The following is a 144,179-nucleotide window of genomic DNA, read 5'->3' as shown; positions in this document are numbered from 1 at the left end:
GTGAAGCGACTCACCTGCGGGTGGGGAGCCGGGGGCTTGAACCGGGATCCTTACTCCAGTCCTTGCGCTTTGCACCATGTGTGCTTAACCCGCTGCGCTACAGCCTGGCTCCCAACAATTTTCCTAACATTTTCATTATAAGCATTCTCTGACCATCAATTTCACTGCTAGCAATTTAACTTCCAGAAACAATAGTAAAGTATAAAGCAGGTATTTATTTCATGGATAATCTTTTAAAAAGATTTTATTTATTTATTTATTTATTAATGAAAAAGATAGGAAGAAAGAGAAAGAACCAGACATTACTCTGGCACGTGCTGCCGGGGATCGAACTCAGGACCTCATGCTTGAGTCCAAAGCTTTATCACTGTGCCACCTCCCAGACCACTCATGAATCATTTTTATAGAACTGAACATAAGTGGTTCACCAGTCATGAACTAAATCTTATAAAACATCTATGTAACACCAATATAAAAGATTTCAAGGAAAATGTCAAATTGTTTAAAGGGAAATCTATAGGCTGAAGAAAAGAAAAAAAAATAGCCAACTTTCCTAGAGGTTAGTGAACCACAAATGCAGGCTGGCGGTAGGTGGAGAATAAAGGAAGAGTGCATACCAGAAAGGCAGACTGACAGCTGCTCATCATCCACTGGAGAAGCATTCTGACGGTTCTTCCCACCTCCCACTGGATTTTCCTGCTTGAGTTCACTGCTCATCAGAGGAGCCTCTAGTGGACTTTTACAGTAAGGGTGGTCCAGCAACTTAGAACTAAGAATGTTCTGCTTGAGAGATCCATCCTCATCCATCCGGCATGAGCTCTCATTCTCAACAGTCTCTTCAGTCACAGGCCCATTTACACTACTCACAGGCTGATCTGCCCCAGACATAGATGGTTCTACTCTGTCCTCATTAACAGTACTTCTCTGATTTTCCTGACCTGGAGTCAAAACTTCTCTTTCAGTTTCCATGATAGAATGATGTTCTGGTAAGGGATTGTCATGTGTCAGCTCTGTACACTTCCACTTAGGAGAGGAACAGGGTGACTGGTGCCAGGTATGTGTGACACTGCCATTCTGTTGGTCAGGAAACGCTTCATCTAAGCTATGGTCCTTGTCCAAGAAAGGGCTTCCTTTAGTGAGGCCATCAAGCATCTGAGAGTTCTTTCCCTTCATCAGAGCATTGCTGTCCATATCTGGGAAATGTGGCTGATGTTGACAAGAAGGGTCTTTAGGGTCTGGAGAATGGACTGGGTTGGAACCACTAACTTCACCGTTCTCCCCAGGGGTCTCTTGATGGTTCCCAGTAATCTGCACCCCGCTCCGCTGGGCTTTTTTTAGCTTGCAAACTTTGCTTTTTGTTCTGAAGTGCTGGGATCTGAGAATTCTGTACCGAAATCTAATCATGGATAATTTTTCATACATCATAAAAGGGGATAACTTTATTCTTTTATGTTGGTTAAGTTGGAGCCTTTTTGGAATCAGGGATCCCCCATTCTTGTGGTGCTCTAGTCCTTGGTAGCAGCCATAACAAAAGCGCTTTTTCTTATGGTTGCTCAGAGTGACCACAATCGTGCCACTCTCACCTAGGCTTTGGTTCTCCCCATTGAACTTCATGGGGAGGTTAGAAGTCTGTGGCTCTGACCTAGGTCTGTGACCATTGGTCTGACCTAAAGTACTATTAGCTGGTACGTCAGCAACTGCCTTTAAGAGACTTTTCTCTCCACAGTATTCATGGTCACAGTTCTTTGCTAATGCCAGAAACCTCTTTGTCTGGAGTTTCAGGAGGGTTTTTGAGCAGGGAAAAATGTGTTTAGTGTTTTTTCTTTTCACTTTTAAGGACAAAGTACTACCATTTTGAGCAGCCACACTGAACTCAGTCTTAGCAAAAAGAGGTTCATCCTGGGCCCACGTTTTCTGGATGTGAAGGGCCTTCTTTCTGTACTGGAAATGCCCCAATGGCCTGCTCCAAGTAACTGGCCTTCCCGACTTGGCTTTCACAATGCACAAATGTTGGTGAAAATAAAACTTCTCAAAGCCTCCAAACCCAGTATTCCATTTTTCAGAAAAGGCTAACTGAATTCCTTTTCTCCATAGAATTTTCCTCTGTTTTTTCATTTTTCTGATGCATAGTGAGATCTGCACATAGCTGTAAAGAAAGAAAAGTTACATTTTTACCCTAAAATTAAGGCCACAAACACATACAAGTACCCCTGCTTTTTTGTATATATGTTAAACATAAAATGTATTACAACAGAATACATGCATGCATTATTAAAAACACTGGTTAAATTTATAAAGTGACTATATACTTTTTTCTACTATATGGGAGATGTGGGGAATAACAATTTTAAGAATTCTGTATGTAGGCAGGGGTAAAAAGCATAATAGTTATGCAAAGAGATTCTCATGCCTGAGGCTCCAAAACCCCTGGTTCAATCCCTGGTGCCACCATAAACCAGAGCTGAGCAGTCTACTAAGAGTAGAGTGCCAATTATGGTACACTGTAAACATTACTTTTACATGCACAAAAATTCATGTGATTTGCTTTATTGCAATATTACATTCATTGTGATGGCCTGGACCTGACTGATATATCTCCAAAGTGTGCTTGTATAAAAGGAGAGACAAAAACACACACCCCAGGGTTCCAAGACATAGGTTACCAGACAGAATGCACACTTTACCAGATCCTACTAAAGCCAGGATAGCATTACATTCCCGGTTCCAATGTATGAAACATGCAGAGAATGCTGCCAGCCAGGGAAACTCATCCAAACCTTAATGTCCAGAGGTTTTACTGGGGCTCAGAGGCATACCTCACTGCCCAAATGAGAACGACCTCAAGTCCTTCCGAAGATCCAGTGGACAGCAAAGTTATTACCTGGAATCACATCACTGGCCTTTCTCACATGGCCAACCCTCATATTAAATTATATTGTTAAACTATTTGGCACCAAAGACTCCAAAAAATAAAGGCATTCCAATCAAGCATGATATTCCAAGGGCTTAGTGATGAGGTATATCCTAGAATAAAAGGACAAAGGCATTCTTGGAGGCAAAAAAATCCCATGTTATCTAGTCACCTTTCAGGGAAGACAAAGTAAGAAAGCATGTTTGTTCAGTTGTGTACCAATCCCTCAAAAAAAAAAAAAGCAAGAGCAAGGGAGATAGCATAATGGTTATGCAAACAGGCTCTCATGCCTGAGGCTCCTAAACCCCAGGTTCAATACCCCTGCACCACCATAAACCACAGCTGAGCAGTACTCTGCTGTCTATCTCTCTCTGAGTCTCTCTCAAAAATGAAACAAAATATTTTGTTAAAAAAAACAAAACAATAGGGAACAGGCGGTAGCCCGGTGGGTTAAGCGCACATGGCGCAAAGTGCAAGGACTGGTATAAGGATCCCAGTTCGAGCTCCCAGCTCTCCACCTACAGGGGGTGTCACTTCACAAGCGGTCAAGGAGGTTTACAGATGCCAGTCTTTCTCTCCCTCTCTCTGCTTCCCTTTCTCTCTCAATTTCTATCTGTCTTGTCCAACAACAATGACAGCAATAACAACAACAACAATAAAACAACAAGGGCAACAAAAAGGGAAAAAATAGCCTCCAGGAGCAGTGGGTTTGTAGTGCAGGCACTGAGCCCCAGTGATAACCCTGCAGTAAAAAAAAAAAAAAAAAAAAAGACAAAACAAAATAAAAATCAAAAACATAGGAAGAGGGAGCAGTTGGTGCACATAGTTATGTGCATATAGTACAAAGCTCAAGGATCTGGGTTCAAGCCCCAGGTCCCCAGCTGCAGAGGGGACACCTCACAAGCAGCAAAGTAGGTCTGCAGGTGTCTTAACTTTCTCTTTTTCTCTGCTTTCAATTTCTCTCTGTCCTACCTAATAAAATGGAAAAAATGGCAGCCAGGAGAAGTGGATTCATAGTGCCAGCAATGAACAACACCAGCGATAACCCTGGAGGCACAAAACAAACAAACAAACAAACAAAACCACAGGAAGACTAAACCAGAGATCAATGAGGATTTTACAGGGCATGATAGGTAAGGATGGGATAAAAACAATGGAAACACTTCTCTGAATATCCTTTTATTTTTAGAGTTCCAACTTATAGAGACTTGCCATAAGTCTAATAAAATTAAAAAAAACATGGTCTGGGAGATGGTGCATTGAAACCCTCAAGCATAAGCCCCTGAATTTAATCCCTGGCATTGCATATGTCAGAGTGAAACACACACACACACACACACACACACACACACACACACACACAGCCTCTGGGAGGTGGCACAGTGGATAAAGCATCGGACTCTCAAGCATGAGGTCTTGAGTTCAATCCCTGGCAGCACATGTGCCAGAGTGATGTCTGGCTTTTTCCCTCTCCTCCTATGTTTCTCATTAGTAAACAAATAATTGTTCAACAGTTTGTTTGGCTTTGTATGTTAACTCTCTTTTCAGCCACCAGGTTCCAGATACTAGCATGATGCCAACCAGACTTCCCTGGACAGACAACCCCACCAATGTGTCCTGGAGCTCTGCTTCCCCAGAGCCCCACCCCCCTAGGGAAAGAGAGAGAGGCAGACTGGGAGTATGGATCGACCTGTCAATGCCCATGTTCAGCGGGGGACTGCCCCTGCGGCTACAGACAGACTATGACCCACATAGTCAACGACTGCCACCTCTCCAGATTCAAAGGAGGTCTCGAAACTTTACATCAGGCTCAACCTGACGCTGTTGACTGGCTACAGAAGAAGGGCAAATGCTAGAAGAAGAAGAAGTGGGGGAAGCAATTACAGAAGCCAGACCTTCCACCTTCTGCATCCCACTATGACCTTGGGTCCACACTTCCAGAGGGTTAAAGAATAGGAAAGCTATCGGGGGAGGGGATGAGATACAGAGTTCTGGTGGTGGGAATTGTGTGGAGCTGTACCCCTCTTATCCTATGGTTTTGTCAATGTTTCCTTTTTATAAATAATAAATAAGTAAATAAAATCTTTTTAAAACAGCATAAATGGAGGGCAAGGCAGTGGCACACCTAGCTGAGCACACAAGTTATTATTCACAAGGACCCAGGTTCAAACCTCCAACCCTTCACAAGCCGTGAAGCAGTGCTACAGTCTCTTTTTTTCTCCCTGAATATCCCCATTTTCCTTCTCAATTTCTCTCTCCTCTCTCCTCTCTCTCTCTTTCTCTCTCTCTCTCTTTTTCTCTTTTACCGGAGCACTGCTCAGCTTGGTTGATGGTGGTATGGAAGATTGAACCTGGGACTTCGGAGCTCCAGGCACAAGAGTCTCTCTGCATAACCATTATCAAAAAAAAAAAAGTGTTTTTTTTTTTTTAAAGATTTTATTTATTTATTCATGAGAAAGATAGGAGGAAAGAGAAAGGACCACACAAAGCGCAAGGACCGGCTTAAGGATCCGGGTTCGAGCCCCCAGCTCCCCACCTGCAGGGGAGTCACTTCACAGGCGGTGAAGCAGGTCTGCAGGTGTCTTTCTCTCCCCCTCTCCGTCTTCCCCTCCTCTCTCCATTTCTCTCTGTCCTATCCAACAACAATGACATCAATAACAACAATAATAACTACAACAATAAAACAACAAGGGCAACAAAAGGGAATAAATAAATAAATATTTAAAAAAGAAAGAGCCAGACATCACTCTGGTACATATGCCGCCAGGGATTGAACTCAAGACCTCATGCTTGAGGGTCCAATGTTTTGTCTGCTATGCCATCTCCTGGACCACTCAAAAAATGTTTTTTTAATTATTCATTTTAAGCACACGTGGCACAAAGTGCAAGGACCAGCATTAGGGATCCCGGTTCGAGCCCCCAGCTCCCCACCTGCACGGGAGTCGCTTCACAAGTGGTAAAGCAGGTCTGCAGGAGTCTATCTTTCTCTCCCCGTCTTCCCCTCCTCTTTCCATTTCTCTCTGTCCTAGCCAACAACAATGACATCAATAACTACAATAATAAAAAACAAGGGCAACAAAAGGGAATAAATAAGTAAATAAAAATTTACAAAAAAAAAAAATTCATTAAAGGGGCCAGGCGGTGGTGTATCTGGTTGAGCACAGGTTACAATGCACAAGGACTGGGGTTCTAGACCCTGGTCCCCACTTGCAGGGGGAAAACTTCATGAGTGGTGAAGCAGGACTGCAGGTGTCTCTCTCTCCATCTTTTTTTTTTATTTATTTTTTTTTTTTTTTATTTTTTAGCCAGAGCACTGTTCTGGCTTATGGTGGTGCAGGGGATTAAACCTGGGACTTTGTAGCCTCAGGCACGAGAGTCTGTTTGCATAACCATTATGCTGTCTACCCTCTGCCCATTTCTCTCTCCATCTTTACCTCCTTCTCCCTTCTCAATTTTTCTGTCTTTATCCAATAATAAGATAAAATATAAATAAAAATATTTTAGGTGGCACTCCTGGTTAAGTGCTCACATTATAGTAGACAAGGACCCAGGTTCAAACCCCTGGTCCCTACCTGCAGGGGGAATCTTCATATATGGTGAAGTAGAGCTGTAGGTATCTCTCGGACTTTCTCCTTCTCCTCCTCCCCTCTCAATTCCTCTGTCTCTATTCAATAATAAATAAATAAATATTTTTAAAAATTATAAAATTTTTTTAAATCAACCAGAATGCCCAAAGAATCCAAAATAAAATACAACCAGCAACACATGAACTTAACTAGATCACAAATAAATATTACAAGCATATTGAAAGGAGACAGAGAATTAGCCAAAGTAACTTCGGAAAACATTATCTGGGGAGTCGGGTGGTAGCACAGCGGGTTAAATGCATATGGCGCGAAGTCCAAGGACCGGTGTAATGATCTCGGTTCAAGCCCCCAGCTCCCCACCTGCAGGGGAGTCGCTTTACAGGTGGTGAAGCAGGTCTGCAGGTGTCTTTCTTTCTCTCCCCTTCTGTCGTCCCCTCCTCTCTCCATTTCTCTCTGTCCTATCTAACAACGATGACATCAATAATAACAACAGTAGTGAAAATCGAGGGCAACAAAAGGGAAAATAATACAAAAAAAATTAAAAATAAAATAAAATTAAAAAAAAAAGAAAACATTATCTGACTGCACAGCTAAAAACAGGCTAGGGAGGTAGTTCGGTGGTAAAGTTTGTGACTTACACATAAAAGCCACTGGGTTTGATTCCTCGTCCCACATGAAAGGCCAACAAAGACAAAACTACTGGAAAGCCATGGATAGTGAAGCAATACTTTTGGGCCAGGAGATAGCTCACCTGGTAGAGTGCGTACTTTGCCATGCAAAGAGGATGTGAGTGTGAGCTCCCTGCTACCACACAGGAGCATCATGTATGGTACCAGGGAAGTTTCATGAACCATGAAACAGTGCTGTGGTGTCTTTCCTGCCCTTTCCGCTATAACCGAAACTGAAAGGAAAAACAAAACACAAACCAAAAGCAAACAAAGAAAGAAAAACTCCAGGGACGGTAAAACTGTGCAGGCACAAGGCCCTAGCAGCAAAAATAAAAGATTAGAAACAAAAGGACTGTACATAAACACTGCGTATGAGTTGACAATTTTACTTTTACTATCTAGTTAATTCTAAAACTACTGGGTGAATCTGTGAAGATTGAGCAAGTAAGTAAATATGTTGTTGCTAGTTAAAGCAAGGGTTCTCACTGCTGGTGAAAGAAATCATACAAATATTGTAAAAGGGGAGTCGGCAGTAGCGCAACAGGGTAAGTGCACGTGGCACAAAGCCCAAGGACCGGTATAAGGATCCTGGTTCTAGCCCCTGACTCCCCACCTGCAGGGGAGTCGCTTCACAGGCGGTGAAGCAGGTCTGCAGGTGTCTATCTTTCTCTCCCCCTCTCTGTCTTCCCCTCCTCTCTCTATTTCTTTCTGTCCTAGACAACATTAGTAACAACAATAGTAACTACAACAATAAAACAAGGGCAACAAAAGGGAATAAATAAAAATAAACAAATGTTGAAAAAAAATGATAGCTTTGAGCCAGTAGACAGGCTGGAGTTGGAGCTGTCAGTATAAATTGTGTATATATAATACACCAACACAAATATAGAATTATGCACACATATATAGTTATTTTCTAGTTTTGCCCACGTAAGGGCCTCAAAGCAGTAATATCCAGGTAGCAATAAACACCCCTAGCACCTAGATCTTTTCTAAATATCTCCCCAGCATTCAAGCCTTGGTTTCTAAATACTATTCTCCACTTCAAAAATGGTGGATTTGGGGCCCAGTAGTAGCGCACCTGGTTAAGTGCACATTACCATACACAAGGACCTAGGTTCAAGCCCCCTGTCCTCATCTGCAGAGGGAAAGCTTCACGAATCATGAAGCAGTGCTGCAGGTGTCTCTCTTGTTTCTTTTTTTCTCTATCTCCCTTGCCCTCAATTTCTCTTTGTTCTATCAGATAAAATAAAGTTTAAAAAAATATTAAAATCCAAAGTCCTAGATTCAATCCTCCGCACCACCATAAATCAGATCTGAGTAGTACTCTGGTAAAGAAAGAAAAAAGAGGGAGCTGGGCGGTAGCGCAGCGGGTTAAGCGCAGGTGGCATAAAGCGCAAGAACCAGCATAAGGATCCAGGTTTGAGCCCCCGCTCCCCACCTACAGGAGAGTCGCTTCACAGGCGGTGAAGCAAGTCTGCAGGTGTCTGTCTTTCTTTCCCCGTCTTCCCCTCTTCTCTCCATTTCTCTCTGTCCTATCCAGCAATGACAAAACAACAATAATGACTACAACAATAAAACAAGGGCAACAAAAGAGAATAAATAAATGTTAAAAAATATTTGTTTTTTAATGAGAAATAAATATATAGAGAAAAATACAAAGAGAGTGAGTGGGTGCAGGGTAGATAGCATAATAGTTATGCAACCAGACTCTCATGCCTGAGGCTCCAAAGTCCCAGGTTCAATCCCCTGCACCACCATAAACCAGAACTGAACAGTGCTCTGGTAAAAGAGAGAGAGAGAAAGACAGAGAGAGTTGGGGGGGGGGGGGCGAGCTCAGGGGAGACCAGAGCACTGACCAGCTCTGGCTTATGGAGGTGCTGGTGATTGAACCTGGGATCTCAGAACCTCAGGCATAGAAGTATTTTGCATAACCATTACACCGTCTTCCCCAGGTTCCATACACAGACATTTATATTAATAAATGTAAAAGGAATGACGGAAATTTTAAAATGTCAGTTTGCAACCCTCTCAGAAATAACTGACTCAGGCAAGAACCATGGATGCTAAAATTAAAGGGTAGAACGTACAGTGAGAAAGTCTCTACATAGTCTCAAAGAATCTCCACAAGACTTAAAATTACAAAGTGAAACAAAAAATGTCAGTGGGGCCAGGCAGTGGCCAACCTGGTTAAGCACTCATATCAGTGTGCAAGGATCCAGGTTCAAATCCCTGGCCCCCACCTGTAGAGGGGAAAGCTTAAAACAAATTTAGTTAGACCAGATGTGTAGAAGGAAATCAGAGCAGAGGGTTAAGCGCAGGTGGCGCAAAGCACAAGAACGTGGGTAAGGATCCCAGTTCGAGCCCCCGGCTCCCCACCTGCAGGGGAATCGCTTCACAGGCTGTGAAGCAGGTCTGCAGGTGTCTATATTTCTCTCCCCTCTCTGTCTTCCCCTCCTCTCTCCATTTCTCTGTCCTATCCAATGACGCATCAATGACAACAACAGTAATAACTACAACAATAAAACAAGGGTAGCAAAAGGGAATTAAAAAAAAGGCAATCAGAGATGTACAGAACCTAATTCTCAAAAGAAGGTCCCTAGGAAGATGACTAGAAATACAAAGTAGTATTTCTACTAGCAGTCATGCATTCCAGGATGGTGTGGGGAGGGGAAGACAGGTCAGGCTGAGCCTGTTTATAGCACACTGGGTTTATGAGAAGGCAGAACAAAAGCAAATTACTCTAAATTAAAATTGTTCCATAGTTTATGAAGGGTTGTAGTCCAGGAAGTGGTGCAGTGGATAAAGCATTGGACTCTCTCAAGCATGAGGTCCCGAGTTCAATCCCCAGCAGCACAAGTACCAGAGTGATGTCTGGTTCTTTCTCTCTCTCTCTCTCTCTCTCTTCCTATCCCTCTCATTGATAAATAAAATATTTTTTAAAAGTTTATGAAAGGTTGCCATAAAAGTCTGCTTAAGAACTGATTTATAAAATGATAAAAATCACAACTGTCAACAAAGAAACTCAAGTAACATTAAGAACTTTTTTATAGGGGGTTGGGTGGTGGCGCAGTGGGTTAAGCACTTGTAGCGCAGAGCGCAGGGACGGCATAAGGATCCTGGTTCGAGCCCCCGACTCCCCACCTGCAGGGGAGTTGCTTCACAGGCAGTGAAGCAGGTCTGCAGGTGTCTATATTTCTCTCCCCCTCTCTGTCTTCCCCTCCTCTCTCCATTTCTCTCTGTCCTATCCAACAATGAACAACATCAGCAATGGCAATAATAATAACCACAATGAGGCTACAACAACAAGGGCAACAAAAAGGGGGGAGAAATGGCCTCCAGGAGCAGTGCATTCATGGTGCAGGCACCGAGCCCAGCAATAACCCTGGAGGAAAAAAAAAAATAATTTTTTTATATATATTTATTTTCCCTTTTGTTGCCCTTGTTTTTTATTATTGTTGTAGTTATTGTTGTTGTTGCTACTGATGTCGTCGTTGTTGGCTAGGACAGAGAAATGGAGAGGGGAGGGGAAGACAGAGAGGAGAGAAAGACACCTGCAGGCCTCCTCCACCACCTGTGAAGCAGCTCCCGTGCAGGTGGGGAGCAGGGGGCTCGAGCCAGGATCCTTATGCCGGTCTTTGCACTTAGCACCACGTGCGCTTAACCCGCTGCGCTACTGTCCGACTCCCAAGAAAGAACTCAAGTAAAGACTGATTTAATGAAGAGCATTAAGGGGCCTAGCTACATGGAAAACTGTAAAAATAGAATCATACAGAACTACTGTCTTAAAAGGTGACCTTTCTTCTGGGCTCAAGGGACTTTAAAAACTGAGACAACAGTACTACTGATTCAAGCAAGGTTATTTGTGAAGGAAAGAAAAAAGAAGTTAAGACAACAGTGGAGGTGGGCACGGCACTTCACCACTCTGCACCTGCTTATAAACCATGTCACCTGCTCTATGTCTGTGTTTTCAAACCAGGAGTATCACCTGAAGAATCTCTCTCGCTTTTTTTTTTTTTTTGGTGCCTCCAGGGTTATCACTCGGGCTCAGTGCCAGCATTACAAATCCACTGTTCCTGGAGGCTATTTTTCCCATTTTGTTGCCCTTGTTGTCGCCCTTGTTGTGGTTGTTATTGTTGTTATAGCCATTGTTGCTGTTGGATAGGACAAAGAAATCAAGAGAGGAGGGGAAGACAGAGAGGAGAGAAAGACAGACACCTGCAGACCTACTTCACTGCTTGCGAAGCAACCCCCCTGCAGGTGGGGAGCTGGGAGCTCGAACCAGGATCCTTATGCTTTATGCCATGTGTGCTTAACCCGCTGAACTACCAACCAGCGAGCCCCCCCCCCCAACCACTCTTTTTTTTAATCAACACCAGCTTTTTTGTGCTAGGAAGGTTGGGTCTTACAAGCCCACCACTACCAGGTTGATTTTTCCCAAACTTCAGATAAGAAGGCAGAGACAGAGACAGCACAGCATTGCTTCACTATCTGTGGCACTTCCTCTGGTGTCATGGTGTCCCTATGTAGTACTAGGGCTTGACCCCTAGGTTTTCTACATAGTGGGACATGGGCTCTACCAAGGAAGCCATCTCCTAGTCCGAGAAGCTTAAAAAAAGGGGTTGGAGGGGTGCTGCACCAAAGTAAGTCTCTGGGGATGGGGTTCAGGTCCTAGAACATAATGGCAGAGAGGACCTGGGAGGGTAGTGAAATTGTTATGTGGAAAACAGAAATGTTACACATGTACAAACTACTGTATTTTACTGTCAACTCTAAACTATTAACTCCTCCAGTAAAGAAAAAGAAAAATGGGGGTGGGGAGGGATGGCTAGGGACGTGACTCAACAGGCTGACCCAGAACTTTCAGGCCTGAGGTTCCTGATTTGATCCCAGGCACTGCACGGGCTGACGTGGCTGCTCTGGCTTATCTGTCTCCCCTCTCTGCCTCATGTGAATCCCTCTTGCATATATAATAAATGAAATACATTATAAAAATAAAGATATCTTTATTTTATGAAAGAGCGAAAAAGAGACCAAAGCATTGCTCTGGGAAATATAGTGTTGGGAATCAAAGCCATAGTTTCATGGATGCAAGTCCTGCACTCCTACTGCGTCATCTCCCCAGCCAAACAAATGGATACATACATACATATACATATACATATATATATATTCCAAAAAGGAAGAGAGGGCAGAGCATCACTCCAGCATACACAGTGCTAGAACTCAAACTCAGGACCTCATGCTTGCAAGCTAGGTGACCTCCCAAGCTCCGTGAGCAACATTTTTGTGGGGGCTAGGGGGTACCAACGTATGATCTCACTACTCTGGTCTGCTTTTTCATTCAGAGAGAGGGAGACACCACAGCACTTGCCACATGGTACTGTGGCTCAAAGCTGGGCTCTGCACATGGCAAAAAGCATATGACTACATAGTGAGCTCCCTCTCCATCCCATCAGCAATGGTTTGTTTATCTTTTTTTCCTTTTTGGTCATTGCTGGGACTTCATGACTCCAGGCTGACTTCTTCACAGTGAGAGACAGAAGAGTGAAAGAAACCACAGCACCAAAGCTCCCTCCAATGCAGTGGGGGCTGGGCTTGAACCTAGGTCACAAGCATGACAAAGCAGCTCATTACACACGTAAGCAACTTTGCCATGCAGAGCAATTTAATAAAAACGCAAATATGCAGCCAGGTTCCATTTCAGATCTACTGAGGCAGAGTTCACACAAGTGGGGTTTTATTTTAATCCTTCCAACTGATTCTAGTGCCTAAGGCATGCAAGGCTGGTGTGCTCCCACTATACCATCTCCTAGGCCCACCTCTAAATGTGGCTAATACCCAGTCAAGTTTAGGTTTCTTCCACACACAACTTTAAATTCAAAATTTACAATTCTGAGTCAAGGGAAAGATTATACTTGGTTACATATAAGGTGCACAGCAGTCATTATTCTGCTTTACCAAGGAAAGAAAAAGCTCTTTAATCTGACCCAAAGACCATAAAAACAGGTTCTATTGACTCAAGACTTAGAAGTGGTGAATGTTCTCCTCTCCAGTATCAAAACATTTCCTCAAATTAATTTAGAACTGTAATATCCAGCCACTCAAAGGATTCAAGTTCCTGTTTTTTTCCCCCCACATTTTCAATGAACATGAAATGTTTTAGAGGGTTTAGTGAAGTGTTTGTGGAAATGTATACAGAAAATTCCTTCTAGTATGGGCCAAAGTGTAAGTGAAGCATCTCCCAGCTTTTTTTTCTATAGAGGTCCCACTGAGCAGTTATCGGGGTGATGAGCAATGGATTTTTTAAAAATATATTTATTTATTCCCTTTTGTTGCCCTTGTTATTTATCATTGTTGTTATTACTGTTGTTGTTGGATAGCACAGAGAGAAATCGAGAGAGGAGAGGAAGACAGAGAGGGAGAGAGAAAGACACCAGCAGACCGGTTTCATCGCTTGTGAAGCGACTTCCCTGCAGGTGGGAAGCCGGGGGCTCGACCCGGGATCCTTATGCCGGTCTTTGCGCTTTGCGCCACCTGCGCTTAACCGCTGCGCTACCACCCGATTCCCTGGATTTTTTTTTTCTTTTAATCATCCTTCATATGATATTGCTTTATCAGTAAGGTGATACATGGAGGATGACTAAGAAATCCGACTTTCCCCCCTAACACTACCCAACTAAAAGCAAACACTAGAGTTAGACTCTAGCCACACAAGATCCTGTCTTCCAGTATTTTTTTCCATATCAAGTAAAAGATATAATTAGGAACCTACCATTACGTGATCTGGATACCCTTAAACGAAGTTTAGGATACCCAAAACATTTCATGAATAACGTTGTGCTTTCTTCATATCACTCAATTCTAACTAATTTATATATTCAATAAGGGAAAAAAAAAAAACTCTCCATGTGGTTAAAAATGTCCAGGAGCCTACGTAGCGCGTGACTAAATCCGCGAACAAATGGCAGGCTAGCGTTTCAACTCAGCTCTCCTCCATCCAGTGGAAGGAGGGCTGACAGTGCCTAACACAGAAATAGAAAAGCAGGCTTTTCCTCCACCGCCCGGATACTGCATTCCAAGAGTGAGAGGAGGGAACCAAAGGCTGAAAAGGAAAAACAGGACGGTCAGAACAAATTAAAAAAAAAGAAGGGAAAAGAAAACCCTTGATTTCCAAGACGGCAGGAGCTGGAAGTCCTGTAAAGGCCGCTCTTCCTCCCAAAGCTTCCTCGGTTTCGGAGAGGCCGGGGGCGCTCGTTTTCTCTGCTTCTGCGTGTAGGGCTCGGACTGGAGCGAAAGGCGGGGATCCCCGCACAGCGATCCCCCAGGAGAGCTGCTGCCCCGCTGCTCCAAAGGCACAGCCGCGCGGGGGGAGAAGCCAGCGGGCGCGGGCGCGGGCGCGGGGGCGGACAGCGGCGCAGGCCTCCGGCCCCGGGTGCTGAGCTGGCGCGCACTGGCGCGAGGACAGCCAGCCAGCCAGCCACTCCGGGCTTCAGTCATTCAGCCGATGTGACACCCGGGCGGCTGCTTACCTCCCGATCTCGCTGCCGGCATCTGCCGGGCCGCCGGTGCAGATACCGCGGCCGCTTGGATAGCCGAGCCGCCTTCGCCAGCTTTAGGGGCAGTCCCGACAGCCAGGAGATGCCCGGCCTGCACACCGCCGCCACCGCCGCCACCGCCGCCACCGCCGCCACCGCCGCCGAGCTTCGCTGGGAGCCGCTACGGCGACGCCGGCGCCCACTTACTCCGTCATCTCCTCCGGGGTGCTTCCGCCTTGGCCCCGCCTGCTTTTTAGGGCGCAGCGCTGGGGGCGTGGCTTCGCCTTCCTCCACGCCGCCCGGTTACGGGCTGGTCACCGCCCCCCTGGCTCTTCCCCCCACTCCTCTCGCTTCCCTCGACAGGTGCCCGGCTCCTGGCTTTCGTGAGGAGGTGTGCAAACTACGATCTAGACATTGCAGGGGCCCTACAAAGCGGGTTTGAGATGCTTCAGCCATCTTTCAAGTTTTCTTCCCCAAAGAGCTAAGGCATACCACAAATATACAGTTCCTCCTTCCTCGGGTCTATTATTTCCCTTTGTCAAAAGCAAAAAGACCCGTTCTTCGGTTCTAGATTGTAGGCTTTCCTTCCGTTGCCCCCCGCCCCCAAGGTGATCTCATCCCTTGATATGGAATTTACTTGATTGGTGTACTGCCTCTTCTCACCTGTGAGCACATGCAGAGGGAGTCAGAACCCGGCCTCTAACTCCCCATTGTAAAAAAGGACTTAATGGACCTGGTGTGTTCAACAATGCATTCATTCAGCAAACACTTAGAATCTGAACATAAAGTCTTTCTTTTGCAAGACTTCATTTTAACTGTGAAGGTAAATATTAATAAGTACAGTATACCGACTGGTAGAAAATAAAGTAATACTAGGTGGAAAATTAACTTTTGACACACTTAATTTTGGTATAAAGGGAAAATAGATACAAAGGTGGGGTCCTGGATGAATGTATTTGAGTGCGAAATAAGGGTGTGCTTTAATTCTAGAGAACATAATAACAAAACTGTTTTGAATTACAACATGTCTGCAAATTCTAAACAAAGTCAGTAATAAAGTACTAGTATCCCAACCAGTGTCCTTAGTTTTAGATAATTGCTCTCATCATTGCTGAGTTTTAGTAATATAGGTATAAATTTCATATTCGCACATATCAGTTGAGAAGTAAACCTTTTGAGATTACCACCTGCAGCTAAAATGGAGTTACAGAGATCAGATTTACATCCAGGCCACAATTAACAAACTCAACCTGTAGGGTCTGGGGTAGCGTGCAAAGCAGGAAGCTAAGGACCAGCATAAGGATCCCTGCAGCATAAGGATCCCTGCAGGGGGGTCGCTTTACAAGCCGTGAAGCAGGTCTGCAGGTGTTTATTTTTTTCTTCCCCCTCTATCTTCCCTCCTCTCTCGATTTCTCTCTGTCCTATCCAATAACAACAACAAAAGCTATGACAACAATAACAACTACAAGGGCAACAAAATGGGAAAAAATAGCCTCTAGGAACAGTGGATTCTTAGTGCAGCTGAGCCTCAGCAATAACCCTGGAGGAAAAAACAAAAAACAATTCAAACTGTAGAACAACAGTTGACAATATACACTTAAGAAAAAAACTAGTGATGATCCCTGAGAGTCAGAAAATTAACAGAATGAGACCCCCAAGTGCTAACGTTTCCTTCTTGTTGGGCATCTCCAGGATATAACACAGTCGGGAGAAATGAAACAGCCTGCTTGTCTCCCTGAAATGAGGGAAACAGCTGGAAACTGAGAAGGCGAAAGAGCAACTATGAACAGGGTTGCACAAAGAGAAAGCTCTAGCTGTTTTGTGTGTGTGCGTGTGTGTTCATTTTGCTTTATTTTCAGCATTTTTCTCTTTCTGTTGCTTTTAGTCATTTGACTGTAGTACTCCTCTCCCCTCATTCACCTTCTCACTTTCCTGGTATGCCTCTCCATGGTCAGTTGGTCCAAAAATATTACATGGAAGGTAATTTGATAAGGAGAGGATAACAACATTAATGTGACTTTTAGTCTTTTAGTGCAGTATATTGTGATTTTTCTAGTTATTGCTATTAATCTCTTTCTGTGCCTAGTTTATAAATTAAACTATCATTGGGGTATAAGGATAGTAAATCCTCATTTAATAGTCTGTAGTTTTGGGGGTCAGGCGGTAGTGCAGATGGTTAAGAGCACATGGCACAAAGCGCAAGGACTGGCTTAAGGATCCAGGTTCAGCCCCCGATTCCCCACCTGCAGGGGGGGGTCGCCGCACAAGCGGTGAAGCAGGTCTGCAGGTGTCTTTCTCCCCCCTCCCCCCCATCTTCCCCATCTCTCTAGATTTCTCTCTGTTCTATCTAACAATGACATCAATAACAACAATAATAATAACCACAACGATAAAACAAGGACAACAAAAGGGAAAATAAATATATTAAAAAAGAAAAAATATACAGTCTGTAGTTTTGAATTCAAATTCTATCAATTTTGGGGTGGAGGCTGGGTGGTGGCACAACTGGTTGAGCAAGTATGTCAGAATGCACAAGGACCTGGGTTCAAGCCCCCACCTGCAGAGGGAAAGCTTTGTAAGTAGTGAAGCAGTGCTGCGGATATCTGTCTCTCTTCTCCACTATCTCCCCCTATCGCCTCGAATTCTGGCTGTTTCTATTCAGTAAATAGATAATTTTTTCTTAATTCTATTAATTTTATTTTTTTAATTTGTTATTGGATAGAGACAGGGAGAAATTGAGAGAGGAGGAGATAGAGAGGAAAAGAGACAGAGAGACACCTGCAAGCCTGTTCCACCGCCTGTGAAGCGACTCCCCTGCAGGTGGGGAGCTGAGGCTCGAACTGGGTTCCTTGTGTTGGTCCTTGCACTTTGTGCCACTTGCACTTAACCTGCTGCGCTACTGCCCAACTTCCAATTCTATTAATTTTTAAGGTCTTATTTTCTCTCTCCTATCTTTCTCATTAATAAATAAAATCTTTTTTTTAAAAAAAATCCCGGTGAAGCAGGTCGGCAGGTGTCTCTCTCTCCTCCTATCTTCCCCTCCTCTCTCCATTTCTTTCTGTCCTGTCCAACAACGAACAACATCAACAATGGCAGCAATAATAACCACAACGAGGCTACAACAAGGGCAACAAAAGGGGGAAAAACGGCCTCCAGGAGTGGTGGATTCATGGTGCAGGCACCGAGCCCAGCAATAACCCTGGAGGGGAAAAAAAAAATCCCCCTTACTCTTCCAGGATATATTCCAAGACACTTCATGGATATCTAAAATCCAAAATATACCTTCTTATTATTAGAACTAGAACATCAATCAGGCATAGTTATTTCCAGAGATCAAACTCAGAACCTCATGCTTGAGTGTCTAACACTATCCACTGTACCACCTCCCAGGCCATAAACACTTTTTATTTTATTGGGTTGTTGGAAAAAGTCATGTATTTTTTTCTATACAAAAAATGTGTCATGACTTTTTCAAAACTCAATGTTATTTTATATTATTGGATACAGAAAGAAATCAAGAGGAAGTGGGAGATAGAGAAGGAGAGAGACAGCGAGACACCTATAGCACTGTTTCACTTCTCTGAAGCTTTTCCTATGCAGGTGAGGACCTAAATTTGTGAATGGTAATGTCTGCATTTAGCCTAGTGTGTCACCACCTGATCCTCACCTGTTTTTGTTATATATCATTTCACTCAAAGTAGGTATTTTCAATTGTTAAAAAAATATGAGATCTCGGGAGTCGGGCGGTAGCGCAGCAGGTTAAGCGCAAGTGGTGCAAAGCGCAGGGACTGGTGGAAGAATCCCGGTTTGAGCCCCTGGCTCCCCACCTTCTGGGGAGTCGCTCCACAATCGGTGAGGCAGGTCTGCAGGTGTCTTTCTCTCCCCCTCTGTCTTCCCCTCCTCTCTTCATTTCTGTCCTATCCAACAACGACAATATCAATAACAACAATAATAACTACAACAACAATAAAAAAGACAAGGGCAACAAAAGGGAAAATAAATAAAATTTAATATATATATATATATATAAGATCTCTGGACCATACTGTGGTGCATCTGGTAGAACACGTGTTAGCATTAGAGAAGACCAATGTACATGTCCTTGGTCTCCACCTCAGTGGGGGAAGCTTCACAAGTGGAGGAGCAGTGCTGCAGGTTATCTCTCTCCTCAATTAACCAGAGCGCTCTCAGCTCTGGTTTATGGAGGTGCAGGGACTGAACCTGGGACTTTGAAGCCTCAGACATAAGAATCTCTTTGCATAACCATTATGCTATCTATACCTACCTTTTTTTTTTTCCTCCATGGTTATTGCTGGGGTTATCCCTGCAGTACAATCTAATGCTCCTGGAGATCATTCCCTCCCTTTTGTTGCCCCTGTTATTATTATTGTAGTTGCCAGATAGGACAAGAGAGAAATTGAGAAAGATGGGGAAGATGGCGGGGGGGGGGGCTGCAGACCTGCTTCACCACCTGTGAAGTGACCCCCTTGCAGGTGGGGAGCTGGAGGCTTCAACTGGGATCCTTACCCCGTCCTTGAGCTTTGCACCATGTACACTTAGCCCGCTGCACTAATGCCTGGCCTCCTTTTTCTTTATTTGACAGAACAAAGAGAAATTTAAAAAGGAGATAGAAGTAGAGAGGGAGAGAATCAGAGAGATAGATACCTGCCGCACTTAATGATCATGAGCTTTCTCCCTGCAGGTGGGAAACAGGAGCCTGAACCTGGGTCCTCATGCATAATGTGTGCACTTGACCAGGTGTGCTACCACTTTTTTTTTTTTTTTTTTTTTTTAAGATCTACTAATGAGAGAAAGAACCAGACATCACTCTGGTACATATGCTGAGACCTCATGCTTAGAAGTCCAATACTTTATCCACTACACCACCTCCTGGAACACACTCCCTTTTTTTTTTTACCAGAGCACTGCTCAGCTCTGGCTTATGGTGGTACAGGGGATTGAACCTGGGACTTTGGATCCTCAGGCATGAGAGTCTCTTTGCATAACCATTATGCTATCTAGCCCTGCCCCCACCCCCCCACTTTTTTTTAACTAGAGAACTGCTCAACTCTGGTTTATGATAAGAACAAACACCTCATCACAGACCCCTGCAAGCGTCAACCCGGCTTTGACCTAGCACGTTATGATTGGGCCCTCCTCAATCGCTATGGAACAGGCCATGGCCGGTGCGCCGCTATGTTCCATCGCTGGGGAGCCAGAGACGACCCGAACTGTCCCTGCGGCTCCAGACAGACTATGACCCACATAGTCAACGACTGCCACCTCTCCAGATTCAAAGGAGGTCTCAAAACTTTACATCAGGCTCAACCTGACGCTGTTGACTGGCTACGGAAGAAGGGCAAACGCTAGAAGAAGAAGAATGGTACAAGAGATTGAACATGGGACCTCAGTTTCTAAATTCATGCCTCAGGCATGAAAATGTTTGCATAACCATTATGCTAGCTCCCCTGCCTCCATCTAGTTTTCTTTTATATTTTTTAGAGAAAGAGTGGAGAGACATGATGGCAACATAGAGCTCTCTGGTGTCACCCATGGTGTTTCCATATTGTGCCAGGGCTGGAATTTAGGTCCTTCTGCACAGCAGGGTGTGTGCTCTAATGAGTGAGCTATCTCCCAAGTCTGAGAGGCGATATACTGAAGGGTCTCATTGTCAAGTTTTGTTCTGTGACATTTCAAAAGTTATTTTCTTTTGTTGCCCTTGTTTTATTGTTGGAGTTATTGATGTCGTCATTGTTGGATGGGACAGAGAGAAATGGAGAGGGGAAAACAGAAGGGGAGAGAAAGATGACACCTGCAGACCTGCTTCACCGCCTGTGAAGTGACTCCCCTACTGGTGGGGAGCCAGGGGCTCGAACCGGTATCCTTATGCCGGTCTTTGTGCTTTGTGCTGTATGTGCTTAACCCGCTGCACTACCGCATGGCTCCCAACAGTAATTTTTTTTTAATTTTATTTATTTATGAGAAAGATAGGAGAGAGAGAGAGAAAGAACCAGACATCACTCCAGTACATGTGCTGCCGGGGATCAAACTCGGGACCTCATGCTTGAGAGTCCAGTGCCTTGGCCACTGTGCCACCTCCCAAAGCACAATTTTTTTTTTAAGATCCTTTTTTGAGAAAAAATGGGGGGGATTTAAAAAAATATTTCCTTTTTTTTGCCCTTGTTTATTGTTGTTGTAGCTATTGTTGTTATTGATGTCACTGTCATTAGGACAAAGAGAAATGGAGAGAGGTGGGGAAGACAAGAGAGGGGAGAGAAAGACACCTGTAGACCTGCTTCACTGCCTGTGAAGTGATTCCCCTGCAGGTGGGGAACTGGGGGCTCGAAACGGGATCCTTATGCCTATCCTTGGGCTTTGACCCACCTGCGTTTAACCCGATGCACTACCACCTGACTCCCAAAACATTTTCTGATAGGACAGAGAAAAACTGAGAAGGGAGAGGGATAGAGAGGGAGAGACATCTGCAGCCGACTTTACTGTGAACCTTCCCCCTGCAGGTGGGACTGAATGCTTGAATATGGGCCCTTGAGCATGGTAACGTGCACTAAATAAAACATTTGTGCTATACAACCCCAGTCCTCCCCCCTTTTTAAAATAGAGCCAGGCCTTGTGCCTGAATGATTCTACTTTTCCCGAAAATTCTCTTTTCAAGATAAAGGGTAAGAAACAGAGAGAGAGAGAGAGAGCAGAATGCTACCACCACCACAACTATGCATGGTGCTCCAATGTCATAGCCAGGGACTTGAGCTTAGGTCCTCATGCATGTAAAATGTGTGCCTTACCAGGTAAGCTAATACCTCACCCCTCTGGACTTCTTCTATTTTGGATTTAGCCAGAGAGGCCAAGAGTGAGAGACCACAGCACCAAAGCTTCCATTGACGTGGGGGGCAGGGCTTAATCCTGGATTGTGCACATGGTGAAGCAAGGCGTACTACCCAAGACTGCTGCCTCCGGACAGCTTTTACATTCAGCGTAAAAGAGAGACACCAGAGTTTCTACCAGTGGCATAGACTCAGTCCCAGGTCCTGCACATAGCAAGGCATGTACCCTACCCAGCGAGGTCTCTCTCCAGCCCTGTTTTAGTGGACCATCTGAACAGAGAGTGATATTGGGAGAATAAACTCAGTTTAAGAGGGAGGAAGTCCATAAACCCCATAAAATAAGAGGGAAGCAATGACTGGGCAAATAGCTCAGCTCAACAGAATACTTACGTGCCTGAGGGCCCCTGAACCACATCTCCCTGAAGGGGCTTTGCCTTCTTTTTCTCATTTGACACTCTTATCTCATATGAAACAGAGTAAGTCTTATAAAACAGATCAATTAAAATAATTTTGATTACAAACTAGAGAACTGTTTGTTCTACATGACTGTCAGTTTCTAAATGTGATGCTTAAAGAATAGTCTGGGGAGTCGGCGGTAGCGCAACGGGTTAAGCGCAGGTGGCGCGAAGCGCAGGGACCAGCGTAAAGATCCCGGTTCGAGCCCCTGGCTCCCCGCCTGCAGGGGAGTCGCTTCACAGGCGGTGAAGCAGGTCTGCAGGTGTCTGTCTTTCTCTCCCCCCTCTGTCTTCCCATCCTCTCTCCATTTCTCTCTGTCCTGTCCAACAAGGGCGACATCAGTAACAACAATAGTAACTACAACAACAATAATAAAAAAAAAAGGGCAACAAAAGGGAAAATAAATAAAAAGACAAAATACTTAAAAGAATGGTCTGAAATTAGAGAAAATAGTAAGTTTTCCTTTGGGGGAGGGAGTCATTCTTTTGTCTGACTTGCTATAATTAAAATGTGAATGTGTTCCTGTATTACCCTGGGAACCTGTCTACTTTTGAAGAATAGGAATGACTGCAGTGAGTTGAGCTTTCTGGAGCAATGGAAAGTTGGTGAGAAACCCAAACCTATTTTCTTGCCATGATGTGGTTTTGTGATACAGAGTTTGACCCAAGAAGAAGAGTCCTGTGTTGCTGCTGCTAAACAGTCAGATTTTAATAATTTTTCAGAATAAATGATTCAGGTGGTGGTGCAGTGGATAAAGTGCTGGACTCTCAATCATCAAGTCCCAAGTTTGACCCCTGGCAATCCATATGCCAGAGTGATGCTCTGGTTCTTTCTCAATAATAAAGAAATATCAATAAAAATTATGTTTTCAAAATGACAAAGTATAGCAAGACAGTAGCAATATTTTGTTTCTCTTTGGCAGAACCTGTGGTTGAGGAGACTGTCAATGGTAGCACTGGTGCCTTCAGGGAATCTGGGGGGAATTTTATTTAAAACAAATGAAATTTAAAAAGATAGGGATGGATATTATTTAATGCTCTGAAGATCAGTCAATCAAGAGGACTTAACAATTATTAACATCTATGCACCCAGTGAGAGGCCATCTAAATATATCAAACATCTACTGAAAAAGCTACAGCAATATATTAACAACAACAACAAAGTAATAGTACAGGACTTTAACACCTCACTCTCTCAACTTGACAGATCATCCAGGCAGAAAATCAATAATGAAATGAGGGAGCTAAATGAAGAGCTAAATAAACTAAAACTATTGGACATTTTCAGTCATCCACCCCAAGAAACTGGAATATACATTCTATTCAAGTCCACATGGGTCATTCTCAAGGACAAATCATATGTTAGGCCACAAAGATAGCACCAGCAATTCAAGAGCATTGAAATCACCCAAGCATCTTCTCAGACCACAGTGTACTACTGGGTCAAAGAGGAAATCAAGGAAGAAATCAAAATGTTCCCAGAGTTCAATGAAAATGAAGACACAAGCTATCAAAGTATTTGGGACACAGTTAAGCCATACAAGCAAACACTAGGAAACAAGAAAAAGCTCAAACAACCTGATTGCACACCTGCAAGACTTAGAAGGAGAACAAAGGAACTCTAAAGCAACCAGAAGGACTGAAATAACTAAAGTTAGGGCAGAAATAAATAGCATTGCAAATAAGAAAACCATACAAAAGATCAATGAAAGTAAATGTTGGTTCTTCAAACGAGTAAACAAAATAGACAAACCTTTAGCCAGACTCAGAAAACAAAAAAAAGGAGAAGACCCAAATAAACTGGATCATAAATGAAAGAGGAGATATCACAACACACACCACAGAAATTCAAAGTATCAAGTGAGGCTTCTATGAACAACTATATGCCACCAAGCTAGAGAACCTGGAAGAAATGAATGATTTCCTAGATACCTACCAACTTCCAAAATTAAATAAAGAGGAACTAGAAAATATGAACAGGCCAATCACAGCCAATGAAACTGAATCAGTTATCAAAAAACTTCCCAAGAATAAAAGTCCTGGACCAGATGGTTTTACAAATGAATTCTACAAAACTTTCAAAGAAGAGTTAATACCTCTACTTTTAAAAGTCTTCCAAAAGATTGAAGACACACCTGTGTTAGCTTCTAGGAAGCTAACATCACTCTGATACCAAAAGTAGACAGGGATACAACAACAACAAAAAACTATCTGATGAATACAGATGCTAAAATACTGGACAAAAGTCTAGTCTAACTGGATATAGCAGTATATTAAAAAGATTGTTCATCATCACCAAAAGGGGTTTATCCCAGGGATGCAAGGTTGGTTTAATATATATGTTAATCAGCGTGATCCACATCAATAAATGCAAGCTTTCTTAAACTAAGCTTTCTAATAGTTTGGCACTGGTAGTACTTCAGTTTCCCAAGGATCCCGGTTTGAGCCCTCGGCTCCCCCCCCAACTCCTCCACCTCTCTTGATTTCTCTCTGTCCTATCCAACGACAGCTATAACAACAAGGGCAACAATAGGGAAAAAATAGCCTCCAGAAGCAGTGGCTTTGTATAGCAGGCACTGAGCCCCAGCAATAACCCGAGGCAAAAAAACCAAAACAAACAAACCCCCCATAACTTATTCATGAGGAAGAGGGAGAACAAGAGCATCACCATGGCAAATGTGGTGTCAGGGCTTGAATTCAGGACCTAACGCTTGCAAATCCAAATGCTATACCCACTAAGCTACTTCCCAGGCTGCCAGATCAAGGTTTTTAAAATGGCACCCTTTGGGGGGACATTTGGATGTAGTAATAGGTGTGTGACATAGAAGATGGGACCTTTGGGGGTCGGGCAGTAGCACAGCAGGTTAAGTGCACATGTCACAAAGTGCAAGGATCCCAGTTCGAGCCCCGGCTCCCCACCTGCAGGGGAGTCGCTTCACAGGCGGTAAAGCAGGTCTGCAGGTGTCTTCCCCTCCTCTCTCCATTTCTCTCTGTCCTATCCAACAACGAATGACATCAACAACAACAATAATAACCACAACAAGGTTACAACAAGGGCAACAAAAGGGGAATAGCCTCCAGGAGCAGTGGATTCATGGTGCAGGCACTGAGCCCCAGCAATAACCCTGGAGGCAAAAAAAAAAAAAAAAAAAGGGACCTTTAAAAAGGGGAAAATACCTTCCACCTTCTGTATCCCATAATGATCCTGGGTCCATACTCCCAGAGGGATAAAGAATAGGAAAGGTATCAGGGGAGGGGATGGGACACAGAGTTCTGGTGGTGGGAACTGTGTGGAGTTGTACCCCTTGTATCCTATGGTTTATGTCAGTGTTTTCTTTTTATAAATAAAAATTTTTAAAAGGGGGCAGATATATACAGATAACTGTAAAAATAATAGCTAACCCATATCTGAAACCTTGGAAGAACTGCTGTAGTTTATAACAGAGGGATTGGGGTATTCAGAATTCTGGTGGTGGGAATGGTGCAGAGTTGTACCCATTATTTTGTAAATCAATATTAAATCACAAATAAATTAAAATGGCATCTAGATATTTAAGAACTGGGGTCATAGCGCAGCAGTCTAGCACACAGAGCTTGTATTTAAGTATCCTAGGTTTGACTCCTGGCATCACCAGTGGCCAGAACTGGGTAGCCCTCTAGTCAGAAAAGTCTAGTCAGGAGCGGGGTGGTGGCACACAGTATGAAGCAGAAGGGTCTGTGCAAGGATCCTTGTTTGAGCCCCCCCACACACCTACGTGTGGGGGGGTCACTTCAAAAGCGGTGAAGCAGGTCTGCAGGTTTCTCTTTTTCTCTTCCTGTCTCCCCCTCCTTTCTTGATTTCTATCCTATCCAAAAATGACAGCTATAACAACAACGATAAACAAGGGCAACAAAAGGGGAAAAAATAGCCTCCAGGAGTAATGGGTTCATAGTGCAGGCACAGAGCCCCAGTGATAACCCTGAAGGCAAAAGAAAAAAAAAAAGCTTCTGTACAGCAAAAGAAACCACCCAAAGAGACCTCCCACAGAATGAGAGAAGATATTTACATGCCATATATCAGACAAGAGGCTAATAATCAAAATATATAAAGAGCTTGTCAAACTCAACAAGAAAACAAAAGACCCCACCTAAAAATGGGGAGGACATGGACAGAATATTCTCCATAGAAGTGATCCACAAAAGGCCAATAAACATGAAAAAATGCTCCAAAGCACTGGTTGTCACAGAAATGCAAATAAAGACGAGATACCACTTCATTCCTACGAGAATGTCATACATCAGAAAAGGTAGCAGTAACAAATGCTTAAGAGGCTGTGGGGACAAAGAAACCCTCCTGCACTGCTGGTGGGAATGTCAATGGGTCCAACCCCTATGGAGGGCAGTCTGGAGAACTCTCAGAAGGCTAGAAGTACGACCTGCAGTTCAACTCCTGGTGATATATCCTAAGGAACCAAATATACCCATCCAAAAAGATCTGTGTCTACATATGTTCTTGGAAGCACAATTTGTAATAGCCAAAACCTGGAAGCAACCCAAGTGTCCAACAACAGATGAGTGGCTGAGCAAGTTGTGGTCTATATACACAGTGGAATACTACTCAGCTATTAAAAATGGTGAATTCACCTTCTTGACCCCATCTTGGATGGAGCTTGAAGAAATCATGTTCAGTGAGGTAAGTCATAAACAAAAGGATGAGTATGGGATGATCTAACTCATAGAAGTTGAAAAATAAAATCAGAAGGGAAAAAAACTAAGCAGAACTTGGACTGGAATTGGTGTACTGCACCAAAGTAAATTCTGGTGGTGGGGAGAGTTCATGTCCTGGAACATGATGGCAGAGGACCTACTGGGGGTTGTTATGTGGAAATGTTATACATGCACAAATTGCTGTATTTTACTGCAGACTATAAACCATTAATCCCTTAATAAAGATAACCCTAGATTTAATAACTTGCTCTATTATCTTCAGACTTCTCCTCCACTTTATTAATCAAGAGATGCTTTGAATATTATTTAATGGTAATAACAGAATGCTACTAGAAAGCTTATCAAATCATGTAATAGTCTAGACCTTACCTCAAAATCCACGTCTTAGTATTTAAAATATAGGAATGAGCCAGGAGATGGTTCACCTGGTAGAGTGCATACTTTCTTATGCACAAGGACCCAGGTTCCAGACTCTCTATGGGAAACTGACATAGGAACTTTCAGACTCAAACCAGTTTATCATTTTCTCACTTATTTTTCTTAACTTTATTTATTTATTCCCTTTTTTCTGCCCTTGTTTTATTGTTGGTAGTTGTTGATGTCGTTGTTGCTGGATAGTACAGAGAGAAATGGAGAGAGGAGGGGAAGACAAGAGAGGGGGAAAGATAAGACACCTGCAGACCTGCTTCACTGCCTGTGAAGCCCCTGCAGATGGGAAGCCAGGGGCTCAAAGTGTCAGTCCTTGCACTTTATGCCACGTGCACTTAACCCGCTGCGCTACCGCCCGACTCTTAATTTATAATTTTTCTATGGTAACCCAAGAAAACACCTTGTAGTTAACTACTCCAGGAAAAAAAAAACATTAAATTTATGAAATAAGGACAAAAGGCTATTAAAAAAATCAGAAAGAGCGTTTGGAAATAATAAAAAAATGAAAATGACATTAGGGGCCGGGTGGTGGCACACTTAGTTGAGCACATCACAATGTGCAGCAACTTGGGTTTGAGCCCCCAGCCCCCACCTACAGGAGGAACACTTTACAAGTGGTGAAGCAGTGCTGCAGGTGTTTCTCCTTATCACTCACCCCCTTCCCACTCAATTTGTCTCTATCCAATAAATAAAGATAATACCACAAAAAATATTTGACTTACATCCAAAAAAAAAAGTCAAAGGTAAAACAAAAGAAAAATCTGGAGTAAAAAATAAGACAAACAGATCAATACTAAAATTCCAGAAAGACATAAAAAAAAGGACATAAAAGTACCATGGAGATAGTGGTTGTGCAGCAGACTTGCATGTGAGAGGCTTCAGGTTTGATCCCAAATACCAACAGCCAGAGATAAGCAGTGCTTTGCTCAAACAAAATGAAGAACCAGACAAATAAGTCACAGTTACTTAAAAACAAAACAGGGAGTCGGGCAGTAGCGCAGCAGGTTAAGCACAGGTGGTGTAAAGCGGACCGGCGTAAGGATACCGGTTTGAGCCCCTGGCTCCCCACCTGCAGGGAGAGTAGCTTCACAAGCGGTGAAGCAGGTCTGCAGGTGTCTATCTTTCTCTCCCCCCCTCCATTTCTCTGTCTTATCGAACAACGACGACATCAATAACTACAACATTAAAACAAGGCCAACAAAAAAGGAATAATTTTTAAATAAAAACAAAACAATAGAGATGTATTCATTCATATATATATGACCAGGTGGTAGCACACTTGGTAGAGAGCAAGTTACCATGCTCAAGGACCCGGGTTCAAGCCACTCGTCCCCATCTGCAGGGAAAGCTTCATCAGTAGTGAGGCAGGACTGCAGGTGTCTCCCTCTCTGCCTCTTTCTTCTCATTTTCTCTCTCACTATCCAAAATAAACAAGCAAATAATGTTCCGTAATTGAAGAAACTGAGTCTGCTATGAAAAGTGTCTTCCAAAAGCTGTTGGAAACATATGTAGTACCTCAGCTAAGTACTTCATGATAAAATTTTAGAAAACTTCTAGATAAGCAATAAGAGGCTACATGTAAAGATGTTATCAGAGATGGCAGGTTTAGAGTACAAAAGATCTCCAAGATGAGAATTTCTATTATAAAATGCTGTTATCAATTAAATATTAAGATATTGTCTGACACTCAAGTTCTTAAAAAAATCTTAACTCTACGGGCTACGTGGTGGTTACTCTACGTTAGTGCACATGCTACAGTACCCAGTTGCAGGGGAGATGCTTCATGAGTGGTGAAGCAGGGGTGTAGATGTCTCTTTCCCTATTACCTCAGCCCTTCTCAATTCTTCAGTGTCCTATCAAATTAAAGGGGGGGGGGGAGAAAAAACTGACACGGGCTGGGTGATGGTACACCTGGTTGAATACGTTACAGTGCGCAAGGACCCAGGTTTGAGCCCCCAGTCCCCACCTGCAGAGGGGAAAACTTCACAAGTGGTGAAGCAGTGCTGCAGGCATCTCTCTCACCTCTCTATTCCTTCCTTCCCTCTAGATTTCTGTCTCTATCCAATAAATAAATAAATAAATAAATAAATAAATATAATAAAATAAATTGATACTGGGAGTGGATTCACTGTGCAGGAACCAGGTCCTAGTCATAAACCTGTTGGCAAAACAACAATGACAATAAAACTTAGGTCTACATACCTTTTCTCAGGAAGCAAGTAAGAGCAAATCAAAGGAGGTTGGTGTTCAGGTAATAAAGAATTAACTCAGTTAAGTGTAGGTGACGCAAAGCACAAGGACCGGCTTAAGGAGCCCTGGCTCTCCACCTGCAGAGGAGTCGCTTCACAGGCAGTAAAGCAAGTCTGCAGGTGTCTATCTTTCTCTCCTCCTCTCTCCATTTCTGTCCTATCTAACGACGACAACAATAACTACAATGATAAAACAAGAGCAACAAAATAAATAAATATTTTTTAAAAACCTCTAAAAAAAAGAATTAACTCAGAAGAGTGATGCTGAGTTTCAGTTGCAACATAGACTAGAAGGTTTGGATAGCAACAATGCAAACTGGAGCCCCAATACAACTCCAGGAATGAAAAAGGAGCTGTCATTACCTGACATATTTAACTACACAGAAAATAGTCTTCAGAGGACATTTTGTAATTTTGTGTTTAATTTTTGTGTGTGGCACATTTGGGGGGAAAAATAGAAACTTCCAAAGGGAACAAAATAGATACAAAGTTCTGTCCCTGGCAACACCACCACCCAGAGCTGAACAGTGCTGTGGTTTTCTGTTTGTCTCTCAATTAAGTTGATTTTAAGAAAATCTCTTGGCTGACCTGCCTGGTGGTGTAGTACATAAAGCAGTGGATTTTCAAGAATGAGGTCCTGAGTTCAATCCCTGCATCACATGTGCCAGAGTGATACTCTAGTTTTCATTAACCCTCCCTCTCATTAAAAAATAAATTTAATGTGAGTCGAGCAGTAGCACAGTGAGTTAAGCGCATGTGGCACAAAGCGCGAGGACCGGCATAAGGATCCCGGTTCAAGCCCCCAGCTCCCCACCTGCAGGGGAGTCGCTTCACAAGCGGTGAAGCAGATCTGCAGGTGTCTATCTTCCCCCCCCTCTCCATTTTTCTCTGCCCTATCCAACAATGAGGACATCAATAACAACAACAATAATTACAACAACAACAAAAAAAGTGCAACAAAAGGGAAAAAATAAATTAAAAATATCTTGGTGTATATAAAATAAAATTCTAGTAAGATTCTTATTATTGCAGCTTAGCTAAGCATTTGAATTTCATTTCGCTTTATTGAGGGTATTCCAATAGATTAAAAATGTTTCCTTCGGTGATACAGCTAAAACATTTGTATAAAATTTACTCTGAACCTGATTTGGAGAGAGGTAATGTTTATTGCCTATAAAATTTCTGGAAAGCTTTCTAATTTGAAGTTTTGTAATATTTTCAAAATGGTACCATGACATGTTTGAAATACATTTTTATAAGTACTAGAACACTTAAAAAAAAAACTGGTAGGTTTATTAAGTTACTCTGCTCTAAAGACAGAACTGAGGTTTAGGAAAGGGAAAAAAAATAAACATAACATATTTATTTCTAGCCCTGAAAGAATGAAAATATTGAACAGTCATCAAATACAGCAGTTAAAGTCAAATAAACAAATATCTGAATGGGATTAAATTAAAAAGACAATATAAAACTTGAAGACAAAATGGAAAAGATAAGCTACTTTCACTTAATGTTATCTCTTAACTACCAAAATAAGTAAAAAGCAAACAACACATTTCTACAAAGATGTTTAGTTCCAAAATAAGCTCTTGCTGCTTTTCATAGAGGATTAAAATTTTATTTTGACATTCTTTTCCTCTCTCTCTCATGTGGCAACATTCTAGGATGATGAATGAGAAAGACTCTATAGTTCTCTCAAGGTTTGACTGGTGCTTGGTTTTACTTTGAGACTCCCACATCTACTACACTGTCTTTGCCGAGAGAGGTCAATGAATGTGTTGACTGAGAAAAAAAAAAAAGTACTGTGTTTGTGTGTGTGTGTGTGAACATGCACGTGTGCATGCATACACACATTTCTGTATTTCCTTTCTTTTATACACATACACTGTGGAAAAAAACTGGTTCAATTGTTGAAACATCTTTGTAGGAGCAATGGAGATAAGAAAGACAATCTGCTTATCACATTAATATGAAATTCTATTATTAAAAAATCCCCCAACCATATGTTTAAGTGAACCCTATAAAGACATATTCATAGGTAGCTTTAAATTGCTTACTAAAGGCACAGGTTCATTTAGAACTGGTGGTAATTAGGTACATTATAAGCAGCATTATATGCTGAAGGGAAGAGAATTTATATTATGAGACACGGTCAACACACAAAGACAGTAAAGTTAGCCTGATTTCTTACATTGTTACAATCAGTCTACTTATTTACTATACTAGGAAGGATATAATATTGAACATTTTCATCATTTCTCAGTTTTAACTGTTCCTTAAAGCAGCAAAAGGAAGTAGAGAAGGAAATTTTAAGACCTCAAGAGTCTGAAATACAATAAATATTATAGTAATATTATCCTAATAACACACCAGAGAACTAAAGAGGATAAGCAAGGCACACTGTTCGATTTAAGTGGGAATTTTCATTCTAAAGGGATGATTAAAAGGGTGACTATAAAAGACAATTACGAAAAGAACATCAATCTCAATTCAGATATAGTTTTTCTTTCAACAAGATTTGAACATTTTAATTTAAGAATAACTAATAAATCACAACTCCATATTGCTTTTAAAGTTATTTTAAGAATGACATATTTCAGAATTAACTAAAGTATATTTCTATAACAAGTTAGTTTATCTGAGTAAGTAAAAACTAAAACCACAGTGTAGCTCCCTTAACCTAGGAGTAAGGTTTTTAATGACAAAGTCCGTTGCCAGCAATGGACATGCAGGTAACCATCAAAGAATTGTAAATACAAATCCCAAACTGGTTTTTTAAAATGAAAAAGACCTTTGTTGAGTCAAAGGCATTAAAGACGGGGCATTGGCACTAGCTTCAATGAAACTGGCATTTCTGACTGCTGTGTAGAAGTGTCTTCTAGAGTGGTCACGGTCATCATCTAGCTGCTTTTACATTTCATTGGTAGAATCTTCGTTATAAATCCATCCACACAACTACTTACAAAGAATGTTCGAATCTGGAACCCAAAAAGCACTGTAGCTTTCCACCAGAAATAAATCAGCTTGTTTCTATGAAGTGATTTAGTAACAGTTGCTGCAGGTCAGTATGATTCAGAGAGAAAAGTGAAATGAAGAATTAAACTGAAAACAGATCATTAAGTGCTCTAGCTAGAGTCATCTTACTCATTTTTGTGAAAATCGACCTGTGTTGTCGATAAGAAAAAGTCATTTTCATTTTTTTTAAATCTATACCTTAATACAGATATGATGGGGGAAGTGTAATAAAAAACAAAACTCTATCAGTTCCCCTAATGTACTCCAAAACATCAAAGTTATTTTTATTCATGATTTATACTATTGCAGGATGGCATGTCAGGAGGGGATTGTGGGAAGCAAAAATCAAGTCGAAAACAAACCATAGATTTTTTTTTTATGCAGCTCTTGGCAGGTTTGAAGGGTAAATATTATCCCCTGGAACCTCTCCCACCCTCAGAGGACAAAACAATAAAAAGAGAAGCAGAAACAGAGAGAGAGAGAGAGAGACAGAGAGAGTGCACGCGAGAGCGAGAGAGAGACAAGGATAGGCCGGGAAGAGAAAGGGTACGCAAAGAATTAATGATATAGGTCACAGACCTTTACACGTCTTTAAAATAAAAAGTGATGTTATCAAGAAGTACATAGCAATTTTTCTAGTTTTAACATATTATTTGAAAAAAGTAACTCAACATCTCAAATGATCCTTAAATTTATCAAGAAGAACTTTGTCACTTAAGTTTTCATAAAAAGTAAAATATTGGGAATAGGTGTATCTCATTGTTTTAGAGCTCACCAAGGTTCAAGTCACTTACTTTAGTTCCTGCTAGCTTCAAATATTTTTGTTTTTAATAGAAAAAAAAAGGGTCAACTTTTAAATTCTAAAAAATTCAATGGTTATTATATTATTTGGCATGTTGGGGGGGGAAGGTCAGGGGAGAATAAAGGTTTAATTAAAAAAACCAACTAAAATCACAACATATACAAAACCTTATTTCTGAAATAAAAGTGAGTGGGGACTGGAAAGTAGTGGTACCAACAAAAGCCACGAAGCCCAAGTTGGAACCAGAATAAAGCATTTTGGTTCCTGAAGCCAAATCAGAAAAGGAGACATTTGGAAATAAAGTAGAATTGTAAAGATGTATAGTCAGTGGAATTATTTTTGTGTCAATGATTTAGCTATAAATATAGATTATTAGTCTCTCTATACATGTAACAAATGCCAAACAACTCACTACCATGAAAAATCTAAAATTGACTCTTTCACATTTGTTTTTTTTTTAAAAAAAGGTAAAAATCACATACTTTTCTTCCCTTCCTTCAGCTCAAATACTGAACTGAAATATTACATGTAACAACAGCTGGTCCTAACTTCTACACAAAGTTAATCTACATCAAACTCCTTTGCCAATATAAGGAGTTATGTAATTTCTATTACACTTGCCTTGAATTTAGAAATAAGAAACATTTCTCAGAGCAACTCAAAAGGAGCAAGTCAGGAGGAAAAACTATGAAGAATAAAGAAGATTAGCAGATGAATCAAATAGGTTTAAAAACTCAAATCTGCCATTCAAGTACTGAAAATACCCCAAAGAGGATAACAAATGGGATCTATGACAATAAAATCAGCAAAATAAAATGCAAATCTCAAGCATGATAAATGGCCACAATGGGCTGTCTGCTGAAAAAACAGTAAGGCTAGTGATTCAGTCAGCGATTCCTTTTGGACCCTCAAGAAGGGATTGAACAGAAAGTTGTCGTTCCATTTTGTAATTTTCTTTTTGTTGTCTTCAGACAGCAATACTTTGCTTTTTTTCCTTCCATGTTATACAGATCATTTCTTTATAAACTCTGAAAAGAGTAATAACTTTCATATATTAAGAGACTTCTTTTAGAAAACAGAGAAGAAAGAATATGAGGCCTCAGCAACGGTGTTAGCGGTTACTCTTCATTGCTTCTTTAGCTGCCATGATCAGTGGTGTCAAACTAGATAAAGGTTTCGCTAGTTTCAGGAAGGGATGCTGTGGGGGGGGGGAGAACAGATTAATGCCTGCAGTTTAGAAATAAAACATTTCCTTTAAAGACTACCTTCTGGATAATTCACTGAATAAATTTTATTTCAATATCTATATAGAATCAATATAACCAATATGCTACTTTAAAATTAAAAGTGTAGTTTTTTTTGTTTTCTAATGTAAAAATCTGTTATCCAGGGGGCCAGGTAGTAGCACAGTTAGTTAAGTGTACACTTTACAATGTGTAAGGACCCAGGTTCAAACACCTGGTCCCCACTTGTAGGGGGAAAGTTTCCTAAGTGGTGAGGCAGTGCTGTAGGTGTCTTCCTGTCTCTTTCCCTCTCCATCTTCCCCTCCCCTCTCAGTTTCTCTCTGTCTCTGTCCAATAGTAAATTAAAAAAATCTGTTATACAGATTAGCAATGAACTGATCTGAAAACTGATAAACCATGTCCAAATTAATATATTTATTATGCTACTCTGGGTATTTCATGCCTAGTAGACGAAATCCTAAACATGCTGCTGGTGATGACTGAATAGTAAAATGTAGCTACCAGCCCTATGTAAACTTTCTGCTGGATACTCAAAAGCAACACTTCCAAAATCACCTGTAACAATTCTTTGGCTGAGCCCCTCTTCTCCACATCCATCTCCAAACATCGATTTAAGAAATCCCGAAATATTGGCGAAAGTTTCTCTGGATTCTGAAGTTCTGGAGTTCCATTAGTTGCTATCAGGTACAAGGCCTAAAAGAAGAAGAACACCTTTGACATACTTATGGTTGGTAGTTTGACAAAGCGGGAAAGCACTCTAAAGAATTTATGTGGGAGTCGGGTGGTAGCGCAGCGGGGTAAGTGCATGAAACACAAGGACCGGCTTAAGGATCCCGGTTCAAGCCCCCGGCTCCCCACCTGCAGGGGACTCACTTCACAAGCGGTGAAGCAGGTCTGCAGGTGTCTATCTTTCTCTCCCCCTCTGTCTTCCCCTTCTCTCTCCATTTCTCTCTGTCCTATTCAACAACAACGATATCAATAATAACTACAATATAACAAGGCCAACAAAAGGGAATAATATAAAAAAAAACAACAAAGGCAACAAAAGAGAAAACAAACAAACAAACAAACAAAGAAGAATTTATGTACTGGGGCCGGGGGGGTGGCACACCTGGTTAGGTGCATGTTACAATGCACAGGGACCCAGGTTTGGGCCCCCTGGTTCCCACCTACAGGGGGGGAAAGCTTTGCAAATAGTAATGCAGTGCTGCTGCAGGTGTGTCTCTGTCTCTCTCCCTCTCTAGCTCCTTCTTCCCTCTCGATTTCTGGCTGTCTCTATCCAATAAGTAAAGATAATTACAAAAAGAAAAAGGAATTTATGTAACTTTTATTTTTTTTTCAAAACATTATTTTATTTTAGCATAGCAATTTAGTTATTTTGCTTGTTTCCTATAGGACTTGGGCCTCTTTCAGTTTACCACTTCTGGGCTGCTTTTCCATCCACAGAGAAATGGGGGACTATAGGGTGTGGGGGGACACCCTACAGTACCACAGTTTGTTATAGTACCAAGTTTCAAACCTGGGACACACATGGCAAGGCAGGAGCCATGTATAGTGAGCTATCTCTTGAGTCCCCAATTGTTGGTCTTATTTCTTTACATAACCATTATGCTATCTACCCTAGCCCTTGGTCTTAATTTATTATAAATTATCTTTTTTTTTTTTTTTTTTTGTCTTCAGAGTTATTGCTGGGGCTACGAATCCACTACTCTTGGCAAACATTTTTTTCCATTTTGTTGGATAGGACAGAGAGAAACAAAGAAGGAGGGGAGACAACAAGGGAGACTTGCTTCACCACTTGTGAAATGCACAAGGACGGGCGTAAGGATCCCGTTTCGAGGCCCCAGCTCCCTACCTGCAGGGGAGTCACTTCACAGGCAGTGAAGCAGGTCTGCAGGTGTCTGTCTGTCTTTTTCTCCCCCTCTCTGTCTTCCCTTCCTCTCTCCATTTCTCTCTGTCCTAGCCAACAACGATGACATCAATAACAACAATTACTACAACAACAATAAAAAACAGCAAGGCCAACAAAAAGGGAAAATAAATAAATTTTTAAAAAATAAGTAAAAAAAAATATTTTAAAAGATTTCTATATCAGTGAGAATGAGAGGCACAACATCACTCTGGCAAATTCTGTGTTAGGGATCAAACTCAGGATCTTCTAGATGCAAGTCCTGCACTATACCCAGTTGCTATTTTTTTCCCTTTTCTTCTTATGTGTCAGACTATCAATCATCCAGTTGTTCATAGGTCAGAACAAGTGGTGTAGACAAGTCTCCCAAGTGTACTGCCTCTAGTCACACTATACAGCTATAGACTAATAGATGCAGCACAGAGGATAGTCAGAGCAGTAAAAATACTCTGTAAGATACTATAACGATGGATCCACATTATTCATTACACATTTACCCAACCCTATGAAATGTATTAAAAAATCACCGAGAGAAAACTCTATTGCAAATGATGGGCTCTGGGTAGTAATGATGTCTCAGCTGTAGCTACTGTGACTGTAACTAATCCTGTGGTGAAGGATACTGATAATGGGGGGTGGGGGTGGGGGTGTAGTATATGGGAGGGAGAAGCTCTGTATCTTCCTTTACATTTTGCTGTGAACCTGAGTGCGTTAAGAAGTCTTTCAAGAAAACAATAACAAGAACAACAACAACAACACACACACACACACACACACACACACACACACAGAGAATAGGTTATATCCTGGCCTGACGGTACTAACAACAAATTACATCTACAAAGTTATTTTCATGGCTGAATATTATTTTATGCAGGCCCAGAGATAACTAACTTGGTAGAGTGCATGGCTCTCTCTTTTATAAAAACTGGTTTATTTGGGCTGAGGAGATAGCATATTGGTCATGCAAATAGCTCTTATGCCAAAGGCTCTGAGCTCTTAGGTTCAATCCCCAGCACCAACATAAACCAGTGCTGATCAATGCTCTGGTCTCACTCTAGTCTCTCTCTGCATATTTTTCTCTTTTTATCTCATTCATCAAAAATAAAATATTTAAAAGGTGAGACAGATCAGAGCACTGCTGGCCTCATATGCTGTCTTACAAACATGACCTTGTTTAACCCTCTTTGTATCTAGGAGATACATTTATTTTTATTTATTGAATAGAACCAGAGAAACTAGGACCAGGTAGTGTTGCACTTGGTTAAGTATACACATTATAGTGCACAAGGACCTGGGTTCAAATCCCCAGTCCCTACCTGCAGAGGGGAAATTTCACAAGTGGCGAAACAGGGCTGAAGGTGTCTCTGTTTTGCTCCCTCTCTATCCTCCCTCTAAATTTCTCTCTGTCCTATCAAAAAAAAGGAAGGAAGGAAGGAAGGAAGAAAAGAAACAGAAGTTGGGAGTGAAGTGAGCGGGAGACAGACAGACTTGTACAACACTGTTTCAACACTCACAAAGCTTGACCCCTGTAAAGGCAAATTGGGGGCTTGAACCCAGGTCCTTGTGCAGTGTAATGTGGACTCAACCAGATGAGATGTGCCACCACTCAGCACTATAATAGAAGTGCAGAGGTCAAGGTTCAAAATTGGTAACTTGAAGGTGTTTACTTAAGGATGTCTTACTTTTGTGAAACAGTGAGAAAAGTATTACTTATGTACAAAATTGGAAGCAATAAATCTCATTAAGTTGCAAAATTCTAACTAGCACATCAACTAAACCCTGAAATCAATTATTTTTATTATAAACAGAACAAAGACACAAGTATTTTTCTTAATCAACTATGTATCCTGAATTCTCAGCCTGTACCTGGTATAAACAGGTTCTAAATAAAATGTTTTAAGGAAAAACACTTTTTCCTGATTTAAAAAAAAAAGCTTCCTGCTGGGGAGACAGCATGGTTATGCAAAAAAAAAAAAAAAAAAAAAAAACTCTTGTGCCTGAGTCTCTGAAGTCCCATGTTCAATCCTTAGCACCATCATAAGCCAGAGCTAAGCAGTGCTCTACTCTTTCTCTCTGTATATCTCTCATTAAAATAAATAAAAATTGTCCATGTTTAATTTCCAGCACCAGCATAAGCCAGAGCTGAGCAGTGCTCTGGGGCCTCCCTCTCTCTCTGTTTACCTGTTTTTCTCTATTTATATTTGTTTCTCTTATTAAAATAAAATGGGAAAATGAAAAAAAAAAATTAAAAGAAAAAAACAAAGCTTCCATCATAGATATAGGGTTTTCTTTTCACCTAGTACACTTAACCCGCTGCGCTATCACCGTCCAGGATTTTTATTTTTTTAATTAAATTTTTAAATATTTATTTACTTATTCCCTTTTGTTGTCCTTGTTGTTTTATTGTTGTAGTTATTATTGATGTCATTGTTGTTGGATAGGACAGAGAGAAATGGAGAGAGATGGGGAAGACAGGGAGGGGTGAGAAAGACACCTGCAGACCTGCTTCACCACTTGTGAAGCGAGTCCCCTGCAGGTGGGGAGCCGGGGGCTCAAACCGGGATCCTTACATTGGTCTTTGTGCTTTGCGCCACCTGCGCTTAACCCGCTGCGCTACCACCTAACTCCCCCCCCCCCTTTTTTAAAGACTTTATTTATTAACCAGAAAGATAGGGAGAGAGAGAGGAAGAACCAGACATCCCTCTGGTGTATATGTGCTGCCGGGGATTGAACTCGGGATCTCATGCTTGAGGATTTGATGCTTTATCCACTGCACCATCTCCTGGACCAAGATATAGGGTTTTCTATATGCATCCAACAGGCCTTACCCTCAAGGGATTTTCATTGAGGTATGGAGGCTCTCCTTCTACCATCTCAATAGCCATGATACCAAGAGACCATATGTCTACTTTAGGGCCATAAGCTTTCCGTGTAACCACCTCTGGTGCCATCCAGTATGGCGTCCCAACCATGGTACTTCGCTTGCTCTGCTCAGGGGTGATCTGGGCACAGAAACCAAAGTCAGCTATAAAACAAAACAAAACAAAACATCTGGAGTTAAAAGTGTCCATGGATGGTTTCTAATCAAGAATTCCCTTTAGATGACTTACCCTGCGTATTCAGGCTTTTGTTTGTTTGTTTTGTTATATTAGGGCTTCACAGCTCTGGGCTGACATTTTTAGATAGAGTCAGATGGAATGGAAAAGAGGGGGAAAGAAATCACAGTGCTGAAAGTTCCTTCACTGTGTTGGCCTCTCATTTTTAATAACAAATTTAGAATGTGTTACAAATATTTTGCTATGTTACAAGCTCTTACTTGTTTACATTTAATTTTCATGAGCAGAGTGGCAAATTATTAAGTTTTTTAAGAATTAAATGTGTTGATAGCAGACTTGAAATACAAGGGTTCCTGTAGAGAGGGAATATGAACTTAACAGTTACCAATAAAGTATAGTACTAAACATGCATTTTATGATTTTATTTTTTCTACCTTGCCTTCCAGTAAGAATATGACACTAATATTAAATAGTCCTAAGTACTATTTCTTAGTACTTTACAATATAATCCCCAGATACATTGAGATAGATATTATTTTCCTCATCAACAAATGAACTAATGGACACAAAGACAAGTGGTTTGTCTCCAATAATTCAGAAAGTAGTAACAAATCTGCTCCTTAGTTGAGTGTGTGTGTGTGTGTGTGTGTGTATATATATATATATATATATATATATATATATACACACACACACACACACACACACACACACACACACACACACTTTTTTTTTTATCCAGAGCACTGCTTAGCTCTGGTTTATGGTGGTGTGGGAGATTGAACCTGGGACCTAGGAGCCTCAGGCATGAGTCTGTCTGCATAACTTTTATGCTATTTCCCCTGCCAAATGTATATTAATATTACAACTATTATCTTTGCCCTTCCATGTCATCACATTAATAGGCAGGTTTTATTTGTCAACAAGTCAGAAAGTCATAATAAGTAACATACACATGTTATTTGTTCATTTGTTACTCACTAAGTTTAACCGATCCTTCCATTCCTAAAAGCACATTGTCACTTTTGATATCTCTGTGGATCACTTGATTAGCGTGCAAAAACTCCAATGCCTGTAAACACTGAACAGAAAGAAAACATCTGTCAATGAGGTGCCTGTGTAGAGTATTATACTCTCAGTGATGCTGATACATACAGAGGAAGACCAGGCTGGGTGGTGGTGCACTTGATTGAGTGAAAATGTTATAATGCACAAGGACCTGGGTTCAAGGCCCTAGTCCCCACCTGCAGGGGAAAAGCTTCCCAAGTGGTGAAGAAGGGCTACAAGTGTCTCTCTGTCTATCTCCCCCTACCACCTTGATTTCTGGCTGTCTCTATCCAATAAATAAAAATTTTAAAAAGTTACATACAGTAGAAGACCTCTGATATTTACAAAGGAAAAAATCCCTTTCATATTAAAAGTTATGGAAATTAGATATATAAGTTAGATAACTCTATTTACTACTCTTACCCAGAGCAATTATTGTCTTAGTTAGTCCTACCTTTGCTAGTGAGTATTTGAAACCCTAAAACTATCACTTAGTTAAATGTTCTCATTTATAAAATAAGGTCTACATAATTTCTTGTCTAAAGTTGTGCAACATTTGGTAAACATGTATAATCCTTGTTGGAAATCATTTCAACAGTAAACAACACACTTATGATCATTACCATTTGAATCTAAGATACTCAGAAATCTAGTCAATGTAAGTCACTAAAAAATGGTAAGACCTTTGCAGAGGTCTTGTTCTGTGTAGTTGTCCATCAATATGGTTTAAGATGATTTATTTATTTATTTATTTATTTATTTATTTATTTATTTATTTTTGTAATGGTGAATTTTACATAAAGCTCTATCCACAGGCTGGGGAGACAGCATAATGCTTATGCAAGACTTTCTTGCCTGATGCTCAGCTCCCAGGTCCAATCCCCAACATCACCATCAAAGCTGAATAGTACTCTATCCCCCCCCCATGCATCTTTCATTAAAAGAATAAATGATAAAATATCTTTTAAAAATGCTCTATCCAGTGGTCCTGGAGGTGGCACAGTGGATAAAGCACTGGACTCTTAAGACTGAGGTCCTGAGTTCAGTCCCCTGTAGCACATGTACCAGAGTGACAGCTGGTTCTTTCTTTGCCTTTCCTCCTATCTTCTTCATGAGTAAATAAATGATTAAAGGGCTGGGGAGAAAGCACAATGGTTATGCGAAAGCCTGTGAAGCCTGAGGCTCTGAGGTCCCAGCTTCAATCCCCAGCCCTGCCATATGCCAGAACTGAGCACTGTTCTGGTCTCTTTCTCTCTCTCTCAGTATCTTTCCCTCTGTACCTACTCTTTCTCATTAAAATAAACTAAATAAAACATTTGAAAATAAGTAGATAAAATCATTTTAAAAATCAGATAAAAGGGAGTCGGGTGGTAGCACAGTGGCTTAAGCGCAGGTGGCGCAAAGCGCAGGATCCGGAATTAAGCCCCGGCTTCCCCCCTGCAGGGGAGTCACTTCACAGGCGGTGAAGCAGGTCTGCAGGTGTCTGTCTTTCTCTCCCCCTCTCTGTCTTCCCCTCCTCTCTCCATTTCTCTCTGTCCTATCCAACAACAACGACATCAGTAATAACTACAACAATAAAACAATAAGGAAAACAAAAGGGAATAAATATAAAAATTTAAAAAACATCAGATAAAATGCTTTATCCACAAGCTAACCATCAACAATTAAAGAGTAACTTTCCTTATACCATGTTCTAGAAAGAATGGAGTGCAAAGTAAGAGAAAACTCCTATTTCTTTAAGTAGCAGAACAAGATTAGATTTTTTAAACTTGCTTGCCCCTATGTTTATACTCAAAGTATAAACTGTAAACTTCAAAAAAAATTTTTTGTTTCTTGCTCCATCAGACTATATACATCATCATCATTAACAAGTTAAAATCTCATCCAAAATAGCCTATTTATCCAAGGAAAAAAGAAACTATGCATTACCTCATTATTTACCAAGCACTTAAGAGTTACTTAAAAATCTTACACAAATACAAATTTATTACAATTACAAGAACTCCTAAAATAAATTCTAGATAGGTATGAAAACAACTGTTAGAATAAGAAACTAAATTCTAGTAAATTCTTGTTTTTTTAAATATTTATTTCCCTTTTGTTGCCCCTGTTGTTTATTGTTATAGTTATTATTGTTGCTGTCGTTGGATAGGACAGAGAGAAATGTAGACAGGAGGGGAAGACAGAGACGGGGAGAGAAGATACAGACACCTGCAGACCTGCCTCACTGCCTGTGAAGCGACTCCCCTGCAGGCGGGGAGCCGGGGGCTTGATCCTTACGCCAGTGCTTGCACTTTGCGCCACATGCGCTTAACCCACTGTGCTATCACCCAGCTCCCTAAATTCTTGTTTTTAATCAGCACTATGTTATCATTTTGTTCACTTATCATATTTTTAAAAATATTTATTTATTCCCTTTTGTTGCCCTTGTTGTTTTATTATAGTTATTGTTGTTTATGTCGTCATTGTTGGATAGGACAGAGAGAAATGGAGAGAGGAGGGAAAGACAGAGAGGGGGAGAGAAAGACACCTGCAGACCTGCTTCACTGCCTGTGAAGCGACACCCCTGCAGGTGGGGAGCTGGGGACTTGAACCGGGATCCTTATGCTGGTCCTTGTGCTTTGCGCCATGTGCACTTAACCTGCTGCGCTACCGCCCAACTACCCAGTTATCATATTTTTAGCTATTAAGAGGTCTTGCTTGCTTTCTTCCTTCTTAAAACAACTGAAGAAAATGTGTCTCTCTGATGATATACAATTGTTAACCAAAAATTAATTTAAAAATTTAGTTTATTGTCACTAGGGTAACTGTTGGGACTTAGTACCTGCACTACCACTACCTGGAAGCCACTTTTATCTTTTTTTTTTCCCCCCTTAATAGGACAGATAAAAAATGAAGTGGAAGGGGAGTGAGAGAGGAAGAGAAAAAGAGGGAAAGAGAAGAGAGAAGAAGATTTAGAGAAAGAGAAACACTTGTGGCCCTGCTTCACCACTTGTGAAGCTTCCCTCTTACAGGGGCCTTAGCCCAGATCCTTCCTTATATACGGTAATGTGTGCGCTCAACTGGGAGTGCCACACCTCCCTTCCCCAAAATGGAAAGTGTCAAAGAAAATTTACAAATGCTGAAAAAGGAAAACATCATATGTACCTTTCTTACACGAACAGAATTTAGGATGTACTTACCTATCACTTGGACTATGTTTAGTGTACTGCACCAAAGCAAAGGACTCAGGGGAAAGAGAGGAATGGAGTGAGATGGGGTGGGGTAAAATTTGGGGTCCTGGTGCATGATGGTGGAGAAAGACCTAAGTTGGGGATGACAGTGTTTTGCAGACACCTATCACAGGGAGATGAGAGTGCACTCGTGGTCAACAACTGGCCTATAACCTATTAAACCCCCGATAAAGAAAGAAAAATCAAATTACAGGAAGCACAAATCTTAAGAACTTTGTATAAATTTGTCCTTTGTGACAATGACTCTAAGAATTTAGAAGTAGTTTCAGTGACAATGGATCATCCATTAATTTAAGTTTAATCTGCAGAAAAAGATGAAAAAAGGAAGGCTTTTTTTTTTCTTTTTTCCTCCAGGGTTATTGCTGGGCTCGGTGACTGCACTGCCGGGATAGCCTGAGGGTACTTCTTCCCGAGCTAGTGCTCTCTGGGTTGGAGAGAACTCAACTGGAGCTGATCTAGGCTGCTGTGTGGGAGAGGGATCAGGAACGCGTGCTGCACCAACTTCCGCAGGAGATACACTCTGGAACTCTCGGAGCCGGAAAGCAATTTCCAAGTGTCTTTAATCAGAAGAGCAGCTGTTTTTATACTCTCCAAGTAGGGTGGAAACAGGATGTGATATAGAGAGGGTGGAGAGAAAAGTGACTGGTGAAAATCAGAGTGTGACAAGGAGGGGGCGGAACAGGCGAGAATCCTATAACTGAACCACCAATGCCCTGGAGTGCTTTATGTAAAAGTGATTTATGTAAATAGACCAAACCTTTGGATCAGTAAATCCCTATATAGGCATATGGATAAGAAGAAGCCAGGGGGAGATGGCAACTACCCAACACTGCACCATGAATCCACCACTCCTGGAGGCCATTTTTCCCCCTTTTTGTTGCCCTAGTTGTTGCAGTCTCGTTGCGGTTATTATTGCTTTGTTGTTGGATAGGACAGAGAGAGATGGAGAGAGGACGGGAAGACAGAGAGAGAGGGGAGAGAAAGATAGACACCTGCAGACCTGCTTCACCGTTTGTGAAGCAACTCCCCTGCAGGTGGGGAGCCGGGGGCTCGAACCAGGATCCTTATGCTGGTCCTTGCGCTTTGGGCCACATGCGCTTAACCCACTGCGCCACCGCCCGACTCCCAGGAAGGCTTTCTTTTAGCACAGACTTAGGTAATTTAGCAGAATTCTACTGGCTGAAGCAAAGAATGGTTCTAAGGATTCACTAATAAATATCAAGAAACAACCTGTTTACTCACCTAAGATCCACTGAAACCACAACCTGATTAAAACTTAATGAGAGCATGCATCCTTCCATCTGAGGTTTGTGGTGTAATTTCTCCTCCCTCCATCCCTCGCCTTCTTTATTGCCACAGGGTCGGACCTCGGGGCCAGTATTAAGAATCCACCACTCCTGGTGGTCATTTATTTCCCTTTCTATTTTATCTGATAGAGCAGAAGCTGAGAAGAGAGAGAATGGCAGAGGGGAGAATGGGGAGACAGAGAGACCTGAAAACCTGCTTTACCACTCATGAAACATTCCCCGTGCAGGTGGGGAGTGGAAGCTTGAACTCAGGTCCGTGCGGATGGTAATGTGCACACTCAACCCGGTATGCCACCACCTAAGCACCCTTGTGGTGTAATTTCAGTGGCATAAAAATTCAAAGTATTCTGTTTGGATGATGATAATCACCCACTGAAATCTGCCTGTGAGTCAGTCCTTAAAGAATCTAAGAATCTATGCTTTACTTCAGAATTATCCTATGCATGAAAAACAAAGAGGTTTGAAAACTCTTATATAGGAAGATGGACTGAAGATAACTTACAGAGAATGTTTATGGAGAAAGTATCTCAGACAATAAAATTTACCTGTATAGAAAGACTTTCCCTTTTGTTAGCCTACTACTAACCTCACACCATTATGCCTCATCAAAAAGGAAGCAAACTCACCTCTCTGCATACAGCAGCAATCTGTGCTTCATCCATGCAGGTTTCTGTTACAACATCAGTAAGTGATCCTCCAGCAAGATACTCCATTACCACAAACAATTCATCTCCCACCAAGTAACTGAAAAACAAAACATAGGCTCATATTTTTCCTTTCCTTTTCTTTTTTAATAGTTTTTGGGGCTGAGTGGTGTGCACCTGGTTGAGTGCACATACTATAGTACACAAGGACCAGGGTTTGAGCCCCTAGTCTCTACCTGTAGAGGAAAAACTTCGCTAGTGTTGAAGCAGTGTTGCAGGTATTTCTCTTTTTCTCCTCCCTCTCTACCCTCTCAATTTCTGGCTGTCTGCATCTGATAAATAAAGATAATAAAAATGAGAGGCAGAGAGACCTACAGCACTGCTCTTCACCACTTGTGAAGTGTCCCCTGCCTGAAGATGAGGATCCGAGGTTTAAACCCGGGCCCTTGCGCACTGTAACGTGTGTGCTTAGTTAACCAGGCCTGCCACCACCTGGCTCCTTATACTTTTCCTTTTCAATGCACACCTCATGTTTAAAAAAAATTTTTTTCCAGTGGTCCAGGACAAGGCGCAGTGGATAAAGCACTGGACTCTCAAGCATGAGGTCTAGAGTTCAATCCCCAGCAGCACATGGATCAGAGTGGTATCTGGTTCTCTCTCTTCCTATCTTTCCTCATTAATAAATAAATAGTATTTAAGTATTAAATTTTAATAAAGAAGTATTAAATTTTTTTTCCCCAAAGACTAGGCCCTCTAACAAAACCAGAAAGGTGCTATGCAAAAACACAGAAAAAGGATGGGGGGAAATAGCATAATGGTTATGCAAAGAGACTCTCATGTCTGAGGCTCTGAAATCCCAGGTTCAATCCCCTGTACCACCATAAGCCAGAGCTGAGCAGTGCTCTGGTAAAAAAAAAAAAAAAAAAATCAAAGAAAAATAACTATAAGGGTCTTTTGACTTTCTTGAGTTACTTTAAAGCTTGCTCACAACTGTTACTTGAGTGTATATATAGGTCAGCTAAAGTAATATAGTAGGAATTATTTGTTTTGTATACACATAAAAAAAACACCAAAAAAACAAAACAAAACAAAACAAAACAAAAAAACAGAGGTCTGGAAGGGCTAAGTAACTTATCCAAGGTCTCACAGCTAGTAAATAATAAAAGCAGGATCTGAAGTCAAGAATAACTGATTTCTGGGGCCGGGTGGTGGCGCACCAGGTTGAGCATGTGTATTACAATGCGTAAGGACCCAGGTTCGAGACCCCGGTCCCCACCTGTAGGGGGGTTGCTTCACAGGCAGTGAAGCAGGTCTGCAGGTGTCTCTCTTCCTACCCCTCTTGATTTCTGGCTGTCTCTTCTATCCGATAAATAAAGATTAAAAAAAAAAAAAGAACTGAATTCAAAGCTTACGTTATATCACTGCACTATGAACATGAGGGGTAAAATCTAAAAATGTAGCAATCTTTCCAATTTTAAACAAATTAGTATGAAAATAAGAAAACCACATATTTTCTAGTGTTTAAAAAAAACAGTTGTAATTACCTGTCCAAGAAGTTAACTATATTGGGATTCTTTAATTCTTTCATTACCAGGATCTCATTAATGATCAATTCCTTCTTCGGCTGCTTCTGTAAATTAATCTGTTTGATAGCAACCTGCGATAAAGATTGTGAAAAACAATTTTTAAAAAACCAGAATATTTTCTAATTCACTTAGAAAATTAGTTTTCAGTTTTTCTGACACTAATCTATTAATGATTTGTTAAACATATATAAGATTATAACTTACAGGCAGTATTTTTATAACCATACTGCATATATGCTGTGTTCTATATATCAGTCTAAATATTTCTGATATTTCTCTTGAAGCTGATTAACTGACCTAAGGTCAGGCCAGTGCTAGGAATACAATCCTCTTTTCATTTCAAGCTGCGTACAGAGTTTTTCTTCTATGCTGAAAGCATCACCCAGAAGTACGAGAAAGCAGTTACCTCTTGTCCCAATGCCACATCAGTAGCAGTGAAGACTGTACCAGAAGCCCTGGGGGGGGGGGGGAACATAACCATATTTTATACTTAGAATGAGTGAAAAAGAATTAAAGAACACTGAAGATAATACATTAAAAGGAGCAGAAGTTAAAACAAATGATGAAAGTAAAATTGCCACAGGGGCCAGGTGGTGGCGCACCAGGTTGAGCGCATGTTACAATGCTCAAGGGCCCAGGTTCGAGCCCCCGGTCCCCACCTGCGGGGGAAAGCTTTGCAAGTGGTGAAGCTGTGCTGCAGGTGTCTCTCTATCATCCCCTCCCTCTCGATTTCTGGCTGTCTCTATCCAATAAATAAAGTTAATGAAAAAATTTTTTTAAAGTCACGACGCATTTAAAAAAAAGAAAACTGCCATTAATTTCAGACACACACACAAATGTAGAAAACATGATAAAGAATACAGCATAGGGGTCAGGCAGTGGCGCACCTGGTTTAGTGCATAGTGTGCAAGGAACAAGGTTCAAGCCCCTGGTTTCCACCTGTAGGGGAAAAGCTTCATGAGTAGTGAAGCAGGGCTGAAGGTGTGTGTCTCTCTCTCCCTCCCCTCTCAATTTCTATCTCTGTCTAATAATAAAATATTAAAATAAATAAATAATAAATTGCTATAAAAACCTCTATTCGGCCTTATGGCTAAGATCAAGTATAATAAATTCTTACCAAAGAAAAAAGAATACAGCATATAGTTCTGCATTTATTAGTCTGCTTACAGAACTTGTCATACATGTATAAATTATTTTTTATTATTTTAATATTTTTAAATACTTTTAAATTTATTTATCCCCTTTTGTTGCCTCCTTTTTTTAAATGTTGTAGTTATTGTTGTTACTGATGTCATCATTGTTGGATAGGACAGAGAGAAATGGAGAGAGTAGGGGAAGACAGAGAGGGGGAGAGAAAGATAGACACCTGCAGACCTGCTTCACAACTTGTGAAGTGACTCCCCTGCAGGTGGGGAGCCGGGGCTCGAACCAGGATCCTTCCGCCAGTCCTTGCGTTTAATTCACTGAGCTACTGCCCGACTCTCGCATGTATAACTTAATTATAATCTTTATTATTTATATTTACAATCATTGTGACTCAGTGCCTGTATAACTCTACTGCTCCAAGTTTTTTGTTTTTTTTTTTTAAATAGAGGGTAAGAGAGATGGAGAGGGAAAGATAGAGATATGAAAGATAGACAGAGATAGAACAAGAGATACCAGGGAGTCTGGCAGTAGCACAATGGGTTAAGCGCATGTGGCACAAATTTTAAGGAGCCCAGTTCGAGTCCCCAGCTCTCCACCTGCAGGGAAGTCGCTTCACAAGCAGTGAAGCAGGTCTGCAGGTGTCTTTCTTTCCCTCTCTGTCTTCCTTTCCTCTCGATTTCTCTCTGTCCTATCCAGCAACGATGACATCAATAACAACAATAATAACTATAGCAATAAAACAACAAGGACAACAAAAGGGAATAGATTAAAAAAAAAAAAAAAACGAACAAGAGATACCACATCTGCTCCATTACTCCTGCAGCATCCTCCCCATAGGTGTTCCATGTGGTGACTGGGGGGCTTGAACCTAAGCTCTTATATGACACCCTGTGTTCTCTTCCAAGTAGGCCACCTTCTAGTCCCCATTATCTATACTCTTTCAGTGAGTGCTTTTATTGCCTTCTAAATATATTTGATGGGCAATAACAAGAGAAAACAAAGTGTAATCCTTGCTAGGTTGTACAGTTTTTTGTTTTTTGTTTAACTCTATCTAGAAATAAATGCATTATACATTTACAAAATTCATTCATAGAGTATTCAGTGTCAGTTTGCCATTCTGCAAACCGGGGAAGCACTCATTATTGAAGTAATGAAATCACAAACACTTACCCTTGCCCGATTTTTTCATATCTTGTATATTTCTTCTTAGGGTCACCTATGCTTACAATAGTTCCTATTTTAAACAAAAGCACAAAGTTCAGTCAAGTATAATAAAACTGTATATTAATTTTGATATTATGATTTCTTCTTATAAATTGCAGAGATTTTAACAGGTCTCTAAAGTAGGACATTAGACATAAAACTATAATGTATTTTCTTTTAATCAGTAAGTCAAGACAAAGGAAACAGACATTACATTTTTATTTCTTTGAGGTAAAAGCTGACAAGGGCATATCAAGGAAAGTCATAGAAACAACACAACTTAGGGGGGCTGGGCTCTGGCACACCTAGTTGAGTGCACACATTACCATGTGCAAAGACCTGGATTCAAGCCCCTGGCTCCCACCTGTAGGGGACAGCTTCACAGCTGGTGAAGCAGAGCCGCAGGGCTCTATCTCCCCTTCCCATCTCAATTTCTTTCTGTCCTATCAAATCAAATCAATAGAAAAAAAATTACATAGGTGCCCAACTTCCCGGGCTGCAGTCACTACAGATACAGTACTTTCCCTTGTTCTCTTTTGAGATCATACTTGTTAGAAGTATTTAGGTAATTACTTGTGCTAAACATTGCTGCTATCTTCTCCCTTTACTTGGTGAATTATAGTCAATACTTTACAGAGATTAATTAGAGTTGGTAGAAGGGAGAAGAGAAAAAAAGTATGCCAAACACATGAAAGAGTGTTCACCAGGCAAGGCATAAGCCTTACTATGTGCACAACCCTAGCATAAGCCCCAATACCACATGGGAGGTGCTGTAACACTAGAGGAAGCTCTGATGCTATGTTATCTCTTTTTCTCTCACTCTGAATGAGTAAGTGGCCACAGCAGTGAAATCATGCATGTGGCAGAGCCTGACCCCTTCCGCAAAAAACAATTCTCCTTTTGAGAAATTAAGGGTATGCACATAAATATCTACAAATTCCCTTTGATCAAGTTTCTGTGAGTCTTACATTTGGCTTTTCAAGGAAAATTACTGCTCCTAAGTGAACACATAATAACAAACGAGCTTCACAAGACTTTAACTGGGCCCAGGTAGCACTAGACTTGCAAGCATGAGGCCGAGTTCAGTCTCTGGCATCACAAATCAGAGTGATACACTGATTCTTTTTCTCATGTCAATGATGTTTAAAAACAAAATATTTTAATTGAAATTATTCCTCCTACAAATAAACAACTTATTTCTTATGTCTTAAGCCCAGAAGTTATGATTATTTTAAATCCAACTGTAGCAAATCCTTTAATTTTGGGGTCTGGGTCAAGGCTTCACACCTCTGTGATTTCACTACTCCTGAGCCAATTTTCTTTTTCATTTAGAGAGAGAGAGATGGACACAGAGTGGGACACCACCACTGCACGGGAGCTTTTGCTGGTGCCACTGGGGCATAAGCCCGGGTCACAGAAATGCCCTTTCTGGTTAACTATCTCTCAGGACATACACTAAATGCTTTAAATGTCATTAGCAATTTAAGAATAATGTAAAATGTAGGCAACATACTCAATTTTTCCATAATCTCTTCATCTGTCATTTTAGTCTTCTTCTTCTGTTTGTCTGAAGACTTGGCTCCACTATCAACATTAGAATCACCAACTGGTGCAGGAATTGGGTCAATTACAGACCGTGTATAGATCTATAGAGAGAAAGTCATTACTGAGAGCTTATGAAAAATATTTTTAGGTATTTGCACTGTCACACTATTTAGCTGACTCTTAAGCAAAATCAAGTTGTTTCACCTAGTCTAAAGAATGAGAATAATGTTTTCAGAGTTATCTTAGAAAATATATTTACTTTTGAAGAACAAGTGTAAAGGACCTTTCTATGCACAGCACGCATAGGTTTCTAAACTCTGCCAAGCAAAACAGTCAATCTATGAGTAAAAACTTAAGTGTAACCAGATCTAAATGATATGCTAACAGCGAAGCAAAAGGGAGTTAGAAAATAATTTATTTCTTGTATTTTTCTTTACTACAAAAACAGAGCAAAGAAGCTTTGATGTTGAAATCACTATTGTTAGTTATCACAAAAAATCTTTATACACAATGGGTAGGGGTAGAGAGCATAATGGCTAAGCAAAGAGACTCTCATGCTGGAGTCTCCAAAGTCCCAGGTTAAATTCCCCCTCCCCCATAAACCAGAGCTGAGCAGTGAGTGCTCTGGTCAAAATAAAAATAAAGGGGAAAAAAATCTTTATACCAATATAACCATAACGCTTTCTTTTAAACAGTCAATTGTAGCAGATAAAGAAATATAGCCCTCTATCACTGAACAAGGATCCAACAGCAGACGACTGTGCCACTACCTTATCTCATCCTACTACACAGCACCTTCCCAAAGTTTCCTTGTATCCACACACAGAAGAACAGGACTTTTTCTGCTTTTTAAATTTTTTTTAAAAATTTAATTAATTGATTCCTTTTTGTTGCCCCCCTTTTATTGTTGTAGTTGTTATTATTGTTGTTTTCTGCTTTTATCTAAAGTCTTTATTGGTATACTTCCCCCCATCTTGTTCGGAATTTCACTTTCAGTAGCCTGTAGGAAGATATCTGGGTTTTAAGAGAAATGTGAAAATAGGAGATAGAATATATAATTTAGGTAAAAGCTAAGATGTAAAATTTTAGATAAGGTAGTCAGTTGTATTCATTGAGGTTGAAAAGAGAAAGCTGAGTTCTTTTAACAAGAGGGTGTAATATTAAAAGGAAAAAAAGGTACTTTAACTGTTAGAGGGGCATTTTATTTTACTTGGGATCTCATGCTTTATCCAGTGTGCTACCTTTCAGGTTGCTGATTTTAATTTTCAGAAAGTTGGTTTTATGATGGATGGTCTTTAGGTAAGGATCACCTGGCTATAATGAGCCATACTAAAGTATTTTAAATCTGAAAATTTATTTTTTTAAATAAATTTTTTATTTAAAAAAAAGCAGTCACTGGAAGTCAAATATACTGCTTTTTAAAAACACACACACACAGCCCAATTCACTAGTGAAACTCACTGATTTTGTATGGTCCGGTCTTGGGGCAATAACAGGAGGAACTGCCGCTTCATCATCATCATCTTCCTCTGTTACAACGGCTGATGTTTCAGACCCCTTGGTGCTTAGCTGAAATTATCACATGAGCCAAGTAAGGAAAATAAGACAAATATGAGAAAGTGTTAAAATTAAGACAATCAAGGGAGTCGGGCGGTAGCACAGCGGGTTAAGCGCACGTGGCGCAAAGCGCAAGGACCAGCATAAGGATCCCGGTTCGAGCCCCTGGCTCCCCACTTGCATGGGAGTCACTTCACAGGCGGTGAAGCAGGTCTGCAGGTGTCTTTCTCTCCCCTTCTCTGTCTTTCCTTCCTCTCTGTCCTATCCAACAACGATGACATCAATAACAATAATAACTACAACAATAAAACAAGGGCAACAAAAGGAAATAAATAAATGTAAAAAATAAAATTAAGACAATCACTCTAATATTTTTGAAAAAAATGTATTTAATAGCTAATTTCAAAATAATAAAGCCTTACTGGCTCTAATTTAATCACTTAAAAAAATAAATGTGATTCTAAAAGTTAAAGAAAAGTTTGCATAATAAGTATATACAGTAAATACCAAGTACTGTTTTAAAAGACTTATTCATTAATGAGGAGAGAGAAAATGAATCACTCTGGCACATATAATTCAGGGATCACTGGAGTGGGTGGGGGGAGAATATAGGTCCTTCAGAGGACCTAGTGGGGGTTATATTGTTATATGGAAAATGTCTGCATGTACAAACTACTGTATGTACTATTGAATGTAAAACATTAATTCCCCAATAAAGAAATTTAAAAAATTAACATAATTCAGGGATCGAACTTGGGACCTCAGGATTTTTTTTTAAAATACTTTATTAATGAGAATGATAGGAGGAGAGAAAGAACCAGGCGTCACACCAGTACATGTGCTGTCGGGGGTTGAACTCGGGACCTCATGCTTGAGAGTTCAGTGCTTTATCCATTGTGCAACTTCCCGGATCACAGGACCTCAGGATTCTAAGTCCAGTGCTCTAGTCACTGTGCCATTTCTAAGGTTACCAATATCATTTTTTTTTAAACTCAATGAGTTTTTTGTTTTATTATTTATAGTAGAGACAGAGAAAAATCTAGAGGGAACAGGGAGATAGAGGAGAGACAGAGAGACACTGCAGAATTGCTTCACCACTTGTGAAGCTTTCCCTTTGAAGATGAAGAGCCCGAGTTTGAACCTGGGACCTTGAACATAGTAACATACACACTCAGCCAGGTGAGCCACCACTAATGCCAAATATTTTAAAGAGTATTGAAACAATCCCTAAAAGTAAATAATCATTTTGTTTAGACCAAATACAAATATCTTTTGTGTAAGTCAGCTATTGGAGGTCATTTAAAATAGTCAAATTCACCAGAAAAAGTAATGACTAGGAGTAAAAGCATTATGCTTCACACAATTTCTTACATGTCAAATGCATGACAGGTAGGTACTTAACATGTTTTTTTTGGTCTCCAGGGTTATAACTGGGGCTTGGTGCTGGCACTATGGATCCACTGCTCCTGGTGGCCATTTTTTTCATTTTATTGGATAGGATAGAGAGAAATTGAGAGGGAGAGGTAGAGAGAGAGAGAGAGCGAGAGAGAGAGAGAGAGAGAGAGAGAAAGATAGACACCTAGCAGACCTGCTTCAACACTTGTGAAACATCCTCCCTGCAGGTGGAGTGGGGGCTTGAACCTGGATCCTTGCATGGGTCTTTGTGCTTAGTACTATGCTCGCTTAAATGGGTGCTCCATCACCCAGCCCCCAGCTAACTGATATCTGACTTGTTATTGTACCTAATTTTTACATACTTTTTAATGTGTCTATCAAGGAAATTCTATTCATTTAATAGAGTTTCCTCAACTAGACATGTGACTAATTATAAACATATTAGATATTTGTTTCTAATATGATTTATCTTAAAATGCAAAATAAAAACAGATTTATTACGTGGTGTGAAGCACAAGAACCGGCATAAGGATCCCGGTTTGAGTCCCTGGCTCCCCACCTGCAGGGGAGTCACTTCACAGGCGTGAAGCAGGTCTGCAGGTGTCTATCTTTCTCTCCCCCTGTCTGTCTTCCCCTCCTCTCTCCATTTCTCTGTCCAACAGCGACATCAATAACAACAACAATAAAACAACAAGGACAACAAAAGGGAAAATAAGAAGAAAAAAAATAAGATTTGTTCTGGGCAAACTAGAACAAAAACTACAAGAAATATCAAACTTACTGCTGGTGTTCCGGAAGGAAAGCCATCTTTTTCTAAATATGAAACACAAAGTTAACAATTCAAAACATTAGTTAACAATTCAAAACATTAGTTAACAATTCAAAACATACAACAACATCTATAAAGTCAAAGAGAAAAATAAGGCAGAGCAAGTAAAACATTTAGACTCATATCATCTTCAGTTGAATTAAGTCATGAGTTTTAGGACACTATCAGTATTCAAACAGGAATTACATATGCTAGCTAATGAATTTAAATTTTAATGAACTCATATTTATTAAAATCAATGAATTATGTATCTAAAACAGATATACCAATTGTATCTTAATGAAACTATAAAAGTATACTTGAAACAAAAATTAAGGGAGGAATTACCTAATGGTGGGAGTACATGCTTCCTATGTAAGACCTTGGGCTCACTCCCCGGCACACACATCCCACCTGTAATCCTCTATCAGAAACCACAACAATCAAATTTCTATTGACTCAATGTCAAAATACCAATCTGGAGTTAAAAAAAATGCCCAGAGGCAGATATATGTCACATGATGAAAAGAATATATATATTTTTGTCAGTTAGTCCGGGAGGTGGTGCAATAGATAAAGCACTGGATTCTCAAGCATGAGGTCCTGAGTTCAATCCCCAGCAGCACAAGTACCAGAGTGATATCTGGTTCTTTCTCTCTCTCCTCCTACCTCTCATTAATAGTAATAATAATAAAAAAACGTCAATTTGTACAGACTTATTAGCTGGTACAAAGGTTGAGAGAAAAGCTTGACTTTTATAGCTATCAAGGGTTGTGCTAAAAAGTTTAGTATCCCTGGGAGTCAGATGGTAGCGCAAGGACCGGCGAAAGGATCCCAGTTCAAACCCCAGCTCCCTACCTGCAGGAGAGTTGCTTCACAGGCAGTGAAACAGGTCTGCAGGTGTCTTTCTCCCCCCGCCCTCTGTCTTCCCTTCCTCTCTCCATTTCTCTCTGTCTTATCCAACAACAATGACATCAACAACAACAACAATAATAACTACAACAGTAAAACAACAAAGGCAACAAAAGGGAATAAATATTTTTTAAAAAGCAAAAGAGGATATTCACAAGCTTTAAAAAAAATTCAACAAGTTCATCATTCTTATGAAGAGCCAGGCATTAAAAAAAAAAAAAAAAATCACTCCTTAAAAAAAAAAGCAAGTTTAGTGGTCTGGGAAGTGGTACAGTGATAAAGCTTTGGACACTCAAACATGAGGTCCTGAGTTCAATCCCCAGCAGCACATGTGCCAGAGTGATGTCTGGTTCTTTCTCTCTCCTCCTATCTTTCTCATTAATAAATAAATAAAATCTTTAAAAAAAAAAAAAGTTTAAGTGTCCCTGCAACTAGACTTGGATTTTATTGCTCCAGAAAAACATCTCCATGGTTAGAATAATTATAAATTATCAAAACAGTCTTTGAACATGACACATGTATAACTATGCTGCTTTTTTAAAAAAATATTTTATTTTATTTATTTATTCCCTTTTGTTGCCCTTGTTGTTTTATTGTTGTAGTTATTATTGTTGTTGTCGTCGTTGTTGGATAGGACAGAGAGAAATGGAGAGAGGAGGGGAAGGCAGAGAGGAGGAGAGAAAGATAGACACCTGGTTAAGCGCAGGTGGCGCAAAGCACAAGGACCGGCATAAGGATCCCGGTTCGAACCCCGGCTCCCCACCTGCAGGGGAGTCGCTGCACAGGCAGTGAAGCAGGTCTGCAGGTGTCTGTCTTTCTCTCCTCCTCTCTGTCTTCCCCTCCTCTCTCCATTTCTCTCTGTCCTATCCAACAACGACAACAACAACAATAAAACAACAAGGGCAACAAAAGGGAATAAATAAATAAAAAAATAAACATAGAAAAAAATTAAAAAAAAAAAAAAAGAAAGATAGACACCTGCAGACCTGCTTCACCGCCTGTGAAGCGACTCCCCTGCAGGTGGGGAGCCAACTATGCTGCTTTTAAAAAATATTTATTTTTTCTTTTTTGTTGCCCTTGTTTTTTTAAATATTTGTTTTACTATTATTATAATATTTATTTATTTTCCCTTTTGTTGCCCTTGTTGTTTTTCATTGCTGTAGTAATTATTACTGATGTCATCGTTGTTAGACAGGACAGAGAGAAACCGAGAGAGGAGGGGAAGACAAAAGGGAGAGAAAGACAGACACTTGCAGACCTGCTTCATTGCCTGTGAAATGACTCCCCTGCCGGTGGGGAGCTGGCGGCTCAAACCCAGATCCTTACGCTTGTCCTTGCGCTTAACCCACTGCCTGACTCCCTTGCCCTTGTTTTTTATTGTTGTAGTTATTATTATTGTTGTTGATGTCGTTTGTTGTTGGATAGGACAGAGAGAAATCGAGAGAAGGGAAGACAGAGAGGGGGGGAGAAAGATAGACACCTGCAGGCTTCCTTAAGCCAGTCCTTGCGCTTGGCGCCACATGTGCTTAACCCGCCGCACTACCGCCTAACTTCCTAATGTTAAGACTTTTAATAGATACACCAAACAACTGGGAAGCATGAATGCTATTCTCTGAGTAAATCAATTTGGACTAAAAACTTCATTCTTCTCTAATTCTTACTTTGCTACTCCAGCTCCGAGCCATAAATTCTTTTAGTTCAAATGCTTATTATATACTTAAATATTTGATAAGTTGCAAAATGGGAGGAGCTGGATGATAGCTCACCTGGTTTAGTGCATGTTACAATGTGCAAGGACCTGGGTTCAAGACCCTGGTCCCCACCTGTGTGGGGAAAGCTTCACAAGTGGTGAAGCAGTGCTGCAGGTATCTCTCTGTCTCTGTTCCTATCACCCCCTTCCCTCTCGATTTCTGGCTATCTCTGTCTAATAAATTAAAAATAAAGAGAATAAAAATAAAAAAGATTTGAGCAGACTGAAACATTTTTTTACTCCAGAGTCTAATGCATTTACACAGTAAAGCAAGCCTCCTATCCCATCAGGAATACATACAGTACTAGTAAGGATATGTCTACAAGTCAGCATGTTTTCCTTCCATAGTGGAAGGTTGCTCAAAAACAGTGACAACAGTAACAACCCAAAAGGTCAAAATATCCATTAATTGCATTTTTGATAAAACTAAAAGACTAATATATTCTCCCCAGACTCCAAATTATGAGAAGAGCTGCCCCAGTTTAAAAAGTGCTGATTTACTTTTTAAATAAGAGGGGGGGGTGTCAGGCGGTAGCGCAGTAGGTTTAGCGCACGTGGCGCAAAGTGCAAGGACCAGCATTAAGGATCCCGGTTCGAGCCCCTGGCTCCCCACCTGCAGAGGAGTCACTCCACAGGAGGTGAAGCAGGTCTGCAGGTGTTTTTCTCCCCCCTCTGTCTTCCCCTCCTCTCTCCATTTCTCTCTGTCCTATCCAACAATGACAACATCAATAACAACAACAATAATAACTATAACAATACAAGGGCAACAAAAGGGAAAATAAATAAGTATTTAAAAAAATTAAAAAGGGGGAGGGAGGAGAAGCAGACAAGAATCACAGCTTGACTGGATGGTTTTAATCACATCTAGAATGCAAGTAACTAAAATCAAACTTTTCAAAAGGAAGTTAAAGTTGTGGTGGTTATCAGATGGAAGGTGGTGAGGAGGTTTGGGAAAAGGCTGTAACAGAGTGCAAGAACTCTGGTAGTGAGGGTGCTGAGTTGTACACTCTATTCCTAAATGTTATCATATTGTAAGCAATATTAAATCAAATAAAAATAATACAATTGGGGTTGGACAGTAGCTGACCAGTTGAGTGCACATGTTACAGTGCCCAAGGATCTGGGTTCGAACCCTTGACCCTCATCTGCCTAAAGGAAGCTTAACATCTGGTGAAGCTGTGCTGCAGGTATCTCTCCTTAATTCCCCCCTTCCCCCTCTCAATTTCTCTCTCTAGCCAACAGAGAATGCATAGAATATTTTAAAAATACAAACACCAGGAAAAAAGAGCCATAGTTTAGTTCCTTTCTTTTTCTGAATAATTATTGCGTGTAAAAGTGTTTCACATCGCTATAATCCCATTTGAATCAATCTTTTATATAACTGTCTGATATCTTACCAGGAGGAGTAAAGCTCAAGTATTTCTGCTTCACTGTGTTGGAGTCATAGAACTTCAAGACATCCAGCACAGCCTGGGGATTCTTCTTCTGCTCTAGTTTAGTGATATTGGAGGTCTGTAATAACCGAGCCCACTGTTCTGGCATGCCCTAAGAAAGAAATATTCAGAAATTAGTTGTTTTAATAAAATCAATATTCAGAAGTAAAAAAAAAAAAAAAGAGAGAGAGATAAAATAGGTCAACCTACATAATAACTGGTTAGACTAAATTTGAAAAGTCTAGTTTTCTAAATGCTTATTTTTTAAATCTATCTTGCTATATATTTAATAGGCTCAGCTTTGTAGGGAAAAGACATGGACAACACAAACTCTGAGGAAAGCACCAACATTTCAGTGAGCATGAAGATAAAACAGTTAATTTCAAACTAATGCTGAAGAGCTGAATACTAATACATGAATTCCTAACTAGCAGGTAAACTTACAGTGAATTCTCCAGTAACAGCATCAAAGCCAACATGGATTGTATGTTCAAAATCAGATGGAGGAGAAATTTCTGGCCGTTCTTTTTCTTTCTTCTTACTTCCTAGAGGGCATTAAAGAAAAAAAATTTTTTTAATTTTTTAATTAATAATTTTTTTTTTGCTTCCAGGGTTATTGCTAGGGCTCCGACTGCTCCTAGAGGCCATTTTTTTTTTCCCTTTTGTTGCCCCTGTTGATTTTGTTGTTATTGCTGTCATTGTTGGATAGGACAGAGAGAAATGGAGAGAGGATGGGAAGACAGAGAGGAGGAGAGAAAGATAAGATACCTGCAGACCTGCTTCACCGCTTGTGAAGCGACCCCCTGCAGGTGGGGAGCCAGAGGCTCAAACTGGGATTCCCTACACTGGTCCCTGCGCTTCGCGTCTTGTGTGCTTAATCCGCTGTGCTACCGCCTGGCCCCAAGAAAAAAAATTTAAACATGACTAGTAAAGGTACCCATAACATATACTTATATTTTCCTATAACACATTAGAAACAAAATTACTATGGCTGAAATAGGCCCATGAAAAAATGTTCATCAGCACATCACAGAAATGTGAATCAAGGCAACAATGAAGTGCCATATCACACCTGTGAGAGTAGACTGCATCAATAAGGACAGAGACAGAGGCTGGTGGGCGGGGTGGGGGGTGTAGATAGCACAATGGGTATTAAAAGAGACTCTCTGCCTGAGGCTCCAAAGTTCCAGATTCAATCCCCATACCACCATAAGCCAGAGCTGAACAGTGCTCTGGTATAAATAAAAAAAATTTTAAAAATTCAAATAAACAAAAAAGATGTAGGTTGGTCAGGATGTTGAGAGAAAAGAACCCTTCACACCATCTAGCCATACTGGCTAATACAACAAATATACTGTTGAATAAATGTGGCGAATGGATATGGTAAACAAGAATGTCTTTTTAAAAATTTAGTGATTTACTGGATAGAGACAGAAATTGAGAATGGGGAGCTGGGCAGTGGCATACCAGGTTAAGAGCAAGAGGAGGGTCACTTCACAAGTGAAGAATCAGGTCTGCAGGTGTCTCTCCCCCTCTCTATCTTCCGCTCCCCTCTCAATTTCCCTCTGTCCTATACAAAAAAACAAAGAACAAAAAAAAAAAAAAAAAAGAAAGAAAGAAAAGCAAAGCAATTGAGAAGGAGGGGAATAGAGGGACAGAAAGATAGAGGGGAAAGGAGGGAGGGAGGAGATATGGGGGAGGGGGGGAGAGAAGATGGGGAGACAGGGAGAAGGGAGAGGCCTGTAGCATTGTTTCTTTCTTCTTTTCTTCCCAGAGCACTGCCCAGCTCTGGTTTATAGTGGTTCAGGGGACTGAACCTGGAACTTTGGAGTCTCAGGCATGAGAGTCTCTTTGCATAACCATTATACTTTATACCCCTGCCTGAAGATTTATTTTTCTAAGTACAAAAAAACTTATCTTCTAAGTGCTCTTTTTCTAAAAATAAATACATAAATAAAAATAGAGGAAGGAAAAAAGAAACTTAATAAAAGCAATCTGACAAACCCTGTCATATTAAGCGTGAATATAGTAATAAGTATATACCTGAGATCAATCTTTAAATATCTGTCCTGGGTGTCAAATGCTAACTCACAGGGTAGGGTATGTGTCTCGCACTGTATGAGGAGCTGGCATCACAAGGGAGAATGCCATGGCGCCCAGGGGGAGCTTAGTTGCTGTGGTAGATCATCTCTCTGTCTCTATTTGAATGGAAAAGTAGGCTGGGAGGAGTGAACCCAAATTATAAAACTCCCAGTAGTATATACTGGGAAGAAGTAAGGGGTAGGGTGGTTCATGGGAGATAAGGACTTTGGAGGTATTAATAAAACTCTAGGCTGGCAGTCTGGATTTTCATGCCTGAGGTTCTGAGGTCCCACGTTCAAGCCCTAGCACCAGCATAAACCAGAGCTAAACAACGCTCTGGTTAAAACTGTTTTAAAAAAAGTGGGGGGGGGGGGAGAGAAAGAATAAGAGAAATAAAGAAAAACCTAAGGCAATATTCTGTTTATACAAAGGCTTAAAACAACTAAAGGTGAAAAACCAGACTATAGCTGTCTGTGTCTGGAGGCAGGTCACAGGAGTATACTGGCTGGGGCAGTGTGTGAAAAGGTTTTCTAGGAAGACGGAAATGGTATAACATATGTGGTGATGATGATGGGTTATAAGAGTATATTCGTTTACCATAACTACTGTTGAAGTACCAGGCTCAATCCCCAGCACCACCATAAGCCAGAGCTGAGCAATGCGCTACTTATAAACACACACACACCAACAAACAAACAAACAGTATTGGTTTATTTTTGTGCATTTCAAAGCATGTAAACTTTTAAATTTTTCCTTCCTTCCTTCCTTCCTCCCTTCCTTCCTTCCAGAACACTATTCAGCTCTGGTTTATGGTGGTGCGGGGGATTGAACCTGGGAGTTCAAAGCCTCACGCATGAGTCTGTTTGCATAGCCATTATGCTATCTACCCTCTGCCCTAGCATGTAAAAGTTTTAAAGATTTTACTTTTTCTTTTTTCTATTTTTATTTATTATTGGATGGGGACACAGAGAAATTGAGAGGGGAGAGGGAGATAGGGAGGGAAAGAGACAGAGAAACACCTAAAGCCCTGCTTTACCACTTGTGAAGCTTCCCCCTGCCAATGGGGACCAGAGGCTTGACCCTGGGACCTTGTGCACTTTAATGTGAATGAATGCTTAACTAGGTACGGCACCACCTAGCCCCCAAAGCATGTAAATTTTACCTAAAAAAATAGAGTTGGGGGACCAGGCGGTGGCGCACCTGGTTAAGCACATACACTACAGTGCCCAAGGACCTGGGTTCAAGCCCCTGGTCCCCACCTGCAGGGGGAAAGCTTCACAAGTGGTGAAGCAGGGCTGCAGGTGTCTCTCTGTCTATCTCTATCTTCCTTTCCCCTCAATTTCTCTCTGTCTCTATCCAATAAAAAATAAAGAAAAAAAAAAAATAAAAGCATCTAAAAAAAAATAGAGTTGGGAGTCGGGTGGTAGCGCAGCAGGTGGTGCAAAGTACAAGGACCTGCCTAAGGATCCTGGTTCGTAAGCAATGAAGCAGGTCTGCAGGTGTCTATCTTTCTCTCCCCCTGTCTTCCCCATCTTTCTCCATTTAACTACAACAATAAAACAACAAGGGCAACAAAAGGGAATAAATAAATATTAAAAAATAAAAATAAAAAGCCAAGGGCTGGGGAAAAGCTCAGCACTAGAGTACACAACTTGCAAACTTGAGGCCCCAGGCTCTAAACTGTATTCCCACTCACAGTAAGGTGTGTGCTCTACCAGGTGAGCTATTTCCGAGGCCTTGGCTCCCATTTTATTCAGTAGGACAGAGATAAATTAAGGGGGGGGGGGAGAGAAAGACACCTGCAGATGTGCTTCACCACTTGTGAAGCATCTCCTCTGCAGGTGGGGACTGAACCCAGTTCCTTGTGTGAGTCCTTGTGCATAGTACTGAGTGCACTTAACTAGGTGCACCACCGCCTAGCCCCAGCTTTTTAATCTATTAACATGAAAAAAAAAATCAGCATAGCCTGGCACATGCAATGCTGGGGGCCAAATTAAGGACTTCCCACTTGAGAGTCCGATGCTTTATCCACTGTGCCACCTCTCAGGGGCTAATGTATACTTCTGTTTAGGTTGAGCTCCCCAAATAAAACTGGGTTATATATGCTTACATTTATTAGTAACTATCAGAACCATACTGGCAGGCTTAATGAGGAAATAATCTTTAGCTTTTTTTTTTTTTTTCATTCCTTTTCTCCCTCCCTTTCTCTCCCCCGCCCCCCTTTCTTTTTTTCCTAAGACCAGAGCACTGTTCAGCCATGGTTTATGGTGGTGTGGGGGACTGAACCTAGGACTCTGGAGCTTAAAACATGAGAATCTTTTTGATTAAGCATTCTGCAATCTGCCCTGCTCTGGCCCTTATTCTAAAATTCACGAGTCTACACACTGTACTTAGTTCTAAAATTCAAAAAGTCCTTAGTACCAAAGGTTCTTTCACTAGATTTGGTTCTAAAACAAATTAGGGACTTTACTTATTACACTATTTATAGTCTTTGTGTGACAGTGATTCATAACTTTTAGGTAATTTGGCAAAACAGGGAACATCTGGCAATATCTAGAAATATTTGTGGTTGTCACAACTGAGAGGTGTTACTTTCCTCTGGAAAGTGGCAACCAGGAATGGCACTAAACACTTTATAATGCACAGGATAGTCCCCTAAAAACAAAAAGCATTGTCTGTCCCCAAATGGAAAAGTACTGAGGTAGAGAAATCCTGGACTAGACTGATGTTTGTAGAGGGCACATTAACATGTTGATTTCTGGTGTCTTTTTTTTTTTTTTTTTTTTAAGATTTATTTATTTATGAGAAAGATAGGAGGAGAGAGAAAGAACCAGACATCACTCTGGCACATGTGCTGCCGGGGATCGAACTCGGGACCTCATGCTTGAGAGTCCAAAGTTTTATCACTGCGCCACCTCCCGGACCACTGATTACTGATTTCTGTATCTGATGCTTCTGAAAGAACAGAACATACAGTAAAGAAATGACAATCATGTGGTCTGGGAGGTGGCGCAGTGGATTAAGCACTGGACTCTCAAGCATGAGTTCCTGAGTTCAATCCCCAACAGCACATGTACCAGAGTGATGTCTGGCTCTTTCTCTTTCTCTCCTCCTGTCTTTCTCATAAATAAATCAATAAAATCTTAAAAAAAAAAAAAAAAAGTAAGTGACTATCACTATCAAAAATCAGAAAAACAAAAATGGGAATTGGTTCCAGGGAAAGAGGATTATAGACTCTATATTAGCATTCTTATAGTAATGTCTTTCTCATATTTCTTTTCTTTTTTCTTTTTTATTGGATAGGACAGAGAAAAACTGAGAGGGGAGGGGGAGGCAGAAAGAAAGACACCTGTAGACTTCACTGTTCATCGTGAAGCTCTGTGTTCTTGCACATGGTCAAGTGTACGCTTAAGCTGGTGCACCACCAACCTAGCCTCTCTGAAGTTTCTTTAATGTTGAAAAGCCATAAACTATGGCCTAAGTCTTAGAAAACGAAGGAGGTAAGTATAGAAATTCAATGACTGGGAGTCGGGCTGTAGCGCAGCGGGTTAAGCGCAGGTGGCGCAAAGCACAAGTACCGGCATAAGGATCCCGGTTCGAACCCCGGCTCCCCACCTGCAGGGGAGTCACTTCACGGGCGGTGAAGCAGGTCTGCAGGTGTCTATCTTTCTCTCCTCCTCTCTGTCTTCCCCTCCTCTCTCCATTTCTCTCTGTTCTATCCAACAACGATGACAACAACAATAATAACTACAACAATAAAACAACAAGGGCAACAAAAGGGAATAAATAAATAAAATAAAAAATATTTAAAAAAAAAAAAAGAAATTCAATGACTATTACAAACAGTATCAGCAATAACTTCAGTCTTATTCTTTTTCATCACACTAAAATCAACTAGTCTTAACCATCAATTATTTGCTTGGATTTGTTTGTTTTCATCATAAAACATCAATTAATTATACTATAATTAAGGAGATATCAATTGGGTAACAAAGTATTGTAACCATGTAAGATATTTACCTTTCTCTGTGCTTGAGAAGATAGAGATGATTTTATTCCTGGGCTTTTTTTCTTCTGGAACAGAGGGTAAAGGTTTCAAACTGTGGTTGGCTGACAAAGGGTCTTTTCCTCCAGTGCTAAAAATGGTGCTGCTCATCCGCACAGGAGGCGCTGGAGGCTTGTCTTCCAGTTCTCCGTTATCAGACATGATTCAGAGTTACGATATGGCCTAACATACAAAGACAAAAAAGTACAGCTAATAAGACAGTAGAAAAGTAGTAAGCAAATACAAAACAGTAATATTCCACCCGCTCCCCAGACCGGGAATCAGAAGATACTGTCTTCATTTAGCATGGAATTTTCAAAATTTAGAAAATCCAATGAGATGAAAAGGGTTATCACAGGCAATTGCTCTTAATGAAGTTAGTAAATGGCCAAGGAAGCATTTGAAAAGCAATTATGATAGTTTCTGCAAAGCATGGTTATACTAACATATGAAAAGACAGTCAACGAAGTGTTTCTAAGGGTAAACGATGCAATCAAAAGACAAAAAAATACAGTCTTAAAAAATGAGAATTCAAAGAAAGAAGAGCATGTCTTGATCAGTCAATAAAAGGATCTATGTCTCTGACATAGGTCTGTTTCTAGACCTCATGAAAGTCCAGTTTTTTCACCACTGCATCACCCCCCAGGCCTTGATACCTTGCTATTACGTTTATCAGCCCCCCACCCCCCCATCTCATTCCATACTTATCAGCTTTGTGATCACCTGACCTTCATCTAAACTTTCCTAAAAGGGGAGAATGTGCCACTGGTGTAATATTTGGCTTCTCTGATGAACTGATATTCTAGCTACACAAGTTAATGCCTTGCAAGTTTTGCAGACAGTTCCACAGAACTTGATTTATCTGGGAACACAGAAAAAATAAGTCCAGGGTATGGCTGAAAATCACAGTATAGTTACGTCCCCAGATTCTGTCACTCTGTGGTACCCTGGCCCCCTCCCATCACCAAAGCTAATTTAGAGGAAACTTCAACACTGTTCATATATGTGTGTGTTGTGGAGATTAAAATAAATGGATCACATGCATTTAAAATCCGCAATAAAGAGGAAGGAACATCTCATTAACAACCAGGTTCTGACATAAAAGTACAATATACATTGCACTTCCCCACTAAACAAGGTTTTGATTGGAAAGTAGATCTTGATTGTAAAATTAGTTCATGTAAGTGAATAAAACTCCATATATAGGGGCCAGCTGATGGTGCACTGGTTGAGAGCACATGTTACAGTGCACAAAGATCCAGGTTCAAGCCCTCAGTCCCCATCCGCAGGGGGAAAGCTTTGCAAGTGGTGAAGCAGGGCTGCAGGTGTTTCTGTGTCTCTTCCCCTCTCTATCTCCCCCTTTCCTCTCAATTTCTGGCTGTCTCTATCCAATAAAGAAACAGGTATAATTAAAAAAAAAAACTTCATATATAAATACATACTATGAAAACACCAACTGAATTAAAAATAAATTTTAAGAAGGTGCTATTGGTAGAGAATAGAGGATCAAAGACATTATTACTAATTTCATTCCAAATCTTACAGACTTTGTCTTTCTTAATGGTAATACATCACTCGCACTCTGAATATATATTTGCTATAATGACACTTTCCCCCCAACTTACACAGAGGAAGAATGAGAGATAAAGGGGGAAAATGAACATTTTGGGGAGTAAGCTAGAGAAGAGAATAAAAACAAGAGTTTAAGAAAGATGGTCTGAAGTAATATTAAATTACTGGTGGTCAAAGGAAGAAATAGAGGTGGGCTCTGAGAAGGCGGTGCAGGCAACAGATAGTTGGATGGTGTGGGGTCTGTTTTGCTTTGGCTGAGGCACACAGGCACAACTGACTGTTCCTAACTGTGGAGTATCAAGGCTGTATTACTAAAGTGCATTTAGTCCCTTGACTAAATTTCTTATTGTTTGTAATGTTAATTAGGAGAAGATTGAGGAGTCCGGTGGTAGCACAGCAGGTTAAGCGCACGTGGCACAAAGCGCAAAGAAAGGCGTAAGGATCCTAGTTCAAGTCCCTGGCTCCCCACCTGCAGAAGAGTCACTTTACAAGCGGTGAAGCAGGTCTTTTCTCTCCCCCTTTCTGTCCCACCCCCCCCCCCGTCTCCATTTCTCTCTGTCCTATCCAACAACAACAATAATAACTACAACAATAAAACAAGGGCAACAAAAAGGGAATAAATAAATATTTTTAAAAATTAGGAAACTGAAATTTATTATCTTTGGCTTTCTCTGTAAATTTAGAATTCAAAAATTAACTCCATGAATAAATGAATTAATACATTATTTACATGTCTAAATAATTACCTGTGACCTAGCAGTTCCATTGCCACAATATACCATTAATCCACACAGAAGTCTGACTAAGTCTGTTCACAGAAACATTTATTCATAATAGTCAAAAGATGAAAACCAGCTCATCGATCACAAATGAACAAAAACACAAAATGCGGCATAGGCATACATGGAATATTATTTGACCACAGGAACAAGTAAAGTACTAAAACATACGACAACATGGATGAATCCGGAAAAAATATATGAAAAAAGCCAGAGTCTATTTATACAAAATGTCCATAATGAGCAAATTCATAGAAACAGAAAGCAGATTTGGAGGTTACTAGGGAGTGAAAGGAATGGAATGTGACAGCTTATGGGTATGGATGTTCTTTGAGATGGATGGATATGTTCTAGAATTAGATTCTGGTAACGGTTGCATAACCTTAAGCATATTAAAATCACTGAATAGTACACTTTAAAATGGTTAAAATTTAGGTTACTTCTCTCTCCTTATTTATTTTATCTAGTGTCAGGGTCTCATGCATGTATGATACTGTGATTCCAGGGTTGACTTATTTTTTAAAACTTTTTTTTTATTGCCACCAGGGTTACTGCTGCAGCTGAGTGACTGCATGATGAATCCAACACTTCCAGAAGCCCCTTCCCTTCCCTTTCTGTTTTATTTGATAGGATAGAGAGAAACTGAGAGGGGCAGGGGTAGAGAGGGAGAAAGATACATACCTGGAGACCTGCTTCACAAGCAGTGAAGCATCCCCCCACAGGTGGGGAGAGGGGGCTTGAGTCCTGGTCCTTGTGAGTGGAAATGTGTAAGGTCAAACAGGTGCACCACCACCCAGCCCTAGGGCTGACTTTTCAAAAATGATTTTATTAGGGAAATAATGATTTACAAGACAGTTGTCACACAGGTACAATCTTTTATCTTTCCATGGTAGGTGTCTGCATAGGGCGCCCTTTTTTTATTTTATTTTATTTTTTTTAAATAATCCTTTAGATTCTAGACTATTACTACCGATTCACCATTCAGGGAGTTTCCCTGGCACTGTGGTGCTCCATAAGGCATTTGAACTCATGGCTTGGTGTGTGGCAATGTACAGCCCTGCTAGATAAGCTCTCTCTGGGTTTCTTGTAGCTTAGTTTAAAAAAAAAAAGAAACAGTTAATATTTACTTTGCAGAATAGTATGATTAAATGAGCTAAGAAAGACTAAGCATGGCTGTCAATATCACGATCATTACTATTTCTAAGATTCTGTGCTAGAACTTGGGGAAAGCCAAAAAGGACCACTATTTACTATTTCTCCAAGAGTTCATAATGTAGTGGGAAAAACCAGCACAGTGATTTAAATTAGGTTATGAATGTTCTTCGTCACATCTATTCTCAACACATGCATATTAAAAGTCATGTGGGAGGGTCAGGTGGTAGTGCAGTGGGTTAGGTGCACATGGTGTGAAGTGCAAGGGCTGGCATAAGAATCCCGGTTTAAGCCCCCGGTTCCCCACCTGGGGGGCACTTCACAAGTGGTGAAGAAGGTCTGCAGGTGTTTGTCTTTCTCTCCCCCTTTGTCTTCTCCTCCTCTCTAGATTTCTCTCTGTCCTACCCATCAACAACAATGACAACACACACGGTCAGGCTGGAGTAGTGGCTCTGCCTGTGGACTCTGAGACAGACAGACAGAGTTTTCAGGTTCAAAAGGGGGAAAAAAAAAACAAAACAAAAAAACGAGGGCAACAAAAGTAGCCTCTTGGAGCAGTGGATTCGCAAGCCCCAGCGATAACCATGAAGGCAAAAAAAAAAAATAAATAAAAGGGTCACGTAGGGCGTGTCAGAGCGTCAATTTGCATGCTTGAGGCTCCAGATTTAATCCCAAGAAGCACCACTTTACGCCAGAGCTGAATAACCCTCTAGTCTTTTTCTCCCTTCTTTGTCATTGTCTCAGAAGAAATAAATAAACCTTTGGGAAAAATAAAGTTAAATAGCTTCTTCTTCAAAGTAGGGCCTTATTCTGCCCCCAGGTGAAATACTGTTCTTCCTAAATTGAGTTCCTATCACACAACATTTCACTACACAACATATAAATTCTATATTACATCAACAAAAATAACTTTGAAGGACTTTTTACTTTCCAAAGCATAACTTACGACCTTTGGACCTCTTTTTTCATAAGGCAGGATGTTTTTTTTTTCCTTTTGTAATTCATTCTAGGAATGGTGTCCAGTGCATAAAAAAAGCTCAATGAAGATGTGATACAGTTCCTAACATTTTAATTCTAGCCAGAAAAAAATAAGTATGTAAACAGTTCAGGAGAACATATTGATACATGTTTTGCTGCACCACTATTTTAAAATGACTTACTGACAAAGAGCAAATGATAAGAAGTGTCTCTCTCTAAATCTGCTCACACACTTTTTGTTACTTTTCAGTGAAAAACAAGTAGGCAAAACAAAAAGCATGCCCCAAACACACTGTACTCTTTTAAGGGGCCCATTGTTTAATCGTGACAGGACTCAAATACAAACAATTCCTCAACTGTCTACTGAAGGAGATCAGGGGAAGCCAAATATACAACAGAAAGGGAAAAAGGAGTGAGTGTGTAACCAGTCAATCTAACTAGAAGAAATTAAGAAATTTATTACAACGTCACTGGATCAATGATGATACAAGCATAAGTCATATACCATTGAAGAGCACTATGACTTAAAAATACATTTATTTGGGAATGGGGCGGTGGCACAGCAGGTTAAGCACACGTGGCGCAAAGCGCAAGGACAATGGAAGGATCCCGGTTCAAGCCCCCGGCTCCCCACCAGTAGGGGAGTCGCTTCACAGGCGGTGAAGCAGATCTACAGTTGTCTATCGTTCTCTCTCCCTCTCTGTCTTCCCCTCCTCTCTCCATTTCTCTCTGTCCTATCCAACAACGACATCAGTAACAACAATAAGAACTACAACAATAAAACAAGGGCAACAAAAGGGAATAAATAAATATTTAAAAAATACATTTATTTGGGGGTCGGGTGGTGGCGCAGTGGGTTAAGCGCATGTGGCGCAAAGCGCAGGGACCGGCGTAAGGATCCTGGTTTGAGCCCCCAGCTCCCCACCTGCAGGGAAGTCGCTTCACAGGCGGTGAAGTGGGTCTGCAGGTGTCTATCTTTCTCTCCCCTTCTCTGTCTTCCCCTCCTCTCTCCATTTCTCTCTGTCCTATCCAACAATGAACATCAACAATGGCAATAATAATCACAACGAGGCTACAACAAAAGGAGGAAAATTGGCCTTCAGGAGAGGTGGATTCATGGTGCAGGCACCGAGCCCAGCAATAGCCCTGGAGGGAAAAAAAAATACATTTATTTGATACAACAGAGAAATTGAGAGGGGAAGGAGTAGTAGAGAGAGAGAAAGGCACCTGCAGCGCTGCTTCAACATTCGTGAAGTTCCCCCCCTACTGGCAGAGACTGGATGCTTAAACTGGGTCCATGTTCAATGTAATGGAAAACATGATGATTTTTAAAAAATTTTTATCTTTATTTATTGGATAGAGACAACAAGAAATCGAGAAGGAAGGGGAAGATAGAGATGGAGCGAGACAGAGAGACACCTGCAGCCCTGCTTCACCACTTGCAAAGCTTTCTTCTCCCCCAGCAAGTGGGGACCGGGGGCCTGAATCTGGCCCCTAAATATTATGATTTTAAATGAACATTATTTCTTTATATTTATGATTACACTTTTACATAACAAATACACCTTAAATTTCCAGTGCCATAAGGATATAGCAATACAACAGTCTCAAAGTATTACTGGCCTTTTTTCCCTCCAAAAATATCCTCATATGCCACTGAGGACAAAAACATCAGTGAAAAGAACCTTGAATCATCTTAAGCTAACAACATATACACTGTGGATGAAAAGTTTACAAACCAGAAAGAAAGGAGTATTTTCATTTGGTGACGTTGGTAGCTACAAAGTCAGAATGGGAAAAGACATTAACTGGGGTAAAGAATAAAGAAAAAAGAGTGGGTGAAATAGCTCACTGCGATAATGTGTTGTTTCTCTGCCACGTGCTCAACACAGGTTCAAGCCTGGCCCCCACCATACTGAACTAAAAAATAAAAACAAAAAAGGCCAGGTATGGTAACCGCTGTCTCTGTCTAAGCTGTTTCTCTAACACCCAGTTTTGGTCTGTGGCTACCTTTCCGTGCCGGCACAACACAGGAACACTGCACTGTATGCCTAAACTGCACAATGCCATGGGACAGTGTGGTACCAGTAGCAACCTGATAGTGACTAACTGGCGGGTAAATCAATGGTAGTGAGAACAGCTAGATCCCATTTTATCATCAGACTGATCTTCCTCCACTTCTTGTGTTAAGTGACCCCATCACTGACTTCATATAACTTCCTAGGGAATAACAAGTGGAAATAAGCAATCAGTCACACTTCCATATTGGCTGCAGTCCATCTGTCTTTCACTCCCCTCACACTTTTTTTTTAACCTGAGAATATACTGTCTAACAGTGCAAAGAAGCATAAATAAGCCTTCTGTCTCAAACTCAAGACTTCAGTGGAATCCGGTGTCCATACACACCTCACAAGACACCCAAAACTGTTTTCAGGTAAGTTAAAGGGTTACTGTGAAAAACACAACTCTAGCTTTTAGCAGAACATACGAATACATATCACCTTTGGAGCTTTATCATTCTGGGCTGACTTTTTCAGATGGGGGGGGAGATGCTGTGGGGCTGACTTCAAAGCTATGTTGCACAGAGCAAAGAAACAGACTATACAAAGTGAGTTATTTTCCCAGCCCACATAGAATACTTTTACAAGAGAGTATGCTTATGATACAATGCTTAAAGAGAAAGAAATGACTATACCACATAGTAAAAAGACAAGATATATCAGGTGACCTATAGGAGGCACTGACACAAGCTATATCTATAATCTAGAAAGGACTTTTACATGGTCTGGGAGGTGGCGCAGTGGATAAAGCACTGGTTTCTCAACCATGAGGTCCTGAGTTCAATCCCCGGCAGCACATGTACCATAGTGATGTCTGGTTCTTTCTCTCCTCCTATCTCTCTCATGAATAAATAAATAAATAAATCTTTTTTTTTTAAAAAAGGGACTTTTACATCATGAAGAACTAAGTAGAAGACACTTCATAATAAGAAAATGACATAAACAGGGAGGTCATAGGAAATAACAGTGATAAATACGTGACAATATGTCCAAACTCACAAACCATAGAACAGTAAAATCAATGAACAGATACTACACTTCTTTAAAAAAAAAAAAAAAAAGATTTTTTTAAAAGATTTTATTAATGAGAAAGATAGGAGGAAAGAAAAAAATCAGACATCACTCTGGCACATGTGCTGCCAGGGATCAAATTTGGGACCTTATGCTTGAAAGTCCAATGCTTTACCCACTGCACTACCTACTGCACCACACTACCTTATATCTTATGCCTTCTAAACTGGCGACAATTAAGAAGACTGACCAAAACTAAGTGTTACCAAGGATGCTGAACAAAGAATTATACTATATGCCACAGTTTGGTATTAGTTTGTAAAGCCTATCATCTACTTGTATATATATAAATCCAAGGGCATTCTTGAACATATGAATATTATAAGATAACCATAGTACTAGTCTTTTTTTTTTTTTTAAGAGAGATTTTATTTATTAATGAGAAAGGAGGAGAGGGAGAAAGAACCAGATAGCACTGTGCTGCTGGGGATTGAACTCAAGACCTCATGCTTGACAGTCCAATCCTTTATCCACTGCGCCACCTCCCAGACCACAATAGTATTAGCCTTAACAACAAAAAACTGGAAACAATTCTGTATCTGGTTAGACTACATACTGGTAACAACCATATCGTAGGATCTCAATGGTTGGAAATAGTTTATTTCTAGTGGACTCTAAGCTTGAGGAATTTACCTCTCAAAGGTGATAGAAGAATCTAGGCTGCAGTCATCTCAAAGTTCTACTCTCTTAACAAGCTGCCATGAAAATGGGAGTAAGGGAGCCAGGAGGTAGCACAGTGGGTTAAGTGCACATGGCGGGAAGCACAAGGACCAGAGTAAGGATCCTGGTAGGAGCGCCCCCTGGCTCCCCACCTGCGGGGGGGGGGGGGGGGTCACTTCACAAACAGTGAAGTCTGCAGGTGTCCATCTTTCTCTCCCCCGTTTTTCCCTCCTCTCTCGATTTCTCTCTGTCCTATTCAACAACGACGACAGCAATAGCAACAATAATAACAACAACGATAAACAACAAGGGCAACAAAAGGGAAAAAATGGCCTCCAGAAATAGCAGTGAATTCGTAATGCAGGCTCCGAGAGTCTCTCAGCCATAACCCTGGAGGCAAAAGGGGGGGGTATAAGTATAAGAGAGTAGTATGAGTCTTTAGTTATTTAATTAGAATTTTGAGAGACAGAAATTGAGAGGGGAGGAGGAGACAGAATGGAAAAGAAGGAGGCACTTGTAGCATTGCTTCACAACTAGAGAAGAAGCTTCCTCCTCCCCAAACTCCTCACAGATGGGGACGGAGGGCACTCGAGCCTGGGCCCTTGTGCATGGATGGTACTGTGGACACTCAGTTTGGCTACACCACCACCCTGACCCTTATATGAGGTGTCTTTTCTTTACTTTTTTTTTGAATTGGTGATTCAATAATAGTTTATAAGATTATTGGGGTAACAGTCCCACACACTGCACCTGCCACCGAAGTTCTGTGTCCCACAAAGTGGAAACAGTTTGGCTATGTTTCATCTTTTCTTCTTCTTTTTTTTTTTTTTTGTAAGTTCACATTGTTTCAATTCTCTATATTCCACATACAAGTGACACCACTGGTTGCTGTCTTCCACCTCTTTGCTTCACTAAGTATAAACACCTCCAGTTTGGGGAGTATGAATTCTTATTGCCCCAGCCTATCAGTTACTTGCCTTATTTCCTCCCTCAGGTCTGTGGGAAGCAATCAATAAATATCTGTTGAGGGAATGCATCAGTACAGAGGCATGAGCGATCACATGACAATGATTTGTGAGAGCATGACTGTAGATGGGTAAATGACATAAAGGACGGAGAGTTTCCTTAGACAAAAATTGGGAAAAGGATATCCCATGTCATCATATTCAAGGGCAAGCAGACTTCACCTATTCTGAGGTCTAGAGAGGCTGGCTGCCACATCATTCCTCATGCAGCAATAAGAATTCCTGAGGAGTGGGGCTGGATGGTGGCACACCTGGTTGAGCATACATAGCACAATGAACAAGGACCTGGGTTGGAGCTCCTGGTCCCCATCTGCAGGAGGAACACTTTGTGAGTGGTGAAGCAGTGGTGGGGCGTCTCTCTGTCTCTCTCCCTCTCTCTGTCTCTCCCCTCTTGATTTCTGACTGTCTCTATCCAATAAATAAATATTTCTTGAGGAAGTAAAGGGTGGTTAAAACAGTGGCCTCTCTAGCATGAAGTCCCAAGTTCAAGCGCCAGCATACCACATATGCCAGAATGATGTTCTGGTTTGCTCTCTCTTTTTCATTAATAAACTGAACAACTGACTTTAAGAAAATATATTTTAAAATGTGAGGAAAGTTCCTATATCCCTAGGAAATATCAAATTGCATTTAAAAATTGAAAACTTTAAACTTTCCTTGTCCTCTACTTCCTTATTGACACAGCATCCTACAAGCTGTGCTAACCCATAGGGGTGGTTATTTACTAACAATATATACAGTGGCAGGCACTATCACTGAAAGCTTTCTCTCCCTATCCTGTCCACTAGCTAGCCACAACCACCACTTAAAAAAATTATTTTCCATTTTGTTGCCCTTGTTGTTTAACACTGTTGTGGTTATTGATGTCACTGTTTTTGGATAGGACAGAGAGAAATGGAGAGGAGGGGAAGACAGAGAGGTGGAGACAAAGAGACACACCCGTAGACCTGCTTCACCGCTTGTAAAGCGACTCCCCTGCAGGTGGGGATCTGGGGGCTCGAACTGGGATCCTTACGCCGGTCCTTGTTCTTTGAGCCAGGTGCACTTAACCTGCTGCGACACCGCCCGATTCCCCACTTTTTTTGCCTCCAGGGTTATTACTGGGGCTCAGTGCCTGCACCATGAATCTACTGCTCCTGGAGGCCACTTTTCCCCCCTTTTGTTGCCCTTGTTGTTGTAGCCTTGTTGTGGTTATTGTTGTTGTTGATGTTGTTCGTTGTTGGATAGGACAGAGAGAAATCTAGAGGGGAAGACAGAGATGGGGAGAGAAAAACAGACACCTCAGACCTGCTTCACCGCCTGTGAAGCGACTCGCCTGCAGGTGAGGAGCCGGGGGCTCGAATCGGGGTCCTTATGCCGGTCCTTGAGCTTTGCATAACGTGCGCTTAACCCGCTGCGCTACTGCCTGACCACCTGCTACTTCTCTTAATGGGTAGCAGAGAGGAATTTCCTTTTCTCCTATTCTTTTTTGAGATTTTTTTTTTAAAGATTTTATTTATTAATGAGAAAGATCGGAGGAGAAAGAGAAAGAACCAGACATCACTCTGGTACATGTGGTGCTGGGGACTGAACTTGGGACCTCATGCTTGAGAGCCCACTACACAATCTCCCAGACCACATTTATTATTTCTTTTTTCTTTTTCGTTTTATCTACTTATTGTTAGATAGAGATAGAGAGAAATTGAGGGGGGGGAATGATAGGGGAAGATTCTTGAGAGACACCTGCAACCCTACTTCACCACTCATGAAGCTTTCCCCCTGCAGGTGGGGACCAGGGGCCTAAACCTGGTTCCTTGTGCACTGTTATGTGTGTGCTTAACCAGGTGTGCCAAGGCCTGGCTCCTTCTATTCTTATTCTACTACTTTTATTTATTTTTTTTAACCAGAGCACTGCTCAGCTCTGGCTTATGGTGGTGCAGGGGATTGAACCTGGAACTTTCGAGCCTCAGGCATGAGAGTCTCTTTGCATAACCATTATGCTATCCACCCCTGCCCCTATTCTTATTTCTTTAGTCTATAGACAAAACAAAATTATTTACCACTGTGTCTCACAGTTCCAGTCAGGTCATTCTGAAACTCCAACTCTTTAAGTTTTTAATATTCTAATTTTTTTTTTTTTTTTGCCTCCAGGGTTATCACTGGGGCTCGGTGCCTGCACCACAAATCTACTGCTCCTGGAGGCTATTTTTCCCCCTTTTGTTGCCTTTGTTGTTTTATTATTGTTGTGGTTATTGTTGTTGTTATTGATGTCATAGTTGTTGGGTAGAAATGGAGAGATGAGGGGAAGGCAGAGAGGGGGAGAGAAAGATAAGACACCTGCTTCATTGCTTGTGAAGCGACTCCCCTGCAGGTGGGGAGCCGGGGGTTCGAACTGGGATCCTTGTGCTGGTCTTTGTGCTTTGCACCATGAGCGCTTAACCTGCTGCGCTACCGCCTGACTCCCATAATATTCTAATTTTATATGATGGACATGTGATACTTTTAATAATAAGGAAAGCCAGAAAGTCATATTTAATTAAGTGAAAAACACCCACTTTTTACGTCATTTTTTTCTCCCTCAGAGCACTGACAAGTTTCAGGAAACAAGCAAGGAAGTGTCTATATGTCTGTGATTATGCTCGGCTCTTCTCTGTGGTGATTTAGGGATTGAATCTGCGATTTGGGTGCCTCTTTCCCCTTGCCCTAATACCTACTCATAATATGAGTTCTTTTAAATAAAAGCAGACAGGCAGAGGCAGAGAGTGAGAAACCACAGCACCAAAGATTCCTTCAATGTGGTGAGGGCCAGGTGTGAATCTGGAATAAGCATATAGTGAAGGGTTGTATTATCCAGGTGAGGTACTTTGCAGGCCCCTACTACTATTTCCTTAACTGTCATAACTTGATTTGTGATTCCTACTCTTCTGTTTTCCTCTAAGAATAACTTTTCCCAGCTGGTTACTGCTTCTGAACCTGTCAATTTTACCTATTCTGAAAATGGACAGATAGGGCATGTTTGACTTTCTCAGTAGAGGGCACTGGAGAGGCAAGGCAGGACAAGTTTCTCTTCCTGGTTTAGGTGTGTCTGCCAAGCAGGATTCTCCAGCAGCAAGCCTCCATGGGGTAAAGTGGCCAGCACAGTACCAGGCAGCTTTACCTTCCTCAAATTCTCTTTATGGAATGTTTTGCAGCAGAGTTCAGATCACAGGAAAAGCTTTCCTGGGCTTCCTAGAGGACAAATATCCATCAAGTTCCAACACCATAGCACCATAACAACCAGCTCTCTGCCATTCAGTGATGAACAGCGCAGCAAGGTCTGATCTCAGCTCCCAGGGAAGGAGGGTACTTTTCTGGGTACTCAAGCTCAGCAGCAGGAGTAACATCGGCCCCTTACTCCTACTAATCCTATATTCATTTGACCTTTGTTTGCTTCTGACATACTACCTTACCATTCCATTCTTCTGTTACATTTAACAGCTCTTTCCATGTTCAAAATATTGTGGTTTCTCTGCTGATTACAGACTCTGAAAGTTACAGTCTCATTTATTAATATGGCAAACTTCTCTAACTTTTTACCTCTCCCCACAATACTGTAATTTTCTGCTGGCAAGAAGAAATTTTCATTATTCCTCTGTATTTATCTGACACCGTGGAACAAAATGCTCTTAACACAGAGGAACACAAATGTTTAAGTTCATACTTCAAATGGCTCACAAGTACAGTGAGCCCTCAGTTGTGTCAACAGATTTGTGGAAACTGCGGCTTTAATACGGAAATAAAATTCATTTTCTTCATATTTAAAAAATCAGCATTTGGGAGGGGGGAGAGAAAGCCATTTTAAAAGGAGTTTCCCTCAGGTTTCCACCTAACACAACAGCCCAATTCCCAAAACTATCCATGATTCCCAAAACAATTTCCTCAAAATCTTTAAGTCACTATCCTGTAGCTTAATAACTACTACCTCAAATCCCTCCAAGCCTATTCTCTACACTGCTGGGAACAGCTTATAAATAAGTAAATATAAAGTAACACAGTTTTAACTGAGAAAAGACTCATACCCAGTCATACCTACTTCATAAAAGAATATATGAAGACACCTGCAGTCTGGAGTATTCACCTTATATTTAGAGACCCAAAGCCTATCTCAAGGAACAAACTAGTCAGACATCCCTACTTAGCCATTTCTTACTATGCAGAAGCAGTTTCTCTAACAGCCAGAGTTTCTAATCTTTTCTGAAATTTCCACATATATTTAGGAGTCTACTATACACATTTCAGGAAACAAGCAAGGAAGTGTCTGTTTCTGTGATTATGCTAGATTCAAGGAGCTGAATAAGGGCGGACAAATCTGGGTTGATACCTGGTTTCCTAAGAGGTGTGGTCAGACATGTAAAATGTACTGTGCATTCAAACTATAATCAACAAAGGCCTAAAAGCAGTACATGCTAGAAACCAGAGAAGACTAAGAGTTCCTGTAACAGTGTAGAAGTATCATATTAAGATGAGTATCTACTAATTAGTAGAATTCAGACTTAAAACAAGTTTCCTTCAGGAACACATTTAAGAAGTTTCAACTAGAATTCCAGTCAACTATACAGAAGAGGTCCATCCACAAACATTTATGACAAATGAACACCAGTTACCATTCAAGTATGAATAAGAAATCTAAAAAAAAATTCCAATACCAGAGCCTGGAGATAGCTCACTCATTTTATGCACACCTTTCGGTGCATAAAATCCTAGGTTCAAGCTCAGTTATGGGAGCACCATTGGGTTGTGTGTATGAGTGTGTGGATGGGGGGAGGGTGGAGGGTGGGGGTGTAGAGGGAGCTCTATGGATGGTGAATCAGTTATGTGATATCTTTCCTCTCTTGCCTTCTTTCCCCCTTCCTTTGGAAGAATAAAAGAACGGGAGGTTGGGTCAGGGATATCACTCAATGATAATTTGCACATGACATTCTGGGTTTGTTTCCTAGTGTTAAATAGAGAAAAATAAATATCCATCAAACAATAATGCATCAGAAGGAAGAGAGCAAATTATTCCTCACACAGAAGTACAGCCTGACTTAAGAGTTACTTGGGATGCATTGGATCGACCTTCTCGTGGTACATCCCGTGAGTACCCATTCATTGGGGAAACTGACGATCCTTCCTAGCTGACTGAATCCACATGGACCCCAGTCACTTTCAAAGCCAGCAACAAGCAGCTCCTGACAGCTTTCAACCTGACCTGTTGACTGGCTACGGAAGAAGGGCAAACGCTAGAAGAAGAAGAAGAGTTACTTCAGGACACAGAACTTCCAAACAATGGCAGACTCTATGAAACAGACATATGTGAATAGTAAAGGCAAGATGAAATAAAAATAACTTAAGAAGAAAAGGGATCTCACATAGTAGAGTGCTCATGTAATCATGTCAAGGACCAGGGTTCAAGTCCCAGGCCCCCACGTGCAAGGGAAAGCTTCACAAGTGGTGGAACAGCGGTGCAGGTGTCTCTCTTTCTCTTGTCTCTCTACCTCTAACAAAAGTAGATAATTAAATAAATAAATAAACGAAAAAGAGGGGCTAGGCAGTGGCACATCTGGTTAAGTGCACACATTACAGAAGGTAAGGACCTGGGTTCTAGCCCTTGGATCCCCACCTGCAGGAGGAAGCTTCATAACTGGTGAAGCAGTATCGCAGATGTCTCTCTCCTTATCTCTCCCTTCCCTTTTGATTTATCTGCCTCTAGTCAATAAATAATAAAAAAGATCTTGAAAAAGTTCAAGGAATGCAATGAGTTTCAATTCTCTATATTCCACCACATATCAGTGAAATCATCCTATGGTTGGCCTTCACTAAGCATAACCACCACCAGTTCCATCCATTTTGTCCCCAAGGACAAGATAGTCTTTTTAAACTGCTGAGTAGTATTCCATTGAGTATATGTCCCATAATTTTTTTCTTTTGTATTTATAAGACTCTAATGAGTGATTTTATCCCATTACTAAAAGCTCCCCATTCACCCCCATGTAAGTATTCTTTATAGGGTCAAAAAAAAAATTCTTGGAGCCAGTTGATGGTGCACCTGGTTGAGCACATGTTACAATGCACAAGGACATGGGTTCCACCCTCCCAGCTCTCACCTGCAGGGGAAAGCTTCATGAGTGGTGAAGCAGTGCTGCAGGTATCTCTCTGTCTCTCTTCCTTTCTTTTTTTTTTTTTCCTCCCTCCTCCAGGGTTATTGCTGGGCTCGGTGCCTGCACCATGAATCCACCGCTCCTGGAGGCCATTTTTCCCCCCTTTTGTTGCCCTTGTTGTAGCCTCGTTGTGGTGATCATTATTGCCCTTGTTGACGCAATTCGTTGTTGGATAGGACAGAGAGAAATGGAGAGAGGAGGGGAAGACAGAGAGGGGGAGAGAAAGATAGACACCTGCAGACCTGCTTCACCGCCTGTGAAGCGACTCCCCTGCAGGTGGGGAGCCGGGGGCTCGAACCGGGGGCTCGAACCGGGATCCTTACGCCAGTTCCTGCGATTTGCGCCACATGCGCTTTTAACCCACTGCGCCACCGCCCGACCCCCGTCTCTCTTCCTTTCCATCCCCCCCTTCCCTCTCGATTTCTGGCTGTCTCTATCCAATAAATAAATAAAAATAATTTTTAAAAAAGTTTATGAAAAAGATAGCATAATGGTTATGTAAACAGACTTTCATGCCTGAGGCTCCAAAGTCCCAGGTTCAATCCTCCACACCACCATATCTACCCTCCGCCCTCTTTCTCCCTATCTCCCCCCTCCTACCAATTTCTAGCTGTTTCTATCCAATAACCAAATAAAAATTTTAAAATTTTAAAAACAGAACAAACATTCTTGACCACGTACTTTACCATGCATGAAGACCCAGTTTCAAGCCTCCCACACTGCGTGGAAGCAGCGTGCAATGGCACAACGGATGTTTCACCAACAATGGAACGATGCCATGGTATCTCTCCTCTCACTCTCTCTCTCTGCCTCTACTTGAAATTAAAAAAAAAAAAAAGCCTGCTACAAGGTTCTACAAGTGGTAGAAACATGCAGGCAAAAAACTCTGAGGGGGTGGGAGAAAGAGGTTGATTGATTTACATTTGAATTCAAATTCAAAATTGAAAAATTAATTAAGGGGGCTGGGTGGTGGTACACCTGGTAGTGTGCACATATTACTATGTGCAAGGGCCCACATTCAGGGCCCTGATCCCCACCTACAGGGGAAGGCTTTACAAGTAGTGAGTTAGTGCTACAGGTGTCTCTGTCTCTCTCCCCTCCCTTCTTTCTCCACCTCTCTATAATAAAAAAAAACTGTAAAAATTAATGGACTGGGGAGATTTTAGAGGTAAGGAACAGTAACACACATGTCAGAACTAAGCTATGCTCTGATTTCTCTCACAAAGAACAATATGTTTTGTGGTCACGCAAAAACACTTTTGTGCCTGAGGCTCCAATGAAGCAGGTGAATCCTCTACACCACCATATGCCAGAGCTGAGCAGTACTTGGGGGGTGGGGGAAGGAAGGACATTTTTTTTTTTGCCTCCAGGGTTATTGCTGGGGCTCAGTGCCTGCCCCATGAATCCACTGCTCCTGGAGGCCATTTTTCCCCCTTTTGTTGCCCTTGTTGTTGTAGCCTTGTGGTTATTATTGCTGTTGCTGATGTCATTCGTTGTTGGATAGGACAGAGAGAAATCGAGAGGAGGGGAAGACAGAGAGGGGGAGAGAAAGACACCTGCAGACCTGCTTCACCGCCTGTGAAGTGACCTCCCTGCAGGTGGGGAGCTGGGGGGCTTGAACCAGGATCCTCATGCCGGTCCTTGCACTTTGCGCCACCTGCGCTTAACCAGCTGCAGCACTACCGCCTGACTTCCTGGAAGGACATTTTTAAAAGGGGGTTTGAATACCAAATATCTAAGATATAGCTTACAAATAAAAGAGAAATAAAATGTACTGTAAATTTAGTTTACTATATTCTAACTATATTTTCAAAGCAAACCCCAGACAAACAGCAACAGATAACTCAATGAATGTGGTAAAACCAGAGGCTATGATTCAGTCAGAAGAGGGAACAAAGTACTAATGATGCTATAACATGGATGAACTTCGAAACGTCAGGTGAAATAAGCCAGACACAACTATTGTACGGCTCCATTTACATGAACAGACTATGTTACAAGACACTGAGAAGTAGGTTAGAGATGGGTTACCGGGGGAGGGGAGAGGAGGGGGGAGAGGGAAGGGGAATATAGAGAAATGGGGAAGTAGTGATTCATTAGTATACTGGCTTGACTGGGAAAGGTGAACAAGTTCTAGAGCCTTAGACTTGCAGGTCCTGTGATCTAACACTGGACACTTCCTTGGTTCTTAAACTTACATAATCTTTTTTTTTTTTAATTTATTATTCCCTTTTGTTGCCCTTGTTTTATTGTTGTAGTTATTACTGTTGTCGTCGTTGTTGGATAAGACGGAAAGACATGGAGAGAGGAGGAGGAGAGAAAGACACCTGCAGACCTGCTTCACCCCTTGCGAAGCGACTCCCCTGCAGGTGAGGAGCCGGGGCTCCAACTGGGATCTTTATGACGGTCCTTGCACTTAGCGCCACTTGTGCTTAACCCACTGTGCTACAGCCCAACTCCCTAAACTAGTCTTTTTTTCTGAGATGACAGACCTTGTGTATGTTCATTTCTACCATTCTCAGCTGACTTTTTTATTCTTCAGTACAAACTATTGTCATATTTAATTTTTAAAAGATATTTTTTATTTGAAAAGACAATGAAAACTGGAAGGGGTGTAGGTAGAGATCAGGCTCCAGGTCTGACAGCTGAGCAGTAATCTGGTATTTCTCTTATTAACAAAACAGACAAGGGAGTCAGGCAGTAGTGCTTTGGGTTAAGTGCACGTGGCACAAAGCCCAAGGACTGGCGTGAGGATCCTGGTTCGAGCCCCCGGATCCCCACCTACAGGGGAGTCACTTCACAGGTGGTGAAGCAGGTCTGCAGGTGTCTGTCTTTCTCTCCCTGTCTCTGTCTTTTCCTCCTCTTTCCATTTCTCTCTGTCCTATCCAACAGCGACAACATCAATAACAACAACAATAATAACTACAACAATAAAACAAGGGCAACAAAAGGGAATAAATAAATATTAAAAAAATAGACAAGAGATCTAATAAGACACCTCACCAAAGACAAATTTAGATTTCCTTTCAATTTCTCTCTGTCCTATCAAAGGAAGGGAAAAATAGCTGTTAAGAGAGGGAGAATCAGGCAACCTCATGCAGGTACCAAGCCCCAGTGACAGTCCTTGTGGCAATAAAAATTAATAAGATAAAATAAAATAAGACTCTTTATTAAAAAAAAGAAACTGAAGAACACAGAGTTGTTTAAGATTAGGAAACTACCACTTCGTATAGTATTATAACAGTGGACACATGTCACTATCACCACAGATCCTGTACCATATAAAGTAAACCCTAAAGTAAATGTTGGACTTTGGTTGATAAATTATAACAAAGTGTCACACATCCCAGGATGTTGATGGTGGGGCAGACTGAGAAGGAGTGGCAGCTAAGGCATGTGGGAATTTCTTCTGTACTTTTCGTTCAATTTTGCTGTGAATCTCAACTTGTTATATAAAATAAAGTATTCAAAAAATTAAAAGAATCACAAGACATTGACGAAAACCTCTCACTAAACCAACACACACTTGTTCTAATTTGTGAACGGAATAGCAAAGAGAAAACTAGTAAGTGAAAAAAGAATAATAAACACTCGAATGTGTTACAAAGAAAACTCACTGGACTGGGGAGATGGATCCATCTGTTAAAGTAGCAATTTTCAGGGATAGTACGGTAGTGCAGAGGGTTAAGCTTATGTGGCGCAAAAGTGCAAGGACCAGCATAAGGATCCGGGTTTGAGCCCTCCCACACCTGGTGGGGAGTCGCTTCACAGGCAGTGAAGCAGGTCTGCAGGTGTCTATCTTTCTCTTTCCCTCTGTCTTCCCCTCCTCTCTCCATCCTATCCAACAACGACAACATCAGTAACAACAATAATAACTACAACAACAAGGACAACAAAAAGGAAAATCAATCAATCAACATATATATTTTTTAAAAGTATCAATTTTGCATGACTGAGGTCTCAGAAGCTGCAAGTTTAATCCCTGATACCATGTTATACCAAAGCAGAGAAATGCTCTGTCCCTCACATGCATCCTGCTTTCATTACACGCGTGTGTACACACTTAGATTTTTTTAAGTTATTTTTATTTTTTTTCCATTTTTTTTTTTTTTTTTTTTTTTACCAGAGCACTGCTCAGTTTTGGCTTATGGTAGTGCAGGGGATTGAACCTGGGACTTTAGAGCCTCAGGCATGAGAGTCTCTTTGCATAACCATTATGCTATCTACCCCTACCCAGATATTTTTTTTTTTTTTTACAGAAGACCACATAATAGGGTAAGAAAGGCAAGAAGACGTAGGTAAATACTATTAGCACTGAAGCTTCCACCAATGTGGTGGAGGCCAGGCTTGAACCTGGGTCACGTACATAACAGAGCTGGTAAGCTATTCTGCCACCCCAGACAGAATGCAAATTAGTAAAACTGACTCATGAATAAAGATTCCTCAACAGGTCACAGTGTAACTACAGAAGTTCTCTGATGACCTGTCTACTGTTATTGAGTTCCTTTTCTATCCTTTCAATAAGTTTTTGCATATTTGGATCACCACCAGTGGGGTTTGTACTCCTTATACTATATACTTTAGAGTACTCTTGCTTATTCACAAACTTATTATCAATATTTTATCATAAAATAAGAAAAACTTTCCCATGTAAATAAGTGTTATAAAATATTTGTTGTAATTTAGAAGCCATTTTTATTTTTTGTAAAGGAGGACAGAATAAAGTAATAAAGGCTATCTCCAACAGCAACAGCAGCCAACACCCTTAATTGTAAAAACACCAGCAACATTCCAATACAATTATCACCTCTATTATTTTAACCAAGACCTTGAGATTTTGGCCAATGCAATAAAGACCTAAAATAGAAACAAGCACTGCAATTATTGAAAAGGACAGAAACATAAGTAGTGCTTTCAGGTAAGACAACAAACCTTGAAAACCAAAGTTTGTAAAATTTTACTGAAGTTCACTACGATAATTAAAAATAGTGAACAAGGAGTGTTGGGCGGTAGCTCAGCGGGTTAAGCACACGTGGCGCAAAGCACAAGGATCAGCGTAAGTATCCCAGTTTGAGCCGCTGGCTCCTTCAACTTCACAGATGGTGAAGCAGGTCTGCAGGTGTCTATCTTTCTCTCCCCCTCTCTGTCTTCCCCTCCTCTCTCCATTTCTCTCTGTCCTATCCAACAATGAACAACATCAATAACAACAATAATAACCACAACAAGGCTACAACAACAAGGAAGGGCAACATAAGGGGGAAAAAAATGGCCTCCTGGAGGAGTGGATTCATGGTGCAGGCACTGAGCTCCAGCAATAACCTTGGAGGCAAAAAAAAAAAAAAAATGAACATGATAGTCTAGTTCCCTATACTCATCAGAAATAATAGAAATAATAAACTTACCAAGAATAGTTGTAACTTAAATAAGAAACGCAAATTAAGTATTTTTGTCTAGCAACAGCACATTTATTAACTGAAGAATGATGGTTATGGGGCAGCCAGGAAATAGCTCACTTGGTAGAGTATATGACTTACTATGCTTTAGACCCTAAGTTCAAGCCCCAAATCAAATAAGAGTAGTATGCATGGCAACAGGGGTGCTCCATGGATGGTGGAGTGGTGCTGTGACTTTCCCCCCATCTCCCCTAATAAACGATGAACAAAACAAACAAAAGACAAAACCAACCAGGCCTGGAGGGGGCTGGGGCAGTGGTGGACTCAGTTGAGTGGACACATTACCATTTGTAAGAACCCCTGCTCTCCATGAGCAGTGAAGCAGGTCTGCAGTTATCTCTTTTCTCTTACTCCTTCTCTTTCCGTCTCCTCTCTCAATTTATCTGTCCTCATAGAAAGAAAAAAGGGGGGGGGGAATCCAGCAGTAGCACACCCAGTTAAGTTACTATACACAAGAGCCTAGGTTCGAGCTCCCACTCCTCACCTGCAGGGGGGATGCTTTACAAGGGTTGAAGAGGTCTGCAGGTGTTTCTGTCTCAGCAATGGGCCCCTTGGAATACTGACCTACTAGCTTTTTCCAAAATAGAGGACCCCCCCAACCTTCATCTGCAATATTCGTTGTTGTTTTTTTTCTTCATGATTAGTGAACAATTTGTTCTCCTTTATCTCCACAGACAATAACTTGGGTCCACCTGCATAGCAGAGGTCAGGCTCAGGAAAAAAACTAGCATAGTCATGGGCCCTTTGGAATACAGCTAAAACAGGCCTAACTAGCTATTTTCAAAATGGAAACCCCAAATCTTCATCTGCAATATTCCAGCCTTTAGGTTCATGATTAGTCAACAATTTCTTTGGCTTTATACATTAACTCTTTTTATCAGCTACCAGGTTCCAGACGCTAACATGATGTCAACCAGATCTCCCTGGGCAGATAACCCCATCAATGTGTCCTGGAGCCCTGCTTCCCCAGAGCCCTGGCCCATTAGGGAAAGAGAAAGACAGGATAGGAGTATGCGGGGAAGCAATTACAGAAGCCAGACCTTCCACCTTCTGCACCCCTTAATGACCCTAGCTCCATACTTCCAGAGGGATAAAGAACAGGGAAGCTATTAAGGGAGGGGAGGGGATGGGATAGGGAGTTCTGGTGGTGGAAATTGTGTGAAGTTGTACCTCTCTTATCCTATGGTCTTGTCAATATCTCCATCTTATAAATAAATTTAAAATAAATAAAAAGAAAGAACTCCGAAGAAAAAGGAACAGTGAACTATACAGAATATGATTCTGATTATATAATAGTAAACTATACACACTATATATGAAGAGTAAGTTATGGGGGTGGAGTTTTTTATTTCACATTTTATTTAAATGACAAAAAGAGGTAAAACAGAAAGGAGCAGAGGATCACTCTCACACATGTGGTGTCAGAGATCAAACACAGGAGCTAATATATACAAGTCCGATAACCCAACATTTGGACAAATTTCTGATATTCTAAAAGTCAAACTGTTCAATTTCCCCTACTCTTCTGAAGTCTCTTTCTAGTGGAAAAAGTTAAAAAAAAAAGTGGGGGTCGGACGGTTAGTGCAGCAGGTTAAGTGCACGTGGCCTGAAGCTCAAGGACTGGCTAAAGGATTCCCAGTTCGAGCTCCCAGCTCCCCACCTGCAGGGGAGTGGCTTCATAGGTAGTGAAGCAAGTCTGCAGGTATCTTTCTCTCCCCTCCTCTCTCCATTTCTCTCTGTCCTATCCAACAATGACAACAACAATAACAACAATAGTTACAACAACAATAAAACAAGAAGGGTAACAAAAGGGGAAAAGAATTAAAGAAATAAGTGTTTTGGGAGTCGGGGCGGTAGCTCAGCAGGTAAAGCGCATGTGGCACAAAGCGCAAGGACAGGCGTAAGGATCCGGGTTTGAGGCCCTGACTCCCCAGCTGCAGGGGAGTGGCTTCATAGATGGTGAAACAGGTCTGCAGGTATCTTTCTCTCCCCCTCCTCTCTCCATTTCTCTCTGTCCTATCCAACAATGGCAACAACAATAACAACAGTAGCTACAACAACAATAAAACAAGAAGGGTAACAAAAGGGGAAAAAAATTAAAAAAAAAAAAGTTTTGGGAGTCGGGGCGGTAGCTCAGTGGGTTAAGCGCATGTGTCACAAAGCGCAAGAACCAGCGTAAGGATCCCGGTTCCAGCCCCTGACTCCCCACCTGTAGGGGAGTTGCTTCACAGGTGGTGAAGCAGGTCTGCAGGCGTCTATCTTTCTCTCCCCCTCTGTCTTCCCCTCCTCTCCATTTCTCTCTGTCCTATCTAACAACGACGACATCAATAACAAAAACAATAAAACAACAAGGGCAACAAAAGGGAAAATAAATAAACATAAAAAAGTGTTTTGTCTAGAGTCAAGAAGCAGGGTCAGGTGATCCAGGAGAAATATGGGCGTTAGACCCTCAAACATGAGGTCTCAAGTTGGATCCCCAGCATCACATGTTCTATAGTGATGCTCTGTCTCTCAGGCAGGCAGGCAAGCAGACCAGGATTCAAATCCAAGTCTCCAATTTCTAACCACTTGAGATATGTGGAACGAGAAGTGCTAATGTACCTCAGATTTAGTAGGTTAGGACACAGATTGTCTGAAAGAATGCTCAAACGTATTACTTAAAAAAAAAAAAAAGTGAGGGCCAGGCAGAGGCACAACTAGTCGAGCACATACATTTCAGTGTGCAGAGACCCTGGGTCAAGCCCCTGATCACTAGCTGCAAAGGGAAAGCTTTATAAGTGGTGAAGCAGAATTACAAGTGACTCTGTCTCTTTCTCTCTCTACCCTCCTAAACGTCTTTCTGTAAATAAATAATAATAATTAATTTAATAAAAATGCTTTAACATTATACAAGTATTTAAGTTTCAAGAGCATATTATTATAGGCTGACACTTGTATATACATTTTAATTTCACCACTACTATTGACTACTCTTAATCAAGTTAGTAATTCTGAAGTGAAGAAGTAATGAAAATAAATTCTGAGACCTAAGAAAACAGTATTTCACCAAGGAATAATAGGGCCTGTTTATTCCTTTCTTCTTTGCTTCCAGGGTTATTGCTGGAATAACCCTCGGTGCCTGCACTATGAATCCACTGCTTTTGGAGGCCATTTCCCCACCATTTTGTTGCTCTTGTTGATCACTGTTGTTACTTTTATTGTTGTTACTGATGTCATTGTTGGATAGGACAGAGATAAATCTAGACAGGAGGGAAAGACAGAGAGAAGAAGAGAAAGACACCTGCAAACCTGCTTCACCGCTTGTGAAGCGACCAACCCCCTTGCAGGTGGGGATCCAGGGGCTGGAACCGGAATCCTTATGCTGGTCCTTGCGCTTGGCGCCACGTGCGCTTAATCCATGGCACTACCGTCTGGTCCCCAATTTATTCCTTTCTTTTTTTTTTTTCCTTCTAGGGTTATTGCCGGGCTCAGTGCCTGCACCATGAATCCACCGCTCCTGGAGGCCATTCCCCCCCCCCTTTTGTTGCCCTTGTTGTTGTAGCCTCATTGTGGTTATTATTATTGCCATTGTTGATTTTGTTCGTTGTTGGGTAGGACAGAGAGAAATGGAGAGAGGAGGGGAAGACAGAGAGGGGGAGAGAAAGATAGACACCTGCAGACCTGCTCCACCGCCTGTGAAGCGACTCCCCTGCAGGTGGGAAGCCAGGGGCAGGATCCCTGCACTTTGCACCACATGCACTTAACCCACTGCGCCACCGCCCGACCCCCTTTCTATATGCTTCTTTATCAATGTACAAGGATCATTTCCAATTTGTACATAACTTTAGCACCCTCTTTCTGATTGAGGTTAATTCTCTAGCTATTTAATAAATAATTAGAATTTATTAAAACAGATTGATTAGAACCCTGAAGCCTTAACGTCTTGAACAGGAATAGTTTAATTTCAAGTTGTAATCAAAAGTAGAAAATTCATTTGAATTTTAGAATAATATTTACAAGATGGGGACTGACAATACATTTTTTTATTTCTATCCTCAGCTGAGTTCTCTTAAAATGTGACTGAAATTTTATCCTTAGCTACCTGAACAAGTTCAAAGTTTTCCCTTAGGAAAAAAAAAAAAGAAAAGAAATATAAACTGCTATTAACCAAGTCAACATGGAAATCTGCCTAAAGATCAAGAGAACCAAAGCAACTCCTATTCATTTGTCTAGTAGACATACTCCAACACTGTTACTTTATAAATATGTTTACAAAGTTAGTATCAAATATTAGAGTTGAGAAGAACAACACTTTCTGAACAAAGGTATATTAGACATCAAGGTTCCAAGGAAAGTGGAATACGTAGAAATTCTTCCTTATAAAAGCATTTGCATCTACAGAGAACTAGCAGAGAAGCTGAAGTTGACATCATCAGATCAACATTTCTAGACTATAATTTGTTAGACCAACAAAATCTCTGATTAAGTTAAGAAGTGATGGGACCCAATGATGACAATATAGAATCTCAGTACTAAGTAATCTAGGTAACAACAGATTGTTTAAACACACAAAATTCACTCAATTTAGGTCAAACTGTCTCACCAAAACCGAAAGTGGGTTTAAGACCAACAAACATTACAGGTTGAAAAAATTCTGAAGTGTCTTTTTCACAATGTGACTGTAAATCTGTGTTCTTGACTAATTAACAGACAGAAAAAAAATCAGAAGTGAAAAATGAGTTGTCCTAAATGAATACCCTAACAGGAGAGCATGAACAAAGCTTTTCATTTATGTTTTTCATACACACCTCAGCTACACGAAGTATGAGTATGCTTTACAAAGGCTACAGAGCTTCTGGCAAAGTTGACAAGTTCTAACCTGCTTTAAAAATTACCAGTCACTGCCTTCATCCCAATCTAACTTTATTTAACGTTATTCAATTTGGACAACCCTACAAAAACAAAACCCCAGAGCAAATTCTTGTACATTTCAATATCCTGCCTACTTATAAGAGCGGAAGAGTCAAACAGAGCAGGGGGGAAAAAAGTGACGTGCACAACCTTGATCCAAAACACAACTCGTCCTAGTCTAATTTTAGGCTTATTTTCAGTGTCTTTACAGGTTAAAAAAGAAAATGCAAATTATAGGTCACTTGTAAAGTAGAACTGAATTATGATATCAATGGATACTGATAGCATTTATATGAGGGAGCAAACAGGTCGTGCTCACACACCCCAGAGAGTATTACCAATAAAATTAAGATACAAGGATGGGTTCAACCTGCCATGCCAAGTGTCAATGGTCATTACTTTCAATGTCTCACTTCTTGTAAGACTTCATAAAGAATTAGTCAATGGTGGAGTCCACTCAGGAATTTGTGTGTGTGCGTGCATGCGTGACTGTGGGTGTTGTTTTAAAAGAAAGCCAAACATGGTGAAAAGCTGATCATCACCTAAGTTACTTAAAGAAGCAAATATCCACCTTCTGGATGAAGATCAAACAAGAAATCACGAGATGATCCCAAAGTTCTGTTCTTAAAAGGAGACGCTCAAACACTAGGAAGATGGTACTTTTTTTTTTTTCTTACTCATATGCAATAGAGGACAGATAACAGATTTGTAGTTTAGATGAGTAAAGGGAGCCGAGGCAGTACGTCTGAGTTATAAAACTGGGGTGAACGGAGGTGGAGCCAAAAGGGGATGGGACTCAGTTAAGAGGGTTTTAAAAAAAAATCCAAGAATACAACGAGAGGTTGGATTTCACATTAAAGCGAGGAAAGGAGAAGATGGAAAGGCGAGGGAGGAGAGAGGAGAGCGAGGGCAGAGCCCATGGCGCTACTAGTTCCAGGGCAGGGCTGGGTCCAGGAAGAGTGAGGGTGAGCTCGGCGACTTTGCCACCTCGGGTAAAAGTCGAAGAAAACAGCCCCAGGGAGCAGACAATGAGCCACCGCCCTAGGAGTCGCTGCTCCCGGCTTGCAGGTGGCGGCTGCCCCGGTCGCTCGCGAGCGCCTGGCCGCGGAGAAGGAAGGAAGGCGGGCGAGCGGCCCCGGCGGGCGGCCCGCCTGCACTTACCCAGTGGAGGGAAGGTCTCCGCCCAGCGAGGCTCCGCAATCCCAGCTCCCGGCGGGTCCCGAGCCGCCCCGGGGGAGCGCGCTGCGCGGGGCGGGGAGGGGAGGGAAGGGGAAGCCGGGCGGGTAGACGAGCCGCGCCGGGGCGCAGCCGCTGTTAGCGCTAGGCCAAGCCCCAGGGCACCGGGAGGGGAGGGCAGGGAGCCTTCGGCAATGGCGACCGCCCGGGCCGGAGGGGAAGCGGAACAACCGCCGCCGCTGCGCGTGGCCACAACCCTGGGGGAGGGAGCCTGGGAGGAGCGGGGCAGGGCGGGGCAGAGCGCCGCCCCTCTCGGTCTGAAAGCCGGGCGCCAGCCTTCCCTCTGGGCGGCGTCCTCCCGCACGGGGCTGGCTGGCGCGGGAGCTGCTGGGAGCTGTAGTTTGTCGATGTGTCGTCTAAATTCCTTTTATATGCAGTCTACGGGGTCTCCAAGCAGGTCTCTGCTAACCAGTGGCGCCGACTGAAGATTGCTCTTCTATAAATCCGCCACCGGGCATGTGTCTCTGCGAATTTATCCATTACCCTTTTTTGGCTTTTTACCTATAAATTCTTACTAGTATATTGGTTTTATTTATTTTATTTATTTATTTTACCTTTTGTTGCCATTGTTGTCTTTTTATTGTTGTTGTTGTTGATGCCATCGTTGTTAGATAGGACAGAGAGAAATGGGGAGAAGGGAAGAAGGGGTCAGAGAAAGATAGACACCTGCAGACCTGCTTCACCGCCTGTAAAGCGACTCCCCTGCAGGTGGGGAGCTGGGGGCTGGAACCGGGATCCTTATGCTGGTCCTTGTGCTTTGTGCCACTTGCGCTTTGCGCCACGTGCGCTTAACCCGATGCGCTACCGCCCGACTCCCACTACTATATTGTTACTAAAACTCCTGCCACCTTGGGAATTAAGGTCTTAATGGATTTTTAAAAATTTTTTAAAAATATTTATTTGTTCCCTTTTGTCGCCCTTGTTTTATTGTTGTAACTATTATTGTTGTTATTGATGTCATTGTTGGATTGGACAGAGAGAAATGGAGAGAGGAGGGGAAGACAAAGAGAGGGAGAGAAAGATAGATACCTGCAGACCTGCTTCACCGCCTGTGAATCCACTCCCCTGAGGTGGGGAGCTGGAGGCTCGAACTGGGATCCTTATGCTGGTCCTTGTGTTTAACCCGCTGCTGTACGGCCCTACTCCCAAGGCCTTCAAGTATTACCCAAGAGGATTTCATGAAAGCATTCACTAACTCAACAAATAATTGAGATATACCAGAGATACCATGGATTTAGCAGAGTTCACAAATATGAAAAGATGGGGATAGGAGATGGTACACTGGGTGGAGTGCACATGCAAAAGGTCCCCAGTTCAAGCCCCCAGTTCCCACCCTCTAGGGGAAAGCTTCTTCAGCAGTGAAACAGTGCTTTTTATTATTATTATTTCTTTATTGGGGAATTAATGGTTTACAGTTAACAGTAAAATACAATAGTTTGTACATGCATAACATTTCCACATAACAATACAACCCCCACTAGGTCCTCCTCTGCCGTCATGTTTCAGGATCTGAACCCTCCCCCAACCCCAGAGTCCTTTACTTTGGTGCAATACACCAACTCCAGTCCAAGTTCTGCTTAGAGTTCCCCCCTCTGATCTTGTTTTTCAACTTGTGCCTATGAGTGAGATCAGATCCATATTCATCCTTTTGTTTCTGATTTATCTCACTTAACATGATTCTTTCAAGCTCCATCCACGAGGGGGTAAAGAAGGTAAAATCACCACGAACCTGAAACTTTGGAGCCTCAGGAATGAGTCTGCATAATCATTATACCATTTACCCCTGTTCACATTTCTCACTTTTCCACATAGCAATTCAATGCCCCTCTAGGTTCTCCTCTGCCATCATGTTCTAGGACCTGAACACTCACCCCCACCCCAGAGTGCTTTACTTTGCTACAATACACCAGACACAGTTCAAGTTCTGCTTGAAGCAGTGCTTTGTCTCTATCTCCCCTTTCCCTGTCGATTTCTGTCTCTATATAGTAAATAATGTATAAGTATCTTAAAAACAAATATGAAATGCAATAAAGGCAGTACTATTTGATATGAGGTTAAAAAGGAAAGATTAGGGAGTTGGGCGGTAGCGCAGTGGGTTAAGCGCATGTGGCGCAAAGCGCAAGGACCAGCCTAAGGATCCAGGTTCCAGCCCCCGGCTCCCCACCTGCAGGGGAGTCGCTTCATAGGCGGTGAAGCAGGTCTGCAGGTGTCTATCTTTCTCTCCCCCCTCTGTCTTCTCTTCCTCTCTCCATTTCTCTCTGTCCTATCTAACAACGATGGCATCAATAACAACAACAATAAAAAGACAACAACCCTGCAGGTGGGGAACCGGGGGCTCGAACCGGAATTCTTATGCTGGTCCTTGAACTTTGCGCTATGTGTGCCTAATACGCTGCGCTACCGCCCAACTCGTGCCATTAGTGTTTTTTAAATAAGAAAGGGATGGGCCAGGGGTATAGCACAGTGGTAATGCAAAAGATTTTCATGTCTGCAACTCCAAGATCCCAGCTTTTTAACTGGGAGAACTGTAGTGTGCTCTGGTTTAAAAAAAAAACACAACAAAAAAAAAAACAGTAAGGAAATAATATTATCTAGTTTAAGATCATTACATTTCTATAAGGAGTGGCTGGGAAGATAGCACAATAGCTAAGCAAATGTCCTTCATTCCTGAAGTTTTGAGCTCCCAGGTCCAATCCCCAGCTCTACCATAAGCCAGAACTGAGCAATGCTCTGGTTGAAAACAAACAAACAAAACTGGAGTTGGTGTATTGCACCAAAGTAGTTCAGGTCCTAGAACATGATGGCAGAGAAGTACATTGGGGGCTGGAGGGAGGAGTTAGATTGTTATGTGGAAAACTGTGAAACATTACACATGTATAAACTACTGTATTTTACTGTCAACTGTAAACCATTAATCCCCCAATAAAGAAAAAATGAAAAAAAAAATGCTAAGAAGATGTAGTATGGACATGAAAGAACAGGAGGAAAATGAACTAAGCATGCAGTAATCATGAATATTTGGGAGTTAGAAGTGGAAAGAGAGGGAGTCGGGCAGTAGCGCAGTGGGTTAAGTGCACATGGCCCAAAGCACAATGACCTCGGTAGGATCCCAGTTGGAGCCCCCGCCTCCCCACCAGCAGGGGAGTCGCTTCACAGGTGGAGAAGCAGGTCTGCAGGTGTCTGTCTTTCTCTTCCCTTTCTGTCTTCCCCTCCTCTCTCCATTTCTCTCTGTTCTATCCAACAATGATGACAACAATAATAACTGCAACAATAAAACAAGAGCAACAAAAGGAATAAACAAATAAATAAGAAGTAGAAAGAGAAGCCAGATGACACTTAGTTTTAGATATAGAACCAAAAGCTCAAGATATGAAGAGTATGAGAGAAGAATTAAGGAGCAATAAAGATGGCACCGGTATTCTGATGAATAAAAGAGATTATCCTTTCAAAAGTATAACTAGACTTCCAGTAAGGATTAACGCATACAGTCTTCCAAACTTAACACTAAACCCAAAGTGGAGACAGGAAACCAGAGTGGTTAGCAAGGCAGTGAAACCATAGATGTGCTGAAGGTACTTACTATCTCAGAAATCTCTATTTTACTAGTAATATAAAAAGAATAGATCAAAGACAAGGCCTTGGACTGTAATCCTGTATTTAAGACTGTGAAACCCAACTATGCCTTCAAAGGAGAGACTAGGGGAGAGGGGAAAAAGAAAACAAACAACCCTGGAGACAAGCTGAACATTTGTCTGATTTAGTTGGTTATTGATGTGGAGGAAAAATATTTTTTAAAAAGTATTTATTCATTTACTCATTACATATAAATGGAGAGAAATTGAGAGAGAAGAAGAAGATAGAGAGGGAAAGAGAGAGACTCCTATAGTCCTGCTTCACCACTTGCAAAGCTTTCTCCCCTGTAGGTGGGGACTGGGGGACCTCGGTCCTTTTTCACACACCACATGGGAAGCATCACAAACAGCACTGGAAGAGCTCCATGGAATTTAAGTTTATTAAAATAAATAAATAAGACAGGAGCGAGAAACAAACTTTTTTTTTTTTTTTAAGAATTCAACTCCTTAGGCTGGGTTGCAGGTTATGCAACCGACTTATTTATTCCCTTTTGTTGCCCGTGTTTTATTGTTGTTGTTATTGATGTCGTTATGTTGGATAGGACAGAGATAAATGGAAAGAGGAGGGGAAGACAGAGGGGGAGAGAAAGATAAGACACCTGAAGACCTGCTCTCGAACCCGGATCCTTACGCTGGTGCTTTCGCTTTGTGCCAGGTGTGCTTAACCGCTGTGCTACCGACCGACTCCTCTTAATTTTCTTTTTTAGTAACTGATTTAATGGGAGAGAAGAGTTCAAGTTTTTTTTTTTTTTTTTTGCCTCCGGGGTTATTGCTAGGGTTCAGTGCCTGCACTACGAATCCACTGCTCTTGGAGGCCATTTTTTTCCATTTCGTTTTTATTGCTGTTATTGCCGGATAGGACAAAGATAAATCAAGAGAGGAGGGGAAGACAGAGAGGGAAAAAGATAGACATCTGCAGACTTGCTCTACCGCTTGTGAAGCGACCCCCCCTGTAGATGGGGTGCCGGAGGACTCGAACCCGGGTGCTTGCGCGGGTCCTTGGCTCTTTGCGCCACATGCTATTAACCCTATTAACCCACTGCATTACTACCCAGCCTCCGAAGAGTTTAAAACTTTTTTAAAAAAAATATTTATTCCCTTTTGTTGCCCTTGTTGTTTTATTGTTGTTGTTATTATTTATTATTGATGTCGTCATTGTTGGATAGGACAGAGAGAAATGGAGAGAGGAGGGAAAGACAGAGAGGGGGAGAGAAAGACACCTGCAGACCTGGTTCACCGCCTGTAAAGCGACTCCCCTACAGATGGGGAGCCGGGGGCTTGAACCAGGATCCTTACTCCGGTCCTTGCGCTTTGCGCCACCATGTGCTTAACCCGCTGCGCTACCGCCCGACTCCCTTTTTTAAAAACTTTTAAAAATATTTATTTATTTTCCCTTCTGTTGCCCTTGTTGTTTTTTATTGTTGTTGTAGTTATTGATGTCGTCATTGTTAGAACAGAGAGAAATGGAGAGAGGAGGGGAAGACAGAGAGAGGGGGAGAGGAAGACACCTACAAACCTGCTTCACCGTTTGTGAAGCTATACCCTCTGTAGGTGGAGAGCCGGGTGCTCGAACCGGGATCGTTATGCCATTCCTTGCCCTTCAAGCTACGTGCGCTTGACCTGCTGCGCTACCGGCAGACTCCCAGAGTTCAAGTTTTTATAGAACATAGTAGAGGCTTACTCAAAAAGACCAAAGCCTATGGCAGGGTCAGACTCCTCAGATTCTTCTTTCTTTGTTTCTGTGTTCTTCTCCTCAGCTTAGATAGTAGTGGTAGAGAGGGCAGGACTACCTGTGGGTGCACCACCTGCTAAGGGGTGTGTGTTGGGGTGGGGAAGTGGTCCACCAGAGCTGACACTGAAGAGCAGACTGCAGATGTTGATGTTATGTTGGCCAGGCCAGAAGAGATCCAGGAACACATGGGCTGCCATGATGAGGGCCAAGTAGATGCAGGTGAACTAGAAGGAAGCGATGACTTAGGCAGCCAGCATAGTGCTAGTCAATAGATGAAATGAGGGTCTCTGGCCTTAGCTTCCTCAAAGGACAGAGCACCTAGGCAACTGAGAAGAAGTGAGAAAGACACTGCCTCACGCATTGAGGGCATGTGTTCTGCCCACTGTGTCATGCCCCCCACCCTCAAGATACTATTTGAAAAAGGATCAAGCTGCTTTGGAAAGGATCTATGTAGAATTTCTAGAAATAACTGAAAACAAAAACCAATGTTTGGGTTAAATAGCAGTTCAGACAGTTGAAAAGATAGCCTGTAACCTGAAAGATCTAAAGAAATTACTCATAACAGCCTCATACTGAGGATATATGATAGAAATATTGAGACATGGGAATAAATCGTGAAGATCTACTGTATGCTTCAATGAACAAAAAGAAAATAATGGCGAAAGTTTTTCTAGAACTCCTGCTTTGCCATGTATGCATCATGTATTCGAGCCCAGGCCCCCACTGCACTTGGAGAAAGCCATGGTGTATTTTTCTCTTATTTTTTTAAATTTATTTTCTTTTTACCAGAGCACTGCTCCATTCTCGCTTATGGTAGACTGAACCTGAGATAGAGCCTCAGGCATCAAAGTCTTTATCTATAAACATAATGTATTGAACTCTATCTAGAAAAGTCAACTTGGAGTAGTAAAGCCCTGGTAATAACAAACACAAAAAACAAAAAAGGAAGAAAGAAAAAAAAATTCTATGACTGATTAAAGACAAGAGTCCTTAGATTCAGGAAGTTATTTGAATCCAAATCAAGATAAGTAAATCTTCAATCTTCTCAAACATAATCAAAGTAAAAGTGCAAAGTATCAAAGATAAAATAACCAGAAAGAAAAGATATAACTCCCATGTTCAGCGGGGAAGCAATTACAGAAGCCAGACCTTCCACCTTCTGCAACCTACAATGACCCTGGGTCCATGCTCCCAGAGGGATAGAGAATGGGAAAGCTATCAGGGGAGGGGGTGGGAAATGGAGATTGGGTGGTGGGAATTGTACCCCTCCTACCCTATGGTTTTGTTAATTAATCCTTTCTTAAATAAAAAAATAAAAAAAAGAAAAGATATAACTACAAAAGAAACAACTATTAAATGTAATGCAGATTTCTCAACCATAATAACTAAAAAAAAAAAATTTCAAAGTGTCAAAAAAAGCAGCAAAACTTAAACAAAAAAGATTATACAGAATTACAGAAATTAAAAGATTATACAGAATTACAAAGCCAATTAAAAAATAAGTGTTTATTTTTAATTACTTAAATAAAGAGTTCAAAACTAAAAATCCTGTGTTACATCAAAAGTGATGTCATATACAGACATTGTAAGAAGAGTCAGCATCAGTCTTTTCACCCACATCATTCACATTCACATTTTTATTACCTGTATAAATGAGTAATACTCAGATAGCTGTGTGAATAAATGTCTGAGTCATGTTTCAAGCCGTCATCTCAAATATTAACTTGAGAACATTTAAAAATAGTAATAAAACTTGGTGCTGTTGTGCAAACTATGTCTGTGTAGATAAACCTACACACACACACACACGCACGCACGCACACACACACACACACACACACACACACACACACACACACACATTTGAGGTTAAACAGTACCATGTTGCCCCATCAGTTAACCACATTTCAAAATGTTGTCTATCAGTGTTCATGGATTTTAACTCATGGTTCTATTTTAACACCTCTTTATTAAGTATAGTGAAAATAATGACTGTATAGCATGGAATTTTTCTTATAAGAAAGAACATACTAAAAAAATACTAAACAAATACACTAGACTAATTAAAGATCTCTAATTTGCTTCATGACAATAGTTTTTTTTCAATACTTAAGTCTCAAAAAATACCTTTAAAGAGAAAAGCTTTGACTGGTAAACTCTAAATGTGTTATTATATAAAAGTTCAGTGGTCTGGGAGATGGTGCAGTGGGTAAAGCACTGGACTCTCAAGCATGAGGTACCAAGTTCAATCTTCAGCAACACATGTACCAGAGTGATGTCTGGTTCTTTTCTTTTCTTTTCTTTTCTTTTCTTTTCTTTTCTTTTCTTCTCTTTATATTTATTTATTTCCCTTTTGTTGCTCTTTTTTAAATAATTTTTGTTGTAGTTATTGTTGTTATTGATGTCGTCATTGTTGGATAGGACAGAGAAATGGAGAGAGATGGGGGAGACAGATAGGGGGAGAGAAAGATAGACACCTGCAAACCTGCTTTACTGCCTGTGAAGTGACTCCCCTGCAGGTGGGGAGCCGGGGGCTCTAACTGGGATCCTTACACCGGTCCTTGCGCTTGGCACCACGTGTGCTTAACACGCTGCTACTGCCTGACTCTCGCTTTTATTATTTTTTATTACCTTTATTTTTATTGGATAGAGACAGCTAGAAGTTGAGAGGAAGGGGGAGACAGAGAGGGAAAGAGACAGAGAGATACTTGAAGCCCTGCTTCATCACTTGCAAAGCTTTCCCCCTGCATGTGGGGACCGGGGGCTCGAACCTGGGTCCTTGAGCATTGTAACATGTGTGCTCAACCAACTGCCACCACCTAGCCCCATGATGTCTGGTTCTTTCTCTCCTCCTATCTTCCTCGTGAATAAATTAATAAAATCTTAAAAAATAAATATAAAAATTATCCCAGGAGCTGGGCAGTCAGTGGAGCACTGGGTTAACCACACATAATATGAAGTACAAGGACTGCACAAGGATCTGGGCTCAAACCCCAGGTTCCCCACGTGCAGGGAGGTCGTTTCACAAGTGGTCAAGCAAGGCTGCAGGTGTCTATCTCCCCTTCCCCTCTCCATTTCTCTGTCCTATCCAATAAAAATGAAAAATGGCCACCAGGAGCAGTGGATTCGTAGTGCCAGCACTGAGCCCCAGTGATAACCTTGGAGGTAGAATAAATACATAAATAAAATTTATTCCCATAAAAAACTGGAAGTCTTTAGAAAATTATAAATGAGAGCATATAAAAATGGGCACTACACCCCATGACTCTATATATGACAACATGCCCTGGTTTACTGGCTTCTGGTTCTCAGAAACTATTTACAGTGAATGAATTGATGGATGTGCTTAGAAATTTATATATTTATTTTCAACCAGAGGTATAGCTGGGGCTTAGTGCTGGTACTCTGAATCCACTACTTCCATCATCCCCCTCATTTTATTTTATTAGATAGGACAGACAGAAATTGAGAAGGGAGGGAGAGAAAGACACCTGGGGTGGGGGTGGATAGCATAATAGCTATACAAACAGACTCATGCCTGAGGCTTCAAAGTCCCAGGTTCAATCCCCCGCACCACCATAAGCCAGAGCTGAAACAGTGCTCTTGTTTAAAAAAGAAAGAAAGAGAGAGAGAGAGAGAAAGGAAGAAAGGAGGAAAGACACCTGCAGACCTGTTTCACTGCCTGTGAAGCGACCCCACCCCCTGCAGGAGGGAAACCGGGGGCTCGAACCAGAATCCTTACGTTGGTCCCTGTGCTCTGTGCCATGTGTGTTTAACCTGCTGTGCTACCACCCAACCCCCTTGAATAATTATTTTAACATTTTTGTAAAATTAATGTCTAAATAAGTATGATTCATATAAATTACTTCATTTTTATGTTAATTGACTTTCTCATTGAGTCTAAATTGAAATGCTTCTATTTACAAAAGAATAACTTGTTCATAATACATAAGAAATTCATTTCTCTAATTCAAATGAAAACAAAAAGTCACATCTCACAAAACAAATGTTAATTTCACAGAATTAAATCTACTCTATTGGTATTTGATACTTGAGGGTTATCAACAACTTGAGGGTCTATAACAAGCAGAGCATGACAGCTTGGATTCAGTTCAGATAATCCAAAATGTCCTCAGTAAATGTAGTTTTAGTAAAAGAAAACCAAGACAAATGACAAAAAAGTAATGACATAATTTTAGAAAGACTGTTCTAGTCATAAATAAATAGATCTTATCTGGGTTTATGAGAACATGTAACTACATAAAACTTATAGGGAAAAATGGCCATATTTGAAAACTGCCACTAGGATCAAGGTAGAACACAGGACAGTAATGAGCAGTGTCACAGAACATACTAAGAAGGTATGTAGAGTCAGTCCCACTGGAACCTGCAGGGTCACATTCTTAGATACCTATGAATAGAACAAAATAGAGAAATCAGACATTTCAAATGAATATTCCAAGAAAAGAGCACTATGTCTTTGACTTTCAATTTTTCTTTTCTTTTTTTTCCTCTTAAAGTGGCCTTTGTGACATAACACATAAACATAAATTACTGTTTGAATAATTCTTTTAGTTTTAGCATTTCATTTAATATAACAGAAGCAGACTTTTCCCCCCACAGTAATTCTTTTTTTTTTTTTTTTAATTTTTCCCCCACAGTAATTCTTAACTCTTGTTCTGACTTTTTCCACCTTTTAGTCTTTCTAAAAAAAATAGTTATAAATCAATGTCACCTCTGTAATGGACATAAATATTTACTTCTTCTTAATTGCTAAGTTTCATATTAGAATACAGGATTCTAAGTGAAAGTCCTAGAGGAGAACAATAAAGCCAAGTGCCTATTCATTACTGTTTTGCTGTTTCTTTCACCAAAAAGCTTTTTAAAGTCGGCCACTCACAAACTTCACAACTGAGTTTCCTTTACTATTACCACAACATCAAATTAGCTGTATACTGGCCTGCACAAAAGTTCTCCAATTTCCAATTTGTTTTTTATTTGTTTTTGAAGAAAAAGGGGTTCAATTAGAAATATTAGAAATTCTCAAGGTTTACAGCAAGTTTTTTTCTTTTATAATTTTATTGGGGGTTAGTGGCTTACAGTATGTTTGTTGACACATGGATAGAATTCCCTTTAATTTTTTATTTGTGATTTAATCTTGATTAACAAGATTGTAAAATAATAGGGGCATAATTCCATACAGTTCCCACCACCAGAGTTCTGTGTCCTATCCCCTCCATAAAAACTTCCCTATTGTTCACCCCTTTCAGAGTATAGCCAATTTTGGGGGAGATTCAGAAGGTGGAAGTTCTGACTTCTGCAACTGCTTTTCCACTGGACATGGACAAAGAACCTCACATGGACAAAGACCTCATTGGTGAGGTCATCTGCATGGGTAAAGTTTCTCATCTCCTTAGGACAGGTAAGTTCTTTTTTTTTTTTTTTTTTTTGCCTCTAAAGTTATCACTGGGACCAGATGCCTGCACTATGAATCCACTGCTCCTGGAGGCAATTTTTCTCATTTTTGTTACCCTTGTTATTGTTATTGTTGTTGGATAGGACTGAGAGAGGAGAGGAAGACAGAGAGGGGGAGAACAAGATAGACAACTGCAGACGTGCTTCACTATTTGTGAAGCGACCCCCCTGCTAGTTGGGAAGTGAGGGGTTCGAACTGGGATCCTTAAGTAGGTTCCTGTGCTTCATGCCATGTGCTTAACCTGCTGCGCCACACCAGGGCCCCTAGGACAGGTTAAGTTTTAAGGGGCTTGGGAGTTGGTGAAGTGGGTCAAGAGCTGGATTCTCAGGCATGAGGTCCCAAAGTTTGATCCTCAACATTCCATATGCCAAAGTGATACTTTGGCCCTTTATCCCTGCCCCATTCTTTACTATTTATTTATTTATTTATTTATTTATTATTGGATAGAGACAGAAAGAAGTTGAGAGAGGAGGGGGAGATAGAGAAGGAAAGAGACAGAGAGACACCTGCAGCCCTGCTTCACCACTCATGAAGCTTTCTCCTCGTAGGTGGGGACCAGGGGCTTGAACCTGGGTGCTTGCGCACTGTAATGTGAGTGCTTAAACATGTGCACCACTGACTGGCTCTTCCATCTCTGTCACAGATAAATACATCTATTTTAAAAAAAGTTTTTTTTAATTCTTTAAAAAATTTTTTAAAAATAATTTTATTTTTGAGAGAGATGCAGGGGGAGGAGGGAGAGAGAGAGAGAGGGAGAGAGAGGGAGAGAGAGAGAGAAAGAAACACCAGAGCACTGCTCAGCTCTGGCTTGTGGTGGTACGGGGGACTGAACCTGGGACTTAGGAGCCTCAGGCATGAGAGTCTGTTTGCATAACCATTATGCTGTCTCCCTCACCCTATTTTAAAAAAAGTTTTAAGAAGATCATTATTTAGGTAACTCTAGAATACTTTTTGTTTTGGCCTCTGTTTATAAATCCCTGCACTGTAATTTTACTTTTTAAAAGTTATCAACCCAGTTAAGTGAAATAAGTCAGAAACAGAAGGATGAATATGGGATAATCTCACTCTCAGGCAGAAGTTGAAAAACAAGATCAGAAGAGAAAACACAAGTAGAACCTGAACTGGAGTTGGTGTATTGCATCAAAGTAAAAGACTCTGGGGTGGAGGGGGTGAGTACACGTCCAAAAAGGATGACAGAGGACCTAGTGGGGGTTGTACTGTTATGTGGAAAACTGAGAAATGTTATGCATGTACAAACTATTGTATTTACTATCGAATGTAAAACATTAATCCCCAATAAAGAAATTAAAAAAAAAGTCATCAACCCAGTCGTATAAAAAGTACTGCTGAGAGGCCAGGCAGGGCTAGCTCATCCAGCAGAGCGCCCACTATTACGCATGAGGACCCAGTTTCGAGCCTCCAGTTACAACAGGGGAGCACTGTGCAAAAAGAAAGGTTCATGAAAGAAAAACCAAAAGTTCACTGCTTTACTCATGAAGCAGTGGGAGCTGTGATGTCTTTCCTCCTTTCTTTGTCTCTCCCTGTCTTTCACTCTCAATCTGGAAAACACAGGAGGAGAGTCCATAGGACTGGTGAATCACACAGCTGAGACCTAGTGGCAAAAATAAAAAGCACAAGTGAAAATTATCTTTCAGGGCTAGAGAGAGATAGCTCTGTTGGCCAAGTGTGCGACACAAGTCCATGCTTTAGGAACACAAGGAAGATGTTACGATAATGTAAGAAGCTCTGACACTGTTGTGCTTCTCCCTCCCTGTGTCTTTCTATCTGAATGAAAAAATGGTCCAGGGTGGTGCAATCATGCATGTCTGAGATCCTTGTTCCACAATAAATAAATAACCTTTCAAAAATAGCTCCTTAAAAAAAAAATTTTTATGGGGCTGGGAGAGAGCATAGTTGTTATACGAAAGTCTTTCTTTTTTTTTTTTAAAATATTTATTTTATTTATTTATTCCCTTTTGTTGCCCTTGTTGTTTTATTGTTGTAGCTATTATTGTTGTTGTCGTTGTTGGATAGGACAGAGAGAAACGGAGAGAGGAGGGGAAGACAGAGAGGAGGAGAGAAAGATAGACACCTGCAGACCTGCTTCACCGCCTGTGAAGCAACTCCGCTGCAGGTGGGGAGCCGGGGTTCGAACCGGGATCCTTATGCCGGTCCTTGTGCTTTGCGCCACCTGTGCTTAACCCGCTGCGCTACAGCCCGACTCCCTCGAAAGTCTTTCATGCTGGAGGCACCAAAGGTCCCAGGTTCAGTTCCTAGCACTACCATAAGCCAGAGCTGAGCAGTGCTTTAGGAAAAAAAAAAAAAATTAGTGATTTAAAGTAGTTTACAAGATTGTAAGATTACAGGGTATAGTTTTCCACACCTGTACCCACCACCAAAATTCCGTGCCCCTACCCTATGGAGAACTATTGCCATCATTTTCACAAAGTCTTAGGGGAAGTTTGGGCACTTCTGTGCTTTTGTTGCTGCTGTTGTTGCTTTGTGAGTTCTGGTATTTCAATTCTCTAGAGTCTACATGAGGTAAACCATATGGTAATTGTCTTTCACTTCTTTACTTCACTGAAGAGAATAAACTCCATCAAAAATGGCTTCAGATTACCACTTTAATAATGGTCACCCATTTTTCTGGTATTTACTAACAAGAAATATAACACACATACACGCACACACTCAAAATACTTAAAGATGACCTCTAATTTCAGGTTACTGAGTGGATTTGTCTGCTTCATTTGCCACTGGGTTTCACTGCTCTAGGCTAACTTTTTCTGATAGAAAGAGAGGGAAAGGGGAGCCGGGTGGTGGCCTTGCGGGTTTGAGCCCCCAGCTCCCCACCTGCAGGGGGTTTGCTTCACAGGTGGTGAAGCAGGTGTCTCTCTTTCTCTCCCCCTCTCTGTCTTCCCCTCCTCTCTCGATTTCTCTCTGTCCTATCCAACAACAATGACAACAATAATAACAACAATGACAATAAACAACAAGGGCAACAAAAGGGAAAAATTTGGAAAAAAAAATAAAGGGAAAGATATGACAGCACCAAAGCACAAGTGCACTATAGAGGTGAGCTATTTTATCAGTTCCAAGTTACACAGTTTTAAAGAGAACTGAATCTGGAAAGTCTTAAAGAGATAATTTCTATTTTATAGCAACATATACTACCATTTTTATAAATAAATCACAAGGGTGTCATATTCCTCTTTACAAATAATCAAATGTAATTCAGGAGTATTTGACAGTTTGGAAAACATGTAACTCAGATACCATGAATAATGGTAAGGGACTAAAAAAACTCTCGGTTGTATAAAATTATTAGCATAGTCATTCATCTTCCCACATGTTAGTTCAAGGAAAGTTCTCCAATACAAAGTAGTAATGTTTTGTTGTGAGGTCTCACCAAAAGAATCTTTTTTTTTTTCCTTTCTGAGCTAGCTAGTAGATAGACCTCAAAGCAAACAAAAATAAAACTCTTTCTCCTTATAGGCTTGAAGGAAAAACAAAAGAAAAAAGAAAGTCTGTTTCTCTTTGCATAAACATATGCTATTTCCTCACTAATTAAGTAATTAATTAAAGTTAGTAAAAAAAAAATCAGTGTACAGCAAACCATAACAAAAGGACTTTTCAAAGTTAACCCAATTAACAAATAATGTGATGATAACATTAACTATCGATTGTCTTTTTGAACCCTAAGACAGCAGGAACCTCACATCTCCACTATAGAGCCCCTACTTCCCCCAGTCCTGGAACCCTTGCATAGGGCCCACTTTCCCGTATGCATCTCCCAATCCAAATCAAATAATATTGCATCCGCCGATCACAACCTAAACAACGCAGCGATTGCCACCTCAACATGCTTCACCTCAGACTGTGTCCAGAGACTTCACATGTGGAATGACAACCCTTCAGCTTCATTACTCGGGTGAGACCTTTCCTTTTATAGTACACTCTAATTTCATCTCAGGTAGTTCACTTTCTAACAAAGTCCCATAACCTAGATATACACCAGTTTCTGTGAGAGAGAGCTTATGTTCATACGTATCCATAAATTACTGCAAAATATATACCTGAAAGCAGAAGTACACTAGAGTTTGCAGTGAGTACCTCCCTAACACTTCCTCTCCACTATTCCAAGCTTGGGATCCATGATTGCTCAACAAATTGTTTGGCTTCATATATTAACTCTCTTTTCAATCACCAGGTTCCAGATGCCACCAGGATGCTGGCCAGGCTTCCCTGGATTGAAGACCCCACCAATGTGTCCTGGAGCTCAGCTTCCCCAGAGGCACACCTTACTAGGGAAAGAGAGAGGCAGACTGGGAGTACGGACCGACCAGTCAACGCCCATGTTCAGCGGGGAAGCAATTACAGAAGCCAGACCGTCTACCTTCTGCAACCCTCAACGACCCTGGGTCCATGCTCCCAGAGGGCTAGAGAATGGGAAAGCTATCATGGGAGGGGGTGGGTTATGGAGATTGGGTGGTGGGAATTGTGTGGAGTTGTACCCCTCCTACCTTATGTTTTTGTTCATTAATCTTTTCTTAAATAAAAATTAAAAAAAAATCAATTATAGAGATTGCTCAGTGTTAGACTGCATGAGCAACACATGAGTTTGGTCTGTGGCATTCCATTAAAAAAATAAGCAAATTGTAAAAAATAACAAAATAGATTATGTCAGTCAAATATAAGAAGCAGACCTTAAAAAGAACTAGGAACAAAGACAAAGACAGATACTACAACCATCTGATAAAAAACTCGGTGGGTCTGGGGAGAAGTGCATCCAGTTAAGTCTGCGCATTACCATGCTCCAGGATCCAAGTTCAAGTCCCCAGCCTTGATAGAAGCTACAGACAGAAGCTTCACAAAGGCGAAACAGTGCTGCAGGTGCCTATCTATTTCCTCCTCTCCTCTCAAGTTGTTTTTATCCAGAATAAATTAAAGAAATATAAACTTAAAAAAAGACAGCTCGGGGGTCGGGTAGTGGCGCAGTGGGTTAAGCGCACGTGGCGCAAAGCACAGGGACCGGCGTAAAGATCCCGGTTCGAGCCCCCGGCTCCCCACCTGCAGGGGAGTCGCTTCACAGGCGGTGAGGCAGGTCTACAGGTGTCTGTCTTTCTGTCCCCCTCTCTGTTTTCCCCTCCTCTCTCCATTTCTCTCTGTCCTATCCAACAACGAATTGTGTCAACAAGGGCAATAATAATAGCCACAACGAAGCTACAACAAGGGCAACAAAAGGGGGAAAAAAATGGCCTCCAGGAGCGGTGGATTCATGGTGCAGGCACCGAGCCCAGCAATAACCCTGGAGGAGAAAAAAAAAAAAAAAGACAGCTCATAAAAGAAGAACTGAAGGATGGGAAAAAAGGGAAAAAGTAGAGTTGCCATATGAAGACATACCAAGCTAAAGAGAGGAAAGAAGCAGTCTATGCCAATAGTGTGTGCACTTAACCAGGTGGTCCTTTTTAATAGTAGACTATGCAAGTAAAGGCAAGCAGAGAGCCGTATACCCTTTGACAAAGTCAGTGCTAATGAAGTATATTAATACTCTACTTATTTTAATAGCTGAAAGCAACTTGGGGAGGTCAAAACCGTATCAGTGGCCTCAAACAACTTGTATTTATATTATGTCATACTAATACAAATGTCTAAAAACTTTATCATGATTGAAATGATATTACTTTGCTTTGTTTCCCCTTTTTTAAAAAATTGTTCTGTATAATTTAATAAAGTTTTGTTTTTGAAAGTAAAAAGTTTTACAAAGGAGAACTGGAGAACTAGTATACTGATTATGCAGAAGATTTCCTGCCCTCAAGACCCAAATTCAATCTCTGGGACTACCGTGTACCCAGAGATGAGCAGGTAAAAAGAAAAAAAGAAGTTAGAAAAAAAACCCCAAAACAGCAAGGATCGTTCATCCAGCAGAGGGTGTGGCTAACAGAGCATGAAACCCAGGGTTCAAGCTCTTGCCATCAGATGGGACTAGGACACTGAGGGGGGGAAGCTCCACAGATGATGACAGTGTTGTGGTGTCTCTCTTCCTGTCTCAACCCCTATGTGAAGTAAAAAGGAAGTCAAGGAGTAATGAAATAGAGCGTGTATACAAAGTCATAAAGGTTTTTTTTTTTATTATCTTTATTTATTTATTGGATAGACAGTCAGAAATCGAGAGGGAAGGGAGGGATAGAGAGGGTGAGAGACAGAGAGACACCTGCAGCCCTGCTTCACCACTTGTTTAGCTTTCCCCGTGCAGGTGGAGACTGGGGGCTCAAACCTGGGTCCTTGCTCATTGTAACATGTGCGCTCAACCAGGTGTGCCACTACCTGGCCCCCTAGTCATGAAGTTTTATTGATAAAACAAAAACAAATGGATTCTACATCTTTATTTTTTTAAAGAATAGGTTTATTTTTAAAAACATTTATTTATTTATTTTGGATAGAAACAGAGAAAGAAAAGGGGAGAGAGAGAGACGGGGGGGGGAGAAAGAGAGATGCCTGCAGCACTGCTTCATCATTTCTGAAGCTTTCCTCCTGCAGGTGGGGATGGGGGCTTGAGTCCAGGTTTTTGCACATTGTAACATGTGCGCTCTACTGAGTGTGCCACTGCCCAGACATGTTCTACCTCTTTATAAAGCTTATCAGTTATATTTAAGCTTGATGCATGACATCAAGCCTACATCTCCAGCCTCCAAAATTATTCTGCAACTATACAAATTACACTTTTTCCTCTGGCTGCCAGGGCTTCAGGCCTTCAGTTTCATGGCTCCCAGTAGACTATGCCTTTTTTCCCCTCCGGATAGAGGGCGGAAGGTGGAGGGGGGGTAGGGGAAGGGAGGGCACAAGCACACATGCAAAGGAGACTCCACAGCACTGCTTCACCATTTGGGAAGCTTTCCTGTTGGTATCTTCTAATTCTGCTTTTAAAAACCCCTTCTGTTTCATTTGGTTAAATCCCCCCTGCTTAACACTATTCTATTTACATAACCAATTCATTCTATTTACATAACCGCTGTTAACAAGCACCACCCTCCCTCCAGGGCATTGGTTCAATCCCCACTGGTTCATGATATGTTTTTGTTCTGCCCCCTCTCCTTGTCACACTCTGATTTTCACCAGTCACTTTTCTCTCCACCCTCTCTATGTCACATCCTGTTCACGCCCTATTTGGGAAGTATATATAAAGACAACATTGTTCGTTTTAGTTAGCTGTTAGTTTAGTCTAGCTTGGTATAGATTGCACTGCGTCCTGCATGAATAAAGAGATACTGCGTACAGCTCAACCATGAGTCCCTGGTCGTCTGTTACCCGTCAGTGAAGCTCAGCCCGACACTTTCCCTTTGCATGATGCTCCCATGTGGTGGCTGGGACATTACCATCATTAGCAAAGAAGCATTAAAAACAAACAAACAAACAAAAACAGCTTTCGATGGCAAAGTAATAAAATGCTGATCCCTTAAAAGCAGCAGAAACATTATAGAGTTTTAAACGAGGCAGCCAAATAGTAAAGCAGCATATAATATTAGCTTACCGATTTATATTGCATATTATACCACTGGCAGATATTCTTATTCTTCAAGGCACAAGGAGCTGCCACTTCTGACTGAGCCCAGCATTTCAAAACTGGAAACTCTGAGAAAAAATGATGTAACATCATATCAGAAAAACCTGGCGAAATAGTTCAGCTGGATAGTGTGCCTGCTCTGCCATGGGAGGGAAGCAGGTTTGGGCCCAGTTCCTGCCACAATGGAGAAAGTGATGTGTTCTCTCACCCCAGCCCCCCAAAATCCATCTTGATTGGTGAGGTCTAAGTAACAACAACAGCAACATCAAAAAGAGAAGGGGGAGAAGGGAGAGGGAGAGAGGTAGAGAGGGAGAGAGAGAGAGAGGAGCTAAATCTGCAGTAGAAGCTAGGTTGGCTGTTCATGCTCAGATATGAGTATTTAAACATCTTAATGTGACTTGGACTGATATATCACATTTTACTTAGCAACCTGCTCTCAGTGACTGTTCAAGAAAGCATATCATGATAAAAACTGCAGAAACTGAGGGCTGGGTGGTGGTTAATATATATTAATTACCATGTGTAAGGACCTGGGTTTGAGCCACTGCTCCCCACATGCAGGGGGGACGCTTCATGCGTAGTGAAGCAGGTCTGTAGGTGTCTACCTTTCTCTTCTCTCTATCTCCCTCTTCCTTCTCAATTTCTCTCTGTCCCATCAAATAAAATAGAAAGAAAAAAAAGGGGAAAATGGCTGCCAGGAGCAGTGGATTTCGAGTACTGGCACTAAGGCCCAGCAATAACCCTGGTGGCAAATAAACAAATAAAATACAATAAGTTTTGAAGTATAATATGAATTCAGAAAAATGAACAGATAGTGTACAATTCAATACATCTGCAGAATAAATATACCCATACAGAGAACACTTGGTGGTGAGCAGGCACCTATCAAAGGGAGATAAGAAACTGTACTCATGTATCAATAACTGTCCTGTAAATTATTGTTTTACTTATAAAATGATTTGGGGGAAAAAAAAACACCTGAACTAAGAAGCTGAATAATATCAGAACCCCAGATGTTCTCTTAGAAGGGGGAGATTTGGGGGTAGGCTTGTGGGAGTGGTTATGCAAAGACTTTCTTTTTTTTTTTTGTCTCCAGGGTTACTGCTGGGGCTCAGTGCCTGCACCATGAATCCACTGCTCCTGGAGGCCATTTCCCCCCCTTTTGTTGTAGCCTTGTTGTGGTTATTATTGTTATTCTTGATATCGTTCGTTGTTGGATAGGATAGAGAGAAATGGAGAGAGGAGGGGAAGACAGAGAGGGGGAGAGAAAGACAGACACCTGCAGACCTGCTTCACCACCTGTGAAGTGACTCCCCTGCACGTGAGGTGCGGGGGCTCGAACCAGGATCCTTACACTGATCCTTGCGCTTTGTGCCACGTGCGCTTAACCCGCTGCGCTACCGCCCAAACCCCCGCAAAAAGACATCCATGCCTGAGTCTCCAAAGGTTCAGTTCTTTGCACCATCATAAACCAGAGCAATGCTTTGTTAAAAAAAGAGAGAGAGAGAAGAGAAGAAGCAAGGGAAAAACGGGTAGATTTTCAGAAAAACTTTATTTCAATAAATAAAAGCACCATTTATAGACATGAAAAACTAGGTGGGGGGCCAGGTGGTGGTGCACCTGTTTGAACACACGTTACAGTGTGCAGGGACCCGGCTTTGAGCCTCTGGTTTGCGAGTGGTGTTTCTCTGTCTCTCTCCCTTCCTATTATCCCCTTGCCTCTCAATTTCTGGCTGTCTCCATCCAATAAATAAAGATAAAAAGAAAAACTTTCTCTCAAAAAAAAAAAAAAAAAAACCAAACAAACAAAAAACTAGGTAGGTTGAGGTAGGATGAACAAAGTTAATATAGTTAAAAACTGTTTCATGTTTAACATGAAATATATGGTCGTAGTAATATGTATTATTAAAAACTTCCAGGGGTTCGGGAGGTAGCGCAGCGGACATAGTGCGAAGGGCAAGCACTGGCGTAAGGATCCTGATTTGAGCCCGGCTCACCATCTTCAGGGGGGTCGCTTCACAAGTGGTGAAGCAGGTCTGCAGGTGTCTTCCCCTGCTTCCCCTCCCCCCATCTTCCGTTCCTCTCTCCATTTCTTTCTGTCCTATCCAACAACAATGACAGCAATAACAACAATAATAATAACACAAAAACGATAAAACAACAAGGGCAACAAAAAGAGAAAAAAATAGTCTCCAGGAGCAGTGGATTCGTGGTGCAGGCACTGAGCCCCAGTAATAACCCAGGAGGCAAAAAAAAAAGAGAAAGAAACAAACAAACTTCCTAGTGGCACAGGAGGTGGCCCAGTGGCTAGAGTGCCAGACCTGAAAGCATGAAGTCCCAAGTTTAATTCCCAGCACTGCATGTGCCACAGTGGTGCTCTAGTTCTCTATCATAAATAAATAAATGAATCTTCAAAAAAATTTTTTTGTATTATCTTTGTTTATTGGATAGAGACAGTCAGAAACCAAGAGGGAAGGGGGTGATAGAGACACAGAGAGACACCTGCAGTCCTGCTTCACCACTTGCAAAACTTTTCCCCTGCAGGTGGGGACTGGGGGCTTGAAACTGGGCCCTTGTACATTGTAACATGTGCACTCAACCAAGTGTGCCACCACCTAGCCCCAAATAAATAAATCTTTTTTTTTAATATTTATTTAATTTATTTATTCCCTTTTGTTGCCCTTGTTGTTTTATTGTTGTAGTTATTATTGTTGTTGTCGTTGTTGGATAGGACAGAGAGAAATGGAGAGAGGAGGGGAAGACAGAGAGGGGGAGAGAAAGATAGACACCTGCAGACCTGCTTTACCGCCTGTGAAGCGACTCCCCTGCAGGTGGGGAGCCGGGGGCTCGAACCGGGATCCTTATGCCGGTCCTTGTGCTTTGCGCTACCTGCGCTTAACCCGCTGCGCTACAGCCCGACTCCCCAAATAAATAAATCTTAAAACACCCTTCCTAGTTGTCCAAGCAGTGCAGCAGGCGGATCCTGTAAACATTCTAATGGGTCCACATTAGGAGAAATGAAGAACCAAAATCTGTAAGGGGCTTCTTAAAGAAAACTTTACATTTTATGTGGATTAGGAATGGTGAATCAACCCTACACATACAAATAAAAATAATACACACGGAGCTCAAAAACCTCATGGATATAGTCACATCAAGCTAGGAGAGAAAGTATCCTCTGAAATACTAAAATATATGGAAGTGGAACCAAAATACCAACAGCTACAAGTCCTGAAATACAAGCCTGAAGAAAAAGTTTCAGAGAGGCAATGAGGATCAATGGCTACAAAAAAAGAAGCACATAAAGGACATTTTATGCCCAGTGGCATGTGTATTATAAACCATAAAAGAGCAGAGTAACATCTATTGTCTTTCTTTTTTTAAAATATTTATTTAGTCATTTAAATATTTATTTATTCCCTTTTGTTGCCCTTGTTGTTTTATTGTTGTAGTTATTATCGTTGTTGTTATTGGATAGGACAGAGAGAAATGGAGAGAGGAGGGGAAGACAGAGAGGGGGAGAGAAAGATAGACACCTGCAGACCTGCTTCACTACCTGTGAAGCAACTCCCCTGCAGGTAGGGAGCCGGGGCTCAAACTGGGATCCTTACACTGGTCCTTGTGCTTAGCGCCACCTGCGCCTAACCCGCTGTGCTTCCGCCTGACTCTCCCATCTATTGTATTTCTAAAGAAACAAACCTGAGAGCATACATCTGAAGTCGGCTGCTAATTTCTTGGAACTAAAGAGGTTAGATGAACTGTGTAATAAGCATAATATTCACCAACCCCAACTATTTGGAATAGGCCAAATCACCGCAGTTATTTATATTTTACACATCTATACCTGACTGTGTGAGAGAGATGGCACAGAACTGAAGCTTTCTTTTTTTTTTAATATTTATTTTATTTATTTATTCCCTTTTGTTGCCCTTGTTGTTTTATTGTTGTAGTTATTATTGTTGTTGTCATCGTTGTTGGATAGGACAGAGAGAAACGGAGAGAGGAGGGGAAGACAGAGAGGGGGAGAGAAAGATAGACACCTGCAGACCTGCTTCACCGCCTGTGAAGCGACTCCCCTGCAGGTGGGGAGCCGGGGTTCGAACCGGGATCCTTATGCCGGTCCTTGTGCTTTGCGCCACCTGCGCTTAACCCGCTGCGCTACAGCCCGACTCCCTGAAGCTTTCTTTAGTGCAATAGGTGTTGGGCTTGAACCTGGGTCATGCATATCACAAAGCAGCATACTATCCAAGTGAGCAATTCCACCAGCATTATTCATGTTCTCTAACAGATACACTTGAAAATAAAAATACTGGGTCAGGAGGTAGCTCACTTAGGCTAAGGCACATGCCAGGAAAAGGGCCCAGGCTTAAACTGGCACCCTCTGGGAGAAACAGCATGCAAAAGGCTCCAACACTGCAGTGCCACTCCTTTTCTCTTGCCCTTAAATTCAGATTTGTCATCATACGTTTATTTTTACTTTCAATCTGTGAAGACTTGGAGCAATCCTTACCTTGATCACAATACATCAATAAATCAGGGTTATCAAGCACAATGAAGGTTTCCCCATCTTTGCTCTGTGGCTGATGGTAGCGATAATGTACAGGTAAAAAAGCTTGGAAACAATCAATGCACTGTGAATCCTGTCTAGCGTAAATGAGAACTTCGAACTCCTTGGACAAATAATTGGGAGCTTCTATGTCTAAATTTTCTGAAATGATCAGTGCCTGTCAAAAAGAAAACAAATATTAATGCAGAAAAAAGGAAGACTTAAAAAGACTTAAAAATCCAAACCAAAGCCTATGTAGGTGGAGAAGTGGTTCAGTGAGTGGAGCATGAAACTTGCACGAATGGGATACCAAGTTTAATCCCTGGATCCACATGTGCTGAAGAGATGCTCAAATTCTTCCTTTTCCTCTTTCTTATTAAATTAGTAAATATGTGAAAGAACAAATAAAAGAATTGCTCTGCAGATGAACAGAAACGCCAAGTTTATCTTCCATATACACAGTTTTCAACCCATATACATGCTCAATTTTAAGTAGAAAACACAAGATATTGTCTGTGTTTAATAAAAGTTTGTTTACAGTAGTAAACAAGAAATTATACTCTGGCATCAAACTATCCTATAATAAAAATTATTTCTTTTTTTAATATTTATTTATTCCCTTTTGTTGCCCTTATTGTTTTATTGTTGTAATTATTGTTATTTATGTCGTCGTTGTTGGGTAGGACAGAGAGAAATGGAGAGAGGAGGGGGAGAGAAAGATAGATACCTACAGACCTGCTTCACTGCCTGTGAAGCAACTCCCCTGCAGATGGGGAGCCGGGGGGCTCGAACCAGGATCCTCACGTTGATCCTGGTGCTATGCAACACATGCGCTTAACTCACTGCACTACCACCCGACTCCCATAAAACTTATTTCTATGGGGGCCAGGAGGTGGTGTATTCTGTTGAGCATACATGCTACTATGCGCGAGGTCCTGGGTTCAAGCCCCAGCCCCCACCTGCAGGGGAAGAAGCTTCAGGAACGGTGAAGCAATGCTCAGGTGTCTCTCTGTCCCCCCTCTCCTCTCAGTTCCTCTGCCTTAGAAAATAAAAAATAAAAGTAAATATTTAAAATATTTCTGGATGGGAGTAGATAGCATAATGGTTCTGCAAAGAGACTCTCATGCCTGAAGCTCCAAAATCCAGGTTCAGTCCCCCATACCACCACAAACCAGAGCTGAGTAGTGCTCTGGTTAAAAAAAAAAAAAAATTCTATGCAACTTCCTTATTGATGCCTTTGATTAGGTGACAGAACATATACATAGGAAAAAGAAAATTTGTGAATACAGCATTATTTGATAATAGGAAAGTTATGAAAAAAACATTTAACCTACATTGGATTAGAATGACTAGTATCATTCTAGCATGTTCCTGTTCTTCAGAAAAGCAAGTAAGAAAGTAGAGGATAAGCTGGAGTACTGTGGTCAGGAATAAAAGCAAAGGTCCAGCACTTTTTGTATAGTGGCACCAAATTTGGATCAAAATGGTAAGAGATTCTTTAAATATATGGTTAAAAAATTTAAGCAGCACAAGCATTCTATAGCAAAAGTGAACATGTATGTGGCAGAAATTAGTTCTGAATTATAATGTACAAATAGATCACATAAATGTATCTGCATATACACATACACCAACATACACGTAATCTGTTGAGATGACGTAGAATTCATGTTACAGGTAATATGTATTATGTAAAATCTGTGTGTATGAATATGTGTTCTAGATTATCTACTAATTACCAATGTAACCCTTGGATTGAATACTGGGTCTTGGGCCAGCAGGTAGCTAACTTGGTTAGCTGTTTTATCATGACCAGGACCCAGGTTTGAGCCCAGTCCTCACCACACTGGAGGAAGCTTCAGTTTCAGTTCTGTTGTGTGTTTTTTTCTATTTTTCTCTATTTCTGTCTCTACAGGGAGTGAGGGGGTTCTGTCTGGAGCAGTGAAGCCCCAGTGATGATAAAAGAAAAAAATTTATTTGGTTTCTTTTAATCTGCTTATATCTATAAAATGAAGATAACACCACTACAGTTGTTATATATAAAACATATATATATAAAACAGTTCTAATTTTTACCCTGCTTTTTTTTTTTTAAAGTATCTGCCAAATATAAAAGTATTTGTTTTCTTTTCTCACATATGTAAAATTATATAGAAGCTGGAGTATACATCTAATGAATATAACAAGGTTACTAATGAAGTACTATTTATTAATCATTAAATAAGTAATATATATGAAACATAATTTTCCTAGTCACTAAACTATAACCTTTCCTGCTTAAAAGCATTTACCCTACTCAATTAAAATGAGCCTATTCCTTTAAGTACCACTCATTTCCTATCCAACACAAAAAATGTTACATTATACACTTTAACAAAATAAATAAAAACAGCTACCATGTTGTCTAGTTTACTACTGTACCTTAATCTAAACTTACAGCATCCCTAGAATGATTTCCCTTACAAAGAAACTCTTTGAGCAGTTGTACCTCTGTTATGTTCCTTTCTTGTAATGAAGCCAACTCATATGGATCCACAAAAAGTCCTGGTGGGATGTAATGTTTAATTAAGAGTTGGCAGGTCTGTAAGTCCTCAATGCTTTCTCCAAATTTCACTTTTATTAAAAGGTCTCTGTAAAAAAAGTTTTTATTTAAAGTAAATCTCTTCTTCCAAAAGATGACAAAGTCAAGTGAAATATTTATACCATGACAGGAATGACCCATAAGATTTTTTATAAATTCATGTCATACTCATGTGAAAATAAAGATCAATAAAAAGAGACAGAACCCAAAACTGGACCAGGGTTCAAGCTCCCAGCCCCTACTTGCAAGGGAGAAGCTTAATGAGTAGTGAAGCAGTACTGTAGATGTCTGTCCTTTTTTTTTTTTTAATACTTATATTTAATAAAAGAGAGATACAGAGAGACCAGAGCACTGCGCAGCTCTGGCTTATGGTGGTGCTGGGGAATGAACCTGGGACCTCAGAGCTTCAGGCATGAAAGTCTTTTGCATAACCATAATACTGTCTCCCCAGCCCTCTCTCTACTTCTCTATTTCCCTCTCCCTTAATTTCTCTTTGTCTCTATCCAAATAAACAAATAAATATTTAAAAAGTGTAGTCTAATCTTCATTTAAAAAGAGAAAATAAAAACAGCATATATATACGGTATATTATATATATCTACAACAATATATCCACACACACCTACTGTGTACAAGGAAAAACATGAACATTGTGTGTTGTTAAAATTTCGGAAGGCTCTGGCCGGCCGGGCTGGCTTCACGGGCGGGTAACAGAGACGCAGAGACAACGGCTGGGCGGGGAAGCTGTATTTCTTTATTCAGGAACAAAGATTCACAAACTAAGACAAACTAATCACCAAACAGAACTCCGCTGTCTCTTTGCGGCGGCGCAAGCACTCCCTCTCTTACTCTGGAACTCAGGAACCCTCTCCCTTACTCTCGAACTCAGAAACTCAGGAACTCTGTCACTCTCGAACTCAAGAACTCAGGAACTCTCTCTTACTCTGGAACTCTCGAACTCCGAAACTCAGGAACTCTGTCACTCGGGAACTCAGGAACTCTGGCTAACTCTGGCACTCTCGAACTCAGAAACTCTCGCACTCTCGCACTCTCGAACTCCGGAACTCAGGAACTCTCGGACTCAGGAACCCTCTCTCGGGGTCTCTTCGGGCGGGGCCAAGCGGGCCCGCCAAGTTAGCAGGCCTGATCCAATTCTCTTGGCGGGGGGAGGGCTAGAACAAGCCAATGTAAAGCATACGACAATTCCCCCTTTTCTTTTTAACTAAACCGGCCGGCAAGAGCATAAAAATTTTAACAACAAATGGCGCCCACGTGGACCTGACCTGCGCATCTCTCAGATAAGTAAAGACAATTTGGCTACCTATGCACTATGGCCTTCTCTTCTGCTTGTGAAGAGATCTCCAAAGGCCTCTGCTCTTTCTTCATGAGACTGTTTTGCTGTTTCTGGAACATTTATCTCTGGACCACTCTGTGGTTTCCACTTGCTCCGGCGAACTCAGAACAGCCAGCGAGAATAGCCAGCGGGCGGGAGGCGAGGCGCGGAGCTGCCGTTTCCACCTGATTAAACAGCCAGCCAGCCGGCTGCGCCCAGACAACCCTGCACCGCGCCCGCAGCCCCGCAGCCCAGACAACCCCGCACCGCGCCCGTAGCCCCGCAGCCCCGCAGCCCGCAGGAGGCTGACGCCAGCACACAAAAGCCCCAGGAGCCCAATGCCAACATGCTGGAGCCCTATGCCAACACACAAGAGCCCGAGGCCAGCACACAAGAGCCCCTGGAGCCCGAGGCCAACACGCAAGAGCCTGAGGCCAGCCCACAGGAGCCGGCTCTCCACCGCGTGGCGCAGGGCACTGGACGCGTGATCCCTCCACACTGCTCGGCCACTGCGAGCAGGACAGCAGACATGGCAGGGCCATGGGGCAGGGCCGCGGCGGCCTATCATGGCCGCCACCCCTGGGCACCTAGGCCCACGCCTTCTACAAAGATGGCCTGCCTGCCCTCTTTCTATGAATTCTGGAACCATCCCGGGCCTCCCGGACCCCCGGGCTCCCTGCCGAAACTGGGCACACGAGATCTCCAGCCGCCGGTCCGGTCTGAAGACAGACAAGCTGGAGTACGCAGAGACTTGTGCAGAGATCGCAACCTGCAATTCCTAGAAGTGGAGCTGCTCGGGAATGGAGCTGCGCGGGAAGCCACCTCCGAATGGTGACCCCCCCAACCACTAAGACAGTACAGATTTAAATTCGTGTTTAAAATGACATGTCTTCGTAACAAAGGTTTCTCTCCTTGTGTATTAATGACCATGTTTATGTGTATGTTTAAAGTTTGGTAAACAGTAGCTTTAAGGCTAAATTCTTACTAGTCAAAGTTAAATGAAAAAGGTTTTCAATGTAATTCTCATAAAGATAAAATTAACTTACATTTAAAGTCTGAGGTAAAAATTAGTTAACAATCAATATATTTTAATTAAGTTGGTCTAAACAAAAGGTTAAATAGACTTGTTGATATGTAAAACACTACCTTCTCTATTAGAAATGGTAGATCGCACAATGGCTATTTTAACAACAATTGTGATATAGATATAATTTTATACTTATATATCCACACATACATGGAGCTGAATGCAATTTCAAGAAATGAAAAAAGCACAATTCCTGAAATAAAAATGTACCCAAGAGCCAAAAGATGGCTCAGTGGGTGAAGCACATGCCTTATCTTATATGACCCTAGGTTTGACCATAGAATACCAAAGAGAGGGAGCCAGGCGGTAGCACAGCAGGTTAAGCGCACATGGTGCAAAACGCAAGGACCAGCGTTAAGGATCTCGGTTCGAGCCCCCAGCTCTCCACCTGCAGGGGGGGTCGCTTTAAAAGCGGTGAAGCAGATCTGCAAGTGTCTTATCTTTCTTTCCTCCTCTCTATCTCCTCTCCTCTCTCGATTTCTCTCTGTCCTACCAAGCAACAACAACAGCAATGGCAACAATAAAAAAATAGCAATAACAAGGGCAACAAAATGGGAAAAATGGCCTCTAGGACTAGTGGATTCCTAGTGCAGGCACTGAGCCCCAGCAATAACCCTGGAGGCAAAAAAAAAAAAAAAAAAGAATACCACAGATAATACCAAAGGAGTTCCATGGATGGTGGAACTGTGCTTTGTTGTCCTTCTCCCCCTCTCTCTTTCTTTCAGAAAATACAGAATAAAAATTAGATCAGGAGGTGATTCAGAAAGGACTGGGCACGCATACACACACACACACACACAGAGTAATTAGAGCAGTCTGAGCAGGGGTGCAGTGGATAAAGCATGGTGATATTTATAACATAAGTAAAATGTGAAGTCAAAAGTATGACAGTAATAATATAAAGCAGAAGAGAAACGAATCATTCTGTTAAGATTCATACAATGTTCACAGTAATAAGACTGGAAAGTTAAATTTCATCCTGTAAACACTAAAGCAATCAAATGGAAAAAAATGACAAAAGACAGTAAAAAATAAAGGTAAAATAGAAGGCTTAATTAAGTCTCAATTTATCCAAAATACAGCAAGAAGCCATGAGGAAACTAGTTCAATTGGCTGAGTGTAGGACCCGCATGCCCCAGGTTCTCAGCTGAACGAACCCCTAGTGACACATGTATTAGCAATCAGGTTCTGGCATCTCTCTCTTACTCAGATGAAATTTTCTATATAATAGGAAATAAATAATAAAAAAATAAGGGAAGATTGGCCCAGTGGCCAAAGTGCCAGAGTTAAAAGCATGAGGTACTAAGTCTGATCACTTGTATTACATGTGCTGGAATGATGCTCTGGCTCACTCCCTAACTTATAAATAAACAAATAAATTAGTTAATTAATCTAAAAAGAACATAAGAAAAGAACAGAGAGAAGGGTAGGTGAGACAAATAAAGAGAAAAAAAATACCAAGGTACACAGATGAAGGGGTAGAAAATGTATACAAGAATTAATAACAATAAACAGGGAGTGGCTATATTGGTTTCAAAAAAGGCTTCAGGACAAGGAACATTGTCAGGGGTAAAGGGTGTTTCATAAATATGAGTGAATCCATCAAGAGGCTATAACAATCCTAAATGTACTATCTGCGTGTAAAAGTAGACTTTCAAAAATATGTTCGTTTTACAGCAAAAAAACTAGTAGGATTATAACGATAAATAGATAAATCTGTAATCACAGAGATACTAGACTCCTCTCTCAAAATGGATAGAAAAAGTATAATTATTCTAAATGTGTACTACTGAAGAATATTTTACTGTCAATAATGGACTACATATATGGAGGTGGTCCCAATAGGTTATAAAACATAGTTCATGCCTGTAGTATGGCATACCACCTAGATTCTTGTACACACTAAGAAGTTAACACGGCAAAAAAATTGTCTTATAAGGACTAGGAAGCTAGTTCTGCCTGTTAGAGCACCAACTTGCATGCCTGAGGCTCCAGCGGCCTAAACTGGTTCAATGTAGGCACTAACTTACACCAGAGCTCAACTGTACTCTGAGTCCTCTTCCTTTTTCTCCCTTCCTTGTCATACTCTACCTTATGATAAACAAACAATTTTTTTTCTTAAACACACACACACACACACATAATGCTGCTTTTTTTCAGCATATATGCCCATCATTAAGCAATGCATGAGCATAGACAGAAAATAAGGATACAGAAGGAATAAACAACTTACAATCAAGCTCACTTGACACGTATAGAATGTTCTACTGAATAAAAGCACATTTTCAACTGTACGAGAAAGTGGTCTCAAGACATCTGAAAGAACTGAAAGCTCTCAGAATATGTTCTTTAACCACGATGAGATTAGAATACAACAGGAGGAAGAGACACCCCTCACACACCAGCCTTAGCCTCCACCTAAGTCTCATTTTTCAGCCTGTGTCTGGCGTGTGCTGTCGGTGAGCTTGGGTCTCATGATGATGTGTGCGGGAATCTAATGCTTCTTTACCTCCAGGAAATTCTGCAACTGTAGAAACTCATTAAAAGGGAGCCCGGCGGTGGCGGAGCGGTTAAGCGCATGTGGCGCAAAGTGCAAGGACTGGCGGTAGGACCCCGGTTTGAGCCCCCACCTGCAGGGGAGTCGTTTCACAGGCGGTGAAGCAGGTCTGCAGGTGTCTCTCTGTCTTCCCCTCCTCTCTCCATTTCTCTCTGTCCTATCCAACAACGACGACATCAATAACAACAACAATAGCAACGACGATAAACAACAACGGCAACAAAAGAGGGGAAAATCACATAATAAAAAAAAATTTTTTTTTAACTCATTAAGAGACTGAAATTAGGGACTTCTTTCAAAACTTGGACATTATTAGCAACAAGATCCAGTGGAACAAATGCTGGAAATAAATATGCCAGTTCAAGCTCCTACTGAGAGTTTGCTGCTGGCAAGTCAAGCCCAGTGTTTTTATCTCACTGATGGTTTTTCATTTCTTTCAAGTACACTTTTTAAAATATTCTTATTTTTTATATTTATTTATTTTCCCTTTTGCTGCCCTTGTTTTTCATTGTTGTTGTAGTTATTATTGTTGCTGTTATTGATGTCGTCGTTATTAGGACAGAGAGAAATGGAGAGAGGGGGAAAGACAGAGGGCTAGAGAAAGATAGACACCTGCAGACTTGCTTCACCGCCTGTGAAGCGACGCCCCTGCAGTTGGGGACTCGGGCTTGAACCGGGATCCTTAACGCTGGTCCTTGGACTTTGCGCCAAGTGCGCTTAACCCGCTGCGCTACCGCCTGACTCCCTCAAGTACACTTTTGTGTGTGTGTGCCTCCAGGGTTATTGCTGGGGCTCAGTGCCTGCACTGTGAATCCACTGCTCCTGGAGGCTATTTTTTCCCCTTTTGTTGCCCCCCCCTTTTAAAGCCTTGTTGTGGTTATTATTATTGTTGTTGGATAGGACAGAGAGAAATGGAGAGAGGAGGGGAAGACAGAGGGGGGAGAGAAAGACAGACACCTGCAGACCTGTCGCTTTGTGAACCGACTCCCCTGCAGGTGGGGAGCGGGGGGCTCGAACAGGGATGCTTCCTCAGGTCCTTGAGCTTTGCGCCACGTGTGCTTAACCCGCTGCGCTACCGCCTGACTCCCTCAAGTACACTTAAAAAAAATAAAGTCAATGAGGGTCAGGCGGTAGCGCAGCGGGTTAAGCGCACACTGCGCAAAGTGGCAAGGACCTCCTTAAGAATCCCGGTTCGAGCCCCCGGCTCACCACCTGCAGGGGGGTCACTTCATGGGCAGTGAAGCAGGTCTACAGGTGTTTATCTTTCCTTCCCCCTCTCTGTCTTCCTCCTCTCTCCATTTCTCTCTGTCCTATCCAACAAACAGCAGCAATGATAACAATAATAATAACGACAACAAGGCAACAAAATGGGAAAAATGGCCTCCTGGAGCAGTGAATTCGTAGTGTAGGCACTGAGCCCCAGCAATAACCCTGGAGGCAAAAATAAATAAATAAATAAATAAATAAAAAGGTAGTTACAAATAGTGCTTTGTTTATGAAGCCCAATTTCAAGAGCATAACACTGAAACTGATTTTCTTTTTTAATTTTTTTTTATATTTATTTATCTTCCCTTTTGTTGCCCTTGTTCTTTTTCATTGTTGTAGTAGTTATTATTGTTGTTGTTATTGCGGTCATCGTTGTTAGATAGGACAGAGAGAAATGGAGAGAGGAGAGGAAGACAGAGAGGGGGAGAGAAAGACACCTGCAGACCTGCTTCACCTCGTGTGAAGCGAATCCCCTGCAGGTGGGCAGCCAGGGGGCTCGAACCAGGATCCTTATGCTGGTCCTTGCGCTTTGTGCCACATGCGCTTAACCCACTGCGCTACCTTCTGACTCCCTGAAACTGATTTTCTAACCTAAACTGTGTGTTTGACAATAATAATGCTTGAACTGATGGTCAAGTTGTTATTGTCTAGCATCAGTGCTTTATGAGAAGCACATATCTTGGTTTTATATGTCACATGTGAGAAGCAAAAAAGCAGGTTAGAGAACTTTACAGGCAAACAAGTCCTAACAAGCCCTAGAAGTAAAAGTACTGTGGGAACTCTGATGGTGGGTGTGGTGTGGGACTGTACATTGTAATCTTAAAATATTGTACCCAACTATTAATCACAAATAAAAAAAATTAAAAAGGCCTATGGATTTCAGACACACTCCTAAGGACACCTGTGTATTAATCTCAGAGGAAGCAACTGAAACATTAATAACTATAAATAAATTTATAACAAGCTTGCCAAAAAATGAACCATATGATCCAAGGGCAAATTTTGCAGAGGAAGAGAAGCAGACCTTACTGAATTCACACAAACAGGAATCAGTGTTGTAACTAAACCAACAGCTTGAATTACTGAACAGATGGAACATTCTTCTATTTTCTAAGTCTTCGTAACTGTGAAGCAGGAGCATTTAATCAGTCCAGTATGTCTCCCAAAAAGACAAGACAGAGAGCCTCAGAGATATGCAATTTCATCACTCTTGGATTGATATTCTTCATTGAAATAGAGAAATAAAGAAATACAAGAGAGGGTGGTCCAGGAGGTAGCGCAGTGGATAAAGCATTAGACTCTCAAGCGTGAGGTCCTGAGTTTAATCCCTGGTAGCTCATGTACCAGAGTGATGTCTGGTTCTTTCTCTCTCTTCTCCTACTTTCTCATTAATAAATAAAATTTAAAAGAAAAAATAAGAAGTAAAGAAAGGGGAGTCAGGCAGTAGCACGGCGGGTTAAGCGCAAGTGGCGCAAAGCGCAAGGACCAGTTTAAGGATCCCGGGTTCAAGCCCCCCGGCTCCCCACCTGCAGGGAGAGTAGCTTCACAGGCGGTGAAGCAGGTCTGCAGGTGTCTATCTTTCTCTCCCCCTCTGTTTTTCCCTCCTCTCTCCATTTCTCTCTGTATTATCTAACAATAACAACATCAACAACAACAACAACAACAATACTACAGCAACAATGAAAAAAACAACAAGGGCTACAAAAGAGAAAATAAATAAATATTGGAAAAAAATTGAAAGAAAGAAAGGAAGAAAGAAAGAAAGACAAGAGAGGGAAAGACTCCACAGCACCACAGCTTCTCCAGGTGCCATGGCACCTCCCATGCAGCACTAGGGCTCACATCTAGGCTGCAGACAGGCACATATCCTACCCAGTGAACTCTCTTTCTGACCCATTATTATTATTATTACTTTTTTCTCTTTATAGGAGATCCATATACTTCCATTTGAAGTGTATATTCAACATCTTATCAAATTAGCTACAACAAAAGAAAATGTACATCTAAACTACAGAAAAGTCTGTTATTTATTTTTTTTAAAGAATTTATTTATTTATTTATGAGAAAGACAGGCAGAGAAAGAGAGAGAACCAGACATCACTCTGGTACATGTGCTGCCGGGGATTGAACTGGGGACCTCACAGTTGAGAATCCAGTGCTTTATCAACTGTGCCTGCCGGACCACAAGTCTGTTATTTTTTAATGGAGTAAAAAAAAAAAAAAAAAAAATCAAGTATAATCCCACCTTGCTTTAGGAATATGAAAACTGATAAGTGTATCTTAGTGGGCAGTGTTTCTCTCAAATATTTCAGTTTTTCAACAAAAATTAAAGCTAGGTATATGTGATTTCCATTTAGTGGCCATTATATAACTCTTGTTATTTATTTATTTATTTTTTAAATTTAATTTTATATTTATTTATTTATTTATTCCCTTTTGTTGCCCTTGTTGTTTTATTGTTGTAGTTATTGATGTCGTCGTTCTTGGATAGGACAGAGAGAAATGGAGAGAGGAGGGGAAGACAGAGAGGGGGAGAGAAAGATAGACACCTGCAGACCTGCTTCACCGCCTGTGAAGCGACTCCCCTGCAGGTGGGTAGCCGGGGCTCGAACCGGGATCCTTATGCCAGTCTTTGTGCTTTGTGCCACCTACATTTAACCCGCTGAGCTACAGCCCGACTCCCCATAACTCTTGTTATTTAGGGCAAGGAAAAGGGACTTTGCTCCCTTTGGACATAACACAGTCAATTCATTAACAACCAGGTGTAATCAGTGGCCAAACAGGTGTGTAGGTGCTACTGTTGGACCTGGCAGCAGGTTCTAAGTTCATTCCCAAGTATTATATGTGCCAGAGTGATGCTATTCCTCTATTTCTTTCTCTCTCCTTCTCATGCTAATAAACAAGTCTTAAAAAGAAACAAGTATGTATATCAAACTTACTTTGAAACTGATCTTCAGTTGTACTATAAGTAGGGTACACTGTAGTCTCCACATATGCATACATTTTATTTCTTTTCTGTAATATGAGTTATTTTATTTTCTCCTCTTCTGAAAAGAAGGGGCTTCAGTCATCCCTATGGTGGTTAAACCACAATAAATAATGTACCTGTAATTTGTAGCACAAATATTGCTGCATATATATAGCACAAATATATATATATGTACCACAAATATTGCTGCATATATATATATATATCCTGCAATCTAATTTTCTCAAGTTCATTTTACTTTGATTGGTTTATGACACTGCATTGTTTTAGTATGTTGAATATAAAAAAACTACCATATCATTAAATAGATGATTTAATCTACTTAAATGTTGAATTATTAGCAGAACATGTAGAATTACTGTAATTCAGAATTAGTATCGCTCTAGTTTTAGTATATGTGCTGCTGAAGTGAGCACAATTCAGAATTAGTAAAGTTCACTGGTGTTTATTTTTATACTTAATAAAAATAAAATAAGGGCTAGGGAGATAGCATAATGGCTATACAAACAACTTTTTTTCTTTTTTTTTGGCCTCCAGGGTTATCACTGGGGCTCGGTGCCTGCACCATGAATCCACTGCTCCTGCAGGCTATTTTTTTTTCATTGTTGTTTTATCATTGTTGTGGTTATTATTGTTGTTATTGCCATCATTGTTGTTGGATAGGATAGAGAGAAATGGGAGAGGAAGGGAAGACAGAGAGGGGGAGAGAAGGAGAGATACCTGCAGACCTGCTTCACCACCTGTGAAGCGACTCCCCTGCGGGTGGGGAGTCGGGGGCTGGAACCGGGATCCTCACTCCGGTCCTTGTGCTTTGTACCATGTGTGCTTAACCCACTGCGACACCACCTGACCCCCATACAAACAACTTTTATGCCTGAGGATCTAAGCTATTTCCCAGCACCCCCATAAACCAGAGCTGAGCAGTGCTCTAATAAAAATAAATGTTAAAAAGTAAATAAAGTTTATATAGAGAGAGATTTATAAAATAAAGGGGCAAATTATGCCAAAAGTAAGCAAGTGCATACTTACACACTTCCTTTATTTATGAACATGTAACATTTTATAATCAGAAAAAACATACACCTTTAAAGGCCACTCTTTTAGGACCTCCAAGATGACATTCAATCTGTTAATCACAATATGTTGGATATCTCTGTTCTTTATGAAGTAATTTCTCTATATATCATCCAATTCATTCTTCATCACACACATATAACAAGTAAAACTTTATCAGAAGTCTTGTAGACAGTCATATATAGTTATGTCATTTCTTGGACCCACCTAGTTACAAAGAAAATCAATTCATGCTAGTTTTGATATAGAATTTTGTCTACAATTTATATCAAACTTACTATTTTATAGACCTATCTAACTTAAAGTATCCAGAGATCCCCAGAAGTCCAGCAATCTCTTAAATTCTCTTGCTGCAGAATGGGGAGACCCATTTATAATAATAGCTGGGGCCTTGGGCATGCAAGATTTCACTGTTGTTAGGCCTACTTTTTTGTTGAGAGAGGGAAAAAAGTGGCAAATACCCATTTTTCCCAAGTAATCTAGAAATAGCTTGGTTATCTGGATCCAAGTCCTACAAAATCAGAAAGTGATATAAGATAGTGTAATAGCACAATATTTGAGAGCCTAATTTTGATTTAGAGCTCTTACCACTCTAACTTCTATCAAAGTATTTAAATTCTTTGGGCCTTATTTCTCTCATCTGAAGAATAAGAAAAGCATAATCTATCTCACAACTATTAATTTTTTCTTTTTCTTTTATTTATTTACTGGATACTGACAGAGAGAAATTGAGAGGGGAGGGAGAGGTAGAGAGGTAGAGAGGCAGAGAGACACCTGCAGACCTGCTTCACCACTCATGAAGCTTTCCCCCTGTAGGTGGGGGCTGGGGGCTTGAATCTTGTGCACTGTAATGTGTGCGCTCAACCAGGTGCACCGCTGCCTGGCCCCATTTAAAATTTCTTTTTCTCACAACTATTTTAAAAATTAAATTGAAAAGGGCCAGGTTGTGATGCAGTTGGTTAAGTGCTCATGTTACAGTCAGTGCACCAGGATGAAGGTTCAAGCCCCTGGTCCCTGACTACAGGGGAGCTTCATGAGTGGTGAAGCAATGCTGCAGGCGTCTTTCTGTCTCTCCCTCTCTACCTCCCCCCCTCAATTTCTCTCTGTTTCTAGCTAATAAATGAATAAAATAAACTGAATTGAATGCTGTATATAGAGATACGACAATGTGTAATATACACATATGGTTAGTGACAAACACTTGTTTTCTTTACTCCTGTTGTAATCATTACACCAAACTGTGAACCACATGTGAGAACTCTGTCACTGATAAACTTTAAGAAAACAAGTGACTTTCAGTTCACCCAATTTTCAACTATTGAATTTCTTGCTCTAAGTTATATAAAAATTATATATATATATTTTTTACATTTTTAAAAATATTTTATTTTCTTTATTTATTCCCTTTTGTTGCCCTTGTTTTATTGTTGTAGTTATTATTGTTGTTGTCATCGTTGTTGGATAGGACAGAGAGAAATGGAGAGAGGAGGGGAAGACAGAGAGGAGGAGAGAAAGATAGACACCTGCAGACCTGCTTCACCGCCTGTGAAGCGACTCCCCTGCAGGTGGGGAGCCGGGGTTCGAACCGGGATCCTTATGCCGGTCCTTGTGCTTTGCGCCACCTGCGCTTAACCAGCTGCACTACAGCCTGACTCCCAAAAATTATATTTTTATTTAAGCAAAAACCAATGAATAACTTACCGGTGGAAACCATCTTTCAGAACTTCTTGTCTTAAAATAATTTCAGAGCAAGCAGATTTTATGCCTATAAGAACCAAAAGATTTTTCCTTTTAAATATGATTCAAACAAAAAATGTTCTAAAAATAAGAAAGTATCCCTAATTCATCTGCTCTATTGCTATTTTGGTTCCTGTTTATTAAATAGTTTGTCCTGACTTATTTTCCAGCCTTCCAGCCACCAAGTTGCAGATGCTGCTATGACTCCATCCTGACTTTCCTGTGCAGATGACCACACCAATGAGTCCCAGAACCTCATGTCTCCAGGGCCCTACCCCACTAGAGAAAGACAGAAACAGGTTGGGGGTATGGGTCAACTTGCCAATGTCCATGTCCAATGGAGAAGCAGTTATAGAAGACAGAACTTCCACTTTTTGCACTCCAGAAAGAATTTTGGTCCATACTTCAAGAGAGGTAAATGTTAGGGGAGGATGACCAGAGAGGTCTCTCCGAACTCCATTTCCATCAGGACCCAGAGAGATAAAAGGAAAAAGAAAAGGGAGGAGGGAAAGACATTCAGAAGTAGTAGATGTGACTTAGGAAGAGAAGACAGGACCATAGGGGGAAAAAAAAATGGGGCAAATATATATAAATATAGAAGTTATAGACATAATAGTCAGGAGTCAGGTGGTAGCGCAGAGGGTTAAGCGCAGGTGGCACAAAGCGCAAGTACCAGTGTAAGGATCTCAGTTTGAGCCCCCGGCTCCCCACCAGGGGAGTCGCTTCACAAATGAAGCAAGTCTGCAGGTGTCTATCTTTCTCTCCCTCTCTCTGTCTTTCCCTCTCTCCATTTCTCTCTGTCCTATCCAACAACAACGACATCAATAATAACTACAACAATAAAACAGCAAGGACAACAAAAGGGAATAAGTAAATTAAAAAAAAAGAAATAATAGTCAACCCATATTTGTGATATTGGGGGAACTAGTGTAGTTTCCAGTGAAGGGAATGGGGATACAGAACTCTGGTAGTGGGAACAGTGTAGAATTATACTCCTGTTATCTCATAATTTTTAAAATCAATAGTAAATCACTAATAAAAATAAGCAATTGTTCAAGTAGGCTTAATAACTCTCTGAAAATCTTTTTTTTTTTTTTTTTTAAATTATCAGAGCGCTACTCAGCTCTGGCTTACAGTGGTGCAAGGGATTGAACCTGGGACTTTGAGCCTCAGGCATGAGAGTCTGTTTGCATAACCATTATGCTATCTACCCCTGCCCATATTCTTTGAAAATCTTACAAACCTAAAAACATAAAGAATTTTCAAATGACTTTGTAGTTAGATTGCCTAATTTCAAATCTGAGTGTCACTCATTGTGTGGCTTTGAGCAAGATAGTTTTTTGCTGGTTGTCATGAGAGTTTAGTGTAAGTAGGATTTGGAATTTATAGTCTATTGTTAAGTGCTTGATACTAGTATCACTTCATTTAGGTGATTTCATGACACCAAATGGAATGGAATGTTCAAAGAACCAACAAATCTGTTTTAAACTTACTGCACTGACAATGTGTATCAGATAAACACTGGCAACTTCTGTATTCTGTGAAACTATAATGGTATAGCTATGCCTTGTGGAGCTATTAAAAGAGCTTTTTAAAGGAACTGGAGGGGCCAGGTGGTGGCACACCTGGTTGAGCATACATGTTACAATGCTTAAGGACCCGGGTTCAAACCCCTGGTCCTCACCTGTTGGGGGAAAGCTTTATGAGTGGTGAAGCAATTTTGCAGGTGTCCGTCTCTCTCCCTCTTTCTTACCTCCTTCCCTCTCAATTTCTGGCTTGTCTCTATCCAATATATCAATAATAATAATAATAAATAATAATAATAATAGGAGCTGGGCAGTAGCACAGTGGGTTAAGCACACAAGGCACAAAGCCAAAGGATCCCGGTTCGAGCTCCCAGCTCCCCACCTGCAGGGGGTTGCTTCACAAGTGATGAAGCAGGTCTGCAGGTGTCTATCTTTCTCTTCTCTCTGTCTTCCCCTCCTCTCTCCACTTCTCTCTGTCCTATCCAACAACAACAACCAGGACAACAATAACAACTACACAAACTCAACAAGGGCAACAAAATGCGAAAAATAACCTCCAGGAGCAGTGAATTTGTAGCGCAGGTACTGAGCCCCAGCAATAACCCTGGAGGCAATAAATAAATAAATAAATAAAAATTAAAGGAAAATAATGATAATAATAATAATAAAAGAAATTGGAAGACTTTCAAAAGTTACTTTACAAAATTAAAATAACCGGAAACTACACTACACAGACTATACAGAATTCAGGTGTTAAAATGCCAGCATGATACAATTAAATTCAGTCCCTAACAACCACCAACTCTGCCAGGAACCTTGTTATAGAACTTTATCTTATTGGGGAGTCGGGTGGTAGAGCAGCGGATTAAGAGCAGGTGGTGCAAAACCCAAGGACCGGCATAAGGATCCGGGTTAGAGGACCCCCGCTCCCCACCTGCAGGGTAGTTGCTTCACAGGCCGTGAAGCAGGTCTGCAGGTGTCTTTCTCTCCCCCACTCTGTCTTCCCCCTCTTCTCTCCATTTCTCTTTGTCCTAACAACGACAACATCAATAACTACAACAATGAAAAACAAGGGCAACAAAAGGGAAAATAAATATAAGAAATTCTTTTAGAAGTCTTTTTAAATAAAGAACTTTATCTTACTTTCAAAAATGAAATGTATGGAAAGAACATTAAAACATACACAGAAGGGGGTCGGGCGGTGGCGCAGCGGGTTAAGCACAAGTGGCGCAGCGGGTTAAGCACAAGTGGCCCAAAGCGCAAGGACCGGAGTGAGGATCCGGGTTCGAGCCCCTGGCTCCCCACCTGCAGGGGAGTCGCTTCACAGGAGGTGAAGCAGGTCTGCAGGTGTCTATCTTTCTCTCCCCCCTATCTTCCCCTCCTCTCTCCATTTCTCTCTGTCCTATCCAACAGCGAACAACATCAACAATGGTAATAATAATAACCACAACAAGGCTATAACAACAAGGGCAACAAAAGGGGGAGAAAATGGCCTCCAGGAGCGGTGGATTAGTGGTGCAGGCACCGAGCCCAGGCAATAACCCTGGAGGAAAAAAAAAAAAAAAAACACAGAAAACCACACACTATGCTGTCACTAAGCCCATTAGATGTTTTCCAGAAGAGATGCATGAAAAAAATGACCCAAAGATGAAAACATTTGAAATATGCAAGGATGAAGAGAGAAAGAAAAGCATAGGAAAAATGTATTAATTATATCGATATGGCAGATTTTCTGCTTGGGGCTTTCCACATGTGTTTCTGACTTTACAGTGCCAGACGAAGGCAGGAGGAAAAATGATTTATAGACACCAGTGATTCTGGGTCATACAACTAAATGAATGTCTGATTAGATCTACCTGAATTATAATGTATAAGAAACTTTCGCCCTCATACCTCTTTAATGATATTCTCCCTTGCTTTGGAGAAGTATAGTCTTTAACCAGACAAAAAACAAAAGTAGCTCTTGTATAAAATTCAATTTAATGTTCAATGCCGCCCTCCCACCACTCCCCGTGTTTGTGCACGTGCATGTATGCGCGCGCACATGTGTTAAATTCAAGGTTTCGACTGTGAAACATTCTCTCTACCACTGAATTTTAAGGTTCTGCATGTTTCTTCACTGTATTTAATCTTAATGAAATGGAGGTGGGACATAGGGTTTACAAATTACCTACCTACAGATTAAGGAAGCAAAAATTTAAAAAAAGTCAAATAAATATGCTCACATTCTATTAGACTACATGCTAGAGAGTAGTAATCATTAATTTTAGGATGGCAGAAAAAACTCATTTACAGACAGTATGGTAAATAATATATTTTGATTATACGGTGAAAGTACCACTTAAAAAATGAATTTGTTGTGACTCATCACCAAGATTTTTTTTTTCTTAAATATGTTTTTATTTGGTTATTGAGGCCTAAACTGACTCTAGAACTTGACCTCTTCTTAATCATAAAATGCCAAAGCTGGAAGACTCGTTAGAGAACACCAAATCCAACTGTTTAAAAATTCTTTTGGAGGGAGAGTCAGGCGGTAGCGCAGCGGGTTAAGTGCAGGTGGCGCAAAGCACAAGGACCGGCCTAAGGGCCCGTTGGAGCCCCGGCTCCCCACCTGCAGGGGAGTTGCTTCACAGGCGGTGAAGCAGGTCTCAGGTGTCTCTTTCTCTCCCCCTTTCTGTCTTCCCTCCTTTCTCCATTTCTCTCTGTCCTATTCAACAACAATCAACTACAACAATAAAACAAGGGCAACAAAAGGCAATTATATATATATTATATATATAATCTTGGAGCGGGGCCGGGTGGCGGCGCACCTGGTTGAGCACACACTTAACAGTTCACAAGGACCCAGGCTCAAGCCCCCTGGCCCTCACCTGCAAGGGAGAAGTTTCACAGTATTGAGATAGTGCCGCAGGTGTCTTCCTCTCTCCATCTCTATCTCCCCTCCCTTCTCAATTTCTCTAAATAAATACATAAATAAATAAATTGTCTCGGAGTCAGGCAGATAATATAATGGTTATGCAAAAGCTTCATGTCTGAGGCTCTACGGTCCCAGGTTCAATCCCCAGCACTGGCAGGGCCATGAGAAGTGCTCTGGTTAAAAGGAAAAAACAAACAAAAATATTGTTTTCATAATCCTTCAATAAATTTGGGAACAATATATAAACAGAAAAGACAGCATTGACTAACAGAGGCTAATGTAATGTGCTGTTTTTTTTTTTTTTTTTACAGATAGAAAAACTCACATGGTTTGTACTGATTCCCCTTTCCCCACCAAAAATCAGATTCACAGTCCTAATTCAGCACTACGCTGTGGTCCTCTGCCTTACAGAGTAGAAGCCATAAGAAAACTAATCCAATGCAAAAGAGGTCCACAAAACCTAACTCGTGGTCTTTCCCTTCCCGCCCCCAGGCTCGGCATTCTGAACTGGGGTTCGCTGGCATCACGGATCACCCAGGCCTTCCTGGCCCCTAAGTGATCAGAGGTTTCCTTCACCCCACGACGCTTCCTGGTACAACTTTCCTTTACAGGAGTCCAGCAAGAGGACCAAGTCCAGAAAGCAGGTGCGACCACACAGCGAAAGGGCAGTGTGTGTGTGTGTGTGTGGGGGGGGTGGGCAGTAGCACGAGGTGGGTTTGTAACACGCTCCAGCTCACCCTACAAAGCTAGGGGCCGCGCCTACACGTGCGGACCGCAGAGCGGATCCAGGGGTCTCGACAGCTCCCACCCTACGGCCCCCCCCGCCCCGCCCCTTTTACCCGCGTCGGTCTGAGCCGGCCTGAGGGGGATCCCAGCAGCCACCCATAGAAGCAGCCAGGCCACCGCCCGGACGCCTACATCCCGGGCAGCCAGGTCGCCGGGGAGCGGGCGCCCGAGAGGGGCGCACTGGGAAGAAATATGGAAGCAGGAACCTGCATGCGCCCCTCTGGGAATTAGCACTCTCGCCAGTTCCGGCGTAGGAGGAGGCGGTGACAGCCGGGTCTGGGAGGCCACGCCCCTTGTCACCTTGCCGCGAGGCGGGGCGCGCAGCGCGGCTGCGCAGGCGGCGTGACGTACGCCACCCGGTTGCTATGGAAACAGTCGCACTGCGCCCTCACTCCTCGGGGGCGGGATCAGGCCTCCGTAGGCTGTACGGGTAACCCGCTGAGCATGCTGCGGCCTCCGCTCTCCAGTAGCTGGTGATTCCGGCTTCCTGCTGGGGAATTCAACCTGCTGCAACAAGTCTGTCTGCTGCAACAAGTCTGTCTTCAGAATCGAGTTTAGGGCGCCGGTGTGCACTGCGGTGGGGTGAAAACAACCCGCTTTGGGCGCTTGGAGACGTTGGCCTGCAGGCGAAGATGCACATGTTTCTCTATGGTAAGAAAGTGAACCTTGCACCAGATGTATCTCACTGGAGACATGAGACATTTAACCCTGTTGGCAAAGTCTGTATACCTTTAGGTGGCAGGAGGATGCTGTTGATGCAGTTACTGATAATACCTGCGTTTGATCCCTGGCACCACATTCGAGCACTTTGCATAGTGAAGCTGCAGAGTGTCGACTCACGTCTCTAAATACAAAATGGAAAAATTGAGAGTCTGCTCAGCGGTATGAGAGTCTGTGCGAGCCCTGAGTTAATTCCCAGGAGTTGTACAATAAAGTCAGAAAAATGGAGAGAATTGGTTTTGGAAGAGTCAAAAGAATTTAAGCTGGTTGCCTATGGAGAGGGAAAGGGCGGAGAACCAGAGATTTTTTAATAGGCTGCACATAGATATTTTACATTTTAAACAGGTTAGAAACATAGCACTAGTAAAAAAAAAATAAATAAAATCTCAAAAAGCAATAAGAGCCTGTAGTCAAAGAACCAATTAGAAATATCTATTTATTTATTCCCTTTTGTTGCAGTTATTATTGCTGTTGTTATGTCGTCGCTGTTGGATAGAACAGAGAGAAATGGAGAGAGGAGGGGAAGACAGAGAGGGGGAGAGAAAGATAGACACCTGTAGACTTGCTTCGTTTGTGAAGCGACTCCCCTGCAGGTGGGGAGCCGGGGGCTCGAACTGGGATCCTTATGCTGATCCTTGCGCTTTGTGCCACTGGCGCTTAACCCGCAGCGCTACCGCCCGACTCCCGGCATATCAATCTTTTGCGTGTGTGTGATATTGATGTTGTGTTCAGTAGGATCTCCGAAGAAGTTTACTGATAGGCCAGATTTTAGGACGGCGAAATGGGAGTATTAAAGGGGAGGAGGAAATAGAGAGGGAGAGAGAAAGAGACACCTGCAGACCTGCTTCACTGCTTGAACCCGGGTCCTTGAGCATTGTGATGTGCGTGTTAACTGGGTGCTCCACTGCCCAGCCCCCATATGATTAATTCCTAAGAGAAAAAAATTCTCGAAGCCAACAGTATTTGCATAATAATAGAGAAAAGACAGCTAATGACATAAGATCATTTAGGTTGTTAAATTGAAGAGTCAGGAAATAATATATATAAAATTATAGTTATGTGTGACCCAGCTCTGAGCTTGCTTGGCCCATCTGACATAGAGGGAAGCTTCAGTGCTCTATTATCTTTAACTTTTTATCTCTCTCTAAAAAATTAGATATAAGAGTTTTAAAATGTGCCTAGGATAAATAAAAACTGAGATGGGTAAGGGGTAGTTATTTTTTATATGTTTTCAATGCCCTCCCGCCCCCAGTAGTTTTCTCCAAACATTACATGACTGTGTTCCCATGATGATTCTATAACAGAACTGTTTATGAAGATACCATTCCAATGCTGAACTCTAGGTTCCTTGACATTGCATATCTTTGAGAGTAGCAAAAATTACATTTAAAATAGCCCTAATGCTTAATTGTACTTTGTTATTGGGATCAGAGGAGGGGGAATAGAAATAACTGACCTGGGGGTGGGCAGTAGCAGCGGGTTAAGCGCACATGGCGCAAAGAGCAAGGACCTGTGTAAGGAACCTGGTTAGAGCCCCCACTCCCCACCTGCAGGGGGTTGCTTCACAAACGGTGAAGCAGGTCTGCAGGTGTCTGTCTTTCTCTCCTCCTCTTTGTCTTCCCCTCTTCTCTCCATTTCTCTCTGTCCTATCCAACAACAATGACAGCAATAACAGCAACAACATTAATAACAAGGATAAACAATAAGGGCAAGAAAAAGGGAAAAAAAAAGACTCCAGGAGCAGTGCATTCATAGTGCAGACATCGAGCCCCAGCTATAATCCTGGAGGTAAAAGAAAGAAAGAAAGAAAGAAAGAACAGACCTGCAAAATGGTTTTTTTTTTTCTTTAATTTTTAAAAAATTTTATTGATTTATTTTACTAGAACAGAGAGAAACTAAGAGGGAAGGATAGTTAGAGAGGGAGAGAGAGACAGACACCTGCAGCACTGCTTCACCATTTAGGAAGCTTCCCCCCAGCAGGTGGGGACCAGAGGCTTGAACCTGATTCCTTGTGCGCGGTAATACGTGCACTTAACCAAGTGCACCAGCCCTAGTAGTACATTTCTTATAACTGAAGAAAAGATCCTGTAGTAAGACATCAGTTGAAATAAACATTATGAGATGTCTACTCTGTTCCAAGTATTGTATTATTGGGATATTGTGGTGAACAGTGGCTGTGTTTCCTACTAGCCTCATGGAGTATATGGAATAGGAAAGCATGGTGGTGGTGGTGGGGCAGATGTTAGTGCATCGAGTTAAGCACACATGGAGCATGCGCTAGGACCTGGGTAAGGATCCCGGTTTGAGTCCCGGCTCCCCATCTGTGGGGGGGGGGTCCCTTCACAGGTGGTAAAGCAGGTCTGCAGGTGTCTATCTGTCTTTCCCTCCTCTCTCAATTTCTCTCTGTCCTATCCAACGACAGCAATGACAATAATCAACAGGGGCAACAAAAGGAGAAAAAAAAAAAAGCATGGTAGGCTAGGAAAATAGCTCAGTCGTTAGAGTGCAGGATTGGCATGCCTGAGGCACCTTAACACCACCACATGTATTTAACTACTGACTTCTTTCTCTCTCTTTCTCTTATGTTAAATACAATCTTTAAAAAAATAAAATAGAAGAAAGTGGAACCTTCCACAGTTTATCTGGGGGCCAGAGGATGGATAGCTCATTGAGTAAAACAGGTGTCTTACTGTATGCAGGGCCCCAGGTTCAAACCTTGTACTACATGGAAGCACCATAGCACTGAGAGAAGGTCCCCAGATGGAGTTTCTATCTAAAATAAAAGACGTAAAGTAAATCAGCCTAGGAGCTGTGGAATTGCAGATACACAAGTCCTGATAAAACAACAACAGCAACAACAAAGAAAATAAATGATTAGGTAACTACAAAAAAAAAATCTGAGTAAAATGATTGGGAAAGTACAAAGGAAATATCAGTTCTGGTGAACTTCTCGGCACATGCTGAGGTTAAAAGACTTTGAGTAGGGCCAGGGAGATAGCATAATGGTTATGCAAAGAGACTCTCAAGCCTGAGGCTCTGAACTTCTAGGTTCAATCCCCTATACCACCATAAACTAGAGTTGAACAGTGCGCTGGGGGAAAAGAAAAAAAAAAAAAAGGAAAGAAAAGGACTTTGGGTACGTTGATATAGAGAATGTTTTTACATACTTATTTAATGGATAAATTTAAGACCCTGCAAGTTAACGCTTGGGCTGACTCAGATTCATACACATTCTTTGGTTAAGAGTACAGCAGCAGGTTAAGTGCACGAGGTGCAAAGCACAAGGACCAGCATAAGTTACCCCACTCAAGCCCCTGGCTCCCCACCTGCAAGGGTGTCACTTCACAAGTGGTGAAGCAGGTCTGCAGGTGTCAGTCTTTCTCTCCCCCTCTCTGTCGCCCCTCCTCTCTCCATTTCTCTCTGTCCTGTCCAACAACAACAACATCAATGGAAACAGTAACGATAATGACGACAAGGGCAACAAAATGGGAAAAAAATGGTCTCCAGGAGCAGTGGATTTGTAGTGCAGACACCAAGCCCCTGCAATAACCCTGGAGGGAAAAAAAAAAAAGAGAGAGAGAGAGAAAAAAAAAAGTAGGGCACACTAAGGAGTACAAATGGAATTTAATTTCTAGTTTCATGTATGAACAAACCTACACCTCTTAGTGATCCAGGGATCCAACAGACTGAATATGCAAGGAGCTTTTGCAACATTCAGCTTGGTAGGCGTGACTCTCTTGAGCTGAACTAGAGCCAGATATGCTACAGACGAGGGAGAAGAGGGACTGTGATTATGCAACACTTATTTTTCCCCCTCCACAGGAAGTCATTATATGACTAACACATTTCCATCAGATTTCCTCTGATTTACCCTGAAGAGTATGAGAATGATGTGCACTGCCAAAAAATGTGGAATTAGATTCCAGCCTCCAGCTATTGTCTTAATCTATGAAAATGAAATCAAGGGGAAAAGTCGCCAGCGCATAATGCCAGTCCGAAACTTTTCAAAGTTTTCAGGTACCTTGTGTTTTATCATGCCCCTATCTCAAATATTTGTAGGTCACTCGATAAGAATAATTTGAGTCTCCTGTAGTGGAATGATACAGTGTTCCCACATAGCAGGGGTTTAAATTATGGCTCTGTTAGAATAAGTGAGTGACATTAGCTAAATTACTTCTTCTTGTTTAGCTTCAGTTTCCTAATCAATAAAAAAAAAAGGGTAGTCCCACCCTTTCAGAATTATAGGGTGAGTTGGGCTGGTGAGATAGCTCAGCAGGTAGAGAGCACGCCTTGCCATGTGTGAGGCTCGGGTTCGAGCTCCAGTACCACAGGTGCTATAGTACTAGAGTCGTCTCTCTGGTGAAAGCATCCTTGTGTGAGATGCCGGCTCTACCACTGTTCAATAATACTGATGAACTCTCTGTGTCATTCTCCAAATGTGTTTGTCATCTTGATATTTTCTGAAAAATGGTACTAATATCTAGAGCTTGCTTACCTCAAAGGATTTTTCCAATCGAAAATGTTTATAACATCCCATCAAAGTTATTTCTAAGTAAAGGAAATAAAAAACATGTTCTCTTTCTCTTGCAACAATCAAAGCTCAATATAAAGAAGTAGTTCTGTAAAATAATTTATTCCAGAAAATCTACTCGGCTCCTGGACTGTAATGTCAAATAATACTTTGAGTAGTTTGTGGTGCATCAATAGTACAGCATATATAATACACAGTTTTGTTTTTTTCCTCCTAGATTGTAACAGAGCTGCTGAACAATTAAAGAATAATCCAAGACACAAGAGTTACCTGGAGCAAGTACCTCTAAGGCAGTTAGAGAAATTATTCAGTGTTTTACGAGGTAACTTGTGGGGGCAGAGTTTGGCAGAAACAATGGAACAAATTCAACGGGAAAGAACCATAGACCCTGAAGAAGATTTGAACAAACTAGATGACAAAGAACTTGCAAAAAGGAAGAGCATCATGGATGAGCTTTTTGAGAAAAATCAGAAAAAGAAGGATGATCCAAATTTTGTTTATGACATTGAAGTTGAGTTTCCACAAGATGAGCAACTGCAATCCTGTGGCTGGGACACAGAGTCAGCTGATGAGTTCTGATATCACACGTTTAAAGGATTTATTGTGCTGGCAGAAAAATCTACATTTTAAAAAAAGTATAATTTCTAGAAAGACCCATGAAGGATCCTAATATGTATACGTTGGCCATAATTGGATCCACTACATTGCACGTTCATACCAGGATATAGACCATCTACTATGTAGGTGCAGAAGTGATACAGGAAAAAACAATATAGGAAGCTTCCTTTGAGGAGCTTATAATCTAATTGGGAGATAAGTCAGACATTTATGGAAAACTAGCAGTAGTTGGCAGTAAAAACAAAACCAAGTGCTTGATAAAGACTGAAGAGGGTCAGAGTCTAGATCCCTGTTGGGTAGAATAGTAGAAAAGGCTTTACCCTTTGGCAGAGACGTAGGGCTTTGCCTGACTCTTGAAATAGTGTATAGAAGCTATGTGGGATTCCAGATGAAAGAAACCAGGAGGAAAAAGGAGGATAAAGTGAAGGGAGAGTTCGTAGTGATAGAGAAATAGTTATGTTTGAGGAACAGTAGGAAAATTATAGTTGGGCAAGTGGTTCCTAGAGAATTGTTCAGTAATCATTATGCCTTTATATGTATTTAACTCTGGCATACAAGAATCCCCTTGCTGAGTGCTCTTGCTGCTGCAAATGGATAGCATTTGATGGACATTTTGACCCTCAGCTATCAGAAAGTATGAACCAAAGATACTCTGAAACCCTGACCTTCCCACAAAGAAAAGGCTTATTTGTAAAAAAAGAAAAGAAATGTACTTATAATGAGTGAACACTAGGACTTCCAATTTAGACCTATTCATGTGTTTGGATCTACAGAGACATGTTTGTTGAACAAACTTATGTGTGTACTAATGCATAATTTTTATTAGAACATTACTTGGTAAAAATTCTGTGATATCTGCAAGGAAATGATTAGTGATTAAATAAAGCTGTAAAATTTAGAACTTACTCTTTCTACCTGTCTATAATTTATCGCTAAAATGTAATCACTGTTAGAGGGTGCTGGGGCTCATGTGGAGTGGCTCCAACCAGGGGGTAAGCCACCGACCCTTCCTCAATGGTTCTAGGGACTGCGCGATTCAGAAAGGAAGCCTCGTATTCTGGTATGAACACTCATTTATTTGTAGATGGGTACAGGATTATATAGAGAGATAAACAAAGAACATTTGTCACATATGTCAGAAATTACAGGTTTCTTAAAGGTCAGCTTGCCCCTATGGTAGGGGGCAGGTATGACAAGAATTGATGCGATACATAAAGGTCAAGACAATTAGTCTCCATGATGCAGGCGAGTTAATTATCCAAAGGCATTTAAGAGAAGCATAGGGGTTAAACCAGGTGAGGTAGAGAAGAAGAAAAACAAAACTTGATGTAAATCACAGATATCAAAGGGCACAAGGAAATAGGATTTGGGGTTTTCATTGTCTGGTGTTGGGGAGGTGTATGATAGAGTGTGTTCTCTGTTGTGATCAAAAGGTGAAGTGGAACCCTAAAGTAGGCAACTATTTGGCCTGCTGCTAGCAGGGGAAACTAAGTGTGAGAGGCCTGTAGGCTTTCTGTGAGCTTGAGAGACTAACAAGGAGAAACTGAGTCTGGGAGACTTTTCCCTCTTGGCTCATCTCTATAAGGAGAGAGGCTAACAAGTGGGGTGTCTTTCCAGACCTCCATCCAAGGATGAGTGAGCTCCCCTAAGCTCTACCAAGCTTTCACATAGTCCCACAAGAGGGTTTATTTTTTAAAACTTTTCTATTTATTTATTTATTCCCTTTTGTTGCCCTTATTGTTTTATTGTTGTAGTTATTATTGTTGTTGATGTCATTGTTGGATAGGACAGAGAGAAATCAAGAGAGGATGGGAAGACAGGGGGAGAGAAAGATAGACGCCTGCAAACCTGCTTCACCACCTGTGAAGCAACTCCCCTGCAGGTGGGGACCTGGGGGCTCGAACTGGGATCCTTTCACTGGTCATTTGTGCTTTGAGCCATGTGCTCTTAACCTGCTGTGCTACTGCCCAACTCCCTAGAGGGTTTATTTTTACAGTGATGTCACCAGGAACTCATGATGGTAATATTGCACCTATGTATGTGCCAAAAGTAGCAAAAGAATTTTCAGATTTGAAGATCTCATTTTCTCTTTTGTTTTTTATTTCTGTTGCCACCAAGGTTGCTGGGGCTCAATGCCCGCAAGATAAATCCACCACTCCCAGTGACCATTTCTGTTTTTAATTTGATAGGGTAGATAGAAATTGAGAGGGGAGATAGGGAGAGAGAGATACCTGCAGACCTGTTTCACTACTTGTGAAGCTTCCTCCCTGTAGGTGGGGAGTGGGTCCTTGAACCTGGGTCCTTATGCATGGTAATATGTGTGCTTACCTGGGTGTGCCACTGCCTGGTCCCTGATCCCATTTCCTCTAATTGCTATTGTCCAGTATATGGTGTCTGCTGGTTCTGTGATGATAGAGGCACCCTATAACGCATTGTGATTTTAGCCTCAGTGTCTATAGTTTCCAGTTCAGAAAAGTTACAGTATTTATTGCTACTAGAGCAATATTGAACCTGGGACTATGTAGCCTCAGGCATGAGATTCTCTTTGCATTTATCCCTCTCTGGGAGTATGGACCAACATGATTTATGGGGTGCAGAAGGTGGGAGTTCTGGCTTCTGTGATTGCTTCTCCACTGGACATGGACATCGGCAGGTCAATCCATACGCCCAGCTTTCTCTCTCTCTCTCTCTTTTTTTTCAAGGACCTGTGCAAAGATCCTGGTTGGAGCCCTCAGCCCCCCACCTGCAGAGGGGTCACTTCAGAAGTAGTGAAGCAGGTCTGCAGGTGTCTCTATCTTTCTCTCTCCCTCTCTATCTCCCCCTCCTCTCTCAATTTCTCTCTGTCCTATCCAAAAAGAGAAAAAAAATTGAAAAATGTGGTCACCTGTAGCAGTGGATTTGTAGTGCAGTCACTGAGTCCCAGCAATAACCCTGGAGGCAAAAGAAAGAGAGAGAGAGAGAGAGAGAGAGAGGAAGGAAGGAAGGAAAGAAATATTATAGCTAGGAGATTCAGGTATATTATGGACCTCTGCTTTATTTTGTTACTTACTTAGGGAAAGGAGAGGAGAGAGGAGGAAGAAAAGACTATAGATGTGCTCCACTCACTCTCTATGGAGCTCCCTCACTGTTCTCATGGAATGCTTGGGTTCCAGCTCAAGACCCTGTGCTTGATAAGGCATGTGGTCTACTCATTGAGTGATGTCCTGGCTTTCTAAACTTTTTCACAACTCTGGTTCTGTGGCCATTAGTCTCTGACACAGGAGTTTACCCTAGTTTTTTTTTTTAATATATCTTATTTATTTATCTTTAGTTATTGGACAGAAACAGCCATAAATCGAAAGGTAAGGGGGTGATAGAGAAGGAGA

At 41.4% G+C, this 144,179-nt stretch overlaps 4 protein-coding genes and 1 pseudogene across 5 annotated transcripts in view; 1 reads left to right on the top strand and 4 right to left on the bottom strand.

Annotated features, from left to right (window-relative positions):
• SENP5 (SUMO specific peptidase 5) overlaps positions 1 to 14,825 on the bottom strand; it is a 38,541-nt gene extending 23,716 nt beyond the window's left edge. The window contains exons 1-2 of the mRNA XM_007517433.3: positions 14,699 to 14,825; positions 618 to 2,146 (exon numbers count right to left, since the gene is read on the bottom strand). Of these exons, the coding sequence (XP_007517495.2) occupies positions 618 to 2,115 (1,498 nt within the window). The 5' untranslated portion in view covers positions 2,116 to 2,146; positions 14,699 to 14,825. The remainder of the gene's footprint in view (positions 1 to 617; positions 2,147 to 14,698) is intronic.
• A 15,904-nt stretch (positions 14,826 to 30,729) lies between these two features.
• Positions 30,730 to 92,402, bottom strand: PAK2 (p21 (RAC1) activated kinase 2). The gene is made up of 15 exons (XM_016185722.2): positions 92,068 to 92,402; positions 65,084 to 65,291; positions 59,426 to 59,526; positions 58,946 to 59,093; positions 54,860 to 54,891; positions 52,588 to 52,695; positions 51,095 to 51,227; positions 49,549 to 49,612; positions 47,639 to 47,687; positions 47,191 to 47,303; positions 45,629 to 45,746; positions 40,397 to 40,496; positions 39,188 to 39,384; positions 35,003 to 35,140; positions 30,730 to 34,401 (listed from the first exon to the last, which is right to left on the bottom strand). Exons 2-15 carry the CDS (start codon positions 65,268 to 65,270, stop codon positions 34,315 to 34,317), a joined length of 1,575 nt encoding a protein of 524 aa, XP_016041208.1. The 5' UTR covers positions 65,271 to 65,291; positions 92,068 to 92,402; the 3' UTR covers positions 30,730 to 34,314.
• Positions 36,661 to 36,776, bottom strand: LOC132540646 (small nucleolar RNA SNORA17; annotated as a pseudogene).
• Positions 92,403 to 99,455: 7,053 nt separating the features above from the next.
• On the bottom strand, positions 99,456 to 135,185 carry PIGX (phosphatidylinositol glycan anchor biosynthesis class X). The gene is made up of 5 exons (XM_060198447.1): positions 134,999 to 135,185; positions 117,581 to 117,722; positions 115,057 to 115,270; positions 110,514 to 110,614; positions 99,456 to 101,917 (listed from the first exon to the last, which is right to left on the bottom strand). The coding sequence occupies exons 1-5, from the start codon at positions 135,043 to 135,045 to the stop codon at positions 101,774 to 101,776; spliced, it is 648 nt and encodes a 215-aa protein (XP_060054430.1). The 5' UTR covers positions 135,046 to 135,185; the 3' UTR covers positions 99,456 to 101,773.
• Positions 135,186 to 135,196: 11 nt separating this feature from the next.
• CEP19 (centrosomal protein 19) lies at positions 135,197 to 141,719 on the top strand. Of its 2 annotated transcripts, XM_007517436.3 has the most exons (3): positions 135,218 to 135,596; positions 139,488 to 139,682; positions 140,414 to 141,719. In XM_007517436.3, the coding sequence occupies exons 2-3, from the start codon at positions 139,547 to 139,549 to the stop codon at positions 140,773 to 140,775; spliced, it is 498 nt and encodes a 165-aa protein (XP_007517498.1). In that variant the 5' UTR covers positions 135,218 to 135,596; positions 139,488 to 139,546; the 3' UTR covers positions 140,776 to 141,719. The 2 variants fall into 2 exon arrangements, with proteins under 2 accessions (XP_060054431.1, XP_007517498.1); XM_060198448.1 differs by lacking the exon at positions 139,488 to 139,682 and having other exon boundaries at positions 135,197 to 135,596.
• Positions 141,720 to 144,179: the final 2,460 nt, after the last annotated feature.

Source organism: Erinaceus europaeus, chromosome 9 (assembly GCF_950295315.1).
Source record: "Erinaceus europaeus chromosome 9, mEriEur2.1, whole genome shotgun sequence".
NCBI classification, from domain to species: domain Eukaryota; kingdom Metazoa; phylum Chordata; class Mammalia; order Eulipotyphla; family Erinaceidae; genus Erinaceus; species Erinaceus europaeus.
This window is presented reverse-complemented; position numbering and strand designations above follow the sequence as displayed.

Coding starts and splice junctions, on each gene's coding strand:
- PAK2 (XM_016185722.2), bottom strand. CDS start 65,270: ATGTCTGATAACGGAGAACTGGAAGACAAGCCTCCAGCGCCTCCTGTG. Junction 59,094..59,425: donor CTGTTACTGGAGAATTCACT/GTAAGTTTACCT, acceptor TTTCTTTCTTAG/GGCATGCCAGAACAGTGGGC. Junction 34,402..35,002: donor CAGCCAAAGAATTGTTACAG/GTGATTTTGGAA, acceptor CCCCCCCCACAG/CATCCCTTCCTGAAACTAGC.
- PIGX (XM_060198447.1), bottom strand. CDS start 135,045: ATGGGTGGCTGCTGGGATCCCCCTCAGGCCGGCTCAGACCGACGCGG. Junction 117,723..134,998: donor GCCGGCTCAGACCGACGCGG/GTAAAAGGGGCG, acceptor CTTTTTTTACAG/AGACCTTTTAATAAAAGTGA. Junction 110,615..115,056: donor ATTGATGTATTGTGATCAAG/GTAAGGATTGCT, acceptor ATTTTTTCTCAG/AGTTTCCAGTTTTGAAATGC.
- CEP19 (XM_007517436.3), top strand. CDS start 139,547: ATGAGAATGATGTGCACTGCCAAAAAATGTGGAATTAGATTCCAGCCT. Junction 139,683..140,413: donor AAACTTTTCAAAGTTTTCAG/GTACCTTGTGTT, acceptor TTTTCCTCCTAG/ATTGTAACAGAGCTGCTGAA.